Below are 144,179 nucleotides of genomic sequence, written 5' to 3' on the forward strand. Positions count from 1 at the left end.
TTTAAATGTACTTTTAACACTATCAGGTCAGATGTTATAAATGAAGTCACAAACGTAGTTTCGGGAGGAGCCTAATCATTCAGTCCTGTCAATAATCATTATGAGCGTAAGCAGCAGTCATTGTGCCATCCCAGCGACACTTCTTCCGGTATCCCTCCACCTTCCCATCGGTTATGGTAAGCCACGTTACATTTCTGACACGCTCTAAGTAGACTGGGACTGGCTGACCAATCAGGGCAGATGCCGATTTTTGGAAGGCGTGTTCAAAAAGAGAGGATGAAAACAGACATTAAATGATGTAAATGTATTCTAGTAGACCCCATAAACAAAATTATAAACCTCTAAATGATCATAATGGGACCTCTTTAAGTTCATACCTGTTTCTCTGTTCTCTGTGCTGCAGCTGATACAGTGTCGTGGTTTTTATGTTCATCCATCGTACACAGCACACATATACACTCCCGATCAGTGCGGCAGAAAACCTCAAGGATCTTGTCGTGTTTCGGGCAGATCATCTCCTGCAGTCGTCCAGTGGCTTCAGTCAGATTGTGTCTCTTTCCTTTAACCCAACTCTCATGTTGTTCAAGGTGATTCTGACAGTAAGAGTTCAGACACACCAGACAGGACTTGACGGCTTTGTGTTTTCTTCCAGTACAGACGTCACACTGCACATCTCCAGCCTTAGCGTAACAGTCAGCAGGAAGTGTAGTCTTCTTCAGTTTCTCCACCATTTCAGCCAGAATGGTGTTTTTAGCTAAAGCAGGTCTTGGACTGAAGGTCTGTCTGCACTGAGGGCAGCAGATCCTCCTGATCCCAGCAGTCTGTAATACAGCTCTTACAGTAACTGTGTCCACAGGGAATGGTCACTGGATCCTTTAGGAGATCCAGACACACTGAACACATGAACTCATCCTGAAAAAATTCTGGCTTCTGCCATTTTACTGCATGAACACAGAGACACAAACACACAACTGCTCAACTACACTTCAGTTTCTCTGAAGTAATGTGATTTCTGTTTCCTGGTTCTGTGTTTGAGTGACATGTGCAAATGTCTGCAAGTTTGTAAAGTCACAGATCACAAAACGTCCACAAGATGTCAGTCTCAGACAGACACTCAAAGAATATAAGTATTATCAATGGTACTGTGGTATGTTATTATCAACACCATTGATAACTGCAGTAAAACTGCATTCTAATGATCACATTTATGCAGTGCTGTAATTGGTTTAAACTATATAAGAAAAGCTATTTGCTTTGTGTTTTTTTAAAAAGTTCTTGACTACACTGCAAAAAATGCTGTTCTTACTTAGAGTTTTTGTCTTGTTTCTAGTCAAAATATCTTAAAGTTCTTAAATCAAGAAGCATTTTCTTGACAAGTAAAAATTATTTTCTTGTTTTCAGGAAAAATAAGTCAAAATTAAGCACGTTTTTCCTTAAAACAAGCAAAATAATCTGCCAATGGGGTAAGCAAAATAATCTTAGTCCAAACTGAAAACAAGATTATATAGCTTATTCTTGGTTTGAAATAAGATTATTTTGCTTACCCCATTGGCAGATTATTTTGCTTGTTTTAAGGAAAAACGTGCTTAATTTTGATTTATTTTTTCCTGAAAACAAGAAAATAATTTGTTCTTGTCAAGAAAATGCTTCTTGATTTAAGAACTGTAAGATATTTTGACTAAAAACAAGACAAAAATTCTAAGTAAGAACAGCATTTTGCAGTGTAGATTTATCTACTGTATGTCATTGTATGACTGTGTTTTCAGATGAACATTACCTCGTGAACTAAATAATATCACACAGAAGACAAAGTCATAGCTTCATCATTAATTCATGTGATCCAGGCAAAATAGACATTGTTTTTATTTAGACATTTTAGACTTTCCTTAGACTTTTTTAGACTACTATTGAGAGATAACAAAATTAATGGACTGAAATAGCCTACAGCTTCACTAATTATACCTGTATATATGCCAAGTTCTGTCATGAAACTCTAGATGGCGCAGGCTGATGGGTCCTTACATCAAACTGATGATAGTCAGTGTTAACTACTTGACACAATCTGGGGTGTGTTACCCGAAAGCATCGTTTGCCAACTATGGTCGTAAGTCCCATTGAACTCTATTGGTAACGACAGAACTTGTGACCATAGTTCTCTTTGGGAAACGCACCCCTGATTGGTTCACAATTTTGGCATATGCAGAAAAATCAACATACTTGTTGGCCATCCGATTTTCTAATTCCTTTATGGACAAATGGAGTATCCAAATCCCAGTTCCTCTCCCACTGCATAGAGAAATTTAAAGGACACTGAAAATGGAAATATATATCCCTTTTCAGTTAGTAAACATTGTGAGTTTTTTTGTCGGTGGAGCTTAGGTGGTGGCAGAACGATTCCCCTGATCACTTCACTAACGCTAGCTAGCAAGGTTTGAGTGGCCTGACATCTACGCCTACTTGATAGAGAAACAGGGTGTGTATAGTAAAGAGAAACTGAGGGCGTATAAATCTTTATTTGTATGACTAACAAAGTTAGCTAACTTATGCGCTAAAAAGTTAGTATTACGTGAGAAATTACTTAACCCAATTTCTGATTAGGTGGGCATGCATGAGAAATCTTCAGACACACAACTAAACCATAATCCATACCAACAAAAGACAATAGTTTATTCAATCTTAAATTATAAGTGTATGCTACAAACATGAGCATTTTTGATGATCGTTTCACAAGTTCACACTTGATTAGATAGAATAAAAATATGCGTATTTGGGGTGCTGTCCGGGGGAAGGCTCCGAGTTTGGGATGTTGCCCGAACCCAGAGTACTCACCCGTATCTTTGGTTAGGATAGTAACCAGGCAAGTGTGAGGAGACGGGGTGGTGGAGGGATGCAGAAAAACTGTCAAGGAACATTAGTGAGTCAGCTACGTATTTATAGACCTCCTCTTATGCTGATTGGGTAGATCATTTGAATATGCTCCTCACTAACTGTTAATAAAACAATTTCTTTCCAGTCCATTGTTTTATTGCATTTAGCCACAGCTGTCGTCGGTTTTTTTTTTTTTTTTTTTTTTTGTCTGGCAGTGGCAGCAGGTATGCAATAAAATTTCTAATTGGAGCCTGTACTCCATCGATTCTGGCACTCAACAACAAGATGACATTTTAAGATCCTTATGTAGCCGCGACTCTGTGCTGATTTGTATTTGCCACTTCCAATTTTCCCCGTTTCCCCTCCAGCTAATGCTGTGATGTTGGCACAAAAAGGGTCTATACAGCATGAGACTGAACTCCAGCAGCAGGTGGTGATGGTACTAAAAACTAAAAACTGATGGTACTAAAGGATAAATGGGAAGAGAGTGAGAAAGGACATATGGCAAATCAATACATTAAAAGCAAATTTTACAGTTATTTAGATATTTATACAGATGGATCCAAAGATAAAGAAAACAGGGTAGGCATAAGAATATACATACCAACATTTAATGTAAGTATTGGGAAAAGATTACCTGACCAGCTGTCAGTTTATACGGCAGAGATGATGGCAATTATTGTAGGGTTTCAGTGGGTGGAAGAAGTAAAACCAGATAGAGTGGTATGTTGTGTTGACTCTGTAGCAGCCCTTTACAGTATTCAAAATATGAAATCTAATAGAGAAGATTTAATGTTAGAAATCCATCAAAGTTTATTTAGATTGCGGAGGCTTCAGATAGATGTGAGATTCTGCTGGGTACCTGCTCATGTAAATATAAAAGGGAATGAGAAAGCAGACAAAATAGCAAAGAAATCAACCAGGAGAAATTATATTATAAATATTCCATTTGGCAAAGGAGAAGCTAAAGCAATAATTAAAAAAGAAATAATGAAGAAATGGCAGGAAATATGGGACATGGATAATAGTGGAAGAAAATATTATAGTATACAGAAATGTATTAATGCACAGGGTGTTAATGGAAGGAAAAGAAGGGAGGAGTCTGTTTTAACCAGACTAAGGTTTGACCATACAGGGTTAAATAAAACACTGTTTTTGTTAGGTAAATGTAAATCAGATGAATGTATAGAATGTAAAATCACAGAAAATGCAGAACATATACTGTTATATTGTAGGAAATATAGGGAAGAGAGGAATAGATTAAAGCAAAAGATAATTCAGATTGGAAGGAAATGGAACCTTGAAGGTGTTTTGGGAACAACAGGAGAAGGGGTAAAAAAAAACGCAGGATGCTGTTGTGGAATATTTGAAGGATACAGGGTTGTATTATAGGATATAGATAGAATTCCTTTTTTTTTTTTTTTTTTTTTATGTAAAGTAGATTCAAATCCATGCTACATACTCCGATACAGTAGGTGGCGGTATGCACCTGATTAGTCATGGTTGCAATCTTCCATAAAACTACGAAGAAGAAGAAGAAGAACACATTTGGTGAGGTCTTGTATTGCCACGGTGTACATTTCTTATTGTGATTGTCTGCCTGTTATTTACCCTGTCTGTTCCCCATCTACGATTCCCTGCTGCCTGCCTTTGGACGGTTGATTGTTTACTGGACTTGTGATTGATATCTGCCTGCCCTGATCTACTGCCTGTTCCACGACCATGATTCTGCCTTGTCCCTGCTGTACCTGTTTGCCACTGTTTGACCCCTGCCTGTTTGACCATGAGTTCTGTTAATAAAAGCCTGCAGATGGATCCTATGTCATGTCCCATCTCGTTACACAGTCTTTAACTGACATAAATCAGAGTATTAATAGCTGGAAACTCAGGGGATACTTACACTTGGCATGGTTGCTTTCTACCATCCCAGAGCATGACTGTCCCCCCTCCTCACTTCTCTACTCTGTTGAAAAAAACAGCACATGCTGGTTAGGTATGTTTTGAAGCATGGCAGCTGGTTTGAGCTGGTCCTTAGTTTGTCATGAGCTGGTTTAATCTGGTCCTGAGATCGAGCTAGTACTTTCAACTATCCAAATACTGTATCTTCCTTTGTGTATAGCAGAACAAAGAAATTTACACAGGCTTGGAACAACTTGAGGTCGAACAACTAACCCTAACCCTAAATGATGACAGAATTTTCATTTTGGGTGAACTATTGGTGTGGCAAATTCGATGTTCCTTAGTTCTGGTCTCAAAGAAAATCTCTCAGAGTTGAAGTTCAAGGTCCCAGGAGTTTAACTTTATTGACAAGCAACAAAGTGAGATGCTAGCTCCACATCTAAATCTCTCTAGCCAGGGCACAGTTTTTATACATTTTTCTTATCTGTTAAAACAGTGTGAGATCCACCCCTACAGTTCTTTTCCATGATCTCATTTACAGGTGCTCTCCTCCCTTTCTCTTCCTGGAGTGTCCAAAGTACTCTCCAACATTTTTACCACAGTCATTTCACCAATTAAACTGCAGGTGTTGCTTATGCAAGAGAGAATTCTTTTTGTAAGGGTGGTCGACTGCCAACTGGTCTACATCTTTTGACTTTATCTCTCGTGGTGGAATTCTGCCAATTGATGGTCAACCCTTTCTCATAGGCAAAAATAAAGATTGTATCAAAAACAATCAACACTCCCAGGAGGCAAGAAGCCTTCACGTGACACCCTTAATAATGATCTTCATTTCACAGCCACCTGTTGTCTGGTGGAAAACTACCAGCAAAATATGCTTAGTGGCCAAGCTAACTTTCTCAGGTATATCTGACCCTTACAGTCACGTAGGCCAAGAGGCCTCAAAACACTTCTAGCTTTTAAAGTAAGCAAACTAATTCTACAATTGTTTTCTATAGGATAGATAAAATACTCTGTCACTGTCTCTTTAAATAAGCTCAAACCAGCTGCCATGCTTCAAAACATACCTAACCAGCATATGCTGGTTTTTTCAACAGGGTACTCTGGCCTGCACTCACATTGCACTTTATGTTCCGGGCTGGAGCAGGCTTATGTCATTTTAATGTGATTGTTTTGAAGAAACCAAGAAGAAAAGCACTCTCGCTCAGCATAATTGAGTTGATTATTTTGTTAACTTTGTGGCTTAATATTTTGAGTTGTTTGGGCCGCGGTGACACATGGCCCTCTCACAAGCTTAACAGATATATCGCTTATGCCGCTCAGAAATTTTCACTTAATCATGCTGCGTTCAATCATGCGTATCAGAAGGTTTGTAGGTTTTGAAGTTCAGGAAGGAATTTGCAGCTTTACTAACCGATTACAATTCACATTCATAAATAAGGTGAGAATGAGACCCGTAATAAACCCAAATGTTCTTGGAATGGATTGAAAAGTATACTATCCAATTAGTAATGGAACATGTTTGTTATTGTAATGATGACAGAAGCGTAGTAGCCCTACATCATGCGGCCACACCTTCAAAGAGACACAACTACATTCAAGAAACCAGTGTCTGTGGACCAGCGTGTAGTAATATGTATCTGGAGACTGGCCACAAATGTGGAGTTCAGAACTATCTCCTATTTATTTGGGATTGGTCAGTCAACTGCTGTCACTATTTCCGGTCATGTTGCCTCTGCACTTGTGAAAAATTTGTTTTACTTCTACATCAGAATAGAATACAGTGAAGATCATAATTCAGGGTTTCCGAGACCGGTGTGTTTTCCCACAATGTGGAGGAGCTATTGATGGGACTCGCGCCTGTTTCACACTGGATGTGCAAGCAATGGGGAGGCAGCCACAAACCCGTGCTTATGCAGAGCAGGATCAGCATGCGTGTGCTTGCATAGCTAAACCGTGTGTACTGCAAATACAGATGAGTAAAATCCATTCTGTTATCTGTTATCCTACAAGGTGTGGCATCACCTTCAGTTCTGGGATATGAAATGTGTGTTGCAGGCAAGGTCCATGATGCCAGAGTGTTTGGCAATTCATCCTTGTTTGAGAGGTGTCAGAGTGATGCACTGTTCCCTAGTATCACAGAGAGGTTTGCAGGAGTGCCAATGGTGATTTTGGGGATGTAGCATATCCACTACTGCCATGGTTGATGAAACTATAGCCTGAAAACCTACAAACAACCCCTGGACAACCCCTTTAACAATGAGTATGGAGAGGGCATTTCACCTTAAGGGAAGATGGAGGAGCTTAATGAAGAGGTATGATTGCCACATCAATACTATTATCACAGCCTGTTGCATGCTTCACAAGTTTTTTTTTTTTTTTTTTTTTTAAAGTTAATAGTGAGGAATATGAGATTGATGTTCATTAAGAAAATAAGACCCGTGAATGGAATCCTCTCTTTTCAAACACCAAGTCAAGAGATGCCTTGTGTTCATATTTCTCAAATCTGTAGATTTTTTTTTTTTGGCTGGTGCTGGCATTTAATTCATATTGTTCATTGCATTGCACTTTGTTAACATGAACTATATTTTATGTGATGGTGCCAATAAATTCATATTGTTCATTCCAAGAACAGTGCGGACCTCATTTGTTTTTAAAACACAAAACATCAGCTAACACCCAAAATATGTTTTATTCAATGCAAACTCTTAAAGCACTTTCAGTGGTAATGGTATTGAAGACATTGGTAATTGCACTGATGGATATGGAATGTGATTGCAGCAGGACGGACACAGAACAGGTGAGTAGCCACACACACACACACACACACACACACACACTTAACAGTCACTGAAGAATATTATCTGAGCACTTTCCTTTGTTTGTAGGATGAAAACACTAGACTGGAGACAGGAGACGAGGAGCTGGAGAATGGAGACGTGGAACTGGAGACGAAAATAAGGTAAGGAGTCTTTAGGTGAGTTACATCCAAGGAGCACATACAGTGGGTCATAGATGAGACTAGACAAGGAGAGAGAGTGAGTGAGTGAGTGAGTGAGTGAGTGAGTGAGAGAGTGTGTGTGTGTGTGTGTGTGTGTGTGTGTGTGTTGGTTTTTGTGGTTTACGAGGACTTTTGACCTGAATACGCACCAGCATTACGGGGACATTTGGGTTTATGAGGACACAGGCCATGTCCTTGTAATTCCGGCAATGTAGATGCCTTTCTCTATGTCCCAGAAGCACCCTCTCCAATTTTCGCGGCATGTCCTTATATACCACAAAAACCTGATTTTATACCATACACTGTGTATCCTCTGTGTACGAGAGTGCGCCCCTGCAGCCGGGTCCTGGTACTGTACCGGCGTCATCGAAAATTTGCATTTTTCACACAAGTGTAAGTATTGAGGCCTGTGATTGGTCAGATCGCTACTGGTAGGCGGGAAATCACGAAAACAAGATGGCGCCGACGGGCGGAGCCTAATTCCGCAGCCCCTATTGGCTGCATACGCAATGAACAACAAGCGAGACAAGATGGCGCCGGTGGGCGGAGCCTCATTCAACTTAAGCGTAGGTCTGTATAACAAGCGAGTTAATGCAAAATACTAATTATTTAAGTGTTATTGCCTATAATTTTTCATTTGTGAATTAAATATATGAATAAATAGTGATCCTCGATTAAAAATATCCCTTAAATGTCATGTAATAAAGTATAAAAGTAACTTGAACGCTGTTTACTCAGTATTTATACAGTTTATTTAGCTCGTTAGCATATGCTATTCATGTAAACACAACCACACATTAACTCGTGCGCTCACATCACATATATTTATTATTATTATTTTAATCCCGTTTATAATGTAATAAGTATGGTTTAATCAGAGTCATGCCTCAAGTTCATTTCCTGTTTGGACCGGATAGAAACTCTGCACCTGAGAAGACATCTGAGCACCTGATGGCGAGGCTGCTGTTATTTTAAAGGTAAGTTATTCTGCTTTTTAAATGTTTGTGGGTCAGTTTGGCTTGTTTGTGCATGTCTTGTAAGCTCTTTGCAGCTCGTTTTACAGTTATAAAGCAGCTAGCTCGCGATGCTAACGGCGCTAGCGAGATTGTGATTGTGTTTAAAGACTGTCAGGAGGGAATCAGCGATGCTTGTCATTTTAAACTGGTTTTCGATTTAACTATAATTGTAACTGCATCATTTTCTGATCACATGCAATAACCTAGCCAAGCCATCATAATAAGGCGTTGTCATGACTACAGTCTATGAAGGGGACGGCATTTCACCCAGTACAGTATCCTCACATACTAGCCTACTGTAAATATTACTACAGTTCTGCTTGATTTAAAGACATTAAGAAACAAAGATGTACTGGCTATGATAAGATGTATCAGAACTGTCAGTCTTATTCAGTCAAATTAATACTGTCAGTATTATTGTCTATAATTTATCAATTGTGAAAATTTATGAAAGAATAGTGATCCTCAATTATACATAATTCTTAAATATCATACAATAAAGTATGAAAATAACTTGCTGTTTACTATAATTTATCTTTTGATGTTTATACTAAAAACAGAAGATGACAGAAGACACATCAGATCATGCTGAAGTGAAACAGTGATGGAGAAAGCCCAAGCTCTGGAGGAAGACATACAGTATTCACAAAGATTCATCAGTGATTTCACCTGTGTCAGGTATATTATATGTTATTTACAGTCATGATTTTACTTGTTTTATTATTAAAGGTTAAATGTTACTCAGGGTAATAGGGCTACACAATATTGCAGAAAAACTGACATTGCAATATTTAGTTTTTCTGCAATTTATATATTGCGATATGAAAACAATTCCACCAGATGAATTGAATAGCTCTATTTGAAAATAATTAATCATTCTAGGATGATTGGGATAATTTTGTAGGGTAGTGCATCTGCGTAGAGAATAATAAACGAATTACAAGCTTAGATAAACACAGTAAAACTAAGATACAAATTAAAATAAGCAGTGCTTTATGTTTTTCAGGTTAATCTATCTGTATTCAGGTACACACATTGAGGAAAGCACGTATGGGTCCAATATTATATGCATCCGTTTTCTTAATTGTTTACAATACAGAGCCGACTGTTTTCGCTGAGAGTGTTTGTTCAAGCTCAAAGATAAGGGAAAGAGAACTGAACTCTGTGTTCACGTGCTGTCTGTCTGTCAGAAAACAGTGCGAGTTCATATTGCGTTTGATGTTTAAATTGACAGGACTTAAAAACACAAGCAAATGATAAGCTTTCACTCTATGATGGTTAAACTTTGCAGTTAATACGTGAATCACATGCGCTCTTAACCGGGGGGCGGCTGGACCGTTCGGATCAACTACGATCCCTATACTTGACATTGCACATCCTGTGATGTGACTTTTGTGGATGCACACATCGGGATACAATGCTAAAACCATACATCATGCAGCCCTAGTCTGTACGGATCACAGATCAACTATAATCCCTATAGCCTACTTGACTTCATTTATACTGCAATGTCACACCCACGGATAGGTATCAGTGACAAAACTATATATTGTGCAGCCCTACATGGCTTTATATATGCATTAGGGCTGCACGATATATTGCATGAGATTGTCACGCGCATTTCGTCAGTAAAGCCGGTTCCCTGATTACCGCTAAATCGCCATCACCTGCTTTCAAATGGAGCGGCATTTAATAGACAGAGCCGTAGATCACTGAAAAGCCACGCAATATCGCACTCATTATCGAAGGCGATTCATCTGCGATATGAACGCGATATTGCGTGGCTTGTCAGTGATCTACGGCTCTGTCTATTAAATGCCGCTCCATTTGAAAGCAGGTGATGGAGATTTAGCGGTAATCAGGGAACCGGCTTTACTGACGAAATGCGCGTGACAATCTCATGCGATATATCGTGCAGCCCTAATATGCATCACATTACATGCGTGTTCATGGCAGTATGTGAGGTTGTGTGTAGCTTTACACCTGTTTTATGAGGACACGTGTTTTATGAGGACATCATGAGAACATGTTCTTTATGTTTGACTTGACTGAAGAATCTCAGTGTGTTGTTAGATTGACACAAGCCTGGTCTAAGAGGACACTAGTTTTACCAGGACTCTGGGGTGCACCCATATGGAAGATTGGGATCGATACTGATAACCCATAATTCACAGCTCACTGTAGCAAATGTCAATATTGAAAACTCATAATTGTGTTTGTTAGATTAGATATAATCATTTTAGAAGTAGGTAAAAAGTAGCACCCTCAGTTGAAATTGACTTTCAATGAGTAATACTGCAATGAATAATTGTTTTTCTTTATTTTGATTTGATTTGTATTTGCTTTTCTTTCTTATTTTCAGATGGTAACTGAGAAGAATCAGATTCAGAAGAATAAGATACAGCAACAATAAAGGTATCCAATAAAGTAAAGTAATAATTGAGTTAGTCCTTAAAGGTGCTAAAGAGGATGTTTTGTTTTATACATTTTTGCAATATTACTTGAAACTGTGTTTACTAACTGATAAAAGACTATTTATTAGGTGCACTGAAAGTAATAATATTAATATACAACATCTGTGCACGAGGTAGGGCCTTAAAAACATCAGCCAATCGTTTACGCGATTGGCCCTCTGGCTTGTCAATCACTGCCGTGACGTTCCTTGTGAGAGACGAGCGCGGCTGCGCGCTCCAGTAACTTTCCACACTCCACAGGCGCCGCATGCAATGTTTTTGTCAGGAGACAGGAGTAACAACTGCAGATTATGAGTTACCTGCGGTGAGTCCGACATAATGAATCCACTAACACGACACAGCGAATGCCGGTGGTAAACACTCGTGTTCCAATACTCGTGCACGAGTTTTGGGAGGCGTTCCCTTGAAATGAGCTGTGAAGGAGGGGGGTTGTTCTTACGCATGCGCTCATTTCAAAAACTCACTAACAGTCTTTGGTTTCTCAGTCGATGAAAAGATCCTCTTTAGCACCTTTTAAAGAATAGAACAGATTTCAGTGTTTCTAAGAAGAAGATTGTTTGCCACAGTTATCAGTCACTGAATTATGATTGTGTGTGTGAAAAGTGAGTCACGATCACTTACTGTACAACTAGCACACCTTGTTTCACCACTATCACTCTCATACATAACCCTAACCCTAACCCTAACCCTGAACTCAGGGCGCCATCCAAATGTATCTAGTTATCAGTGTCCCGGTAAAACTAGTGTCCTCATAGACCAGGCTTGTGTCAATCTAACAACACACTGAGATTCTTCAGTCAAGTCAAACATGAAGAACATGTTCTCATGATGTCCTCATAAAACACGTGTCCTCATAAAACAGTTGTAAAGCTACACACAACCTGACATACTGTGATGAACACACACATAATGTAATGCATATATAAAGCCATGAACATTACCATGGGTTTTTAAATATTGAAATATTGATTTGAAATGGATCTATTTTGTGATCTTGTATATGATCTCAAATCAATATTTCATGTGCACATATTTATTGATCAGTAGCTGTGAATGGGGGACACTGATCATCCTGTCCATGTTTAATTTGCATTAATTACTGTCTGACTGTACATTATCCCTTTGATATATTTCATATATACTGAAGGTTTGTAACTCTTAGGTGAAGTGATTGTATATAAAGCTTTATTTCTTATTTTCAGATAAGCCGTGAGACCCAGCTGTCATCAGTGATGATTGTGCTGCTCTTACTGTGGGACTACACCAGGTAAGTGAGAGTTGTGCTGTAAGAGAATGAGCAAATGTAGCAGAGACACTTGTGAGATCTAGGCTGTTAACATATTCAGACCAGTGTTTATGTCTAATTTGATGTTTGCAGACTCTCAGTGAGGTTGGACCCTCTGCTCTCAAAATGAACACTCTGTCCCAGTCAGAAGTCAGAGATGTACAGAAGGTATTGTTTTTCTTTTTGGAAATCAAATTAGGCATGTGCTGACAGGAAAATTTGGGCCAATTTTGATAACCGATAATTCTTTATATTTGAAAGGCGATAAATGATACATTGGCAGATAAATCTAAATCCAAATTCTAATATACTTTGAGAGCCTGATTACAAAAACAATAGACAGTGTCCCAAACACTTCAGCATAAATCAAACATATACAGTACAGCAGTCTAGTTTGAACCAGTATAAGATTCCTTTACTTTTAAAATGATCTTTACACTACCGTTCAAAAGTTTGGGGTCAGTAAGATTTTTTAATGTTTTAAAAGAAGTATCTTCTGCTCACCAAGCCTGCATTTATTTGATTAAAAATACAAACAAAAACAGTAATATTGTGAAATATTATTCCAATGTAAATCAGCTGTTTTCTTTGTCAATATACAGTAAAGTGTAATTTATTCCTGTGATCAAAGCTGAATTTTCAGCATCATTACTCCAGTCTTCAGTGTCACATGATCCTTCAGAAATCAATCTAATATGATGATGTGATGCTCAAGAAACATTTATTATTATTATCAATGTTGAAAACGGTTGTGTACAATTTTTTTTTCAAAATTCTTCGATGAATAGAAAGTTCAAAAGAACAGCATTTATTTAAAATAGAATATTTTCTAACATTATAATTGTCTTTACTGTAACTTTTGATCAGTTTAACTCATCCTTGATGAATAAAAGTATTGATTAATTTTATTTCTATCCCCCAAAAATAAAATTAAAATTCTTACTGACCCCAAACTTTTGAACGGTAGTGTTTAATGCTACAAAAGATTTAGATTTCAGACAAATGCTGTTCTTTTGAACTTTCTATTCATCATAGCATCATTAAATAAAAATGTAAATAACTGTTTTCAACATTGATAATAATCATAAATGTTTCTTGAGCATCAAATCATCATATTAGAATGATTTCTGAAGGATCATGTGACACTGAAGACTGAAGTAATGATGCTGAAAATTCAGCTTTGATCACAGGAATAAATTACACTTTACTGTATATTGACATAGAAAACAGCTGTTTTAAATTGGAATAATATTTCACAATATTACTGTTTTGTTTGTATTTTTAATCAAATAAATGCAGGCTAGGTGAGCAGAAGATACTTCTTTTAAAACATTAAAAAGATCTTACTGACCCCAAACTTTTGAACGGTAGTGTACATTCATATGGCCAATTTTCTTTATTTAAAAAAAGTGTCAACACTTTACAGTAAGGCTTATTGTTAGTATTAGTTAACATGAGCTAACAATGAATGAACAAATCCTGTAGAAGTTTTATTAATCTTAGTTAAGGTTAATCTCAACATTTCCCAAGACATTTTAGGATCCAGTGTTTTATCTGTTAACCTAAAATATGCGTGTTCATGTTAGTTCACAGTGCATTATTAACTCACATTTACAAGGGTTTTGCTCAGTTGATTCATGTTAGTTAATACAATAACAAATGAGACCTTATTGTAAAGTTGCAAAAAATATATATTGCTACTACTACTACTACTACTACTACTACTACTACTACTACTACTACTACTAATAATAAATAAAATTAAATAAAAATGCAAACAAGTTATTGGTCAACATTACTTAGGCTACATAAAAAGAAACACAATACATGTGCTATGGATGAATAAAATGAAAGCCTGTTGGGAAATGATTTTACTCAAACCATATTGTTGATGAAAATAATAAGAACAATACAAGTTGTAATGTTTTTGAAAAAAAAAGTGTATATAAACATCTTTATTAAACATCTTTAGCATTACTGTTTCAAATAACACTGTTTTAGCATGAATCTGAAGAGCTGAATGAACACCCATAAACCAAAGCGCTTTGTTAGATGGTTTTTAGCTCAACGGGATGCAACTTATATATGATAAAGTAGATATTTATACAAAAAAATTACAACTTATACCTGCACAAAATCATGCACAGATGTACATGAATTAAGTTACAAAGTGTGAACTCCTGTTCTGGATACGCTCCCCACAACAACACACTAAAAAACGGCAACTAATCCAAAATAATTCACAGCGTTTTATTACAGTCGTGTTCTCATTATAATGTTATGTATATATGACAGTCCCAGCCATAGTTATTAATGTTATCCATTGCTGTTTGAGTGCGCATGCTGAAGAGATGATCACCGGTAGGCCTACAATGAAGCGCTTTCCTGCCGCGTTCATTAACTCAACCAAATGCATCCTATATGAGTTTAATCAGATATATATACACAAAATAAAAAATGCAACTTATAATTCCACAAAAGGCTGCGAATGCACAAGCAAACTGACTGTGCTAGTCATAAAGGTGTAACTCCGCAGATGCGCTCTTCGTGTAACAACGCTCTGATTTCACAGATTTGTGATTCACCTAACTGTATCTTCCTTCAAGCAGTTCAATACTATCATGGAGAACAGCGCACATCATATAATCCATTATTTATCAGTGTTAAAATATCGGCCTAGTTCGGACTGAGAATGATAACATTAAAATGAGCATTTATCGGCCAGTAAGATATGGTGGCTGATATATCATGAATCCCTGATTGGTTATGGCAGTATATTTATAGAGTTTTAACTATATGCATGATTAACGTTAACTTATGTCACTGTTTTAAATGTGTAGGTCACTACTATAACACATTAGTTTGATCAGTATTAATACTGAGTGGTTTAAAATGTACCATCATACCTGAAGACATTTGTGTTGAGCACGTGAACACAATAGCCAATCGGATGCGTTTGTTAGTCTGTATGAGTTTTTGTTTAGCGCGAGTGCTGCATGTTGAATCCTTTCATTATAACCAACAAAGTATAGACACAATGCCAATAAGAGATAAAATGCACAACATAGACCGACACACACACACACACACACACAACTTCATTTATTATAACGGACGTTTCTGCAGAAGTGCAGCTTTGTTTCTCGTGTTGTAATCGATAGCTTCAGTGGCTAATATGGCAGCGATCTTTGCTTTCTGTAGGCCTATATAGCACATTTGTTTATGCTGCTAACTACACATTGCATAGTTTCTGGATTGACAAATGTATTTATATGTGCGATTAAATCCAATTGATGCTGATAACCATAGCAATGGGTGGAACAAAATAATCTTGATGCTGTGTGTCAAATGATCTTTTTATTAAGTATTGGAGTGTAAATGTAAAAAATAATAGACCTCCCACTTTTGCAATGTAATGTATTACTTTGTTCATTTGTTCAAACTGGCCACTCAGTGACTTTTTACTTTTAAATGTACAGATATTTAAATATAAAATTGTTCTAAGCTCTTTCTTTTGTCATCTGTCCTGACAGAATTAATTATTTCACTCATGAATGAATAGGATATGTTAATATTCCAAAATTTTTCTTTGCTTTTATTGTGGATTTACTGTCAGTCCTGTGCTCACAGTTCACATGGGTACAGTATTTTGTACTGTGGATACAGTGTTCATCCACCACCACCAAAGACCATTTCTGACCCAGGAAAAACCCTGTATTGTAAAATAGTTTTCATTGTATGTTTTCAGTTGACAGTGATCAGTCAGTGTTAAGTATCTGTACTGCTTCATTTGGATCATCTCTGAATCCTTTGTCTGTCATAGAATGTTTATTTTTCTTTCTTTACCTTGCTTTCAGGTGAGCCCTGAGAAGGACCAGTTATCAATGGACCATCAAGACGGTGTTAGACGGAGAAGGTAATAAAAAGAGCATTGCATCATTTTAGAAAATGCTAGTCTAGTGAGAACTTTTTCACATCATTTTTGGGCCTGTTAACACCTGGTCATTTCATGTGTTTTTTACTGATTTGTTCAAACAATTTCATTTACGATTGGCCACATAAATGTGTCTGTACAGAATCAGGGGCCATATTCACAAAACATCTTAAGGCTAAAAGTAGCTCCTGACATGCCGATTTAGGAGAAACTCTATAATGTCAGTCCTAATTTTTGCTCTTAAGAGTATTTCACAAAACATTTTAGTGCTAAAACTAGCTCCCAAATCTGTAAAAAGTTAGTAGTCAAGAGGACTCCTAAATCACTAAGACCAAATCACAAACAATCCTAATGACCGTTGATGCCAATCCGCCCAAAGACACTGAACACTATTGAGACAATAGCGATAGAGCCTGAACCTTTTCTTCATACATGTAATAAATATTTGGATTTATAGATTTGAATTTATGAAAAAATGCCAAAAATAAATCTATAATAAATAAATAAATAAATAAAGTCCAATTACCTGTAGCAGTTGTTTTCACGAATTCACACTTACAAATAATTGAATAGAGTAAAAAACCAAGTGTAATAAGTGTATTTGGCGTCCTGTTCAAGGCGGTCGAGGGATCCGAGTTTGAAAATTTAGCCCAAATCCATAGTTCTTCCCCGTATCTCCACCGAGAGTGAGGAACGGGGTGGCGACGGGATGCAGAAAACGGTCGAGGTAACTATAGGTGAGATCGGCTCTAGTCAGTGTATATATATCTCCTCTCGAGCCAGTTAGACCGCTTGAACACGCTCCTCCCAAACTTTGTTTATAAAACATCATTTGTCACTCGATTTCTGCAATCTCTCTTGACAAGCGATCTAACCAATTATAACGCTAAATCCGCCATTTTGTCCGACAAAGCAGTCAGGAGTTAGAAGATTAACCTCGGTGGACTTGAACTTGAAAAATGGTGTACTGACATCTTTCTGTGTTTTAAACAACATTCCTTCTGATGTTCATTCATGTTTATTTGATGCTATAAATGAACTAGTAGGAAGAGATGATCGATTCACGAGCCGCTTGAGCTGGGGCGCTACAGCGATCTGTCTTCAATTCCCGCGCTATACGCAGATTTAACAGTATTCACATCATTAAAAGCTACCACTATGAGCTCCATTTTATTGATCATGAGCAGCATCAGCACTGGTCAAATCATTTATTCTCACATCTTTTAATGAAGATGATTGTGTGTTGAGCGTTTTCGACTTTTTAAGTTTCATTTGAGGTATTTTGCACGTCAACTTACTGAAGAGATACTCATCTGTTCATCTGCGCCAACGCATGCTGCAGTAATGCTGTCATATCTTTCTATAACATGCCTATAACACATTCTCACATGTTTATTATTTAGTATTTTTGGGAGGAGTAAAATGTATTATTGTATTATTGTATATATTGTTTTAGACTACGTCCAGAAGTGATTTGAGCGATCAGATTTAAATCCGTCTCGAATGCGTTTCGGGGGGCATTTACACCTGGTCTTTTTATGATTGCATAGCAATCCATTCTGAGAAAATGCATGAAGTGACCAGGTGTAAACAGGTTTTAAAAAAACCGTTTGAACCAAATGAGCTGAAAATATTTTTATATGCCTCATAATAGTGCTGGGCGGTATGACCAAAAATTTATATCACGGTATTTTTCAAAATTATATCGGTTTCACGGTATATGACGGTGTGTATATATATAAATCCCTATACGTGACCGGGCGTTAACCACATTTTCTACTGGTTGAGAGAGGAAATACTGCAGTAGATTGACTAGAATGCCCTGTTTTACTGTCATGATGAGAGAATATTGTAGAAAAATTCCACACTAGAGTTAATACAGGTTTACAAAACCCCACAAAATGATGCTGTGGGGAGACAACAACCAATAAAACACAGACCTGCAACACACTCATTACAGACACATGAATATTAAAATATGACCATGGAGATAGAAAAAAAAAAAGGTTGAGGGCACCTTAAGCATTTTAATAATCTAACGCTATAACAACAAACTGCCAAAAATAGGGAGAAACGCGGAAGAACATTTAAACTGTCTAAGGATATTTTCAGTACATTTAAGAGCACTACAGTCTCTGAACAAATGACACACATAAGTTTAACACAGAAAGAATAAAGCAGTTACATTTTTGACCATTCTTCTTTGAATTGTCAGTCTATTTATTAACTTACATCGTCTTCTGTGTAGCAGAATAACAAACTGTTTCATCGCGGTCATGATCAGACGTACAGTTCAGTGTCCTTTGCATAACGTTACATTTCATTTGAAGAAGACGTGATGAAATATGTGCGCATACACGCTGCTGGTTCATGTTTAGAGCACTAGAGTATATGAAATAGGTCCATAAAAAACGTCAACATGCTCGCTCCGGTCTATATAATATGATCCATGTGGAGAAAGTTGTTAATTTCATCACGGCGCTCCGCGCAGAAACCGCTCTATCTCGCGTGCTGGTTGAATTCTCAGCTGTAATCAAGGACTGAATCCGAAATCGCCCCCTATAACCTCAAATAGGGCATTATTTGAGGCGACAGCCATTTGTAGTGGCGCCCGAAACCATAGTGGACGTTATTGAGTGCACTCATTCAATCCCACAATGCACCACAATGAGTGTACAGCCGATGCACACACAACGGCTTTCCGAATTCACTCACTCGTTTTCATTCATTCTTTCAAGTGAATAATATAAGTGGATAACGCAGGGAATAGTGAATGAGGCTTTAGGGGGTGATTTCAGACTTACTGTGATGCGATCTCAGCTGTGCTCTCACTACAGTGCAACAGTGAAACGGGACGCTCTCAAACAGTGACGGGCTGCGCCGCGTTCTGAACGTTGGTTAAGCGACACATACGGTATTGCGGTATCATCAAAATTCATATCATAACAAAAATAAATACCGGTATTCGGTATGAACCGGTATAGTGCCCAGCACTACCTCATAATAAGATAAATTTTGGTCTTTGTGTTTTGTTTCATTGCTTTGGCAAAGCATTTCAAACAAACTAAAATCAACAGCACGATGTGGCTTTGTGCCCTTATCAAATTGCAAAAGCTGATAATTTATTAAGACTGTAGTCCATTGCGCTCCCAGTTTCAAAGTGGAGAGCACACTTTGCTCACTCGATCATCTTGTGATTCTGTGTTTTCCACGTCTCAGTTCACAGGGAATGAATGCAGTGAACTCTATCTCAGCATGTGCCTTGAGTTTAACATGCATTTGGGAACGCAACGAGCACCAGTTACACATTTCACATTCGCATTATTTACAAAATTTGTGTGGCCAGTTGTTTCAAGTATTTCACCTGATTTGTAATGAGATGCATTTATAAACCTGTTTTCACTGAAACAGTTTAAGCAAAGAAATGAAGACAGAAATATTGTAATGTCATATTGTAAAATAATTTTTCATTTACAGTAGTAGTATATTTCTGTCTTGGCAATAATTCTAATAATAGTCATCTAAAAGTATTAGTTATTATTATTATTTTTATTTATTATTAAACAGCATAAAGTTTCATAAATTACTTTTGAAAACAGGTTAAACCGAAGATGTTCTTGTGTTTTAAAATTCTGTTTTTCTTCAAGATGAGATCAGTATGATGGATCCTGATGCCAGTGATCCTGATGAAAGCGTTTCTCAGGATGTTGTTCCTGCTGGAGCTGTGCAGGCGTCTCCAGTAATGCTGGTATGTGTTAACTAACAGGTTTATGTTTATTATTATTTTAGATTATTTCCATAAATACAATGCATAGATACAATTCTATATTTATAGTTCAACTTAACATTTGTATTTTCACGAAAGAAAAATGGTTTTAAGCCAGTTATTTATATCTATTGCTGTAGTGTGTCAGTAGGAAATATCAGTTTATATTTCCAAAAATTCCTTTTGCCATTAATTGAAATAATTAATGAGCAATAATCAGTTATTATATACAGAGATTTTTGCACTTATATAGTGCAACTTTTCTATAAGAATATTATTGGAATCAGGGTTGCACCAACATTGTAAATCTGGTTGATACAAATGAGTTTATCATTTTCGTTGGTAAAACACTTGGAGATGTTTAAAGGGATAGTTCACCCAAAAATGAAAATTTGATCTTTATCTGCTTACCCCCAGCGCAGCCAAGATGTAGGTGACTTTGTTTCTTCAGCAGAACACAAATGATGATTTTTAACTCCAACCATTGCCGTCTGACAGCTGTATAATGGGTGTCAATGGGAGCACAATTTATGAGTCAAACATGCACAGACAAATCCAAATTAAACCCTGCGGCTCGTGACGACACATTGATGTCCTAAGACACGAAACGATCGGTTTGTGTGAGAAACCGAACAGTATTTATATCATTTTTTACCTCTAATACACCATGTCCAACTGCGTTCAGCACTCGGTTAGTGAGGTCTGATCGCACTCTGATAACGGCAGTGATGTCTCCAGCATATACTTCAATGAGTGCCAGACATTACTTCCGCTGTCAGAGCGTGATCAGACCTCACTGGTGTATTAGAGGTAAAAAATGATATAAATACTGTTCGGTTTCTCGCACAAACCGATCTTTTCGTGTCTTAGGACATAAATGTGTCGTCACGAGCCGCAGGGTTTAATTTGGATTTGTCTATGTATATGTTTTGACTCTTATAAATTGTGTTTCCATTGACACCCATTATACAGCTGTCAGACTGCAACGGTTGGAGTTAAAAATCATCATTTGTGTTCGACTGAAGAAACAAAGTCACCTACATCTTGGCTGCGCTGGGGATAAGCAGATAAACATCACATTTTCATTTTTGGGTGAACTATCCCTTTAACAGGCTGATAACATTTAATCTCCAGAATAATATTTTGTGTCACTTGAAATTTTATTTTTAGATATCAGGTGTATAACCAGTTTTAAGTTCTAGGTATTTGAGAGTTAAATCTTAGTTTTCTGATCAGTATATAACTGATTTCTTGCAGATGTTCAGAAGATGCCCATTTGGAAAACTGCTGAGTTTGTCAAGGTACCTGAGGTTTAAATTCGAGTACAACCATCATTGTAAGTACATGAGCTCTCAAAGAGTGTGAGCTTAATAAAGTATGTATTCATCTGTACAGAGAATGAGAGTTCGGCAGAAATTAAAAAACGGAAAGGAAAAGGACAAAAGGTTTGCTGGTCAGATGCTGAAGTTACAGCTGTAATTGATCATTTTAAGGCACATATGACCAAAGGAAAATTGTGGACAAAACACAAGAGATTTTGTAAGAAATCAAGGAATTAGCTTGAAAAGAAAAGCACAAAATAAGTGATGTTACATTGTGTCTCATTTGATGCTGTTCTATAAGGATTATTATTTTAGTTGTTGGTTATGTTAGTTTCATTCTAGAGCATGAATATACTAAGACTTCACTCTGTAAATCTCTAAAGTTTAACTGTTCTTTAAAGCAGTAGTTTGTCACAAAAACATGAAAACTTAATATTCAACATTATTATTGATCTGACTGCATTGACACTATTGTATGAGAACTGAACTGAGCTGGACGATGACATCACTGTTGTCTCCAGATCTGCTGCTGCTGTATAGATGAAGTGAACTAAATTAATAACTGATGAGTTTTACAACGTAATTGAATCAACACTGAACTGACTCGGGCTGAACAATGACACGATACTCTTCTAGAGCTGCTGTACAGCCCAAACAATCTTTGTTGAACAATGTTCCTGTTATGAGGGCTGCTTTGAAACAATATGTAGTTTAAAAAGCGCTTTATAAATAAAGGTGACTTGACTTGACTCAACAATTCTGTTCACATTTTTTCAAAGTTTTGAATGGTTGCCATTTCAATATGTCAAAACAGTAATGATGCTGTATGCTTTCTGAAAGATTACACAGTTGTGCATGTGTTATTGACCTAGTTTTTTTTAGTTGTGGATTTCATTTTCCCCTTAAAATGGCATTCCATGCTGGTATTACATCGTTAAAACTGGAAAAACTCAATGTTTATGTTGTTATTTTAAGTCATAATTAAAGTACTTCTAATACACACTGGTCCCTGTAATGTTGGAGTGTGTCAGGTGTGTATTGTGTTTAAGATCAGGTACTCATTAATCACCTCAGTCTTAGTAATACACCATATCGTCAGGTTTGTGTGTTGTGTGTGTGGTCATGTACCTGTAAAACACACTAGTCCCTGTAATCCAGAGAAATGACATGTTTTGTGTATTGTACAATAGGTGTCCTCAAATCAGGTTGTACCCAAAAATCACAATTATGTCATAGGCGGGAACATTTTAGGATGGGCGGGAATGTCCTTGTATACCACTGATATATCAGGTTGTCATATTTTCCGTTCTGTTGTGTGTAAAGAAACTTTAAAGCCAGATTTGTGATCTGCAGATCAAAACAAAATTGTTGATAGTTTTATCATCACTGTAGGGCATCGGGAAAGGTGTGTCCCCCTAAACCACAATCCTACTGGTTTGAGCATCAAAGTCCTCGTAAACCACAAAAACGTGTGTGTGTGTGTGTGTGTGTGTGTGTGTGTGTGTGTGTGTATTTTGAACTCTACTGAATGTGCAGTACAGACATTTCTTAACTTCATCTTAACTTTAAACAGCACCAAATCTTCAACATTCACAAAAAAACCTGAATCTTCTGATAAAATCAAACATTTGCTTCAAAACCATGTAATGTGTGCTCAAAATTAAACAAGTCTTTCAGATCATAGACTCACTGACTAGATCATTCTGTACACACACTACATTAAAAACTGTTTTTTTTTTTAAATAAATAAATTTTGAATTAAAAAAGTATAGTAATCACAAACAGTAAAGTGTGAATATAATGTGTACGATACAGATTTCTGCAAAATAAAACTACAGTAATCTAACTGCAAAAGCCAAAGAGCAAAGAAAGCTGTAAATGAAAAGCACATTACACTTTTCTACTCAACACACGCTTAAAAAAAAAAAAAAAAAAAAAAGCCTCCTGAGAACAGAAAGACAAAATTGTCTTTGTTTTGGCCTGATTCTGCTCAAAATGACATTACACCAGTTTTTGATTTCTCTTGAAGTATATTGGGGAACACCTGGGTGGAGTTTGAGCTAAAATTGTAATTAGCTGTTTAGAATTATTATTACTTCATTTTCTGCTAAGATTTTCTATATTTCAAAATAATTACTGTAGAAATGCATGAAAAAAAAAAAAAAAAACATAATGGTTTTCATTAATTTTGAAAGCAGTGTGTTAGCATTTGAAAAATGTGCTGCACATATATAGTGTTTAATTATTCACGTAAACACCCCTGCTGGCCTCACTAACACTTATGGTGTGCCTGAGAAATTATTTGCAATTTGTGATAAATCAGCAGGATCAAGTACAAGAGATAAGCATGAGGTTTTGAAAGGGTGAGCAGTGTTACACGATTTATTTATTTATTTATTTTCGAAAAGTGTTCTCGCAACAATTTTAATTTGGCTCAACCTATGAGAGCCACCAATTTCTGATGTCGTGTCAGAAAGCAGACCACAAACCCTTATACCAGTTTGTTGCTCTTTTTTGCATTGAATCAGTCTGCTGTCCCCGCCGCAGAATTGTTGACTTCCTCTTTCAGGAGCCAATCACTTCCTCAGTTTAAGAAGTTTAAGACACCTCTTCTACAAGAACTTAAGCTCCCACACATCAAAAGTCACGCAGGCACTTATACACTTACACAAAAAGCCTTGGCTCCAGTAAAGTTATAAAAATATTGTATTAAATTGTGATATACTAATATACTGTACCTTATATTCACTGACAATTGCAGGTAGTTTAAATTTTGTTTAATAACTTCTTGAACCTGAAGCCATTCACACATTTAAAGCAGGAAACATACTGAGCGGCATGCGTGTAATGAACCCCACCTCCTAAAAAGATAATACACGTCCCATATGTGGGGATTTGCACAACTCAAGCAGTGAAATAACTGTGCAATCTTAAAAACCAACAAAGAAGTAAGACTTGAAGGACCTTTTGAGACTTTTTGCTTCAAATGAAGACAATGAAGATTGTGCCACTGGGGGTTATTATTTTCCTCTGTAAGGTAGGATTGAAAGGCACTTTCCAAAACTCTCGATTTCTTTATTAGTGTGCATGTTCATTAATATGTTTAATGAAGTCGAGATCTAGTATTAAAAGGTTACAACATCTTAATATCCCGAACTAAACAGCAATATCAAAGGTTTAAGAGAGCAAAAAAAAAAAAGAAAAGTTGTCTGTGTTTTTGCTGTCACTGTGTTATTTTATATTATAAGTTACTTTTATGTTGCAGGGGTTGATTTGATCAAAACTATCAGCCTAATGCCTTTTTTTCCTTTTGTTATATGAAGTCAAGTGTTTTAAGACTTTTAACTCAATAGGACACACTTAAACAGTTTGTGATTGTGGTGCTTCATTTACAAATGTTTTACAAAATTGTTTTACAAAATTTAAAGTGCAAATTGTCCTGTAGGTTCATAGAGTTTTGCTGGTGTTTGTGTCTGAATGAGAAAAGAATTTGTGTAATTTGAAAGATGTGGTCATTGAACACATTTAGTGCCAAAGCAATGATAAATGATCCACAGTTTAGCCCACATAGACTGCTGTTGAGCTGGAAGTGATTAAATACTCAAAATAACTTAAATTTCAAGTGTATATATGTTACAAAATTTTATATTTTTCAAATTAGGTCTTTTTGTGTGAATATGTGGAGGGGTCTTCATGTACTCCTGGCTTTGAGTCGGAGTTGCTGGTGTTTAAAGTGCACAGAGATCACCTTCACCAAGGAGCAATACTAGGAAGAGGTAAGCTGTGTTCACAAATCACTTTAAATAAAACACTGAAGCAACTTAACACTGAGAGTTTTTGTTTAAATATTTTTAGTATTTGGCTAAATAATCTCTCTACACAATGTAATCTTTTTAACTGTGGACTATAACAGTTATAAATTGTATAAACTCTACTAAATTAGTTTTTGTTGTAGCTCACAATGAGTGTTGATTAGTGATGTTAATATCAATGTGTCGTCAGTAGCTGATGCTATCAGATCATGGGTGTTCGTCAAGCTCAAACCACATTTCAACAAATCTTTGAATTGCTCACATTGCAATGACTTTAAAAGTATCTTGTTCAAGACTCACCATCTTTGAGTAAATGAGGAAAATCAGCCATCACTTGTCGCACTAGTTCTGCTGCTGTGAGGCGTTACATGAAGCAGGATCCTGAGGATCTGATGTTGAGCTTGAGGCTATAGAGAACAAGATGGATTTCTCCCTTTCTTTCTTGCTCTCGCCGGACTGTCTGCAGTGTGTTTCTTGGTGAACACATGAGGAACTATGGCAAAAAACGTCAGCTTGCTTTTTTGGTTGGAATTTCTGAAAACTCTGGGTTCAGGCCAAATTGTGAGTTCGGAGCCCTCCCCTCGGACAGCACACCAAATACGCATATTATATTCTATATACGATTATATGTAAGTGCAAGCTCGTGAAATTGAAGTACTGGTACTTTTGCAAACACTGTTTCAGACCATCGTCACACCTGGAGGGTGTTCCCATAGCATCAGCTGCTGACACAGCGTCTTGTTCCTCTCTCAGGGAACCAGGTTTACGTAAATGATTTATTGTACCAATTGAATCTCTTTTTCTCACAGTAATTTTTAATACATGCGATGGAAGAACAGGAACGCTCTTTCAGTCCTCTGACGAGTGGTTTGATGTGGACACTGATGGGACTGTAACCCTGAAGAGAGAAGTGGATCTTCATGAAGGTCACAAGGTGTTTTCTGTGCACGCTTGGGACTCCAGTGGCAAGAAGCACACGGTGTCTGTCAGAGTCGAGCGTGTCCACCATCATGAGGACCATCACATGGACACGGTCATGAACATCTCCTCTCCACAGGTACAAACAAGTTCCTTCAAGAAACTGCTGTCAGTACAGTACAAGACTGACCTCTGTTGGAGATTTCAGTTCTTATGTGTGCTACTTTACTATGAACATATTCAGTGATCAGTTTCTGTACATGTTTAGGACTAATTATTGGAGGCGTGTGATAAAATCATGAAATGTCCAATCCCTACTGATGAATGTAATTTGTCTCAGCCCTCTGATCATTCTCAAACACAAAATGAGTCTGATGATATGTTCAATTTATGCAAAGCTGAATCCTAATCCTAAGATTACCTTAACTTTTAGAAATGTTTTATATTCTACTCCATTTATTATATTTAATTGAATACAGCCAGTATCACCCTACACTCAAAAAAAAAAAAAAAAAAAAAAAAAAAAAAAAAGATTTGATGCTGTTCACTGTTACGGTCTGGTGTTGCAGAGACGAGGCGGTCACGGATTTCCACAGCAAATAGGTATTTATTAACAAAGCAGTAAGCAAGAGTAACAACATCCAAACACATCTAACTAACATAGGACAGACAAGGAGTGAAGGGAGTGAGTCCATATAAAAAGGGAGTGCAGATGATAAGGTCCAGGTGTAGCTGATAAGTGATGAGTGAAGATTAGGAGCTGACAAAGGAAGTGAGTGCAGGTGAGGAGACAAGAGGATCATGGGAATTGGAGTCCTGGAGACGAGGGAACTGTGACAGTACCGCCCCCTCCCGGTAGGCGCGACCTCGCGCCGTAGATGTAACACCAGGGAGGGGGGGTGGGCGCCCTGGAGACCTCATGCCGGTGCAGGGAGAGGCATGGGTAGGAGTGGAGGTCTCCAGGGCGGGTCCATGAGCCATGGCAGGTCAGGTACAGCGGGCGGCCATGGCGGGTCAGGTACAGCGGGCGGCCATGGCGGGTCAGGTGCAGCGGGCGGCCATGGCGGGTCAGGTGCAGCGGGCTGCCATGGCGGGTCAGGTGCAGTGGGCCGCCACGGTGCTCTTTGAGGCCCACCCACCTGTATCCCACCCCTGGGTACCTGGCCCCCCCAAAAAAAAATACTTGGGGAGGTTAAGGAGGGACTCCAGGAGTCTGCGGAATGGTGTGGGTTTGTGGACAGGAGTGAGCTCGTGGGCAGCAGGAGCGGCTGGCTCGGCGGCTGAGACTGGAGCGGCTGGCTCGGCGAGGGCTGGAAAAGGGGTCCAGTCCATCCCCTCAAATTCAATCAGAATCCCCACAGGCACTGGGGCTGGCTCTGTGGAGATTGGAGAAGTTTGCTCGGCGGCGGCGGTTGGAGCGGAGGGCTCGGCGGCGGCGGCTGGAGCTGTATGCTCAGATAGGGCTGGAACGGCTTTCTTCCTCCTCCTCTGCTTTCTGGACCCAGCGGAGGAGTGAGGGTCCAGTGTAATACAGGGAGAACGTTCACCGGAGGGGTAAGCGGAGGAATACGGAGGCTGACTAACTAGCCCTGCCGACCGTGTTTCCGGACGGACTGGAGCCCAACACTCATCCTGAACCTTTTCCACATAGAATTTGGAATCATTCAAAAACAAAATAAAAAATTGATAGTTTCGCTTAAGGAGAGACGATAATCAGGTTCATCCAAACGAAGAGTGTTGTCATCCAGCCCGTCCAAAAACAGGGCGATTAAATAAGCATCGGGCCAGTTAGTCAGATAAGCGAGCTCTACAAACTCCTCCACATACCTCTCCAGTGAACGTCCCATCTGGAAGAGTCCTATAAGCCGTTCCGCCGCAGAGAGAGGTGGTGAAGGAGTGGGAGCCGTTGTGGGTACAGGCACCAGAAAGATACCAATCTTAAAATTGTGGATGTCCAATCGGTTTTGGTCTGTCCTTCTGTTACGGTCTGGTGTTGCAGAGACGAGGCGTTCACGGATTTCCACAGCAAATAGGTATTTATTAACATAAAGCAGAGAGTAACAACATCCAAACACATCTAACTAACATATAGGACAGACAAGGAGTGAAGGGAGTGAGTCCATATAAAAAGGGAGTGCAGATGATAAGGTCCAGGTGTAGCTGATAAGTGATGAGTGAAGATGAGGAGCTGACAAGGGAAGTGAGTGCAGGTGAGGAGACAAGAGGATCATGGGAATTGGAGTCCTGGAGACGAGGGAACTCTGACATTCACTTTATTTAAACAATTTATTTTGATTCAACACTATTGTATCAGGTTTCTGGTTTAAATGTGATTGATTCATGTTAAATTGACTTGAAACGATTACTCTTTGACTTAACTTGATGTTTTCATATTGGAATAACATGTTTAAATCAAGTAAACCCAACCAGGACTCAATCAAACAGGATTTTCACTTCCCATCATGCTTTGCAAAGGGGCTGAACTAGGAGTGTAAATGTTGAAATAAAGTTTTGTTTTAAGCAGTTTTTAGGAAGATGAGAAAATGGAAAGACTTTTTAATGTTTACTGTTCTATTATGTTGGTATTTAAAAGTTTCTGTTAATTAATACCATTGTGGTGAATTGTTGCACTTGTGCTTGGGTTGAGGACCTGCTAACAACCTTTCAAATTACTTTAATAAGAAAGTAATCACTGTGGTAGTGCTCTGAGTTGCATTTCCCAAAAGCATTGTAATCCTATGTTGACTGTAAAACCATTGCCACCATTGAACTTATGATCAATTTAGGTTTTACAATGTTTTTGGTTAAGGCAATTTAGGATGAATCCAGTATCACATATAGATTTCTAACACAGAACATCACAAAAGTTATGTAAATCACAAAATTAAACAAGAAGAATTAATTGTAAAAATCAATGTATATGAAAACAATTTACTTTTTATTTATTTATTTATTGCTTTTTATTTATTTCCCAAAACATTGCAAATTAGTTGGGCTGACACTATTAAATTAAGCTGTGTCCAACCATAGTAAATAAGTTGAATCAACCTTAATAAATTAAGTTGACCCAACGTAAGTACATTAAATTGGAATAACAGAATTGCATAATGCTGAAATAAAGCAACTTAATCATGTGTAAATCCTTTCCATGATTTTTTTATGTTTGTTCAAAGAATTATTTTTATGAGTGTAAACTGGACCCATAGGGACCCAAACGTTTACCCCTCCCCATATATTAATACTGTTGCAGACTGATTTTAATACAGTCAGTAGCTGTCATAAACATTTTGAGATGCAAAAAATATCCAAATATTTGATGACTTGTGTGCTGTATTAAATTGTGAAAAAAAAAAAATAAATAAATAAAAAAAAATAAATAAAATGTTTTGTTGCTCATTGTCTTTTACAAACTTTTTCAGATGGATTCTCACTCTGATGATCTGGTTCTGATGTTTCCAAAGTCTTCGACGGGTCTAAAGAGAGCAAAGAGAGGTTGGATTATTCCTCCAATCAATGTAATAGAGAATAGCAGAGGTCCTTACCCACAGTGGCTGGTCCAGGTGAGTGAAAGTCATGAAGGGAATGTTCAAAATTAGATGGTTGTGAAAGAGGTTTGTCTGTTATTGACTTTGTTCTCTTATTGCTTTCTGTATTTAGATAAAGTCAGACTTGTCTTTAGAAGCTCAGATGGCATACAGTATCACAGGTGAAGGAGCAGATCTGGACCCTAAGGGGCTTTTCACTGTAGACAGATTATCAGGATATCTGTTTGTGACTCGACCACTCGACAGAGAAACAAAAGCTTCATACAGAGTAAGCTGATTTTTAGTTTAACTTTTAAATTCAATATTTAGTCCTTAGTTTATTTCAGTGTTGGATTGTTCAATCTTAATTCTTTGAAAGCTGTCATCAGTTAATCAGATAAAATGACTTGACATAGTTTTCTTTTCATGTGTTTTCAGAAACCATACATTTTTTTGTAGTTTTTGTATCTACTAAACATTAAGCTAACAGACATGGACTAAAAGACACAACTATGATTTTGATTTGATTGTATTTTCAAACAGATATTTGTCTCTTAACATGCCTGTATTTCTTCTCCTGTCTTTAGCTTATAGTTCATGCTACTGGAGTTGGTGTGACTATAATAGAAAAGCCAATGGAAATTATTGTAAGTGTGATGGACCAAAATGATAATAGGCCTGTTTTTACTCAAAATCCATTCAGTGGAAATGTTCCTGAAGCTGCTGGAATAGGTAGGTGTATGGTGCAGTTTCTCAGTGAAATTGTTTTTAGCAGTTTTCCCCCCAAATGCCTCTTCAGCTCGTACCACCTAATCAGTCTTTATTCTTCTCTCTCTGAAGGTCATGAGTTTATGACAGTCACAGCCACTGATGCAGATGATCCAGAGACTGACAATGCAGAAATCAGATACTCAATTGTCAAGCAAGAACCAGAATCACCAAATCCAAACATGTTTCAAATCAACTCTGTTACTGGAGGAATTCGTGTGAATTCTTTAGGTTTGGACAGAGAGGTGAGAAATCTGATGAATGAATCTCACTGTGATGAAGAATGATTTAATGTAAATAAACTCACCTGAAAACATCTTCCCTTTCAGAAATGGTCCAAATACACTTTGACAGTTGTCGTTACTGATATGGAAGGAAGAGGTCATTCAACCACTGGCACAGCTGTTATTACTGTGACTGACAGCAATGTTAACGCACCTCAGTTTGAGCAAACCTCGGTAATGTATATTTATATATTCAGAATGTTATAATATAAGCATTTTAACTTTATTAATACTTATATGCACCATTCATCTATTTGTTTTAGCACACTGTATCTGTCCCAGAGAATAAAGTAGGAGCTGAAGTGGCCAAACTTACAGTTACTGATGAAGATGAAGAGAGATCTCCTGCCTGGTCAACCAAATATCGCATTATTAGCGGAGACAAGGGTGGGTTTTTCAGTGTCAGTACTGGACCCAGCCAGCTAGAGGGCGTCATCACCACTGTAAAGGTACTGTGTGTTGCTCATGTGTTTGCACAGGCGATTGGTTGTGATGATTTAACTTTAGTAAAAGACACTTTCTTTTCCATTCAGCCTCTGGACTTTGAGAAGAACAAGCAATACATTCTGTCTGTGATTGTTGAGAACGATGAGCCGTTTGTCGGTTCTTTGGCCACTTCCACTGCCACAGTCACGGTGAATGTAGAAGATGTGAATGAGCCTCCAGAGTTTAATCCAAAGGAGAAGATTATTTCCAAACCTGAAGATTCACCGGTTGATAGTGATTTGGTTTCTTATACAGTCACTGATCCAGATATTGGAAAATCACAGAAGATAGCGTAAGAAATGTTGCAAATAATTTTCTCCTCCCAGACAATCAAACCACCAAAATGTCATTATTCTATTATAAAATTCTGACTGATTTCTCTAGAGATTTCCAGATCTTGTTAAACAATAAAAGACTTCCACTGATAGACATTTTTTAAATGATTTCAATGTTTGTTTGTTTTGTCAAACAGTCTCACTAGCACAAGTAACCACTGAGAACTATCTTAACAACTGTCTAGCAGCCACCTATCAATGTCAAATTCAAATATCAAATATTTTTCTACCCAGAATTCAAATTGCCTGTATGTCTCTTGAACTTCAAATGGTTTTAAACTCACGGGCAAGACTTTATCAAATCAACATTAAGTTGTTCTTGCTGAACATTTGTAGTTTTTAACCTGTATGTTTTGGTTTCTCACAGGTATAAAATTGGCAATGATCCTGCCGGCTGGCTGAGTGTAAATCAATACACTGGATTGATTAAAGTCAGGAAACCAATGGATAGAGAATCTTCCTATGTCAAAGATGGCAAATACAAAGCTATCATTCTGGCTGTGGATGATGGTAATTTGTTTTTTCTTTTTAAAGAGAAGAAATCATGCTAGCATAGCCTTTTTCTAATGTCTGTGCTTGTGTTCAGATAAGACTCCAGCAACTGGTACTGGAACGCTGATAATTGAATTGTCGGATGTAAATGACAACGCTCCTGTCATTAATGAAAGGACTATAGAAATGTGCAATCGTGGTTCAGCCCCAGTGCTTCTCTCTATAACGGACAAAGATGACCCTCCTTATGCTGGTCCCTTTACTGTTGAGACTCAAGGAGAAACCAGTAAAAATTGGTCCACCGTGATGAACGACACATGTGAGCAATTACTAATGTTTTAAGGAGTAATTAATCACATTCTTTCATATGTTACACATTGAAATATCTGGTTGGCTTTGTATTCATGTCTAACTATTATAATGTGCCCATTTTAGCAACCGGTGTCTTTCTGAAACTGAAGTCTTCATTGGAGCAGGGTGATTACGATGTTGTCCTGAGAGTTTTTGATCGGGAGAGGCTGTTTCAGGATAGCACCATTCAAGCAACTGTGTTTGACTGTGAAAAAGCTTCTTTCCTGGGAAGCCATTCATTCTGTCTGCGATGATTAATCTATCAACCCTTTCCCCACTTCTGCTGTGAAGAAGTGAACAAGGTTTAATCAAAAAGAGAAGTTTATTTTAGAATTGAATTAGAGGACATAAATGACAGGACTCCGTTTGTTTATGATAATTCATGACATTTATATAGTGCTTTTAAGTGCCCTCGAAGCACTTTACATTTATTATATGTTTTCGTCTTAATATTGCTGTAATCATTGTTATCTAAAGGATAATGTACAGCCAGATGGTTTATAAATAGTTTTTGTACTGCTTTCACAATTAAAAAAAAAAAAAAAATCTTAGTTTAATGTCACAACAGAACTTCAAAAGATGTACCTAATATTTTCAGAATATTTTCTATTGATTTATTACAAGCTTCAAAATCACAATGTAACTTCTTCACTCTTTTAATAACTTTAATTTGTATTTAGCTTTCTTATAATTGCCTTTCATAACATTAAACTTTCTAATTTGCATCTGTTGTTGTTCACTTGAATACATTTGACTATCAGTTTATCTGGCAGATCTTAATTTTTAATCTGTGAATCATTAATACATCTATACTAAAAATATGCATTTAATTCATTGAACTGATTTGCAATTTCCAAAACAGATAATAAATCTTTATTAGAGTATAGGTGATTTATCTCAGGTGATAACACCAATGTTTTTAATGTGTGTGTGTGTGTGTGTGTGTGTGTGTGTGTGTGTGTGTGTGTGTGTGTGTGTGAGATGTTATATAAATTTGATATAATTTTGAACTTTACTAAATGTGCAGCACAGTAAATCATTTTACAGTTTTTCACAATTGCTAAGAGACATTTCTTTATTACTTCATCTTAACTTTAAACAGCACCAAATCTTCAACTACATTCACAAAAAAACCCTGAATCTTCTGATAAAATCTAACATTTGCTTCAAAACCATGTAATGTGTGCTCAAAATTAAACAAGTCTTTCAGATCATAGACAAACTAACTAGAGCATTCAATACACACTACATCATTTTTTTAAAATAAATAAATTTTTAATAAAAAAAGTATAGTAATCAAACAGTAAAGTGTGAATATAATGCGTAAGGTATTACAATACAGATTTCTGCAAAATAAAAATACAGTAATCTAACTGCAAAAGTCCAAAGAACAAACAAAGCTGTAAATGAAAAGCACATTACAGTCCACTCAGATATGTTGCATGTTGAATCATCTACTTTTGTATCCAGACACCAGAGTGAAATCTGTCATTGAGCATGTTGAACACCAGTACCGACAAACGTACAGAAATGACCTGTTGTCCGGGTTTATGTGCAAAACAAGAACCCGACAATTCAAGCAAACAACGCAAAGATCATGATTGTTCTCAAGTGCACGCACTTTCTAAAGCTCTTGCTGCTTACATGATTTCTTCTACTCAAAAAGCCTCCTGAAGACAGAAAGGTTTGCTTTGGCAAGCTGCTTCAAACTCCCAAAGTGAACTTTGTTTTGGCCTGATTCTATTCAAAATGACGTTACACCAGTTTGTTTTTGATTTCTCTTGAAGTATATTGGGGAACACCTGGGTGGACTTTCAGCTGAAATTGCAATTAGCTGCTTATAATTGTTATTACTTCATTTTTTGCTAAGATTTTCTATATTTTTAAATAATTCCTGTAGAAATGCATGAATTTTGCCATCATTCTGTTTTCTTATTGTTGAAAAATGTGCTGCACATATATAGTGTTTTTCATGTGATGGAGTGTGAATGACAAAAGAAGATGTGCTCATTGAATGCATTTTGTGTGAAAGCAATGAAAAATTCTTTCACAGTTTGGTCTGTATAGACTTCTGTTTTGCTGTCTGTGAAGATTTTGGGCAATATGCCTTCATCTAAAAAAAACTGTACACTATTCTTTACAAACACAGTTTTTTAATGAGCACAAAGAGTCAGGACCTCAGTTTAATGTGTCATCCTGTTACATACAGAAGGGGACGGAGACACAGGTATAGTTAGGATTGAGTTTAACACAAAAACATTTGGTCGGGCCTCATGAGGAAAACAGCTTGTAAATCATACCAAATGATGTTTTTTGAAAATGTAAAAATGCAGAAACTTTTCAAACATTTAAGAATACTTCCTGTTGATGTATTACAAGATTCAAAATCACAACATAACTTCTTAGCTCTTTTTTATGTTTAAACTTTATTTACCTTTCTTATAAAGCAAATGCCTTTCATAATGTTATATACATTAAACTTTCTAATTTGCATCTGTTGTTGTTCATTTGAATATATTTGACCAACAATTAATCCAACTGATTTTAATGTTTAATCAGTAAATCATTTAGTACCCTTATATACAGGTAAAGATTTTATAGATCTCATTTGTAATTTCCAAATTTCGGAGTGTATAGCATGGTAATAGGAATGACTATGTAGATTAGTTTAAAGGTTTTTTATTTCAAATATCCTTATTTTCAGTAGGAGAAAGCATTCAGAATTTTTGTTTGGGGAAGCTTTGAGAAAGTCATCACACTTCAAGGGGCCCTTGGTTATGATTTCACTATTTTAACTTTAGTTAGTGTGTAATGTTGCTGTTTGATCATAAACAACACACTGCAAAGTTACGACGCTCAAAGTTCAATGCAAAGAGAGATATTTTCTTTTACAGAAATCGCTGTTTAAGGACTACAACAGGCGACTGGTAGGGACTACAACAAGCTTCTTCCCAGGTTGGTGACATCACAAACCCTAAGGTTCAGTAGCCCCACCCACTGATTCAAGCACTACAAGCAGTAGTAGGTAAATAAAGATGTGACGCTAACACTGGATCGAGCAACTAAGCAGTAAACATGCCTTCTATATTGGATCTGACAGGAATGGAAAAGTTTTTACTTTGTCACTATTGCTTTGTTACAGATCATTTGATATATACGGATTATGAATACATGTCTAAACAATATCACCAGTGTCCAGTGATTTCTGATGTAATGATTCATGTACTGCCCCAAACCCGGGCAGATTGCTCGAGCCAGTACAGGAGGATTGATAAAGTGTTCAAATCCCTCTGTCAGCTCGACTCTTAACTGTTAAAAGATAAGAGTGGTTTGTATTAAGTACAGTGTACATATTAGGACATCCTCAGATAATTTCACTAAATACCTGAAGGTGTTTGTCCAGTGCCTCCATGTCTGAAGGCGTTTCGGCCGATGCCATTGTGTCTGCTTCGATAATAGTAAAAACCTGAGACCTGACCTTGTTTTTCCTTTCTTAATGTTACACCATAAAATGATGTTCTGAGGAATTCTGTGCTTCCAACTTCCAAAACCATTTCCATTTCCCATTTCCATGATGAAATTACTGGAGGAACCACTGACAGTCTTTACAGCACTTGCGCTCCATTTTGTAAGTTCCTCAGAGGACTGACCTTTTTTAAAATGGAGTCTAAGGTTTGCTAGAGGGTTCTGCATGCCTATCTGAGGAACCCAGAATGATGCCTGAAAAATGTTTTAATTTTTACATTAAGCAGTGAACTTTGACTTCTCTCTCACATTTGATGTGCTTTTTATTTGGTTAAGACAGAAATCCTTCACCTCTCTCAGCATTAAAGGGATAGTTCACCCAAAAACTTTGTTTCTTCAGTAGAACACAAATGGTGATTTTTAACTCCAACCGCTGCGGTCTGTCAGTCGTATAATGCATGTCAATGGGAACTTCGTCTATAAGAGTAAAAAAAAAACATGCACAGACAAATCCAAATTAAACCCTGCAGCTCATGACGGCACATTGACGTCCTAAGACACGAAACGATCGGTTTGTGCGAGAAACCGAACAGTATTTTATATCATTTTTTACCTCTAAAACACCACTATGTCCAACTGCTTTGTGCATCCGGTTGGTGAGGTCCGATGCCGGAAGTGATCTCTCGCACTCATTGACATATACACGTGAGAGAAAAGTGTAAGAGCTGCTGCATAAGTTTTGTGGAAACATATTTTAAAAATTAAACTTAAAAAAATAGAATAGATCAAATTTATTTTAAATTGCAATAATATTTCACAATATTAATGATCTCTGTAATTTTGCGACCCACAAACTTGAACGGTAGTCATCTTATCTGAACATTGCGTTATTCCTTCTAAATCATAAAATACGTATTGCTGTGTGTGTCATTCTAATTTCTACCACCAGAGGACACAGAAACACTCCAAACAGCAGAACAATAACTTAATAACTAATAACTAACTGAGAATTTAGCGAGTCCATTGGCAATATGGACTAACTGTTTGGTTTGGTAACCTTACAAGTAAGATTGAAGCTTGCTAATCTTATTCAAATTTATTTTCAAAATCCAGTTTAGGAAATTCCCATTGTTTTAAAGTAACCCTTAATTTAAACTAAGTCTTGTAGGGTTTAAACCACAGGTGTCAAATATACGGCCCACAAAGGTGTCCAATCCGGCTCGGGGGATGATTCGAACAATAATAAAAAACAGTTATGCATGGTCCACTGGCCATAAATCCAAACGGTTATTCGTTTTATTTCGGCCAATCTCTATTCTGGACTTGCAAACAAACTGCTTTGCAATCATTTCCCAAACTGTCATTTGTGTGGAAATATTATGAAGTCTGCTGAATGCTGAATACGGACACAAAGAAAAGAACACAGACGCGCCAGCACAGCAAATACTGTACCAGGATAAGCCCACTGTTTGTGAAATATAGGAAGAATAATATAAATATTGAATTGGGTTTTATATGAATGTAACTTAAAAGGGAACTGCCTTTAGAAAAGTTTCGATCTCCGTATAAGTTGTGTATTTTATAAGCGCAGCGCTGCTTTGTGTACAGAGGTAATCAATGAAACACTATATTGCTGCTGTTCCACAAGTGCCACCTACTGACAGAGAGTGAATTTACATTTTCATTCAGTCCGTCTGCTATTTTTGTTTTGTGCAGGTGTCTTATGTAGCATAATTTAAATCAAACACTGCTGATGCTCAAAATGCAGTGGTGCCTGTATACCAAATGGCTACACTCATTTTTTGTTTAAGGCCAGTTTGGCCTGTTATAAATAATAAATAAATAGAAAAAAAAAAAAAAGAATTGGCAACCGATATCAAATTTGCTCCAAAAAAAAAAAATTGGAACTGGCCATAAAAAAATCAATAATAAAAAATATTAAATAAAACATTATTTTAAAAAGGACTTTTCACAGTGAAAACAAATGCAGTTTTCAAAGAGCGCTGTGTTTTTTTTTTTTTTTTGTTTGTTTTTTTTCTTGCAAATTAATGTGTAGTTTGTATGGTTAATATTAATGTAACTGTCAGCTCAAAAAATTCGGCCCGCACATGGTTACATTTTTTTCCCCATCCGGCCCTCAACCTAAAATGAGTTTGACACCCCTGGTTTAAACAGTTTGTTTCCTTTTTTTTTTTTTTTTTTTGCATAAAATCAGTCTTTCTCCATGCTGACACTGGAGAAGTGTTGACTTCCTCTTTCAGAAGAGAGCTGCAGGCCAATCAGCCACTTCCTATTCGCTCCCGTTTGTCGGGGCAGGTGTTCCAGAAGCCATCTGGTCTTATCTAGAATTGGAACACTCAGAAAACCACATAGATCAAATATTTAAAAATTCTGACCACAGTTTTATCTGAGCAATCTGTTTAGTGCTTAAATTCACCATTCTATTTGAATATATAGCAGTTTCTCATTCTGTTTTAATAAAGCAAGTCTTTACAGAAAAAGAGCAAGCAACTTCTTGGCAAATTGCAGGAAACCACAGTAATTAGTTTAATAAAAGTATAGTTAAATAATCCACACAAATAAAGTGTCTATTTAACTTGGTCACCGATCTTGTTCATCATAAAGCACAAGTGATCTTGCCTGTTTACACCCGGTCACTTCATCCGTTCTTATGCATGATCTGATTTGTTAAATGTGCCACATTAATGCGTCTCCACAAAACAAATATATAACCTCTTGTGTGTCTGACATTGTTCAGTGTGGACAATTTCATTGATTATAACACAGTTTAGTAATTTGTGATGAACTGAGATAAGTGACTTATAAACGGAGCGCCCTTTATGTGCTTTCTTGGCTATATAATTCTTTCAGAATTTGAATAAAAGTTTGTTTTTCATGCTGCTAAGAGGGCAGACAGACAATCACATGCTGTAAAGTTTCAGAAGGGACATGTACATAAATGTGGGATTCACTCTCACTTTGCATTGATTGACATAGTGATAACCATTGCACGGGGCTAAAAAATGGCATTTGAATAGGTACACATTAAGCAATGTAAATGCAGACTAATAGAAAAATATTTTAATTTTCATATGAATATTTTTGTAATTCTTTTCCAATTATTTGTAAAAGCAGACTTGTAAATAATGTCTCACTGTACATTACTATTCTTGTTATAGTGGCACCGTTGCTTACACATTACATCTGCCCTTTACTAAAGCACCCTCACTAGTTCAGTTCCATATGAAATGAATATGGATGGAGTATGAATGACAAAAGAGTTCATGGGTTTTGGAAGATTGAATGCATTTTGATTGAAAGCAATGGAAAATTATTAAAATATCCACTTAGTCCTCACAGTTTTCTGTTTTGCTGACTGCGAAGAGTTTTGAAAATATGACTTCAGTTTTGACCAATGCAATAAAAAAGTATAATCAAAAAGAATAACTGTTTGACCAAGATTTATGAAAAAGTACTTCAGTACTGAATAATGCTTGTTAGCTTTTTTTAAAAAAGTAAATATTTTTGTGTGGCCAAACAAAAGTATAGAGTATATTTTTCAGTTTTACTTTTATATTCTTTATTTGTTACTATACTGTAAACTTTATAAACACTGTGTGAATACTGTGTGAATATATATATATATATATATATATATATATATATATATATATATATATATATATATATATATATATATATATATATATATATTTGTTGTGTTTCCTATCACTCTTTTTCACCAGTGTCTGGACTCACATATTTGTCTGGATGAAAAGAAACTGCTCCTGGGGTTATTGAAATTGCTAACGGATACAGCTTTCTTAGGATAGTACAGACCTCTCCTTTCCAGTCGAGTCATTTTTTATTTATTTTTTGTTCTTGGCAGATTACATCACTCCATATGCCACACCTTTAGGCAAACTCTCCTGAAAAGATAATAAGTGTGTGTGCATTTTGGGGAACTCGATCAGTTGAGTAGCTGCACAATCTTAAAAACGAGTAAGAAAGTAATCCCTGAAGGACGTTTGAGATATTTTCCTTTGAATGGAGACAATGAAGATTGTGCAATTGGGAGTTGTTATTTTCCTTTGTAAGGTAGGATTTTATAATATTTTGAAGCTGATTTTATTTAAAATTAGAAATGAACATTCTGGGAATGTTAAGATGAAGTTGAAAGCTTAGAGTGAGAAATTAAACGCTTAATATTTTAACAAACTTCCAGTTTGCTCCTTATGTTCTATAGAAGTCATTAAAAAACAAAGGTCATATTAAAACTGAAACTTTTTTTTTTAAAATGCTTTATTAATGCCCAATTTCCCCTTGTCCCTGACCAAAACTTTCAATCTAAAAACATGAAAATCCAATTATAAAAATATTCATTATGTACACAGTATAGAGAAAGGCTGGACGATTAATCGAAAAGTAATCGAAACCGAAATTTAGAACCTCTTACCGATGTAATTTTCCCATGTCGGTTATTTCGTTTTTTTTTTTTAATCCTGTTAATACTTCTCACTTAAAAAAAACATAATACCGCGTGTGTAGCCACGTGTCTTCGCAGTCAAAACGCAGGTAAACACAGTCAATACACAGAGCTTTAGTCTTCACTAAACTTTGTCAGTTGAAAGTGACATGTGAAAGCAAGTCATGGTAACCCACACTTGGAATTTGTCCACTGCATTTAACCCATCCAGTTAGTGCACACACATTAGGAGTAGTGAGCACACACACACTGCAAACTGTGGACACACACACCTGGAGCAGTGGGCAGCCATTTTTGCTGTGGTGCCCGGGGAGCGATTGGGGGTTAGATGCCTTCCTTAAGGGCACCTCAGTCATTTATGATATATAAATATATAAATATATAATATATTCTTTCTGAATGAGAATTGTTGCCAGTGCTATATGGTGGAATGACCTTATTTTTGAGACCTCTTTGAGAGCAATCGATAATAGAAGTAGTCTAAATACTAAAACATACCTATATCTTCTGTGGAAAAAATGTAATGCATTCAGTCTGCCACAAACAAACAGCAGCCGCCTTTTACAGTTCCTCCTGAAACAAAACAACGAGCTTATGCTGTGTTCACGCCAGCAGGGGCCATGGCTTTGGAGATGCTCTGAAGGGAGGGTGGGATCTCATGCTTTCAAAGCTAGCTTGCTATTGTTGCTGGTCTCTCCATAATTTTCTTACCCTACCTTTAATATGTTTCAAATTAGACTTTTGTATGTGGATTTGCGGAGGAGTCTTCATGTACTCCTGGCTTTGAGTCACAGTTGCTGGTTTTTAAAGTGCACAGAGATGACCTTCACCAAGGAAAAAGAATAGGAAGAGGTAAGCTTGATTTTTTTTTTTCTTCTGTTTGAAAGACAGCAACAGATTTACTGTTTTAGGCTGCTGCCACTTTAAGACCTAATGTATGATACCTATTGACACACATATGATTTCTTTTTCCAACTGTTTATGTTCTCTTAAGACATAATCGACTGTGTTTACATGAATACTCACCAAGACAGGTATTTTGCATTTTGAACATTTAAGTGCAATAACCCTTTTTGGATTGCGCACTGTATGAGAGGTAACTTTCTGTGTGCATTCTTGTGTGTGAGTTATTTTCTGCAGCTTATTGTGCTGAACTCTTTTTAAGCTAGTTACACTTAAGTAACAACCGGGTGCCCAGTCTATTCTCTGTGTTGACTATATTGTGATATGTACATATTTCAATAATTTTGACATATTGCACAGCCCTAATGTATGCCATAAATAAAATTTCTGAGACGGACCCGTTCTTCCTCCTCCTCCTCCATTTACCGGTCATTTAAGGGCTGGGGCAGTTAGTGTGGTGGGAATCCATTTGGGGTGGGGGTTCAGACTCCCCACGATGGAATATGTGATAGACGAAGCCCCAGAAGATTCCCCAGTTTCTCCATCTCCCCCAGGCTGAGAGGCTGATCAAGGCATATATTCTTTGAAAATAACTTAACATACAGCCATTATTGTCAAAATAGCTGGCAACAAAAGTGAGTACACCGTAAGTGAAAACAGTTGTATGTTGTTTAACCATGCAAAGCCACATGTCCTATTCATCATGTTCATGTTTTTGTCAGCTTGACAGGACCATACAAATGTGTGGATCTTGTATTAGAGCAGTTAAAATTTGGTGCTTTGAGTACAATTCTCATACTGATCACTGGATGTTCAACATGGCACCTCATGGCAAAGAACTCTCTGAGGATTTGAGAATTAGAATTGTTGCTCTCCACAAAGATGGCCTAGGCTATAAGAAGATCGGTAACACCCTGAAACTGAGTTACAGTACACTGGCCAGGGTCATAGAGAGAGGTTTTCCAAGATGCGTTCCACTAGGAACAGGCCAAAGAAGTTGATTCAAAGAAGTTGAGACCTTGTCAGGTGCAGAAGCTGGCTTCAAAAAACAGACGCATGAGTGCTGCCAGCATTGCTTTAGAGGTTGCAGAAGCGGAAGGTCAGCTTGTCTGTGCTCAGACCATACACCACACACTGCACAGTTTGCATGGCCATCGTCCCAGAAGGAAGCCTCTTCTGAAGCTGGCTCACAAGAAAGACCATAAACAGTTTGCTGAAGACAACCTGTCCAAGAGCATGAATTACTGGAACCATGTCCTGTGGTCTGATGAGACTAAAGGCAGGAACACACCAAGCCGACGGTCGGCTGTCGGGCAGTTTTTCTCAGTGTGTTCCACACCGTCGGCTGAAGTTGGTCCTTGTCACCTTTTTTTCGGCCGATTTGAAATGTTGAACTGGCGTCGGAGCTCGTCGGTCTGTCGGGCCATCTGATCATTCTGATTGGCTGTTCAGCTACTGCCACCTGCTGGTTTGGAAAGGCATTTAATCTCACGCAGGCACAGAACGGACGTGCTACTTGGCCGTTGGCTGTTTAGCATTGGTTTGGTGTGTCAGGGCAACTTTGGACACAGACGCTGCAGACGTGAGCCGACCCCGCAGTCTGCTTTCGTCACCACTAGTTCGTCGGCGTCGGCTTGGTGTGTTCTGGCCTTAAGATAAACTTGTTGGGCTCAGATGGTGTCCAGCATGTGTTTCAATACCCTGGAGAGGAGTACCAAGAAAATTGTCTTGCCTACAGTCATGGTGGTGGTAGCATCATGGTCTGGTGCTGCATGATTGCTGCTGGTACTGGGGAGCTGTGCTTCATTGAGGGAAACATGGATTCCAACATGTACTGTGACATTCTGAAGCAGAACATGATGCCATCCCTTCAGAAACTGGGCAGAACGGCATGATAATGACCCCAAACACACCGCCAAGATGACTACTGCTTTGCTGAGGAAGCTGAAGGTGAAGGTGATGGAGTGGCCAAGTATGTCTCCAGACCTGAACCCTATTGAGCACCTGTGGGGCATCCTCAAGCGGAAGGTGGAGGAGCACCATATGTCTAACATCTAGCAGCCCCGTGATGTCATTATGGAGAAGTGGAAGAGGATCCCAACAACAAACTGTGCAGCTCTGGTGAATTCCATGCCCAGGAGGATTAAGGCAGTGCTAAATATCAATGGTGCTCACACAAAATATTGACACTTTGGACACGCTTTTGACATGTTCACTTAGGGTGTGCTCATTTTTTTTATCTGCCTTTAAAACAGTTTGGCCATTTCTAATTATTGGGGGGGGGCACTTGCGAGTAGTTTGGTAGAATGAAATGTCATCATTCCTTTATATCCCCTGGGAGTCGCATGTGGCGCTAATATCTGTCTCTCATTAGCAATCGCGCCCGGTATTCTCGGCCACGTCCTGCTTCGTACCACAGTCATGTTTAAAAACATGCATTTACTCATCCGTAAACATTATTTCCCCATAAACATTATTAGATCCATCGGCATGGTGACAAGTTCCATAATTCCATGCCAGCAGCCATATCACCCTGTAGCCCAAGACTGGTTGCCCACTGAAGCTAAGCAGGGCTGAGCCTGGTTAGTACCTGGATGGGAGACCTCCTGGGAAAACCAGGTAGCTGCTGGAAGAGGTGTTAGTGAGGCCAGCAGGGGGTGCTCACCCTGTGGTCTGTGTGGGTCCTAACACCCCAGTATAGTGATGGGGACACTGTACTGTAACAAGCACCGTCCTTCGGATGAGACGTTAAACCGAGGTCCTGACTCTCTGTGGTCATTAAAAATCCCATGGCACTTCTCGTAAAGAGTAGGGGTGTAACCCCGGTGTCCTGGGCAAATTCCCTCCATAGGCCCATACCAATCATGGCTTCCTAATAATCCCCATCCATTGAATTGGCTCTTTCACTCTCTCTCCTCTCCACCTACAGCTGGTGTGTGGTGAGCGCACTGGCTCCATTGTACTGTGGCTGCTGTCGCATCATCCAAGTGGATGCTGCACACTGGTGGTGGATGAGGAGAGACCCCTGATATGATTGTAAAGCGCTTTGGGTGTACAGTTGTACATAGGAAAGCGCTATATAACTGCCTCATTCATTCATTCATTCATTCATTCATTCATTCATTCATGCTCCTTCACTGCGTCATCAATCTACGCCTTTGTTGTTTTGAAGAGTTTAGCGACCCCTAGTGGTGAAAAAAATACATATTGTGCCTCTTGTTAACATGACTCCGGTATTTTTGACAACACTATTTCAGACCACCTGGAGGGTGTTCCCATAGCATCAGCTGCTGACATGGCATCTTGTTCCCCACTCAGGGAACCAGGTTTACATTTGTGACAGGATGCTTCATTGTGCCAATTGAATCTCTTTTTCTCACAGTAATTTTTAATACATGCGATGGAAGAACAGGAACGCTCTTTCAGTCCTCTGATGAGTGGTTTGATGTGGACACTGATGGGACTGTAACACTGAAGAGACGAGTCGTTCTTCATGAAGTTCACAAGGTGTTTTCTGTGCACGCTTGGGACTCCAGTGGCAAGAAGCACACGGTGTCTGTCAGAGTTGAGCGTGTCCACCATCATGAGGAGCATCACTTGGACACGGTCATGAACATCTCCTTTCCACAGGTACAAACATGTTCCTTCAAGAAACTGCTGTCAGTACAGTACAAGCCTGACCTCTATTGGACATTTTCAGTTTTTATGTGTGGTACTGTATTTACACTGCAAGTATTAATGCACAGATCCGATCTTTTGACCATATATCTGATTTTTTTTGGACGACGTGCTTACATTGACCTGTATCCGATGTCTTCTTTTTACGTTTCAATGGTACATTGAGTTTAATTTATTGACTTGTAATTCATATAGAAACCCTTTTATTGCAATAGTTACATCCCTACATCTAAATAATATAAAACCTTCTTCACGACAGTATACGTATGCAGCTCCGCTGGACGCGTCCGAGTTGAAAAATACTCGGCTTCTGGGTTCGAATCCGCCATCCAATACTAGTTTTTTTTATTCATTAAAACCAAATGCATTCATCAGTGATTGTATTTTAAGGGCAGGTACAAATTTGTGTGCTTTTTATTTTGTGGTTTCAATGGAACAAATAGGTAGAGTCTCCACAACAGGACTGAGGTGCTTTTCAAGAACAACACATTTCAACGTCAGATCGCCTTTTATTGAACACAAATGAAATGAATACTCTGCCAGTCAACTAGAGATGTTTAGTTTGTTATAGGTATGTCTGTACCGCGAAATGTAAAAAACCCCTCACGTTTCAATGACGCAGGAGTCGCATTTACTGGGGAATATCTGATCTGTCCGCTTACACGGCAGGCGCAACATATCCGATTCATATCTGATTTATTTCCACATATGAATGAGGCCTGAAACCGTTCTGTGAATATCGGAATCCATGCGCTTTTTTCCTGCTTACACAGTTGTAGCTCATATCCGATCTGTGCCACATGGGAGGAAAAATTGTAATTAGGTCACTTGAACCATGCAGTGTAAATGGGGCCAATGGACAAGAGATAGGCACGAGTACTCGAGTGCTCGGACCGTGACAGCGACGATCGATCATGAAAATGATATATTTGTCTTTTTTTTTGATAATTTTTTTCTGTTATTGCGGCATTTTGGGCGGTATCTGAGGTCTGATTTTCTTAATGGTAGACAGCATGCCTTCCAGACCGGTGAAATAAAGGGAAACTGGATTTGAAAGCGTGCAGTGATGCCTGGAATCACTTTGATCATGAAAAGTACAATTCAGTGCAAGCAGAGCCGATCTGCCATTGTCACGGAGACGAACTCCGTGGTTCCCTCTTCTGACCATCGGAGGGAGCCTTCTCCAGAATACTGACTCTACACTCTAAAAAATAAAACATTGGTTCAACAACAAAAAAATATGTTAACGTTTTCCAATAGAATTTTTAACTTAAGCCAATTGGGAGAATTACATTAATTCAAAGCAATATTTTGAGTTGATCCAACATAATGTTTTAAGTAAGGCGAAGACGTTTTTTTTTTTTTTTTTTTTGCCATAATAAAAACACATTTCTAAGTAACATGAACTTAATAATTGTCAACATGAATGTAACTAGTTAAGTTGATCCAACATAATGTTTTAAGTAAGGTGAACACAATAAAACTGCATTTCTAAGTAACATGATCTTACCAAGCACCGCTTGTCACCATGATGGTAACTCTCCAAAAACCCACATTAACACATTAACTCTTCTAAATTAGCATAACAAAACCCTAATTACTGCTAAATCTCCCTTACCATTAATCTTGTGCAAAAAACGTCTCGGGTTACGAGTGTAACCCCTGTTCCCTTAGTAAGGGAACGAGACGCTACGTCGAATGACGTGATGGGAACCCTCTGTATTTTGTGTTCGTGAAGCACCTCTGTATCCAACCAATGAGAAAGACGTGACGTCAGAGGCGGGTGACGTCACGGACCAGGGAAGCTATAAAGCATACCCAGAACAAAGCATGCTAGCTTCTGTAATATGTCTGAAGCAAGCGCTCCAGGTATGTAGGAGGTACGGCAACGTGACGTAGCGTCTCGTTCCCTTACTCAGGGAACAGGGGTTACACTCGTAACCCGAGACGTTCCCTTTCGTGGGAACTATCGACGCTACGTCGAATGACGTGATGGGAACGCTGTCCCAACTACGCGGTGTCTCCAAGTGCCTGGCTGTTATCTTGTAGAACTCTGGCACCCGGAGTAACACTTAAATTAAGATTATAAAATCTGATGAAGGTGTGCTGGGATGACCATCCACCCGCACCACATATGTCATCCAGGGAAACTCCTGACAAAAGAGCTTTAGATGCCGCCATACCTCTCGTGGAATGAGCGCGCACAGTTAAGGGACATGGGCGCCTCACTGCTTTATATGCGAGTGAGATGGCCTCGACCACCCACTTACTCATCCTCTGCTTAGATGCTGGGTTCCCTCTCTTAGGGGACCCATAACACACAAACAACTGGTCTGTTTTCCTCCACAGGGCAGCTCTGTGGACATACGCATCCAGTGCCCTCACAGGGCAAAGCAGATTCTTTCTTTCCTGATCCGAATTTGTGAATGGAGGCAGGCAGAACGCCTCAAGTATAATGGGACCTGGGACCCTCGTTGGTACTTTTGGGACATAGCCCGGTCTGGTGTGTAGAAAGGCCTTAATCATACCAGGCGCAAATTCTAAACATGATGGAGCGACTGACAGCGCTTGTAAATCACCAATCCTCTTTAAGGATGAAACAGCTAACAGAAGGATGGTTTTTAGTGTAAGGAACTTATCCGACACTTCTTCTATTGGTTCAAAGGGAGCCTCGGCTAACCCTAGGAGCACAATAGTCAGATCCCAGGTAGGGGTTTTTGTGCGCACCGCAGGACTCAACCTGAGCGCGCCACGGAGGAAGCGTATAACTAGGGGGTCTCGGCCCACCGAGGAACCCCTACAGGGTTATGATAAGCCGAAATGGCTGCAATATAAACCTTCAGTGTTGAAGGAGTTAAACCTTCCGAAAACTTTTCTTGAAGGAACTGTAGCACGTAGCTGATAGGAGACTGGACAGGGTCCAAATTATGTTGTCCGCACCATGTAGTGAACAACTTCCATTTGTAAGAATACAGCTTCCTCGTGGAGGGAGCTCTGGAGTGAAGGATGGTCTCCACAACCTCGGTTGGGAGACCAGATTCTATGAGCCTAGCCCCCTCAGAGGCCAGGCCCACAGTTTCCACATTTCCGGACGGGGATGGAGAATCGTGCCGCCCACTTGAGACAATAGATCCTGTCTGAGAGGAAGCTCCAAAGGGGAGCCGTGAAGTAGTGACATTATGTCTGAAAACCATATCCTGGTCGGCCAGTAAGGGGCCACCAATATTAGGTCGACCTTCTCCTGGCGAACCTTCTCCAGAACTCCCGGGAGCAGTGCGACTGGGGGAAATGTGTACAGGCGCAGCCTTGGCCACGTCTGTAGCATAGCATCCAGCCCTAGAGGTGCTGGGTGCTGCAGGGAATACCACAGAGGGCACTGAGATGACTCTTCTGTGGCAAATAGATCGACTTGAGCTCGAACGAAAGTTTTCCATATTAACTCCACCACCTCGGTGTGGAGTTTCCATTCCCCCGGTCTCGCGCTCTGCCTCGGCAGAGCGTCTGCCCCCACATTCAACCGCCCGGGGATATAAGCTGCTTTCAGCGAAAGAAGCTTTCCCTGGGACCAGAGGAGGATGCGACTGGCCAACTTGGATAATAGGCGAGACCGCAAGCCCCCCTGATGGTTGATGTACGAGACCACCGCAGTGTTGTCCGTACGGACCAACACATGGTGATCTCTCAGGTCTGGGAGGAAATGTTTCAGAGCAAGAAACACTGCCATCATCTCCAGCCGATTTATGTGCCAGGAGAGCTGATGGTCCTCCCAAAGACCCTGAGCCGAGCGACCACTCATGATCGCCCCCCAGCCCGTGAGAGAAGCATCTGTCGTAAGCATTACACGACGACGAGAAGTCCCCAGCACGGGTCCCTGGGACAGGAACCAAGGCTTCTTCCACATGACCAGAGCACGAAGGCATTGCCGCGTGACTTTGATCATGCGAAAAGGATTTCCCCTCGGGGAAAACCCCTTGGTCCTGAGCCACCACTGTAAGGGTCTCATGTGCAGGAGGCCAAAAATAATAACGTTGGACGCGGCTGCCATCAGACCCAACAGTCTCTGAAACTGTTTTACAGTGAGTGACTGGCCTAACTTCACCCTATTCACGGCCCTGAGAATGGACTTCACACGAGCAGGGGACAACTGCGCCTGCATCGTGGTGGAATCCCAGATTACTCCTAAATAGTTTGCAACCTGACTCGGGACCAGCACACTCTTTTTGGCATTGAGCCTCAGCCCAAGCCTTTCCATGTGCGACAGAACAACATCTCGATGTTGAACTGCCAACTGTTCTGTTTGAGCTAGTATCAACCAATCATCGATATAGTTCAGTACGCGGATGCCCTGGAGTCTCAGCTGAGCCAGAGCTGCATCCACGCACTTCGTGAACGTGCGGGGTGAGAGAGATAGGCCGAAGGGAAGAACCTTGTATTGGTAAGCTTCGCCCCCGAAAGCAAACCTGAGGAACTTCCTGTGAGAAGGATGGATGTATACATGGAAGTATGCGTCTTTCAGATCTATCGCTACAAACCAGTCCTCGGACCTGATCTGAGGGATGATCTGTCTGAGTGTAAGCATTTTGAACTTCAACTTTCTTACAGATCGATTTAGTACACGTAAATCTATGATCGGACACAACCCTCCATCCTTCTTTGGAACAATGAAGTAGCGGCTGTAAAAGCCCGACATTTTGCTGGGAGGGGGAACCCTCTCTATAGCCTCTTTTTGCAAAAGCGTCGTAACCTCCTGTTCTGTCACCAGAGACTGCTCTGGGGGTACCACTGTGGGAAGCACCCCTTTGAACTTGGGCGGACGAGAACCGAACTGAATTCTGTAACCCTGTTCTATCATGAGCAGCACCCACTTCGAAATGTTCGGGAGACTTTTCCATTCTTCCAAATATTCTACAAAGGGAACCAGCCTCTCGAGACTGGTCTCTGGTGTTTTTTGAGCACTTGGCTCGTCTATCTGACGCGGCGCACCGGCAGACAAACGAATCACGTGCTGACCGACCCTCCTCGGAGGATCGGCGGAGACCGCTGTGTCCTGACGCACACTGGGTGGCAGGGCTGACAGGACGGTCCCCTGAGGGCACCGGGAAGGACCCGATATCCGAATCCTCCCGGACGGGGCTGCCCTCGAGAGATCCTGCACTACAAATATCAGGACCTCTTCTTTGAAGCCTTCCGGGAGATAATGACGGTCCTCAGATCCGTCCTACCTCCGGAAGGCTTCGCCTGTGCCGCCCGACCCGGTCCCCAGGATCTTCGTGGGGGAGTGCGGGAGGCGACACTGGCCTTCTGTTGCGCCCTGTGGGCTGAGGAGCTGGCTGTCGGCCGAGGCTGCTCCCGCCCAGCAGCCTCGGGGGGATGAGAGCGGCGGGGAATGATTTTGGAGAATGCCGCTGTTTGTTTCCGTGTCTCCTGAAACCTGTCGACGACAGTTGACATTGCATCACCGAACAGGCCATCAGGAGACAGCGGCGCGTCCATGAGCATATTTTTATCTCTCTCCTTGATGTCAGAGAGATTAAGCCATAGGTGCCTCTCCGTGGCCACCAGGGCTGCCATAGAGCGGCCGATGGATTTGGCCGTCTCCTTGGTGGCCCGGAGAGCTAGATCTGTCACCTTTCTTATCTCATGTAACGCTTCAAAGGACGCTTCCCCGCTCTCATCAATTTCCCCTAGCAGGTCGGCTTGATATGCCTGCAGAATTGACATTGTGTGCAGGCATGCAGCCGCCTGACCTGCCGCCAAATAAGCCTTTCCCACCAAGCTAGAAGTTGTCTTTAGGGGCTTGGTGGGCAGCGTCGGAGTCTTATGGGACGATGCAGACTCGGGCGAGAGATGGCTCGCAAGCGTCTCCTCAACCCGAGGCATCGCCCCGTAGCCATGACGTTTCAGCCCAACTATATTGCTGTATAGTGATGTTTGTGGGCTATACAGTCTGTACTGAACCGGCCTCTTCCACGACCTCCACACCTCGGTGTGGAGGTCGGGAAAAAATGGCAGACCCCGACGCTGAGGTAGTGACCGCACTGGAAGAAACCTCTCATCTAACTTGCTTTTGGTTTTACTTTCAGCTTTCTCCGCGGGCCAGTCAATATTCAGCTTTTCTACTGCCCTGGTCACTACCTCTAATAGCTCCTCATATGCAGGGGATGAGGATGGCGGTTCCTCATCGACGCTCTCCACATCAACCTCCTCGGAGGAAGATATGTTGAGCATCGGTGTCTCCCTTCGGGGGGAAGAAACCGCTACGCGTGCTTCCGCCACCAAAGGAGAGACACTGGGTCTAGCAGGTAAGGGAAGCGATAGGGCAGCGTCCGTCTCTTCCCCCTCTGCTAGATCCATCTGTGAACCCCACGAGTGCAGCCTTCGCTGTGCCTCGGCAGCAGCGGGACCAGACCCGCGGGGAACACTCGCCTCGGCGCCCTCCTCAAAGAGCGCCCGGCGAGATCGCAGCACTCTGAGGGTAAGCCGCTCGCAGTGTACACAGACAGCTCCCTCGAGAGCCTCCTTGCACGCTCAACCCCCAGGCATTTCACGCACATCTCGTGTGTATCTCCCGTCACAATGAAACGTGGGCAGGGAGGAGTACACTTTCTGAACTGCTGCTTTTCCGCCATTTTTATAAATGTGTGTGTCTTATTGTGCTTGGAAACTCTTGTCCTCAGACGAAGAGACCACAGTGTGTATAGACAATACAACAATAAATAAGACAGACAAGATACAGATAGCGCTTGCTGAAGACAACAAAAGCTAGCGTGCTTTGTTCTGGGTATGCTTTATAGCTTCCTGGTCCGTGACGTCACCCGCCTCTGACGTCACGTCTTTCTCATTGGTTGGATATAGAGGTGCTTCACGAACACAAAATACAGAGGGTTCCCATCACGTCATTCGACGTAGCGTCGATAGTTCCCACGAAAGGGAACATTATATAACACTTAATTTTAGCATTTACTCTCCCTTTCAAGTGCCATGGGCAAAGCATGATGGGAAATATAAATCCCAACCCAGTTAAAAGAAGTGTTCATACAACTCAAAACAATGAAACACGTTTACACGTATTTTACATTAACAGAACTTAAAATTAAATACATTTTTGATTAACTGAAAATGTTAAACTATGACAAGTCATGATAGTATATCGAATCAATAGGCATAATTTGTGTCTCATCCAAGCTCAATAAAATAACAATTACAAGTAAAAAGTCTAACAGCATTTCAGAACTTGATTTTTTATTTCACAACAATATATATATATAAGTAATGACTAAAGGTCCCCTGAATTAGTTTATTAGTTAGTTAATTAGTTTAGACTATCTATCACACTACATTTCCCATAAGCCCATGCCTTGGACTAATCACCGCACAGCTGTTTCCAATCACCTGGACTATTTAAGACCCACTGACACTCCTTAGCCTCGTGAAGTCTTGTTTTGCCACGGTGAACATTTCTGAGCGTTATTTATCTGTCTGATTACCTGTTGCTGATTCTGCTGTTACCCGATATTGACCCGTTGCTGCCTACCTCTGACTTTTGCCTGTTTGCCTGATTCTGTGAGTCTTTTCTGCCAGCCCTGACTTTCTGCCTGTTATTTGACCACGACTCTGCCTGTTCCTCATATACCAGTTTGCTCATGTCTGACCCTGCCTGTACGACCATGATTGTTATTAATAAAGCATGCAAATGGATCCCTGCCAGAGTGATGAGTCGTTACAGCCATATACTGCAGCAGTACGAGAACAGGATTGTATTAGAATGTTGGGAATTCTTTGTGCTTTAGTTGCCCGTGTATCAGCATTGTTGTTAAGGGAAGATCACATCCACAAACTAGCATGGTCAAGTTCACATGCGCATCTGCATCCGTTTGTCCAGAATTTGTAATCAATAACATTGAAACATCATCTAGCAGTGTTGTTTCTTTTTTCTAGTCATATGTTCATGTTTTCATGTCATATTTTTATTTGCCAACATTCATTTTCATAAGTCATGCATGAAATGGACATATTCAGTTATAAATTTATGTACATGTGTAGGACTAATTATTGAAGATAAAGACTAATTATTATTCTTCTCCATTTATTATATGTAATGGAATGATGTACAAGCAGCCACGAAGAGCAGAGGTCTCAAATCACCCTAAATAGATTTATAGAATAGGGACTGAAACATTACCCCTCCCTGTATATTAAAGGTACAATTTGTAAGATATTCACAGTAAAATATCCGAAAACCACTAGGCTAGTGTTATATATTTTGTCCAGCTGATTACTAACAATATCTCTAATGTTTTCCACTTCTTGTAAATCATGAGAAAATTCCCATTCTAAACAGTGACACGGGGCAGTGCAGTCGCCTGTCAATGACGTCAGTTACCCTTTGTTACCGCCTTTACTGACGTAGAAACCAGTGTCGTGGACAAATGCGGAAGTAGTGTCTAGCGTCCAGCAAACCACTAGCTTGCTTCAAGCAGTTCCTTATTTACTTCTTGCATGTTTTATGGTGGATTGTGTTACTTATTTATGGAACATAATTACTGTTTACCATTTGCCGCTGGTTCTGTCGACAAGGACAGCTCCCGTAAATGTAAGCGGGCCAACCAAACGACCCAAGAAGAGTTTGGGACAAAAGGAGAGAAAGAGCAAGGATCAATATCGGTGTTGCATTTTCTAGATGGAGAGAGCTTCGCGACAAACTTCACCTAGAAAGAGATGCTAGATCGCTTGTGTTTTACTGGACAGGTGAGCTGTTTTGATTCGTATCTTTACAGAAAACATATGCCATTATAACGATCAACAGGATTAGTATTATGGGGCATACACGCCAAACACGGGGCATCGCGTCTCTAGGCCCGCGCGAGGACGCGTCTGATCCATAGTCTGATCGCGTCTTTGCATTGACTTTGTATGTAATCTACTCACGCAAAACGTTGAACTCGCATTTGCTATGTATGCCCAATTATTGTGTTTGAATGTACACGAGTGTATATATTTGTTGAACAAGTGGTAATTGTTTTCATATCATCTGACTAAACAGTAATCGATTAATTTGATAATTTACTGTCAAACTATATTTGCTGTATTGTATTGCAATATAGCATGACGCAACATGTAATGGTGGCATGTGAAAATTGTCTTTTTCAGACACTTACGAAATCCAGTATTGGATAGATTTTGTTAGTTACTGTAGCAGCTACAGTGTAGTTATCATAATTTTACATCATAACCTCACAATAAAAATTGTGCTGTCAATACATATGATACATATGGTAAAGCGGAAGCAGCGCCGGCGACTGTGGCATAATAAAAGTCTCGCTGCTCGTGAGGCGTGTGTTGCGCAATCGCTCCAGCTCCTCGTTCAGCTCCCACAACACTCGGTCCTGCTCTGCTTCATACTACAGTAACGTTAATAATCGCATCCATTGACATGTTTTCTGTTGAGGTGGAGACCACATGTCCCAAGATTCCACACTCAAACTTGCCGTCATCAACCTACGCCTTTGTTTTGAATAGGCCTCTAGCGACCTCTAGCGGATAAAATTATCACATACTGCACCTTTAATACTGTTACAGACCGATTTTTATAAAGTCAGTAGCTGTAATAAACATTTTGAGACACAAAAATTTATCCAAATATTCGATGGCTTGTGTGCTGTATTTAATTGTGAACAAAATGTTTTGTTGCTCATTGCCTTTTACTAACCTTTTCAGATGGATTCTCACTCTGATGATCTGGTTCTGATGTTTCCAAAGTCTTTGACGGGTCTAAAGAGAGCAAAGAGAGATTGGGTTATTCCTCCGTTCAATGTAATAGAGAATAGCAGAGGTCCTTTCCCAATAAAACTGGTCCAGGTGAGTGAAAGTCATGAAGGTAATGTTCAAAATTAGATGAATGAGAAAGAGGTTTCTGTTATTTGCATCTTTTGTTATTGTATGTTATTAACATATTCTGTCATTGTATCTTATTGGTTTCTGTATTTAGATAAAGTCAGACATTTCTAATGAAGCTCAGATGCAATACAGGATCACAGGTGAAGGAGCAGATCAGGACCCTAATGGGACTTTCACTATAGAAAGATTATCAGGGAATCTGTTTGTGACTCGACCACTCGACAGAGAAACAAAAGCTTCTTACAGAGTAAGTTGTCTGCTCATTCTTATTTTTTTGAAAGCTGTCATCTTGTAATCAGATAAAAAAGGCCCTGTAAAATGGCTTGAAGGTTTTCTTTTCATATGTTTTTTGTATATATATATATATATATTTTTTTTATATATACTAAAAAATAAGTCCATTTTCTTTTGTACTACACTTGCATATTCATGTCTCAAAGCTAACAGACATGGACTAAAATATACAACTGTCATTTTGAATTTATTGTGTTTTCAAACCACCTCAGATATTTGCCTCTTAACATGCCTGTATTTCTTCTCCTGTCTTTAGCTTGAAGCTCATGCTACTGGAGTTGATGAGAAGTTGAATATAAAAGAAAAGCCAATGGAAATTATTGTAAATGTGATGGACCAAAATGATAATTATCCTAATTTTACTCAAAATCCATTCAATGGACGTGTTCCTGAAGCTGCTGATAAAGGTAGGTGTATGGTGCAGTTTCTCAGTGAAATTGTTTTTAGCAGTTTTTCCCCCAAATGCCTCTTCAGCTCGTACCACCTAATCAGTCTTTATTCTTCTCTCACTGAAGGTCATGAGTTTATGACAGTCACAGCCACCGATGCAGATGATCCAGATACTGACAATGCTGTGATCAGATACTCAATTGTCAGCCAAGATCCCCCATTTCCAAAACCAAACATGTTTGGTATCAACACTGTAACTGGAGGAATTCATGTGATAGAAAGAGGCTTGGACAGAAAGGTGAGAAATGAATTTGATTTGATAAATGAATCTTAAAGTTTTTGTTAATGATGTTATGCAAGCATAAAGGGATTTTTATCTTCCTTTTCAGAAATGGTCCAAATATACTTTGGTAATTATGGCTGCTGATATGGAAGGAACAGGTTTTTCAACCATTGGCACAGCTGTTATTACTGTGACTGATAGCAATGATAACGCACCTCAGTTTGATCAAACCTTGGTAATGTATATTGATATATTCAGAATGTTATAATAGTGTTTTAACTTTATTAATACTTATTTGCACCATACATCTCTTTGTTTTAGCATACTGTATCTGTCCCAGAGAATAAAATAGGAGCTGAAGTGGCCAAACTTACAGTTACTGATGGAGATGAAGAGGGATCTCCTGCCTGGTCAACCAAATATCGCATTATTAGCGGAGACAAGGGTGGGTTTTTCAATGTCAGTACTGGACCCAGCCAGCTAGAGGGCGTCATCACCACTGTAAAGGTACTGTGTGTTGCTCATGTGTTTGCACAGGTGATTGCTTGTGATGATTTAACTTTAGTAAAAGACACTTTCTTTTCCATTCAGCCTCTGGACTTTGAGAAGAACAAGCAATACATTCTGTCTGTGATTGTTGAGAACGATGAGCCGTTTGTCGGTTCTTTGGCCACTTCCACTGCCACAGTCACGGTGAATGTAGAAGATGTGAATGATCCTCCAGAGTTTAATCCAGAGGAGAAGATTATTTACAAACCTGAAGATTCACCGGTTGACATTGAATTGGTTTCTTATCCAGCCACTGATCCAGATATTGGAAAATCACAGAAGATAGCGTAAGAAATTTTACAAATAATTTTTTCCTCCCAGAAAATCAAACCACCAAAATTTCATTATTCCATTTGAAAATTCAGACTAATATAAATTTCTCTAGAGATTTCTAGATCTTGTAGAACAATAAAAATGGACGTTTTTTAATGAATGTTTTGCAAAACAGCCTCACTAGGCACAAGTAACCACTGAGAACCAACTTAGCATCTGTCTACAGTGTTTCCCACAGGATTTTGTGAGATTGAATGCGTTTACACGCACGTTCTTAAGCCGATTATGCCTAATAAGCTGACGACAAACATGGTCATGTAAACACAGTAACCTGTTTTCTTTTATCAGAGTAAGGTCATAAACGGCCGGAACAGGTAGTTCCCTTTCGATACTTCACTCGTACTGCGTATGGGGAAAGGTCTCCTTTTTCCCCGTTACTGAAGCCTTTTTCAATAACGCAGTGTAACTGCATCGTCATTGGTTCACTCATAGACAAGTTGTTGAACCAATGACGGCGCGGCATAGCTGCGCGGCCTATGGCGACAGAGCGCACGAATATTCCCGCCGAAATGGGCGGGGTTTAGGGCTATATAAGCGGGCGTTTCGCCATAGGATTTCAGTTCTCTCTCCTTCAGCGACGACTTCACATCGCTTCTCGCTGATCTCCGGCTGAAGCCTTCGCCGCCTGGAAAGAAGCTCGCCTGGAAAGAAGCTCTCGCCGCCGTCGAAGAGGCTCCCGCAGCGGACTGCTGAGCTCGCCGACGAAGAAGCGCCGGCGCCCTCGTCGACTGCCGCCTCGAGCGCTGTCTCGAGCCGCCCGCTTCCCGCTTCCGGCCGCCTGCCACCCCATCTCCTGCCACCATCCGGCGCGCCTAAAAGAGCGATTTTTCCCGCGGTTTATTACCACTCTAAAAGAGCTTTCCAACAGCGGTTTTCACCGCTCTAGCGGCCCTCGCCGGTCTAAAAGAGCCCCTCAAACGGCGTTTTCACGGCGGCGCCGTTGTTACAAATGCCGCGCCACTCATGTGGCACATGCAGAGCCCCTCTGCATGACGATGACAGGCACGGTGAGTGCGTCGGCTGCCTGGGCAGACCCCATGCAGAGGCCGCGCTCACCGGGACCTTGTGTTCTCACTGTGAGAACATGAGTCTCGCCTCTCTGCGCTCGCGGATTGCCTTCTTCGGTGAAGGCGTTCCCGCTGCTCACGCCCTCCCGTCTTCTTCCTCCCGCGAGCCGGCTAGGAAGAGACAGCGGGGCAGAGCGGCCCAGCTCACGGAGTTGGATGACGTCACGCCGGCTTCCCCGCGTGCCTCACCCTCTCCCCCGAGAGGGCAGTCCCCCGTCCTGTTCTCCCGCCCTGAGCTGCGTCCCTCGGCAGATGCGAGCGACCTCGTCTCTTTTGGCGGTTCTGAGGACGAGCCGCTTGATGACTCCATGCCTCTCGCAGCCTCTGAAACCGAAGGTTGGGCCGGTGATTCTGACCCCACCTGCCTTCCCTCGCTGGAGCCCATTGACTGCAAGCCGGGTATGGATGCCGAGCTCTTCCGCATCCTCTCGAAAGCAGTAGAGGTTTTGGACCTCGAATGGGCTCCGCCAGAGGAGCCATCACGGAGCAGGCTCGACGAGTGGTTCCTGCCGGGCTCCCGCCAGGCCCCTCGCCAACGTGCTGCACCGTTTTTCCCGATGGTTCACGATGAGCTGACAAAGTCGTGGCACGCCCCGTATTCTGCCCGCCTATGTACTACACATTATTCAGCTCTCACCTCTGTGGATGGCTCTGAAGAGAAGGGTTACGAGCATCTACTGTCCCTGGACGAAGCAGTGGCGGCTCACCTATGTCCCCCCACGGCTGTGGGTTGGAAAACTAAGAGGGCCCTTCCATCCAAGCCCTGCAGGACCACTTCTGCCCTGGCTGGCAGAGCATACACGTCCGCGGGCCAGGCTGCCTCAGCGTTACACACCATGGCTATTCTCCAGGTGTTTCAAGCAAAACTCCTCCGTTCTCTGGACGAGTCTGGCGTCGATGCACCTGCCTTCCGTGACCTCCGCAGCGCCACTGACTTAGCCCTGCGTGCCACAAAGGCCACAGCTCAGGCCATTGGACGATCCATGGCCAGCCTGGTCGTGGTTGAGTGCCATTTGTGGCTCAACCTGACTGAGATTAAGGAGATGGACAAGACGGCCTTTTTGGATGCCCCGGTCTCTCCCTCTGGTCTCTTCGGGTCAGCAGTAGAGGGCTTTACGGAGCGTTTCACTGCAGCACAAAAGTCGTCCCAGGCTATGCGACACTTCCTGCCTAAGCGCTCTAGTGCCACGTCTGCTTCCAGCCGCCCCAAGTCTGCACCGGCTCAGCAGAACAAACCTGCCCCCTCTACCTCTCAGGCAGCACCACCCAAGGAACAGCGCCATCGTAAGCGCTCCTCCTTCCCGAGGCAACGTCAGGGACCCCGGCCTAAAATTACGCTGGACCCGACGCCTCCTAAGCATTCCTGATATTTCAGGAAAGAAGAGGATGGGGCAAAGTCTCGCCACGGCCGGACCACCCCAAAAGCTCTTTCGTTCCACCCCCCCTCCGCCTCGTTCTGCTCCGGGCATGGGAGATATGTTCAGTGTTGTGCTAACTGGGCCCAGTGCTGCGTCCATGCAAAACGCCATTCTTATGGCATACACTATGAATATTTTACCTTCTCTAAGAAAGAGCGAAGTTCCTCTTCCACTCTCTCCGGTGTACGGGCCCCCGATTGGCGGCCCGTCATCCGATACCATTCAGCCCCTTGTCACGCGGGCCAAGGCCTGGCGGGCCATCCCCGGAGTGTCAAGCTGGGTTCTGGGAACCATAAGTCGAGGCTACTCGCTTCAGTTCACCCGAAGGCCCCCACGCTTCAGCGGGGTGCTTCAAACTTCAGTCAACACGGACGACGCTTATGTCCTCTGAGCCGAAGTCATGTCTCTTCTGAGGAAAGGACCTATAGAAATAGTCTCCCCCTCAGAGAGCAATTCGGGGTTCTACAGCCGTTATTTTCTAGTTCCCAAAAAAGATGGCGGTCTCAGACCCATCTTAGATCTCAGAGTCTTGAACCTCTCCCTCATGAGACGGAAGTTCAAGATGCTAACGCTGAAGCAGATCCTCGCGCAGGTTTGCCCGGGGACTGGTTCTGCTCGCTGGACCTGAAAGATGCATACTTTCACATACTTTCATACTTTCACATCCAGATATCCATCACAGGCGATTCTTGAGATTTGCATTCGAGGGTGTGGCTTACCAATATATGGTCCTTCCATTCGGGCTGTCCCTAGCTCCTCGCACTTTTACCAAGTGTATGAACACGGCGCGTTCCTGGGTGCGGTTTTCGACTCAGTCCGTATGACGGCTGTAGTCTCTCCAGAGACTACTCTCTGGCCATTCAGCAGATCGCGGCATCAGTCAGGAACAGAGCCTATTTCCCTCTGAAGTTTTTCCAGAGGATGCTATGGCTGATGGCTTCTGCCTCCCCGGTTCTGCAGCTCGGCCTTCTTCGCATACGGCCTCTGCAGTACTGGTTGAAGTTCCGGGTCCCTCCTCACGCTTGGCGGCACGGCCGCCTGCGTCTCAGGGTCAATCAGGCCTGTTTGGCAGCTCTGAAACCCTGGATGAACCCTGTATGGTTCAGCCAAGGGGTACCCCTACAGGCGGTGTCCAGAAGAACGGTGCTCTCAACAGATGCGTCCAACACAGGTTGGGGCGCTCTTTGCGAGGGCAGACCGGCCTTCGGCTCATGGTCTCACGAGGAATGCCATCTGCACATCAACTGCCTCGAGATGTTGGCAGTGATTCGAGCCCTTCATGTGTTCCAGAAACCTGAACCTGACATGATGCCACATCTTAGTCCAGTCGGACAGCATGACGGTGGTGTCATACATAAATCACCAGGGCGGCCTTTCGTCCAGCCGCTTATGCGCTCTGGCGTAGCGTCTTCTGGAATGGGCATCACCGAGGTTTCAGTCGCTCAGGGCGACTCACGTACCCGGGAGAACAAACTTGGGAGCAGACATGCTATCTCGGAGCAATGTCCCCTCAGACGAGTGGATGCTCCACCCCCAGACGGTTCTCATGATCTGGGAGTTCTTCGGGAAGGCAGAGGTAGACCTCTTCGCTTCAGAAGGCAACTCTCACTGCCCAATTTATTTCTCGAAGGAGGAAGATGCGCTGGCCCATGTCTGTCCCAGCACCCTCCTTTACGCTTTTCCCACAGGTCATCAGACGAATCAGGGAAGACAAGCACAGAGTCCTCCTGGTGGCCCCGCTCTGGAGGAGCCAAGTTTGGTCCTCAGAGCTGTTCAGGCTTTCCACAAAAGCTCCGTGGCCGATCCCCCTGAGACGGGACCTCCTCTCTCAGGCGAACAGGACGATTTGGCATCCCCAGCCAGAACTCTGGGCTCTGCACCTCTGGTCCCTCGACGGGAGCCTGCTAACCTCCCCGGGGACGTGCTGAATACCATTTCTCAGGCGAGAGCTCCGTCCACGAGATGCCTCTACGCCCAGAAATGGTCGGTCTTTGTTGGCTGGTGTTCTACACGCAACATAGACCCAGTGGAGTGTGACGTATCTCCGATACTGTGTTTCCTCCAGGAGCATTTGGATCTGGGTCGCACCCCTTCAACGCTCAAAGTTTACGTAGCAGCCATTGCAGCGTTTCACGCTTCTATCGCTGGCCAGTCAGTGGGACGAAACAACCTCGTGGTGCATTTCTTGAGAGGTTCTAGGCGATTAAATCCTCCTCGTCCTCTCACTGTTCCCACCTGGGACCTCTCTTTGGTCCTCAGAGCTCTTAAAGGGCCTCCCTTTGAGCCACTTCGTTCAGCTGACCTCAGGCCCCTGACACTCAAAACCGCTCTGCTACTTGCACTAGCATCGGTTAAGCGAGTTGGCGACTTGCAGGCCCTCTCTGTGAGCCCTGCATGCCTTGAGTTCGGGCCCAACGACTCCAAAGTCGTTTTGAAACCTAGGCATGGCTACGTCCCTAAGGTGCTCTCGACTCCATTCAGAGCACAGGTCATTTCCCTCTCAGCGCTTCCTCCCTCGTCGGACGAACGAGAGCTGGAATTACTCTGCCCTGTCAGGGCATTAAGGACCTACGTTGATCGATCACAGCCTTTTCGGCAATCTGATCAGCTCTTTATCTGCTTTGGCGGCTGCACCAAAGGGTCTTTGGTCTCAAAGCAACGTCTTTCGCGTTGGATAGTTGACGCTATTGCTCTTTGTTACTCCTCTATGGGCCTCAACTGCCCCATAGGAGTTAGAGCCCACTCTACTAGAGGAATGGCTTCCTCTTGGGCCTGGTCTAGTGGAGTTTCGATTAAAGACATCTGTGAGGTGGCCGGCTGGTCCTCGCCGTCCACTTTTGTCAGATTTTATCATTTGGACGTCCCGACCTTACAAGCTCGGGTCCTCTCGGTATGATCCAGCGGCCTCTATCGAGCTCCGCTTCATGCCACTCTGGGAGTTAACTCCCTTTTTGTAGTGTAACGAGGGTTCGACGGCTCTGGCCTTCTCATTTGTCCTCTGGTTCCCTCACGGTGCCCAAGACAAGTCCAGTCGTTCCCTGCCGTGGCACGGCGCGGTTGAATTCGTTCCCCACACACAGTATGAGTGAAGTATCAAAAGGGAACGTACTCGGTTACTAACGTAACCTCGGTTCCCTGAGATACGGAACGAGTACTGCGTTACATGCCATGCCACGAGGCTGCGGCTTCAGTGTTGTCGCTTCAGTTGAATGACCTGAAATCCTATGGCGAAATGCCCGCTTATATAGCCCGCATCCTTAGTAACTGAATGAATAATATATGAGCCGTACAGTTTCTCGCTGACATGTTGCAAGCTTTATTTAACATCACAACTGACATAACATTTGGAATACTCAGAGTCAGATAGGCAAATGATTATTTTTGAGGTCACTACAGGGAAATAACCCGATTTATTAATAAAATCATGTTAACACGGTTTACTTGCGTTGTCAGTTTACTGGTATGCATAACGGGCAAAATAAGCTGATATTTGTGAGTTATCAGCTTACTGATGTGCATGTAAACATGCTCACTGTGGTTAGTGGACATTAATCTTTCTAGGGGTAAGAACATTTTGTACATTTTAAATTTAAATGCATAAATCTGGTGCATTTTTGGGAGAAAAATTACTAGATCAATGAAAAAAAAATGTTCTCATAAACAATTTTGTGCTCTAGTAGTAATTTATCTATTGGTTGGATAGATGTGAATGGTGATGTATTATAGGGCACATTAGTCACACAACATATAGTAAATGATAGTTCATAAATGGTCAGTAGAGTGTACATTTGAACTATCAAAAATTGGTTGCAAAAGAGGTTACCTATGTTGAATTAAGTTATGTCTAGAATAATTACTGGTGGCCTGTAATACACATTTATTATATACAGTTATTATGTACATAGTTATTCATTAACTCTCTCCATTGCATTATCATCAACATACTCAGCGAATTACACAGAAACACTCGTTACAACTAACAGTAAACAAATAGATAAAGACCTTATGCCTTTCGGGTGGTGCTTAATAAACTGGTAAACTTTATATCTGTAAATCAACTCCGATGAACTGTAATAAAGTGCTCTCACCTTCATTACTGCCATATCCAGTATCACTCTGGAGACTGTAAGCAGAATCACAAACTGATCTATCCTTGAGTAACACACTTTTAGCACAACCTCTGTTTTGTATTGTCTCTTTGTATTGACATTCGTTTACAAAGCAGTCCTGTGTGAAATGATTTGTGCCGACATAAACGAATTTCGGTAGAGTTGAGGGTGCATTTTCTTCAAAAAACAAAATGAATCCACCTCATCTTCAGTGGCTCAGATTTAGGGAGTAAATGGAGAGAGATATGTGGATTAATCCATCCAGCTACAGAACTCCTAAAACGCTTGGGAGATGTTCTCGTCAGTGCAGCAATGGTGGACTGTGTACAACTCGCTGTGAACTCGCTCAGGGCGGTTCTATGTTCAAACGGCAGTGTCTGTCAACATTCGTGGGTGGGGCCTGTGGCTAATGTGACGTCACACTGCCGGGAACCTGGGGATTTATGAAAAGGACTGGTTGGATTTGTATCATTATAGGGTGGTTGTGTACTGCCAACACATATTATAGCCAAACACCATACAAAAGTGAATTTTGCATAATGGGTCCCCTTTAAGAGACATTATATTTCCAGTTCATATATATTCATATATATAATATATTCCGGACATTTCCGGTTCAGTTGGAGACTGTGGCTGGACAAATTAGAATGTGGTGGGCCGCCACAGTCTAGTTAATGTATGGGAAACACTGTGTCTAGCAGCTGCCTATTAATGTCAAATCCCTTCTAACTGGAATTCAAATTACAGCATGTCTGTGTATCTTTTGAACTTCCAATATTTTTAAACTGCCAGACTTTGTCAAACCAATATTAAGTTGTTCTTGCTGAACATTTCTAGTTTTAACCTGTATGTTTTGGTTTCTCACAGGTATAAAATTAGCAATGATCCTGCCGGCTGGCTGAGTGTAAATCAAGACACTGGAATTATTAAAGTCAAGAGGCTTATGGATAGAGAGTCTTCCTATGTCAAAGATGGCAAATACACAGCTATCATTTTGGCCGTGGATGATGGTAATTTGTATTTCTTTTTTTAAGAGAAGAAATCATGCTAGCATAGCCTTTTTCTAATGTCTGTGCTTGTGTTCAGATAATCCTCCAGCAACTGGTACTGGAACCCTGATAATTGAAGTGTCGGATGTAAATGACAACGCTCCTGTCATTAATGAAAGGAATATAAAGATTTGCAATCGTGGTTCAGCCCCAGTGCTTCTCTCTATAACGGACAAAGATGGACCTCCTTATGCTGGTCCCTTTACTGTTGAGACTCAAGGAGAAACCAGTAAAAATTGGTCCACCGTGATGAACAACACATGTGAGCAATTATTAACGTATTAAACAGAAATTAATCTCATTCTTTCATACGTTACACATTAAAATATCTGGGTGGCTTGGTATTCATGTCTAACTATTATAATGTGCCCATTTTAGCAACCGGTGTCTTTCTGAAACCGAACTCTACATTGAAGGAGGGTGAATACAATTTTGTCCTGAGAGTTTTTGATCAGCAGAGGCTGTTTCAGGATAGCACCATTCAAGCAACTGTGTGTGACTGTGAAGGAGATGTACTCCAGTGTACTGACTGTGTCAACGCACCTTGCCTAGTAAGATATACATTCTGTCTGCGATGATTCATCTATCAACCCTTTGACCACTTCTGCTGTGAAGAAATAAACAAGGTTAAATCCAAAAGAGTTTATTTTATAATTGAATTAGAGGACATAAATGACAAACTCCATGATTATGTTTAATAATAATAATAATTCATTACATTTGTTACATTTATATAGCTCTTTTCTTTGCACTCAAAACACTTCTAACAATTCTCTTGCTATCACTGCTCACATTGGGTATCATTCATGAAACTTTCGTAAATATGTGAGTAATTTGCACGTAAAATGGACCTTCCTGAAAACTCTCCTCCAGATTCACAGATGCATTAGATTTGATAGTTAAACCTGTGTATGTTAATGAATTCCAATCATTCGTAAATAGGGTGCGCTTGCAAGCTCATTCACAATTAGCATAATCCCCGCTTATGAATTACAACCACAAAATACGTGTCCAGGAATCTTCTGGACTACCTTCTCATGACTGGCTCCAGTATATTTGCATAAAGGCAAAAGAAACTAATAGGCCATATGCCTAACAATAAATATTCAATTAATGTGTGTCCACCAAAGCCTTTTTAGCCAGCTGAAAAAGTGCCTGGTGCTCTTCTGAGAGCGCTTTGAAGGCGGAGGGTTTTTCATCTGAGATGCTTTGGTTGCTATAATTTGGAATGTATACACGGCAGTAAGGTGTTAGTAGTATCTCATTTTGTAGAATATTACTGAATATAAAAATGCAGCAACCAACAATATTAACTTCCCCATTGTTGTTCAGTCATTGTACAATTGGGATGATTGGCCGGTATAGTATATGTCCCGCCCCTCTTTCACTGTGATTGGACGGCTGGGCAAAAAAACTGATAGTGACCAGCACTATGTTTTATCCATAGGTTTTCAACTCTCAGCTACAAAAAAAAACAAAAAAAAAAAAAACAGGGAAACGAACTCGTGAAATATTATTATGCCACGTAGAAGTGTATCAGAATGCAGTGTCATCAGTTTGCCTCAAAGTACACAGAATGTTCGAATGTTTTATACAACATTTGCATGTGGTCAGGAGCTGGTACAATTTTTTTTCATACCAACTAACATTTTAAAAATATGAACATGAATCTGAAAATTTATGTCAGAGTGGCTTTACGAGCGATTTACACAAAAATTAGTTCTGCTCGTGTTTCATGAATGAGGCCCAATTGTGTTTGTTTTTTATGTAATTCTTTATAATTCATTAATCATTTATTCATAATTAATCATACTTTTTACTGAACATTATTTTATATTTATTATATCTGTCATCTTAATATTGCTGTAATCTACGGTGGCCCAGTAGTGCACAACACAACGAAATTAAAAAAGCAAACATAAGTTCACAACACAACGAAATCGAGCCACAACACAACGGAAATGCTCCCGACCACTAGGGGGCTCTCAGAGCTCGGTAAAGTTAGTTTTCCTGGCCACTGTTCTATAGAGTCGGCAGTAATATCAATGTATAATTTGTATTCATTAAAATTACTTTTAACATTTAAAAACAGACATATTCAAATTCCAAAGCTTGTCAGTCTTACCAACAGGAACTTACAACCTTTGGAATTTGAACATGTCTGTTTTTAAATGTTAAATGTAATTTTAATGAATACAAATTATACGTTTTAACCATTTGGTGGAATTGGTGGATGTTCCCTTTATCATGCGCCGTGGTATCGCGTCAAATCATTCACAAGTATAAATATGAAGCTATTGTGAACGTAGTTGATTTTTAATTAATATATCATGTCGATATACAATGCTTACATACTTAAAACTGATCATGGTATTGATATCTTTGTAAAACTGTCGACTTTATAGAACAGTGGCAAGGAATAGTAATATTACCGAGCTCTGAGAGCCCCCAAGTGGTCGGGTGCATTTCCGTTGTGTTGTGGCTTTATTTCGTTGTGTTGTGGCTTGATTCCGTTGTGTTGTGGCTTTATTTCGTTGTGTTGTGGCTTTATTTCGTTGTGTTGTGGCTTTATTTCGTTGTGTTGTGGCTTTATTTCGTTGTGTTGTGGCTTGATTCCGTTGTGTTGTGGCTTTATTTCGTTGTGTTGTGGCTTTATTTCGTTGTGTTGTGGCTTGATTCCGTTGTGTTGTGGCTTGATTTCGTTGTGTTGTGGCTTGTTTCCGTTGTGTTGTGGCTTGTTTCCGTTGTGTTGTGAACTTATGTTTGCTTTTTTAATTTCGTTGTGTTGTGCACTACTGGGCCACCGTAGTAATCACTGTTAAAGGATAATGTACAGCGAGATGGTTTATCATTTTTAAATTGTTTTCGTACCGTTTTCAAAAGTAAATCTTATAACAGGTCATGATAAATGTACTGTTTTTTTTTAAACATTTCAGAATCATGTCTGGTGACTTATTACAAGATTTAAAATCACAATGTAACTGTCTCTCTCTTTTAATAAGTTTTATCTTCATTTCTTATCTTATAAAGTAATTGCCTTTCATAATGTTATGAATATTAAACTTTCTAATTTGCATCTGTTGTTCATTTAATGAATTTGACTCCGTCCAACAGATCAGTGTTTAATCAGTCTATACTAAAAATATAGATTTTATAGAACTGATTTGCAATTTCAAAAACCGATAACCAAATATAAGAAATCATGTTTAGAATCTAAGCAATTATCTCAGGTGAAAAGCCCAAAGAACAAAGAAAGCTCTAAATTAAAAGCACATTACAGTACAGTCAAATGTGTTGTGCAACTGCAAAATCAAAGATGTCGAACCACTCGCGTATCCAGACTCCTCAGAGAAACTCCTCAGAGGCTGCGCTCTCCTTTTGACCCTGTCTCCAGTTGTCTGTTGATGGGTCAGGATGATTGGAGGTTGAGGAAGGTGAATTGGATCGGTGCAGGATAACTGCACCTTCACCTCTCCAAACCTTCCCAGATGCCACAACTTGCCCCTCCGCCCTCAAAAAAAGAGGCAAGCATGAACTGAGCTTTGTCACAGTGAACACACCCAATGGCTAAATGTGCATACTCCGCTCACAACGCAAAGATCGTGAGTGTCCTCAAACGTCAAAAACTGAGGACATAGACGCACGCACCTGCTTGACATGATTTCATCTACTCAGCACACGGTACAAAATTTTGCTTTGGCAAGCTGCTTTGAACTCCCAAAACAAACTTCATTTTGGCCTGATTCTGTTCGAAATGACGTCACACCAGTTTGTTCTTCGATTTCGCTTGAAGAATATTGAGGCTTTTTAACAAAACACCTGGGTGGACTTTTAGATGAAATTGCAATGAGCTGATTAGAATTATTATTACTTCATTTTCTGCTAAGATTTTCTACATTTCAAAATAATTCCTGTTGAAATGCATGAAATTTGCCATCATGTTTTGAATGTGTTTTTTAATCATTTTAAAAGTAGTGTGTTTGCATTTGAAAAATGTGCTGCACATATATAGTGTTTTTCATGTGATGGAGTGTGAATGACAAAAGAAGATGTGGTCATTGAATGCATTTTGTGTGAAAGCAATGAAAAATTGTTTCACAGTTTGGTCTGTATAGACTTCTGTTTTGCTGACTGTGAAGAACTTTGATAATGCATCTTCAGTTTTGATCTAAAAAAAAACTGTAACCACAATGTTCAAAGTGTTCGTGTCTGCATGTGTGTGTACTTGTTTAATTTACATTGTGAGGACCAAATGTCTCCACAGAGATAGTAAAACATGACATTTTGACAGAATGTTTTGGAAGAATTTGTTTAAATTAAAATGTAAATGTTTTCTGTGAGGGTTATGTTTAGGGATGGGGTAAGAAAATATCATTAGCTCAGTGTAAAAACATTATGCGAGAGAGTCTAAATAATGATGTGTGTGTGTGTGTTTATGTATGAATGAATTAAGCATTTAAATATTGCTTTTATAATGTACTCTTATACACCTAAAGCGCTTTATAATCATATCAGGGGTCTCTCCTCACCCACCACCAGTGTGCAGCATCCGCATTTACACAGTTTATTACCACACACCGGCTGTAGGTGGAGATAAGATAGAGTGATAGAGCCAAGTCAAAGGATGGGGATTATTAGGAGGCCATTATTAATAAGGGTCAATAGAGACAATTTAGCCAGGACATTGGAGTTACACCACTGTTCTTTACAAGAAGTGCCATGGGATTTTTAATGACTGAGTCAGAACCCCAGTTTGACGTCTCATCCAAAGGATGGTGGTTTTTACAGCACAGCGTCTCTATCACTACAGTGGGGCATTAGGACCCACACAGACCACAGTGTTAAAACACCCCTGCTGGCCTCACTAACACTTATGGTGTGCGTGAGACATCATTTGCAATTTGTGAACACTCAGCAGGATCAAGAACAAGAGATAAGCATGAGGTTTTGAAAGAGTGGCTAGCAGTGTTACACATGTGATCAGTTTGGTGTTTTTTGTACTAAGAGAAAATGTACACTTTACGTGCAGAAGTGCACAAAATGTGATATCATTCTGTTTTGAATGTGTTTTATCAGTTTGGAAAGTAGTGTGTTAACATTTGACAAAAATGCTGCAAATATATTTCAGGTGGTGGAGTATGAATGACAAAAGTGTTCATGGGTTTTAGGAGACGCGGTTCTCACAGACTTCTGTTTCGCTGACTGAGTTTTGACAGTGGATTCAGTTTTGACCAGTGCGTGTAACCAATTGAAAAAAAGGTGAGAATAACAGTTTGGCTGAGATTCATATCATGATGTTAAAGCAGACTGTATATAGATAGTAAACTGCTGTTCTGACCAGAATGTAGTGTGTAGGCAAATAACAGTAAATAATGTGCAAATAGTGTAAATGTTTTAATTTTTCCAATCTTTGTCACCATTAGTTCAACACTGTTCAAAAGTACTTGCAGGTAGTGTAAATTTTTAATTTATTTTCTACCAAATATGTATTTGCAAGCACATTACATCACTGCATATGCCACACCCTTAAACAAAACCCGCCCCTAAAATGAAAATGTGCAACTCAAGCAAATAAATAGCTGTACAATCTTAAAAACCATTAGGGCAGTAATACCTGAATGACCTTTCGTACCATTTTGCTTCTAATGGAGACAATGAAGATTGTGCGATTGGGAGTAATTATTCTCCTCTGTAAGGTAGGATTTTATCTGGGGCACTTTCCAAAAATCATCATGTTCGGAGAATACTTATGTTTATTATCTTGGTTGATTGGGTTGATTTTATAAAAAACCGGCTTTTGTTTTTTTTCTTTGTTAAATAAAGGTCATATTAAAGCTTTTTTTTTTGTAACTACCTCATCTTTTCAAATTCCTTTCAGAGATTTTACTGATTTGTCACTGATTAAAAAACATGCAAAAATCTAAAATATTCATTATATAAGCTATATTCTAATAAGTGCGTACACGTGATTTCTGAAACTATTGCTCCTTTTCTCTAAACTCTACAAACAAAACCCCCAAAACACATTTTAACTCAAAATGATGTTTTTGCTTCAGTCTAAACCAAATGATTATCCATGTACACACCAGCTAACTAATGTAAAACAGCACACAAGTCTTTTGGATGTTTGGTGTGCGCAGCTGTTTGACATCACTCACTGTGCACAAATACTGCAGATACTGTATGCATTTTTTCATTGTTTATCTGAACTTAAGTTTAACAGTTTTGAAAAAAAAAAAAAAAATGTAAATGTGCAAATTGGCCAGTAGGTTCATAGAGGTTTTGCTGGTGTTTGTGTCTGAGTGAGAAAATAATTGATGAAATTTGAAAGATGTCGTCATTAAACACATTTAGTGCCAAAGCAATGATAAATGATCCACAGTTTATCCCACATAGACTGCTGTTGTGCTGGAAGTGATTAAATAATCAAAATACCTTAAATTTAAAGTATATGTACATTACATAAAGAAGTTTAATGTTTCAATTTAGGTCTTTTTGTGTGAATATGTGGAGGGGTCTTCATGTACTCCTGACTTTGAGTCGGAGTTGCTGGTGTTTAAAGTGCACAGAGATCACCTTCACCAAGGAGCAATACTAGGAAGAGGTAAGCTGTGTTCACAAATCACTTTAAATAAAACACTGAAGCAACTTAACATTGAGAGTTTTTGTTTAAATATTTTTAGTATTTGGCTAAATAATCTCTCTACACAGTCTTTTTAACTGTGGACTATAACAGTTATAAATTGTATTCACTCTACTAAATTTGTTTTTCGTTGTAGCTCACAATGAGTGTTGATTAGTGATGTTAATATCAATGTTTTGTCAGTAGCTGATGCTATCAGATCATGGGTATTCATCATGCTCAAGCCACATTTAAAATTTTTTTGAATTGCTCACATTGCAATGACTTTAAATGTATCTTGTTCAAGACTCGCATCTTTATGAGTAAATGAGGAAAATCAGCCATCCGTCACAGTATGTGACCATAGGAGGAGGAAGGCAGGAGAAGCAGGTTTCAAATAGAACTCAAAGGTTTAATAATACTTCAAAAAGGCAGGTAGACACGTACAACACACAACAGTGACAGGACAAAGAGTGAACAAAACCCAGGAATACTTAATAGGGATGAGGGAATAAACAAGACACACCTGAAACAAGGACACTGATCAAATCAGAAACCATGACAACTAACTAAAGGCGGGAAAACTAAACAAAGGAAGACATGTGACAAACAGAACAAAGTGTAAAACAGACAAACATGTGACACCATCACTTGTCGCACTAGTTCTGCTACTGTGAGGCGTTACATGAAGCAGGATCCTGAGGATCTGATGTTGAGCTTGAGGCTATAGAGAACAAGATGGATTTCTCCCTTTCTTTCTTGCTCTCGCCGGACTGTCTGCAGTGTGTTTCTTAGTGGAGTTCACACATGAGGAACTATGGCAAAAAACGGTAGCTTGATTTTTTTGGTTGGAAATTCGGAAAACAGATTCTCTCACTTATTTCTATCCCAGCCAAGGAATGGGCACGTGTACTCTGGGTTCAGGCCAAATTGTGAGTTCGGAGCCCTCCCCTCGGACAGCACACCAAATACGCATATTATATTCTATATACGATTAAATGTAAGTGCAAGCTTGTGAAGTTGAAGTACTGGTACTTTTGCAAATACTGTTTCAGACCATCATCACACCTGGAGGGTGTTCCCATAGCATCAGCTACTGACACAGCGTCTTGTTCCTCTCTCAGGGAACCAGGTTTACATATGTGACAGGATGATTTATTGTGCCAATTGAATCTCTTTTTCTTACAGTAATTTTTAATACATGCGATGGAAGAACAGGAACGCTCTTTCAGTCCTCTGACAAGCGGTTTGCTGTGGACACTGATGGGACTGTAACACTGAAGAGACAAGTCACTCTTCATGAAGGTCACAAGGTGTTTTCTGTGCACACTTGGGACTCCAGTGGCAAGAAGCACACGGTGTCTGTCAGAGTCGAGCGTGTCCACCATCTTGAGGACCATCACATGGACACGGTCATGAACATCTCCTCTCCACAGGTACAAACAAGATCCTTCAAGAAACTGCTGTCAGTACAGTACAAGACTGACCTCTAGTGGACATTTCAGTTTTTATGTGTGCTATTTTACTATGAACATATTCAATGATCAGTTTCTGTACATGTTTAGGACTAATTATTGGAGATGTGTGAATAAACTCATGAAATGTCCAATCCCTGCTGGTGAATGTAATTTGTCTCAGCCCTCTCTGATCGTTCTCAAACACAAAATGAGTCTGATGATGTTTTAGTTATGCAGATCTGAAGCCTAAAATCTAAGATTACCTTAACTTTTACAATGTTTTATATTCTACTCCATTTATTATATGTAATAGAATAATGTACAGCCAGTATGTACCAGTAATGTACCCTAAACTGGTTTATTACATAAGGACCCAAACGTTTACCCCTCCCCGTATATTAATACTGTTACAGTCAGTAGCTGTAATAAACATTTTGAGATGCAAAAATGATCCAAATATTTGACGGCTTGTGTGCTGTATTAAATTGTAAACAAAAAATGTTTTGTGCTCATTGTATTTTACTAACATTCTCAGATGGAATCTCACTCTAATGATCTGGTTCTGACGTTTCCAAAGTCTTCGACGGGTCTAAAGAGAGCAAAGAGAGGTTGGGTTATTCCTCCATTCAATTTACCTGAAAATAGCAGAGGTCCTTTACCAATAAAGCTGGTCCAGGTGAGTGAAAGTCATGAAGGGAATGTACAAAATTAAGAGAAAGAGATTTATCTGTTTTCAAGATTTTTTATTATTGTAACTTATTGCTTTCTGTATTTAGATAAAGTCAGACTTGTCTTTAGAAGCTCAGATGGCATACAGGATCACAGGTGAAGGAGCAGATCTGGACCCTAAGGGGATTTTCACTATAGAACAGATTATCAGGAGATCTGTTTGTGACTCGGACACTCGACAGAGAAACAAAAGCTTCATACAGAGTAAGATGATTTTTAGTTTAACTTTTAAAATCAATATTTAGTTCTTAGTGTATTTCAGTGTTGGATTGTTCATTCTTAATTCTTTGAAAGCTAAGAAAAAGGCCTGGTTCCACAGACAGGGCTTAGACTAAACCAGGATTAGGCCTTAGTTCAATTAGGGTATTTTAGTAGTTTTTATAAACATTCTGTAGAGAAAAAAAAAAAAAAAAACTTTACTGGTGTTCATCTTGAGACAAAACAATGGCTCTGACATATTTCAGTATATGCAAGTTAGTTTCAGTTAAAAAGGCTCAAACATGCATTTTAGTCTGCGACTAGCTTAAGCCTTATCTATGAGACCAGGGGTGAAAGTATAAAGTTTCAGATAAAAATTTCTTGTGAAATGGCTTGACACAATTTTCTTTTCATATGTTTGCAGAGACTGTACATTTTTGTACTTTGTACATCTACTAAGATTTAAGTCAGTTTTAAGTCTGTCATTCTGTCTGCTGTCATGCTGTATTTCTTCTCCTGTCTTTAGCTTGAAGCTCATGCTACTGCAGTTGGTGTGAATGTAGCAGAAAAGCCAATGGAAATTATTGTAAATGTGATGGACCAAAATGATAATAGGCCTGTTTTTACTCAAAATCCATTCAATGGAAATGTTCCTGAAGCTGCTGGAATAGGTAGGTGTATGGTGCAGTTTCTCAGTGAAATTGTTTTTAGCAGTTTTTCCCCAAATGCCTCTTCAGCTCGTACCACCTAATCAGTCTTTATTCTTCTCTCACTGAAGGTCATGAGTTTATGACAGTCACAGCCACTGATGCAGATGATCCAGATACTGACAATGCTGTGATCAGATACTCAATTGTCAAACAAGATCCAGAATCACCAAATCCAGAATCACCAATGTTTCAAATCAACTCTGTTACTGGAGGAATTTGTGTGAATTCTTTAGGTTTGGACAAAGATGTGAGAAGTTGAACATGAACTAATAATGAACAATGCTTTTACAGCATTTATTAATCTTTGTTAATGTTAATTAAAACATTTACTAATACATTATTAAAATCTTGTTAACATTAGTTAATGCACTGTGAACTAACATGAACAAACTGTAATTTCATTAACTAAAGAAGATTAGTACATTCAGTAACAAATGTATTGCTCATGGTTAGTTCATGTTAGTTTATACATTAACTGATGTTTAACTAATGAACCTTATTGTAAAGTGTTACCAATGGTTTTAAATGATTTTATATAAGCAAAGTCATCAGTCATCTTCTCTTTCAGAAATGGCCCAAATACACTTTGACAGTTGTTGCTGCTGATATGGAAGGAAGAGGTTTGTCAACCACTGGCACAGCTGTTATTACTGTGACTGACAGCAATGATAACGCACCTCAGTTTGATCAAACCTTGGTAATGTATATTTATATATTCAGAATATTATAATAGTGTTTTAACTTTATTAATACTTATATGCACCATACATCTCTTTGTTTTAGCACACTGTATCTGTCCCAGAGAATAAAGTAGGGGCTTTAGTGGCCAAACTTACAGTTACTGATGAAGATGAAGAGGGATCTCCTGCCTGGTCAACCAAATATCGCATTATTAGCGGAGACAAGGGTGGGTTTTTCAGTGTCAGTACTGGACCCAGCCAGCTAGAGGGCGTCATCACCACTGTAAAGGTACTGTGTGTTGCTCATGTGTTTGTACAGGCGATTGGTTGTGATGATTTAACTTTAGTAAAAGACACTTTCTTTTCCATTCAGCCTCTGGACTTTGAGAAGAACAAGCAATACATTCTGTCTGTGATTGTTGAGAACGATGAGCCGTTTGTCGGTTCTTTGGCCACTTCCACTGCCACAGTCACGGTGAATGTAGAAGATGTGAATGAGCCTCCAGAGTTTAATCCAAAGGAGAAGATTATTTACAAACCTGAAGATTCACCGGTTGATACTGAATTGGTTTCTTATACAGCCACTGATCCAGACACTGGAAAACCACAGAAGATAACGTAAGAAATTAAGTTTTCCCCCTCAACACAAACCACCAAAATTTCATTATTCCATTTGAGAATTCTGACTGATTTCTCTAGAGATTTCCAGATCTTGTAGAACAATAAAAATCCCATAGACTTGCACTGATGCACTTTTTTATGGAACTTGAATTCAAAGTTTGTTTCTTTGTTTGTTTGTCAAACATTTGTCAATCTTCTCTTGCACTAGTAAACACTGAGAACCATCTTATCAACTGTCTAACAGCTACCTATCAAGACCTATATCCCTTCCAATGTCAAATCATTCTAACCAGAGTTCAAATTATGGCATGCCTGTATATCCTTTTAACTTCAAATGATTTTAAACTTCCAGGCAAGACTTGGTCAAATAAGCATTAATCAGAATGAGCTTTATTCACCAAGTGTGTACAAACAAACAAGGAATTTATTTATTTTTTTATTTATTTTTTTTCAGGAGATTTGGTGCATACATACACATACATACACCGATCAGGCATAACATTATGAAGTGAATAACACTGATCATCTCTTCATCACGGCACCTGTTAGTGGGTGGATATATTAGGCAGCAAGTGAACATTTTGTCCTCAAGAAGCAGGAAAAATGGGCAAGCGTAAGGATTTGAGCGGGTTTGACAAGGACCAAATTGTGATGGCTAGACGACTGGATCAGAGCATCTCCAAAACTGCAGCTCTTGTGGGGTGTTCCCGGTCTGCAGTGGTCAGTATCTATCAAAAGTGCTCCAAGGAAGGATCAGTGGTGAACTGGAGACAGGGTCACGGGCGGCCGAGGCTCAGTGAAGGCTGGCCCGTGTGGTCCGATCCTACAGACGAGCTCCTGTAGCTCAAATTGCTCCAGAAGTTAATGCTGGTTCTGATAGAAAGGTGTCAGAATACACAGTGCATCACAGTTTGTTGCGTATGGAGCTGCATAGCTGCAGACCAGTCAGTGTGCCCATGCTGACCCCTGTCCACCACTGAAAGAGCCAACATTGGACATGAGAGCATCAGAACTGGACCACGGAGCAATGGCAGAAGGTGGCCTGGTCTGAGGAATCATGTTTTCTTTTACATCACGTGGATGGCCGGGTGCATGTGCGTCTCTTACCTGGGGAACACATGGCACCAGGATGCACTATGGGAAGAAGGCGAGCCGGCGGAGGCAGTGTGATGTTTTGGGCAATGTTCTGCTGGGAAACCTTGGGTCCTGCCATCCATGTGGATGTTACTTTGACACGTACCACCTACCTAAGCATTGTTGCAGACCATGTAAATCCTTTCATGGAAACGGTATTCCCTGGTGGCTGTGGCCTCTTTCAGCAGGATAATGCACCCTGTTGGAACTGATTTTTTAGTGCACAGAGATCTGTTACGTCTGAAGAGCAAACAGGTTGTGTCCAGGATGAGAGGGGTCTGTGATGATTTTACCTGCCCGTTTCATCACTCTGGAGTTGTACGAGTCCTGAAGGTTGGGCAGGTGCACAGCAATTATCCTTTCAGCTGTCCCAAAAGTCTGCTGCAGTCTTCTTTTATAGAAGTGCACAGAACCGACTCAATAACAGCGTAGTAAAACTGTGTCATCAGAGCCTGTGGCAGATTGAACTTCCTCAGCTGGCGAAGGAAGAACAGTCTCTGCTGGGCCTTTTTCACAATGGAGTTAATATGATTGTCCCACTTCAGGTCCTGAGAGATGGTGGTGCCCAGGAACCTGAATGACTCCACTGCCTCCACAGTGCTGTCCATGATGCTGAGTGGGGGGAGTGCAGGAGGGTTTCTCCTGAAGTCCACAATCATCTCTACTGTTTTGAGGGTGTTGAGCTCCAGGTTGTTGTGACTGCACCAGACAGCCAGCTCATTAACCTCCTGTCTGTAAGCAGACTTGTCTCCGTCCCAGATGAGGCCTATGACTGTGGTGTCATCTGTGAACTTCAGGAGCTTGAGCTTGGGTTCTTAGGGATGCAGTCATTTGTGTAGAGGGAGAAGAGCAGTGAGGAGAGCACACAACCCTGAGGAGCTCCAGTGCTGATGGTGAGGGTCCTGGATGTGAGTTTTCCCAGCTATACTAGCTGCTGCCTGTCTGTCTATCAGGAAGCTGGTGATCCACTGACAGATGTGAGCACAGAGAGCTGGTCAGTTTATTCAAGAAAATATCTGGGATGAGCTGAAGTCCACAAATGGGATCCTTGCATATGTCTCTGGTTTGTCCAGATGTTGCAGGATGTAGTGCAGTCCCACGTTGACTGCATCGTCCACAGACCTGTTTGCTTGATAGGCAAACTGCAGGGGGTTCAGCAGGGGTCCTGTGATGTCCTTCAGATGGGCCAACACCAGTCTCTAAAATGAAGTTAAAACAACAGGTCTGTAGTAATTTAGTCCTGTGATTTTTGGTTTCCTGGGTACAGAGCGTTTGAAGCAGGAAGGGACTTCACACTTTACCAGTGACCTGTTCATCTGATAATCATTCTGCTTATCATCTGCTATCATTAAGTTGTTCTTGCTGAACATTTCTAGTTTTAATCTGTATGTTTTGGTTCCTCACAGGTTTAAAATTGGCAGTGATCCTGCCGGCTGGCTGAATCTAAATCAAGACACTGGACTGATTAAAGTCAGGAACCATATGTATAAAGAATCTCCCCATGTGAAAGATGGCAAATACACAGCTATCATTTGGGCCGTTGATGATGGTAATTTGTATTTCTTTTTAAGAGAAGACTTCTTGCTAGCACAGCCTTTTTCTAACATTTGTGATTGTGTGCAGGTGATGCTCCAGCGACAGGCACTGGAACCCTGGTAATTCAACTGGAGGATCCAAGCAATTCATTCTGTCTGCGATGATTTGTCTATCAACCCTGTGCCCACTTCTGCTGTGAAGAAGGTTAAACAAGGTTAAATCCAAAAGAGAAGTTTATTTTATAATTGAATTAGAGCATCTATCTATCTATCTATCTATCTATCTATCTATCTATCTATCTATCTATCTATCTATCTATCTATCTATCATCAAGTCAAGTCACCTTTATTTATATAATGCTTTTTACAATGCAGATTGTGTCAAAGCAGCTTTACAGTGATAACTGGTATATAATTTTGGCTGCACAGCAGCTCTTAAAGAATAGTGTCAATGCAGGCAGATCAAAGCACTGTTGAATATCAAATGTCAAGTCAAATGTCAAGTGTCCCCAACTAAGCAAGCCAAAGGCGACAGCGGCAAGGAACCCAAAGTCCAACAGGTGACATCAGGTGACAAACAGGTGGCAAATAGATGTTAAAATGGAGGAAAAAAACCTTGGGAGAAACCAGGCTTAGTCGGGGGGCCAGTTCTCCTCTGGCGAACAGTGCTTTGTTATGATTCAGGTTGCTATCATAAGTCTGATAGGATCGCAACATTCAAAGTATTTATTCCAGTTCAATCCAGTTGAGGATCGTATTCATCACGCCGGTATGGACGGTTGTTGAGGAGCTGCGCTACTGGTTGATGATGTCTTCACAGTGGATGATCTAGTCGACTCAATCTCTGCTGATACTTCAGGGCTGCGTTGTGGTCGTGTCAAGGCGCAGGTCCTTGGTCTCACCTGGATACGGCCTGGATCCGGTTGACTACAGTAAACCTCGGGATAAACAGAAAGACTAACATTAGCGTAGCTGCCATTCTTTTTCTGATGTAACGAGTACATCTGGTGTTATAGGAAGTGTTCCCGGTTCCGGCTGACCTAATTTATGCAGCTTAATAATCCTTTAACGGATTTGAAAATATAAATTGATAATGTGTTATGTGTATCCCAGGTTAAAGAGATGCGTTTTTAGTCTAGATTTAAACTGACAGAGTGTGTCTGCTTCACGAACAATGCTAGGAAGATTGTTCCAGAGTTTAGGTGCCAAATAGGAGAAGGATCTACCGCCTGTGGTTGATTTTGATATTCTAGGTATTATCAGCTGGCCTGAATTCTGAGATCGCAATAAACGTGAAGGACTATAATGCTTTAAGAGCTCACTTAGGTACTGGGGAGCTAAACCATTTAGTGCTTTGTAAGTAATTTAGCAAGATTTTAAAATCTATACGATGTTTAACAGGAAGCCAATGCAGTGACGACAGAACTGGGCTAATATGGTCATACTTCCTAGTTCTAGTAAGAACTCTAGCTGCTGCATTTTGTACGAGCTGCAGTTTATTTATCAAGCGAGCAGAACAACCACCCAGTAGAGCGTTACAGTAATCTAGCCTTGAGGTCATGAACGCATGAACTAACTGTTCTGCATTCTTCATTGAGATCATATGTCGTAGTTTAGACATATTTTTTAGATGGAAGAATGCGGTTTTACAGATGATCTTTTCAAATGAAAGATTGGTATCAAAGAGCACACCCAGGTTCCTAGCTGACGATGAAGATTTAACAGAGCAGCCATCAAGTGTTAGACAGTATTCTAGGACCTCCTGTGTATTGTAACAGTTATTATGTGAAGAAGTTTTTGGTCCATTAGAATCTCTGTTTCTGAATTTAGTAGTAGGAAATTACTGGTCATCCAATTTTTTTATATCAGCTATGCATTCTGTTAATTTTGTGAATTGGTAAGTTTCGTCAAGGCGTGAAGAAATATAGAGCTGAGTATCATCAGCGTAACAGTGAAAACTAACGCCATGATTCCTAATGATATCTCCCAAGGGTAGCATGTACAGAGTGAAAAGCAACGGTCCTAGTACTGAGCCTTGCGGTACTCCATATTGAACTTGTGATCGATATGACCTCTCTTCTACTACAAACTGATAACGGTCAGATAAGTAAGATTTGAACCATGACAATGCAATTCCACTAATGCCAAGACTAATTAATACTGAATTTACTTAAGATGGATACTGACACCATTTTCTTTAAGAGCTGCTGTGCAGCCAAAATTATATATCAGTTATCACTCTAAAGCTGCTTTGACACAATCTGCATTGTAAAAAGCACTATATAAATAAAGGTGACTTGACTTGACAACACTGACGAGAGCGGACAAAGAAATGAAGCTCTAGCGCAAGTTCTGCCGGGAAGACTCAAATGTTAGGTCACTATTAATTCAGATCTACCCAATCATTATCTAACACTTGGAGTATAAAAGATTGGTACTTACACTTGTCTGAGTTCGCAGATGCTGACGCGAACTTCATTAATGTAGCGTCAGTTGCAAACCTTACAAATGTCTTCTAACAGTCATATTGTGTGCGCATATTCAGATTCCGAAGAGGATTTTGTTCCACCATCTCCTCTTCCCCTGCGTCGTAGTTCACGCATTCAGTGCCGCGACACCTCATGGGCTCAGTGGTCTTCGGATAAAATAATCAACACTCTCGAAGCAGTCGGAATACCTCTCAGTCAAGGATTATCCAGAGAAGACCTGCTTCTCATGGCCCAAAATACCCTGGGTAGTCCACCTATTACGGCCGACACCGCTGCTTCAACTTCAGCGCCGTCAGGCCAGACTAAGCAAACCGGCAAGAAGAGGGCAGCCAAGTCATCTTCTCCACATCCAGCCAAAAGATCCTCTCAGTCAGTACGGATAACTTCTCCCACGGCCGTCTCCGGATCCGTGGATGTTAATTTGCAGCTCATTCAGGTCGTTCATAGCCTTTCAGACACTGTCAAAGGCTTAGAATCGAAGGTTTCGAAATTCGAAAATTCCTTCACGACTTCTAACCTTTCAGCAAATCCTCCTTCAAGATCTCTAGTAATTCCAACGGATCTTCCTCCACCTGCCGGATTAAGCTTTTCATCGTGTCTGCCTTCGACCTCCTCTGCACTGCCAGCTTCTCATCATACGATCCAGACGCCATTCCAACAGGTTTCTGCCCCGCCCGTTACATCAAACTTCAGTCTCTCCACGGCTCTTCCAGCCCAAGAGTTTGGTAGGCGTTTTGTTTCACCTGCTGCAGTCACGGTGTCTCCCCAAATAAGAGCTAACATCATCCAAGGTAAGGATATAAACCTGGCAACTTTATTGCTTCCTTCACCCGCAGCTGACAGACAAATGGTGGATTGTGGTGACGTGGCAGTATTTCTCAAAACGTCTGATCCCAGATTACAACGTAATCTCTCATTTGGCGAATTCGTTATCGCTTTCAGCATTTACCGAGACATTTTGTGCCAAGCTTTCCCAGATCGAAGGGAAGAACTCGATCTTTACTTATCAATGATGGCGGATTTTAATCAAAGATATGGAGGGACATTATTTTATGAATATCATAAATCTTTCTCTGCTAAATCTGCTTCTTTCATTTGTCTGTACAACACAAAACTGAACTGGTCCGTCACAGACACTGAACTGCTCGTCCGTCATTTTGGCGGTCAAAAGATCTTATCATGTGCTATATGCAGCGCTCACGGACACTCGGCTTCATTCTGCCCTAAAGCATTCGCTACCAAAGATCAGGCCGCTGTCCATAGTGCTGAAAACGTAAGAGCTCCTCTTGACCGTAGAGGTCGCCCTATTGTGGAATTTAACGGCATTAACCTATGTAATAATTTCAATGAATCTGTTTGTACTTTTTCTCAATGTAAATTTGCTCATGTTTGTAGCTTTTGCAAGGATCCACACCCAAAATCAGTCTGCCCTCACCAGTACAGGCCAGCAACCCGAGGGAAGGCCCAAATTCGGAAAAAATTCTGAACAGACACCCATCAACACCTATTAATATTCCAGTTCTCTCTAGCTATCTCTCTTTTCACCCCGACCCAACTTTTGTTGATTACTTAATCACCGGTTTGTCCCAAGGGTTTCGGGTGGGCATCCTTTCCCAACTTACATCTTCCTTTGTGACTAAAAACCTTCAATCTGCTCTATCAGAGCCCGACGTAGTTTCAGCTCTGTTAGAGAAGGAAGTAAATAAAGGTTATGTTATTGGCCCTTTTGCTTCTCCTCCTTTTTCTCCTTTCCGGATCAATTCTATCGGCGTTGCTACCCATAAATATTCTGGTAAAAAACGTCTCATCTTTGAAATGTCTTCTCCTCATTCCATTCATACTGCAAGCGTTAACGAACTAATTCCCTTAGCTCCGTTTTCTCTGCATTATGCTTCTGTTGATAATGCCATTCATTTAATCAAGATAGCTGGTCAAGGCGTTTGGTTAGCTAAAGCTGACATTACCGATGCCTTCAAGACCATGCCCATTCACCCCTCCGACTGGCCATTGTTCGGCGTTAGATGGGAATCAAAGTTTTACTTTGCAGTGAGGCTCACATTCGGGTGTAGAAGTAGTCCCCACATTTTTAATTCCCTTTCAGAAGCACTGTGTTGGATCCTGCTATTAAACGCCTGTAAGCTTCCTTTTGTTTTACATTTGCTTGATGATTTTTTGCTTATTGATTTTCCTTCTTCCCAATCTTCAATTCTTGACACGCCTAAACAAGTTTTTAGTGATGTTGGCGTTCCCCTTTCGGAAGAGAAAACCCTGGGCCCCTCAACTACGCTAGAATTTCTCGGCATCTTACTCGATACGGTTAACATGCAAGCCTCTCTTCCAAATGAGAAGCTTCTACGAATCAGGGAGTTTCTTGAATCTTTTTCTTCGTTACGATCCGTATCTAAGCGCGACATGCTTTCTCTGCTCGGTCACCTAAATTTCGCGATGAGTATTATTCCTCAAGGCAGGACATTTATTTCTCGTTTGTTAACTCTTGCTCACTCCGTGCCAAAATTAAGCGATCCAATTCGGTTAGAAGAAGGGTGTTTGTCCGATCTCAGTTTTTGGTCGCACTTACTAAATCATTGGAACGGTATTTCCTTTTTCTATAATGAAGCTCCTGAATCATCCTGAAGATTTGCAATTGTTCACTGTCGCTGCCCCTTCTATTGGTTTTGGGGGTTTCTTTCAAGGGCAATGGTTTGCCTGAGAAATGGCCAAAAGCATTTCCTAAGCCTGAATCAGGTTCCGTCTCTTCCGCGCTCCATGAAATCTATCCTTTGGCGGTAGCTAGTGTTCTCTGGGGCTCCGAGTGGTCTCGCAAACGTATTATGATGTTTTGTGATAACAAAGCTACGGTAGCTATTATCAACAAAGGTAGATCTTCCAGTCTGACCATTATGCCATTTCTGAGACGTTTAATCTGGCAATCCGTCGTTCATAATTTCATCATTATGGCTTCGCACATTCCTGGTCACTGTAATATCATTGCTGACTCTCTGTCTCGTTTTCGTTTTCAGGCTTTCAGACGGCTCTGCCCTTCAGCCAATCAGGATCCAACTCCCTGCCCTCCGCTAGCAAAGATAATATTAAACTAGACCAATTGCTCAAATCGGCTAGTCACTATATCTCCAAAGGCGTGGCTTCTTCCACACTCAAGGCTTATACTTCAGCATGGTCTTCATTTCTTATGTTTTGTTTTTCCTTTCAGATTCCGCTATTTCCCATTTTAATATCGACCGTCTGTGCTTTTCTAGTTCACAATTTTGAAAATCGCAATCAAAAAAATTCTTCCATTCGTAGGTTGCTCGCAGGCATTCAATTTTATGCAAGGTATTTTAATCCTAATTATCCTAGTCTTTTCACTGTACCATCTATTCGTTTGTTACTCAAAGGCATGGCTAACTCGTCCAGCAGACGTCCAGATCGCCGCCTTCCAATTACTTTATTTTACAAAGATTAATTCTTTCCATCCGTCTCTTTTCCCCTTATATTAACACTCTGCTAGAAGCTGTGTTTCTATCAGCTTTCTACGGTTTTATGCGCCCAGGGGAATTTACTTCAGATTCTAAACATTTCAATCCGACCCGCTGTCTTTATTTTTCTGATTTATGTTTTTGACCCAAATTCCTTACTCTTTTTCTGAAGCATTCTAAGAATGATTCTCAAGGATCTGGTGTCACTCTAACTTTTTTCAAACTTAATAACAGCTTCTGCCCTTTCTACTCTATGATTAAATATCTCAAAGTCCGGCCTAAAACTCCTGATCACTTTCCCCTTTTTCTTTTACCCAATGGAGCACCCCTCACTAAAGCTTGGTTTAGGACTCATTTAGCTACTGCCATAGGAAGCTGCAACTTTTCCCCCTTGCTATATACTGGTCATTCCTTTAGGATCGGGGCTGCCACCACAGCAGCCAAACGAGGTGTTTTATCTTCAGCCATCAAGCTTCTGGGCAGATGGTCCTCCTCTGCATTTGAATCTTATATCAGACCAGATTCTAAAACCATCCTCGAAGCTCAGCAAGCTCTCTCAAGTCAAGATTAAGGTATTTTCATGCAAATACTGGTGGTGGTGTATGTTTACGTATTTCATTTTACTATTTTCAGCTTCTATAGCTTTGAATTTTTTGGTGCTCGGGGCGGCTTTGTCTCCGTTAGGCCATTGAGGCCTCGTATACATGTGGTCAGTGTGGCCTTGTTTCTGTGTGGCCGATCGCGGCCTTGTCTCTGTATGGCCTATCGTGGTCATGTGGCCGATCGCGGCATTGTCTCTGTGTGACCTATCATGATCGTATGGACGATCGCGGCCTTGTCTCTGTGTGACCTATCGTGTGACCTCTGTGTGACCTATCGAGGCCTCTGTGTGGCCTATCGTGGTGTGACCTATCGTGGTCGTGTGGCCAATCGCGGCCTTGTCTCTGTGTGACCTATCGTGGTCGTGTGGCCGATCGCGGCCTTGTCTCTGTGTGGCCTATCGTGGTCGTGTGGCCGATCGTGGCCTTGTCTCTGTGTGACCTATCGTGGTCGTGTGGCCAATCGCGGCCTTGTCTCTATGTTGCTTTTTTTCCCTGTTCTTTCTCCTTCTCTTATTATGTTTTAATTTGTTTTTTCTCTGTTTCAGGAACTGCAAGATTCTCCTCTGGTGGGTATACATTCCCTCTCACAGTTTTTGAGGGGAGTGTGGGCTCCGTACTGACGGTCACGTCTCGCCACCATTTTTGGGGGTTGGCTACGCCCCTGCCTTCAGCTTCAGGCAGGAAATGCAAAGTCTGCAACCCTCAGGACGTGAGCTACGGACGGGGCCTACGCCAAAGATCATTAACTTTATATATATATTCTGCTTGCTGTTTGGTAATAAATATCAGTGTTTCATTATCTTGCCTCCCGAGTCTTTCTGGTAGAACAACAGAAAAGCAGGAACTTGCATATTGTGGATTAATGAGGTTTAATGAGTAAGGTGATTAATGAGACAGCTGATAAACATGAACTAATAATAATGGTGACCATGGAGATTGATGAGAGGCGGGAACTTATAACAAAGGAACACAGGAACCAATGAAAATCAAGCAAAGAGTCCAAAACAAACAAACAAACATGTGACAATATCAAATAACTTGGGGTACTGTCTGTTCACCTTACAAAATAAGCCGGTGGAGGTGGAATATGAATTGTCAAACTAAACAAACTTGAAATTCATTTAAGAACACGATTTCTCAGTCCCTTTTTAAGTAAATTTTAAGTATCTTGCCATTGTAATTTCATTGAGCTGAGGTTTGTTAGTAGACAAATTTAATTTAAATTTAAATAATTTAAGTACATTGTAATTCAATTGTTTAAAATCTTGGCACACAGTGAACGTTTAACATCCCACCTATTTAGTTGCATTTAGCAATTTTATGCACTTATCTATGTATGATATTCTTATTTTAATAAATTCCCTTTCATTACATGTCTTCCTTGTGTTAATAATACTGTAACAGGCTCTACAAATTAACATCTCACGAATCTTTAACATTGGTCATATGACAAACTCAATATTAATTAATATTAACAATATTGATTTGACTCAACCTATGAGAGCCACCAATTTCTGGTGTTCTGAGAAAGCAGACCACAAACACTTATAACAGTTTGTTCCCCTTTTTTACAATAAGTCAGTCTGCTGACCCCGCCGCAGAATTGTTGACTTCCTCTTTCAGGAGCCAGACACTTCCTCTCCTGTATGTCAAGGCAGCTGTTCCAGAAGCTGGTCTCATCTTAGAAAAGAACATGAATCAAATTGATCATTTTTAAATTTTGATCATAATTATTTCAGAAAATTCAGGGTTGTATTGTTGTTCCTTCACAACCAGTCACTCTCAAAAACGTTCACATGCTCTGTTCCTGAGGAATAACCTCTACCTAAACGTCTACCCAAACTGTTGAGACCATCACATCTTTCATGAAGCAGTTTAAGACACCTCTTCTGCAAGAACTTAAGCACCCACACCATAAAACAAGTCACGCATACACTTCCACAAAAAGCCTTTTCTTCTCAGCATTTCTTCTCTTCTCTAATTTGATTTCTAATCTAGTTGTCAAATAAACCTGACATTGTATATTATGAATATTGTAAAAGTAAAATTTAAGCAAAAATATCTGAAAAACAGACGTCAAAGATGAATTAAGAACTCTTTATTTTTTATTACCAAAATTGAAGACACCTGAAGATAACAAGCAGAATCACTGAAGGAAAGAGAAACACAAGAATTAACAGAGGTTTACATGTTAATGTTGATTTTATTGAAAATGTTTGGTCACCATTACGGCAATCAGTCTTTCATTTAGTTGGGTAGTTTGATTCTTTGCTTTTTATGTCAGTTTGTGGTTTTTGTAATGGTGTTTGCTAATTTTACACATTTTAAATGGTTGACTTTTAAGCAATTCATTTGATTAATTCTAACTCAATTCTTATATGTTGAGTTTAATTAATAATATTGCTCGTAATCTGTTGCCACAATTTTATAGAGTAGATAGAGCATATTACTTTTTACAGTGCTGAATGTATTTGGATTGTGTAGGAAACCAAAACACAAAACCTGACTCAGTTGGGACTCAAACCAGAATAGAATAGAAGAGTGAGGAAACAATCAATGACTTTGTCCATCAGATTGATCAGAGATGCATGAGAAGGAAGACAGATGAATCAAATGCAGCATTTTACATTGAATAGTTTTTTTTTTTAGGATTTTTATACTACGAGTTATAAAAATTTACACTTTACTAGTTCTTATAACTGAGTTCCTATAACTACCCAGTGTGAAAGCCCCTAATGACCACACAGAGTCAGGACCTCGGTTTAATGTCTCATCCAAGAGATGGTGCTTTTTACGGTATGGTGTCCCTATCACTATACTGGGGCATTAGGACCCAGACAGACCACAGGATAAACACCCTCTGCTGGCCTCACTAACACCTCTTGTGTGTGAAACATCATTTGCAATTTCTGTTCTTAACTGTTTTAGTGTCTGGCGGAAAAGTTTGAGAGAATTGGAGCGTGATCTTTGTGGTTGTGCACTCGGGGCAGTTTGGGTAGGCTTTCAACTGAAATTGCAAAGTGTTTGGAATGATTTTATAGTAATTGTTCTGCTGCTAAGATTTACTACATATTTCAGAATACTGCACAAATGCACAAATTGTGATATTATTTTGTTTTAAATGTGTTTTATCAGTTTGGAAAGTAGTGTGTTAACATTTGACAAATGTGCTGCACATATATAGGGATTTTTTAGGTTTATGGATTTTGAAAGATGCAGATTAAATGAAATGAAAAGTTATTCACTGTTTAGTCCTCACAGGCTTCTGTTTCACTGTGAGAAAAGTTTTGACAAGTGGCTTCAGTTTTGACCAATGTGTGTTAGCCGTCATTTTTTTTTTTTTTTTTTTTTTTTTTTATAAATATGCAAGAATAACTGTTTGGCTAAGATTCATATCATGATGTTCATGCAGAATTTATAAATATATAACAATAAAACACTATAAATAAATAAATAATTTTCACCAGGTTTCTGGCTGAAAAATATCTGTGACCAGAAACTGCCCTTGAGATTATTGAAAACAGATCCAGCTTTCTTAATATAGTACAGACCTCCTTGGCTCCAGTTAAGTCATAAAAATACTGTACTAAATTGTGAAATACTAATATACTGTACCTTATAATCACTGTCTAATGAAGGTAGTTTAAATTTTGTTTAATAACTTTTTGAACCTGACACCATTCACACTCAAAACAGTGTGTGTAATGAACCCCGCCTCCTAAAAAGATAACACATGTCCCATATGTGGGGATTTGCACAACTCAAGCAGTGAAATAACTGTGCAATCTTAAAAACCAACAAAGAAGTAAGACTTGAAGGACCTTTTGAGACATTATGCTTCAAATGGAGACAATGAAGATTGTGCGATTGGGGGTTATTATTTTCCTCTGTAAGGTAGGATTTTATCAAAGGCACTTTCCAAAAACTTTAGACATCTTTATTAGTGTCTGATAGTTGCAAGTTTTATCATTTCATGAGAAGCTGATTTTATTTCACATTATAAATCCATAAGTCCAGTAATATGTTTAATGAAGTTAAGATGTTTAGTTTATATTAGTTCTCAACATCCAAAACCAAAAAGCAATATCAATAAAATAGTTTAAGAGAAAAAAAAAAAAGTCATGTGTTGTGGTGCTTCATTTGCAAAAAAAAAAAAAAAAAAAAAAAAATACAAAATATAATCTCTGCAGTCTCTGAATAAATGATGCACATCTTTATATTTTACATATGAAACATCTAATTAAATGTCAAAGTGAACATTATTTTATGCCAGTCGCTTCCATTTACTCATGGCAAGCTATTTTATTGTAATCCTGTATTCTTGTAATCTAAAAGCTCAATTTTGATTTAAGAGCAAAATCTTAAGCATGGACATCACACCAAACCCGTTTAACATATTTTCCCTATGATTTTATGATCATTTGAACTCATGAAATACATCTATTTGTGTAAAGTGATTTCAAGGTTCTGATATTACAGTTGTTTATTATTTATTTTTTTATTACAATCACTAGGACACATTTCTCATTACTTATGTCACTTTAATTCTTCACACTGTTCTTCTTACAAATTTTCAGATTAGTACAGCTGTAAATTTCACATCCAAATGGTTCATAGAGGTTTGCTGGTGTTTGTGTCTGAATGAGAAAAGAATTTGTGTAATTTGAAAGATGTCATCATTGAACACATTTAGTGCCAAAGCAATGATAAATGATCCAGAGTTTAGCTCACATAGACTGCTGTTGTGCTGGAAGTGATTAAATAATCAAAATAACTTAAATTTTAAGTGTATGTTACATATATGTTACAAAATTTTATATTTTTCAAATTAGATCTTTTTGTGTGAATTTGCGGAGGGGTCTTCATGTACTCCTGGCTTTGAGTCGGAGTTGCTGGTGTTTAAAGTGCACAGAGATCACCTTCACCAAGGAGCAATACTAGGAAGAGGTAAGCTGTGTTCACAAATCACTTTAAATAAAACACTGAAGCAACTTAATATTGAGAGTTTGTTTAAATATTTTTAGTATTTGTCTAAATCTCTCTACACAATGCGATCTTTTTAACTGTGGACTATAACAGTTATAAATTGTATTCACTCTACTAAATTTGTTTTCGTTGTAGCTCACAATGAGTGTTGATTAGTGATGTTAATATCAATGTTTTGTCAGTAGCTGATGCTATCAGATCATGGGTGTTCGTCATGCTCAAGCCACATTTAACAAATCTTTGAATTGCTCACATTGCAATGACTTTAAAGGTCCCGTTCTTCGTGATCCCATGTTTCAAACTTTAGTTAGTGTGTAATGTTGTTGTTAGAGTATAAATAAAATCTGTAAAATTTTGAAAGCTCAAAGTTCAATGCCAAGCGAGATATTTTATTTAACAGAAGTCGCCTACATCGAACGGCCAGTTTGGACTACATCCCTCTACTTCCTTCTTTAATGACGTCACTAAAACAGTTTTTTGACTAACCTCCGCCCACAGGAATACACAAGAGTTGCGTTTGTAGAGTGTGTTTGTCGCCATGTCGTCGAAACGCTGTTATTTTCATCCCGCAGTCCAATCACCGGGTCTGATTCCGGCTCAAATTGATAGGGTAAAATTAAAGACATGTTTACAATAACACTGAGCGCGTGCATCTCCACGTTATGGTAAGAGGCGTGACCTTTCCGGGCACGGTGCGCTAAGCTGCTGTCGAATCACAACACAGGAACCGCTGGCACAATCAGAACTCGTTACGTATTTCTGAAGGAGGGACTTCATAGAACAAGGAAGTCATCAGCCCGTTTTTATGACAGTGGAAACAGCGGTATACAGATAAGTAAATTATGTGAAAAATACTGTGTTTTTTTACACGCGAAACATGAACACATGTTATATTGGACGCTATAAACACAATCAAAGCTTCAAAAAACCACGAAAAACGGGACCTTTAAAAGTGTTTTGTTCAAGACTCGCATCTTTATGAGTAAATGAGGAACATCAGCCATCACTTATCGCACTACACTAGTTCTGCTGCTGTGAGGCGTTACATGAAGCAGGATCCTGAGGATCTGATGTTGAGCTTGAGGCTATAGAGAACAAGATGGATTTCTCCCTTTCTTTCTTGCTCTCGCCGGACTGTCTGCAGTGTGTTTCTTAGTGGAGTTCACACATGAGGAACTATGGCAAAAAACGGTAGCTTGATTTTTTGGTTGGAAATTCGGAAAACAGATTCTCTCACTTATTTCTATCCCAGCCAAGGAATGGGCACGTGTACTCTGGGTTCAGGCCAAATTGTGAGTTCGGAGCCCTCCCCTCGGACAGCACACCAAATACGCATATTATATTCTATATACGATTAAATGTAAGTGCAAGCTTGTGAAGTTGAAGTACTGGTACTTTTGCAAACACTGTTTCAGACCATCATCACACCTGGAGGGTGTTCCCATAGCATCAGCTACTGACACAGCGTCTTGTTCCTCTCTCAGGGAACCAGGTTTACATATGTGACAGGATGCTTCATTGTGCCAATTGAATCTCTTTTTCTCACAGTAATTTTTAATGCATGCGATGGAAGAACAGGAACGCTCTTTCAGTCCTCTGACGAGTGGTTTGATGTGGACACTGATGGGACTGTAACCCTGAAGAGACAAGTCACTCTTCATGAAGGACACAAGGTGTTTTCTGTGCACGCTTGGGACTCCAGTGGCAAGAAGCACACGGTGTCTGTCAGAGTCGAGCGTGTCCACCATCATGAGGACCATCACATGGACACGGTCATGAACATCTCCTCTCCACAGGTACAAACAAGTTCCTTCAAGAAACTGCTGTCAGTACAGTACAAGACTGACCTCTGTTGGACATTTCAGTTTTTATGTGTGCTATTTTACTATGAACATATTCAATGATCAGTTTCTGTACATGTTTAGGACTAATTATTGGAGGCGTGTGATAAAATCATGAAATGTCCAATCCCTACTGGTGAATGTAATTTGTCTCAGCCCTCTGATCATTCTCAAACACAAAATGAGTCTGATGATGTTTTAGTTATGCAGATCTGAAGCCTAAAATCTAAGATTACCTTAACTTTTACAATGTTTTATATTCTACTCCATTAATTAATAGTTTTAGGGTTACCATTGTGGTGAAGTGTTGCACTTGTGCTTGGGTTGAACAAACTTTCAAATTACTTTAATAAGAAAGTAATCACTGTGGTAGTGCTCTGAGTTGCATTTCCCAAAAGCATTGTAATCCTATGTTGACTGTAAAACCATTGCCACCATTGAACTTATGATCAATTTAGGTTTTACAATGTTTTTGGTTAAGGCAATTTAGGATGAATCCAGTATCACATATAGATTTCTAACACAGAACATCACAAAAGTTATATAAATCACAAAATTAAACAAGAAGAATTAATTGTAAAAATCAATGTATATGAAAACAATTTACTTTTTATTTATTTATTTATTGCTTTTTATTTATTTTCCAAAAACATTGCAAATTAGTTGGGCTGACACTATTAAATTAAGCTGTTCCCAACCATAGTAAATAAGTTGAATCAACCTTAATAAATTAAGTTGACCCAACGTAAGTACATTAAATTGGAATAACAGAATTGCATAATGCTGAAATAAAGCAACTTAATCATGTGGAAATCCTTTCCATGATTTTTTTATGTTTGTTCAAAGAGTTATTTTTATGAGTGTAAACTGGACCCATAGGGACCCAAACGTTTACCCCTCCCCATATATTAATACTGTTGCAGACTGATTTTAATACAGTCAGTAGCTGTCATAAACATTTTGAGATGCAAAAAATATCCAAATATTTGATGACTTGTGTGCTGTATTAAATTGTGAAAATAAAAAAAATAAATAAATAAATAAATAAATAAAATGTTTTGTTGCTCATTGTCTTTTACAAACTTTTTCAGATGGATTCTCACTCTGATGATCTGGTTCTGATGTTTCCAAAGTCTTCGACGGGTCTAAAGAGAGCAAAGAGAGGTTGGATTATTCCTCCAATCAATGTAATAGAGAATAGCAGAGGTCCTTTACCAATAAAGCTGGTCCAGGTGAGTGAAAGTCATGAAGGGAATGTTCAAAATTAGATGGTTGTGAAAGAGGTTTGTCTGTTATTGACTTTGTTCTCTTATTGCTTTCTGTATTTAGATAAAGTCAGACTTGTCTTTAGAAGCTCGTATGGCATACAGTATCACAGGTGAAGGAGCAGATCTGGACCCTAAGGGGCTTTTCCCTAAAGACTTTTTTTTTTAGGAGTTATGAGCCATTTCGCGCATTTGATTGCTGTAGCGCCACCTATTGGCCGATTTGGGTCATACTTTGTCAACCTCTCCTCGATTTTTGTACTATCATTTGACAAAGTTTCAAGTCTCTAGGCCTTACGGTTTGGGCTGCACGATGCGTTTTACGGCAGAAGAAAAAGAATAATAATAATAATAATAATAATAATTAAAGCTGCAAGCAGCATTTACCGGGGTTCAAGCATTTAAGGCCTTTAAGCACATACAAAGGTATTATATTTTATTTAGCAAGCATGTAAACATTTAGATTATAAACAGAAAAGACAATTTAGAGCAAATTCAGGCAATTTAGCAAGGAAAAACATGGTTTATAAAGGTTTCTTGACAGTTACAGCGCCATCTATTGCCTGATTCCCACCATTTTTGCGGGGTGTCCTCAGAATGTGTCCATACATATGTGTGCCAAATTTGGTGAAAATATCTCATTTCATTTTGAAGTTATAGACACTTATATATCAGAGAGCATAAAAAATGACCCATGAAAGACTTTGATTGGATTTTTTTCCCACTTCCTATCAAAATTTTGACATTTGGGCGATAATATATAGTAAACCAACTTAGGTTCCGTGTTTTCTACGCTTGTTTCGTCTCGATAGGACTAACGGTTTCGAAGATATTCGCAAAAATTTTTTAAGCGCTAAATCACAACGTAGCACAAACCATAAGGCGAAACCTAACATGTTTGATATCGTTGGACTCGGCAAGGATTCAGGAGTAAAAAGACGTGACTCCCATGAAAATAAGTCAGACACATCCAAAGTTATATATATTTTCATCTAAAACCATTAGAAACATATGTTTTTTAAAGTTTTTTCACAATTACAGCGCCACCTATTGTCCGATTTACACGAAAATTGGCATGCTTCTTTAGAGTCATATACTTCATGTGCTCACCTATTTTCGTGAAGTTCTGAGCTTTTGTTTAGGTTTTATAGGCTTTTGGGTATATTTAGCCAAGCCCATTTTCTAAATGACCCAGTTATAGCGATCCAAAGGGCAAAGTTCAACTTTTTTTTGATAATTATTGATCTAGAGAGTCCATAGAATTGTCCTACACTGGTTTCGTTCCGATCGGCCAAAAAACCTAGGACTAGTTCGCAAAAGTAGGTTTTTCACATATTTGCGAATAATTAATGAACAATTTGATTGACAGCATTGGTTTTAGAGGCAAAGTTGTTCAGCATGAGGAGATCTATCAACTGATATGCATATTATGTGGTTTTATGAAACACCACGTGATTACCGAGGCGTAAAACTCGTTAGCGCCAACTTGTGGCCGATTTCTTTCAAAATTCTTACAGACCTCTAGGACCATGAGTCAAACATGTCCATCAAGTTTCGTTCCGATCGGCCTCCGTTAACCTGGTCTAATAGGTGCTCAAACTTCATTGGCCAAAGGCGGCCATGTTTTTTGAGATACGCCAATGTCCTCATAGAATGTCATGCCCCCTTGGACCAAGACACTGCATGCCAAATTTCAAGTCAATCGGACTAACAGTTGCATAGTTACAACCGTTTTTATGTTTTTTTCAAGTTATAGCGCCACCTAGTGTCCAATCGACGCGATTTTTTTATCGTGACCAAAGATTGAGCCCCTACACATGTCTTCCGAGTTTGGTGCAAATATCTCATTTGGTTCTCGAGTTATAGCCATTTTAGTAAAAGTGGCTCCGCCCACATTGCATGTTTTGGCGCCCCTTAGCGACTGTGAATCAAAATTTCAAAATTCTCTCGATAATTATTGATCTTTAGACTCCATAGAACATTTCTGCACTGGTTTGGTTCCGATCGGACGAAAAACCTAGGACTAGTTCGCAAAAGTAGGTTTTTGACAAAATTCAAAATGGCGGAAACATTTTCATACCGGAAATGAAATCGGAGATATACGTTTTGTTCGTCAAGGTCTCAGCTTTCCAATGATATAAGACACTTGACTCTGTGACACAGGGTTTAGGAGTTATGAGCCATTTCGCGCATTTGATCGCTGTAGCGCCACCTATTGGCCGATTTGGGTCATACTTTGTCAACCTTTGTCTTTAGTCTTTTTGTCTTTATTCTTCTCTCACTGAAGGTCATGAGTTTATGACAGTCACAGCCACTGATGCAGATGATCCAGAGACTGACAATGCTGCGATCAGATACTCAATTGTCAAGCAAGAACCAGAATCACCAAATCTAAACATGTTTCAAATCAACTCTGTTACTGGAGGAATTTATGTGAATTCTTTAGGTTTGGACAAAGAGGTGAGAAATCTGATGAATGAATCTCACTGTGATGAAGAATGATTTAATGTAAATAAACTCACCTGAAAACATCTTCCCTTTCAGAAATGGTCCAAATACACTTTGACAGTTGCCGTTGCTGATATGGAAGGAATGGGTTATTCAACCACTGGCACAGCTGTTATTACTGTGACTGACAGCAATGATAACGCACCTCAGTTTGAGCAAACCTCGGTAATGTATATTTATATATTCAGAATGTTATAATAGTGTTTTAACTTTATTAATACTTATATGCATCATTCATCTCTTTGTTTTAGCACACTGTATCTGTCCCAGAGAATAAAGTAGCAGCTGAAGTGGCCAAACTTACAGTTACTGATGAAGATGAAGAGAGATCTCCTGCCTGGTCAACCAAATATCGCATTATTAGCGGAGACAAGGGTGGGTTTTTCAGTGTCAGTACTGGACCCAACAAGCTAGAGGGCGTCATCACCACTGTAAAGGTACTGTGTGTTGCTCATGTGTTTGCACAGGCGATTGGTTGTGATGATTTAACTTTAGTAAAAGACACTTTCTTTTCCATTCAGCCTCTGGACTTTGAGAAGAACAAGCAATACATTCTGTCTGTGATTGTTGAGAACGATGAGCCGTTTGTCGGATCTTTGGCCACTTCCACTGCCACAGTCACGGTGAATGTAGAAGATGTGAATGAGCCTCCAGAGTTTAATCCAAAGGAGAAGATTATTTACAAACCTGAAGATTCACCGGTTGATAGTGATTTGGTTTCTTATACAGTCACTGATCCAGATATTGGAAAGTCACAGAAGATAACGTAAGAAATGTTGCAAATAATTTTCTCCTCCCAGACAATCAAACCACCAAAATGTCATTATTCTATTATAAAATTCTGACTGATTTCTCTAGAGATTTCCAGATCTTGTTAAACAATAAAAGACTTCCACTGATAGACATTTTTTTAAATGATTTCAATGTTTGTTTGTTTTGTCAAACAGTCTCACTAGCACAAGTAATCACTGAGAACTATCTTAACAACTGTCTAGCAGCCACCTATCAATGTCAAATTCAAATATCAAATATTTTTCTACCCAGAATTCAAATTGCCTGTATGTCTCTTGAACTTCAAATGGTTTTAAACTCACGGGCAAGACTTTATCAAATCAACATTAAGTTGTTCTTGCTGAACATTTCTAGTTTTAATCTGTATGTTTTGGTTTCTCACAGGTGTAAAATTGGCAATGATCCTGCCGGCTGGCTGAGTGTAAATCAATACACTGGATTGATTAAAGTCAGGAAACCAATGGATAGAGAATCTTCCTATGTCAAAGATGGCAAATACAAAGCTATCATTCTGGCTGTGGATGATGGTAATTTGTTTTTTCTTTTTAAAGAGAAGAAATCATGCTAGCATAGCCTTTTTCTAATGTCTGTGCTTGTGTTCAGATAAGACTCCAGCAACTGGTACTGGAACGCTGATAATTGAATTGTCGGATGTAAATGACAACGCTCCTGTCATTAATGAAAGGAATATAAAGATTTGCAATCGTGGTTCAGCCCCAGTGCTTCTCTCTATAACGGACAAAGATGACCCTCCTTATGCTGGTCCCTTTACTGTTGAGACTCAAGGAGAAACCAGTAAAAATTGGTCCACCGTGATGAACGACACATGTGAGCAATTACTAATGTTTTAAGGAGTAATTAATCACATTCTTTCATATGTTACACATTGAAATATCTGGTTGGCTTTGTATTCATGTCTAACTATTATAATGTGCCCATTTTAGCAACCGGTGTCTTTCTGAAACTGAAGTCTTCATTGGAGCAGGGTGATTACGATGTTGTCCTGAGAGTCTTTGATCGGGAGAGGCTGTTTCAGGATAGCACCATTCAAGCAACCGTGTTTGACTGTGAAAAAGCTTCTTTCCTGGGAAGCCATTCATTCTGTCTGCGATGATTAATCTATCAACCCTTTCCCCACTTCTGCTGTGAAGAAGTGAACAAGGTTTAATCAAAAAGAGAAGTTTATTTTAGAATTGAATTAGAGGACATAAATGACAGGACTCCGTTTGTTTATGATAATTCATGACATTTATATAGTGCTTTTAAGTGCCCTCGAAGCACTTTACATTTATTATATGTTTTCGTCTTAATATTGCTGTAATCATTGTTATCTAAAGGATAATGTACAGCCAGATGGTTTATAAATAGTTTTTGTACTGCTTTCACAATTAAAAAAAAAAAATTAAAAAAAAAAAATCTTAGTTTAATGTCACAACAGAACTTCAAAAGATGTACCTAATATTTTCAGAATATTTTCTATTGATTTATTACAAGCTTCAAAATCACAATGTAACTTCTTCACTCTTTTAATAACTTTAATTTGTATTTAGCTTTCTTATAATTGCCTTTCATAACATTAAACTTTCTAATTTGCATCTGTTGTTGTTCACTTGAATACATTTGACTATCAGTTTATCTGGCAGATCTTAATTTTTAATCTGTGAATCATTAATACATCTATACTAAAAATATGCATTTAATTCATTGAACTGATTTGCAATTTCCAAAACAGATAATAAATCTTTATTAGAGTATAGGTGATTTATCTCAGGTGATAACACCAATGTTTTTAATGTGTGTGTGTGTGTGTGTGTGTGTGTGTGTGTGTGTGAGATGTTATATAAATTTGATATAATTTTGAACTTTACTAAATGTGCAGCACAGTAAATCATTTTACAGTTTTTCACAATTGCTAAGAGACATTTCTTTATTACTTCATCTTAACTTTAAACAGCACCAAATCTTCAACTACATTCACAAAAAAACCCTGAATCTTCTGATAAAATCTAACATTTGCTTCAAAACCATGTAATGTGTGCTCAAAATTAAACAAGTCTTTCAGATCATAGACAAACTAACTAGAGCATTCAATACACACTACATCATTTTTTTAAAATAAATAAATTTTTAATAAAAAAAGTATAGTAATCAAACAGTAAAGTGTGAATATAATGCGTAAGGTATTACAATACAGATTTCTGCAAAATAAAAATACAGTAATCTAACTGCAAAAGTCCAAAGAACAAACAAAGCTGTAAATGAAAAGCACATTACAGTCCACTCAAATATGTTGCATGTTGAATCATCTACTTTTGTATCCAGACACCAGAGTGAAATCTGTCATTGAGCATGTTGAACACCAGTACGCCGACAAACGTACAGAAATGACCTGTTGTCCGGGTTTATGTGCAAAACAAGAACCCAACAATGCTAACAAACAACGCAAAGATCATGTTTGTTCTCAAGTGCACGCACTTTCTAAAGCTCTTGCTGCTTACATGATTTCTTCTACTCAAAAAGCCTCCTGAAGACAGAAAGGTTTGCTTTGGCAAGCTGCTTCAAACTCCCAAAGTGAACTTTGTTTTGGCCTGATTCTGTTCAAAATGACGTTACACCAGTTTGTTTTTGATTTCTCTTGAAGTATATTGGGGAACACCTGGGTGGACTTTCAGCTGAAATTGCAATTAGCTGCTTATAATTGTTATTACTTCATTTTTTGCTAAGATTTTCTATATTTTTAAATAATTCCTGTAGAAATGCATGAATTTTGCCATCATTCTGTTTTCTTATTGTTGAAAAATGTGCTGCACATATATAGTGTTTTTCATGTGATGGAGTGTGAATGACAAAAGAAGATGTGCTCATTGAATGCATTTTGTGTGAAAGCAATGAAAAATTCTTTCACAGTTTGGTCTGTATAGACTTCTGTTTTGCTGTCTGTGAAGATTTTGGGCAATATGCCTTCATCTAAAAAAACTGTACACTATTCTTTACAAACACAGTTTTTTAATGAGCACAAAGAGTCAGGACCTCAGTTTAATGTGTCATCCTGTTACATACAGAAGGGGACGGAGACACAGGTATAGTTAGGATTGAGTTTAACACAAAAACATTTGGTCGGGCCTCATGAGGAAAACAGCTTATAAATCATACCAAATGATGTTTTTTGAAAATGTAAAAATGCAGAAACTTTTCAAACATTTACGAATACTTCCTGTTGATGTATTACAAGATTCAAAATCACAACATAACTTCTTAGCTCTTTTTTATGTTTAAACTTTATTTACCTTTCTTATAAAGCAATTGCCTTTCATAATGTTATATACATTAAACTTTCTAATTTGCATCTGTTGTTGTTCATTTGAATATATTTGACCAACAATTAATCCAACTGATTTTAATGTTTAATCAGTAAATCATTTAGTACCCTTATATACAGGTAAAGATTTTATAGATCTCATTTGTAATTTCCAAATTTCGTAGTGTATAGCATGGTAATAGGAATGACTATGTAGATTAGTTTAAAGGTTTTTTATTTCAAATATCCTTATTTTCAGTAGGAGAAAGCATTCAGAATTTTTGTTTGGGGAAGCTTTGAGAAAGTCATCACACTTAAAGGGGTCCTTGGTTATGATTTCACTTTTTTAACTTTAGTTAGTGTGTAATGTTGCTGTTTGATCATAAACAACATCTGCAAAGTTACGACGCTCAAAGTTCAATGCAAAGAGAGATATTTTCTTTTACAGAAATCGCTGTTTAAGGACTACAACAGGCGACCGGTAGGGACTACAACGAGCTTCTTCCCAGGTTGTTGACATCACAAACCTTAAGGTTCAGTAGCCCCACCCACTGATTCAAGCACTACAAGCAGTAGTAGGTAAATAAAGATGTGACGCTAACACTGGATCGAGCAACTAAGCAGTAAACATGCCTTCTATATTGGATCTGACAGGAATGGAAAAGTTTTTACTTTGTCACTATTGCTTTGTTACAGATCATTTGATATATATACGGATTATGAATACATGTCTAAACAATAACACCAGTGTCCAGTGATTTCTGATGTAATGATTCATGTACTGCCCCAAACCCGGGCAGATTGCTCGAGCCAGTACAGGAGGATTGATAAAGTGTTCAAATCCCTCTGTCAGCTCGACTCTTAACTGTTATAAGATAAGAGTGTTTTGTATTGAGTACAGTGTACATATTAGGACATCCTCAGATAATTTCACTAAATACCTGAAGGTGTTTGTCCAGTGCCTCCATGTCTGAAGGCGTTTCGGCCGATGCCATTGTGTCTGCTTCGATAATAGTAAAAACCTGAGACCTGACCTTGTTTTTCCTTTCTTAATGTTACACCATAAAATGATGTTCTGAGGAATTCTGTGCTTCCAACTTCCAAAACCATTTCCATTTCCCATTTCCATGATGAAATTACTGGAGGAACCACTGACAGTCTTTACAGCACTTGCGCTCCATTTTGTAAGTTCCTCAGAGGACTGACCTTTTTTAAAATGGAGTCTAAGGTTTGCTAGAGGGTTCTGCATGCCTATCTGAGGAACCCAGAATGATGCCTGAAAAATGTTTTAATTTTTACATTAAGCAGTGAACTTTGACTTCTCTCTCACATTTGATGTGCTTTTTATTTGGTTAAGACAGAAATCCTTCACCTCTCTCAACATTAAAGGGATAGTTCACCCAAAAACTTTGTTTCTTCAGTAGAACACAAATGGTGATTTTTAACTCCAACCGCTGCGGTCTGTCAGTCGTATAATGCATGTCAATGGGAACTTCGTCTATAAGAGTAAAAAAAAAACATGCACAGACAAATCCAAATTAAACCCTGCAGCTCGTGACGACACATTGATGTCCTAAGACACGAAACGATCGGTTTGTGCGAGAAACCGAACAGTATTTTATATCATTTTTTACCTCTAAAACACCACTATGTCCAACTGCTTTGTGCATCCGGTTGGTGAGGTCCGATGCCGGAAGTGATCTCTCGCACTCATTGACATATACACGTGAGAGAAAAGTGTAAGAGCTGCTGCATAAGTTTTGTGGAAACATATTTTAAAAATTAAACTTAAAAAAATAGAATAGATCAAATTTATTTTAAATTGCAATAATATTTCACAATATTAATGATCTCTGTAATTTTGCGACCCACAAACTTGAACGGTAGTCATCTTATCTGAACATTGCGTTATTCCTTCTAAATCATAAAATACGTATTGCTGTGTGTGTCATTCTAATTTCTACCACCAGAGGACACAGAAACACTCCAAACAGCAGAACAATAACTTAATAACTAATAACTAACTGAGAATTTAGCGAGGCCACTGGCAATATGGACTAACTGTTTGGTTTGCTAACCTTACAAGTAAGATTGAAGCTTGCTAATCTTATTCAAATTTATTTTCAAAATCCAGTTTAGGAAATTCCCATTGTTTTAAAGTAACCCTTAATTTAAACTAAGTCTTGTAGGGTTTAAACCACAGGTGTCAAATATACGGCCCACAAAGGTGTCCAATCTGGCCGGGGGATGATTTGAACAATAATAAAAAACAGTTATGCATGGTCCACTGGCCATAAATCCAAACGGTTATTCGTTTTATTTCGGCCAATCTCTATTCTGGACTTGCAAACAAACTGCTTTGCAATCATTTCCCAAACTGTCATTTGTGTGGAAATATTATGAAGTCTGCTGAATGCTGAATACGGACACAAAGAAAAGAACACAGACGCGCCAGCACAGCAAATACTGTACCAGGATAAGCCCACTGTTTGTGAAATATAGGAAGAATAATATAAATATTGAATTGGGTTTTATATGAATGTAACTTAAAAGGGAACTGCCTTTAGAAAATTTTCGATCTCCGTATAAGTTGTGTATTTTATAAGCGCAGCGCTGCTTTGTGTACAGAGGTAATCAATGAAACACTATATTGCTGCTGTTCCACAAGTGCCACCTACTGACAGAGAGTGAATTTGCATTTTCATTCAGTCCGTCTGCTATTTTTGTTTTGTGCAGGTGTCTTATGTAGCATAATTTCACCAAGCTATGAAGTGCTGTTTTTTTCTGTAAATCTTGAAATTATACAATCTAATTTAAATCAAAAACAACTGCTGATGCTCAAAATGCAGTGGTGCCTGCATACCAAATGGCTACATACATTTTTTGTTTAAGGCCAGTTTGGCCTGTTATAAAACAAATAAACAACAAATAAATAATAAATAAATAGAAAAAAAAAAATAGCAACCGATATCAAATTTGCTCCAAAAAATATTGGAACTGGCCATAAAAAAAAAAAAATCAATAATAAAAAAAGGACATTTCACAGTGAAAAACAAATGCAGTTTTCAAAGAGCACTGTGTTTTTTTTTTTTTCTTGCAAATTAATGTGTAGTTTGTATGGTTAATATTAATGTAACTGTCAGCTCAAAAAATTCACCCCGCACATGGTTACATTTTTTTCCCCACCCGGCCCTCAACCTAAAATGAGTTTGACACCCCTTTGTTTCCTTTTTTTTTTTTTTTTTTTTTGCATAAAATCAGTCTTTCTCCATGCTGACACTGGAGAAGTGTTGACTTCCTCTTTCAGAAGAGAGCTGCAGGCCAATCAGCCACTTCCTATTCGCTCCCGTTTGTCGAGGCAGGTGTTCCAGAAGCCATCTGGTCTCATCTAGAATTGGAACACTCAGAAAACCACATAGATCAAATATTTAAAAATTCTGACCGCAGTTTTATCTGAGCAATCTGTTTAGTGCTTAAATTCACCATTCTATTTGAATATATAGCAGTTTCTCATTCTGTTTTAATAAAGCAAGTCTTTACAGAAAAAGAGCAAGCAACTTCTTGGCAAATTGCAGGAAACCACAGTAATTAGTTTAATAAAAGTGTAGTTAAATAATCCACACAAATAAAGTGTCTATTTAACTTGGTCACCGATCTTGTTCATCATAAAGCACAAGTGATCTTGCCTGTTTACACCCGGTCACTTCATCCGTTCTTATGCATGATCTGATTTGTTAAATGTGCCACATTAATGCGTCTCCACAAAACAAATATATAACCTCTTGTGTGTCTGACATTGTTCAGTGTGGACAATTTCATTGATTATAACACAGTTTAGTAATTTGTGATGAACTGAGATAAGTGACTTATAAACGGAGCGCCCTTTATGTGCTTTCTTGGCTATATAATTCTTTCAGTATTTTAATAAAAGTTTGTTTTTCATGCTGCTAAGAGGGCCGACAGACAATCACACGCTGCAAAGTTTCAGAATGGACATGTACATAAATGTGGGATTCACTCTCACTTTGCATTGATTGACATAGTGATAACCATTGCACGGGGCTAAAAAATGGCATTTGAATATAGATACACATTAAGCAATGTAAATGCAGACTAATAGAAAAATATTCAAATTTTCATATGAATATTTTTGTAATTCTTTTCCAATTATTTGTAAAAGCAGACTTGTAAATAATGTCTCACTGTACATTACTATTCTTGTTATAGTGGCACCGTTGCTTACACATTACATCTGCCCTTTACTAAAGCACCCTCACTAGTTCAGTTCCATATGAAATGAATATGGATGGAGTATGAATGACAAAAGAGTTCATGGCTTTTGGAAGATTGAATGCATTTTGTATGAAAGCAATGAAAAATTATTAAAATATTCACTTAGTCCTCACAGATTTGTTATGTTTCCTATCACTCTTTTTCACCAGGTGTCTGGATGAAAAATATGTGAGTCCAGAAACTGCTCCTGGGGTTACTGATACAGCTTTCTTAGGATAGTACAGAAATCTCATTGGTTCCAGTCGAGTCATTTTTTATTTAGTTTTTGTTCTTGGCAGATTACATCACTCCATATGCCACACCCTTAGGCAAACTCTCCTAAAAAGATAATAAATGTGTGTGCATTTTGGGGAACTCAATCAGTTGAGTAGCTGCACAATCTTAAAAACGAGTAAGAAAGTAATCCCTGAAGGACGTTTGAGATATTTTCCTTTGAATGGAGACAATGAAGATTGTGCAATTGGGAGTTGTTATTTTCCTTTGTAAGGTAGGATTTTATAATATTTTGAAGCTGATTTTATTTAAAATTAGAAATGAACATTCTGGGAATGTTAAGATGAAGTTGAGAGATTAGAGTGAGAAATTAAACACTTAATATTTAAACAAACTTCCCAAATCTAACAAACTTCCAGTTTGCTCCTTATGTTCTATAGAAGTCATTAAAAAACAAAGGTCATATTTAAAACATTTTTTTTTTTTCAAATGCTTTATTAATGCCTAATTTCCCCTTGTCCCTGACCCAAACTTTCAATCAAAAAACATGAAAATCCAATTATAAAAATATTCATTATGTACACAGTATAGAAAAGGTCTGGAGAATTAATCGAACAGTAATCGAAACCGAAATTCAGAACCTCTTACCGATGTAATTTTCCCATGTCGGTTATTTCGTTTTTTTTTTTTTTTAATCCTGTTAATACTTCTCACTTAAAAAACATAATACCGCGTGTGTAACCACGTGACTTCGCCCCATCCAGTCAACACGCAGGTAAACACAGAGTCAACACACAGAGACAGCACGCAGGCGGAGAGCTTTGCGTCTTCACTAAACTTTGTCAGTTGTATGTGTTTTAAAGTTTGCCAGTTTAGACATTCAAGGGATTTAGACGATTGGATGTGTATTATTTCGAGCTACTGTGCTCACGCAGCTGAACATTCATACAATAGCTGCGCAAAACGTGAAGATCGCGCGCACTGAGAGTAGCAGAAACTAGACAGCGCTGTCCTGTGATTTATCACTAAAGTAGCTTAGAAACTCATGTTATAGCATATATTTTTCTACTTTTGAAGTAACTACTTACAACCCACAGCTTCACAATTAATTAGAGAGACGGTGTGACTAATTCACACACGCAATCGCTCTCATTACGTATATGTACTGCGCTAATTTATCTTTATCTGAATTACAAAGAGCAGAAATCTGTTACGAACCATCGATAAAATACTGTAACTGTGAGCTGTTATGTCAGATCACTCTTTCAATAAGAAAAAATATCTCACCTTTAATAGTCAAGCAAATTTACAGTAGGCTACAAACTTTGTAAGTGAACTATGAGGGCCAAAAAAAATAAATAAAAATAATCGTTTATTAATCGTAATCAAGGTAAAATGTTAAATTAATCGAGGTTTTGATTTTAGGTCAAAATCGTCCAGCCCAAGTATAGAGTGTGGCATTGTAAATGGCAGTTTTCCCACTGAAACACAAGAGCTGTTAGTTTTGAATGCTATGTCTAATGTAGAGAACTGTGTTTATATAGTTTTTTGCAAAAAGTTTGTTTTACAATCATTAATAAGTGAAAAGATTGTAATATGCGTGTTTTTCACACTGGGTCTGTAAAATAAATTAATTTAAATCCACAGAGACAAAAGTACCCATATGTGAAAAGAAACATCTTTTATCTCATTTTATTGATTTATTCTTAGGTCTCTTATTTAAATGCATGTCCAGCATATTATATAATATAGTTTTATAGAGTGTATATATATATATATATATATATATATATATATATATATGTTTTTTTTTTGTTGTTTTTTTTTTTTTTTTACATTGCTAACCATGCATTGGTAAAAAAGTGAAGTCACGCTGTTAAAATTTTCCACACAGTCAGTGAAACCACAAGTATGTACGGACCAGTTTTTTATATATACAGTTGCTAGTATACAATAATTCACTTTTTCAACTAACTTTTAGCTAGCCACAGCAGTTAGTTTTACATTCAAAATACACTAAAATGTCTTTATGCATATAACCCAGCTAGCTGAGAAGACAATGAGACGCTGTGTCTTGGTGTTGATGCTATGGGAACACCTTCAATGTGCGCCATTGTCTGAAGCATGGATTAAATCATATGACTTCAGTAGTTCACCGGCATGACTATAAAAAGGGCACCCACATAAAATATCTTTAACTTTGATTTGGCTGAAGAAAGATGCACAGGCTTGTGCAATTGCAGCATCTCGTTCCCTTCTCAGGAAACCGGGTTACATACATAACACTAAGACATTCCCTTTTCGAGGGAACTCAATGCTGCATCATGGTGTTGACACTGTGGCAACGTTAATTCCCGCTCTGCCATACTGAATAAATGCCTGCGAAAATAAACTGCAGCGAACCAAGTATAGCTCCACCTGAAGGATCTGAACAAAGGGTTGCCATACCAGACAGATACCAGGTAACCAAGAGCTTTAGTGCCCAGAGGTTCAGGGAAGTTCCACATTTTTTTATTCCCCTTTTTAATTCGTAGCTGGTAGGCACACTAGTGACCAGACTGGTCCAGGACCAAAGAATCTGTAGGCAATCCTCCAAAGAAAGAAATCTCTTGCTAGAGTTCCTAGGGGCAAAGCTAACCAGGGAGGCCGCAGCTAGAGTCCACCAGCAAGCTTCTACTGAGGGCATAATTTCTGTTCCATCACATTAGTTGTCCCCAGGCCTCAGCAAATTGTAAAGCTCTTTAAAAGCAACCTCACCGAGGGGAGCATGTGCGTCAGCATCCAGTCTAAAAGAACTGGAGGTTACAGAAGAGAGTGAGAGGTGCAATTCTTTAGCGCTCAATCCATCTGTTCTAACAACAGCCCATTCTATCCCTCAATCCTTCTGGGAAGAGGATAGCAGAAGTACTTTCACAAGATCTAGCTGAGAATAACTTCTAGCCTATAAGTTTGAAGGGCAAGAGATAAGAGAGTGGGGCCAAGTAGTGTAGTGTAGTGACCAAACTCATCTCATGCTCTGGCAATCAATCAATCCCCACGATCGAAGTTGCTGTGATGTTCCCATAGCGTCAACACCATGGTGCAGCGTTAAGTTCTCTTGAAAGGGAACTGCCAAAATACTACATAAATGCCTCAAATCAACTCATTCTTTCAAAACACTAGCAAAGGTAGTAGATTAAAAAAAAAGTGAAAAGGTGGTTATTCATATTCTGTAATGACATATTGATTTATTTGAAAAGTCATTCAAATTTCAAAAATAAAAGTTCATAATGAAAAGGAAAGTGACATATGAAAGCAAGGTATGGTAACCCATACTTGGAATTTCTCCTCTGCATTTAACCCATACAGTTAGTGCACACACATTAGGAGTAGTGAGCACACACACACCTGGAGCAGTGGGCAGCCATTTTTGCTGTGGCGCCCGGGGAGCGATTGGGGGTTAGGTGCCTTGCTTAAGGGCACCTCAGTTATTTATGACTGAGAAGATATTCTTTCTGAATGAGAATTGTTGCCAGTGCTATATGGTGGAATGACCTTATTTTTGAGACATCTTTGAGAGCAATCGATAATAGAAGTAGTCTAAATACTAAAACGTACCTATAGTCTGCTACAAACAAACAGCAGTCGCCTTTTACAGTTCCTCCTGAATCAAATCAAAGAGCTTATGCTGCATTCACGCCAGCAGGGGGCGTGGCTTTGGAGATGCTCTGAAGGGAGGGTGGGATCTCATGCTTTCAAAGTTAGCTTGCTATTGTTGCAGGTCTCTCTATAATTTTCTTACCCTACCTTTAATATGTTTCAAATCAGGTTTTTGTATGTGGATTTGCGGAGGAGTCTTCATGTACTCCTGGCTTTGAGTCACAGTTGCTGGTTTTTAAAGTGCACAGAGATGACCTTCACCAAGGAAAAAGAATAGGAAGAGGTAAGCTTGATTTTTTTTGTTTTTCTTTTGTTTGAAAAACAGCAACAGATTTACTGTTTTAGGCTGCTGCCACTTAAGACCTAATGTATGATACCTATTGACACACATCTGATTTCTTTTTCCAACTGTTTATGATCAATTAAGACATAATCGACTGTGTTTACATGAATACTCACCAAGACAGGTATTTTGCATTTTGAACATTTGAGTGCAATAACCCTTTTTGGATTGCACACTGTATGAGAGGTAGCTGTCTGTGTGCATTCTTGTGTGTGAGTTGTTTTCTGCAGCTTTTTGTGCTTAACTCTTTTTAAGCTAGTTACACTTAAGTAACAACCAGGTGCCCAGTCTATTCTCTGTGTTGACTGTATTGTGATATGTACATATTTCAATAATTTTGATATATTGCGCAGCCCTAATGCATAAATAAAATTTCTGAGGCGGACCCGTTCTTCCTCCTCCTCCTCCATTTACCGGTCATCTAAGGGCTGGGGCAGTTAGTGTGGTGGGAATCCATTTGGGGTGGGGGTTCAGGCTCCCCACGATGGAATATGTGATAGACGAAGCCCCAGAAGATTCCTCAGTTTCTCCATCTCCCCCAGGCTGAGAGGCTGATCAAGGCATATATTCTCTGAAAATAACTTAACATACAGCCTTTATTGTCAAAATAGCTGGCAACAACAGTGAGTACACCATTAGTGAAAACAGTTGTATGTTGTTTAACCATGGAAAGCCACATGTCCTATTCATCATGTTCATGTTTTCGTCAGCTTGACAGGACCATACAAATGTGTGGATCTTGTATTAGAGCAGTTAAAATTTGGTGCTTTGAGTACAATTCTCATACTGATCATTGGATGTTCAACATGGCACCTCATGGCAAAGAACTCTCTGAGGATTTGAGGATTTGAGGATTAGAATTGTTGCTCTCCACAAAGATGGCCTAGGCTATAAGAAGATTGGTAACACCCTGAAACTGAGTTACAGTCATAGAGAGAGGTTTTCCAAGACGGGTTCCACTAGGAACAGGCCAAAGAAGTTGAATCAAAGAAGTTGAGACCTTGTGCTGTGTGTCAGGTGCAGAAGCTGGCTTCAAAAAACAGACGCATGAGTGCTGCCAGCATTGCTTTAGAGGTTGCAGAAGCGGAAAGTCAGCTTGTCTGTGCTCAGACCATATGCCACACATTGCAACAAGTCATGGGTTATTGCACTTGCATGGCCATCAAGCAACAGGGTTATTGCACTTGCATGGCCATCGTCCCAGAAGGAAGCCTCTTCTGAAGCTGGCGCACATATTGTGCCTCTTATTAACATGACCCCAGTATTTTTGACAACACTGTTTCAGACCACCTGGAGGGTGTTCCCATAGCATCAGCTGCTGACACGGCGTCTTGTTCCCCACTCAGGGAACCAGGTTTACATATGTGACAGGATGCTTCATTGTGCCAATTGAATCTCTTTTTCTCACAGTAATTTTTAATACATGCGATGGAAGAACAGGAACGCTCTTTCAGTCCTCTGACGAGTGGTTTGATGTGGACACTGATGGGACTGTAACCCTGAAGAGAGAAGTGGATCTTCATGAAGGACACAAGGTGTTTTCTGTGCACGCTTGGGACTCCAGTGGCAAGAAGCACACGGTGTCTGTCAGATTTGAGCGTGTCCACCATCATGAGGACCATCACATGGACACGGTCATGAACATCTCCTCTCCACAGGTACAAACAAGTTTCTTCAAGAAACTGCTGTACAAGCCTGACCTCTGTTGGACATTTTCAGTTTTTATGCGTGGTACTGCATTTACACTGCAAGTATTAATGCACAGATCCGATCTTTTGACGTGCTTACATTGACCTGTATCCGATGTCTTCTTTTTACATTTCAATGGTACATTGAGTTTAATTTATTGACTTGTAATTCATATAGAAACCATTTTAATGCAATAGTTACATCCCTACATCTAAATAATATAAAACCTTCTTCACGACAGTATACGTACGCAGCTCCGCTGGACGCGTCCGAGTTGAATAATACTCGGCTTCTGGGTTCGAATCCGCCATCCAATACTAGGTTTTTTTACTCATTAAGACCAAATGCGTTCATCAGTGATTGTATTTTAAGGGCAGATACAAGTTTGTATGCTTTTTATTTTGTGGTTTCAATGGAACAAATAGGTAGAGTCTCCACAACAGGACTGAAGCACGTGCCGTTGTCACTGACAACAGCGACTATGAACACTCATTTCAATGTCAGATCGCCTTTTATTTAACACAAATGAAATGAATACTCTGCCAGTCAACTAGAGATGTTTAGTTTGTTATAGGTATGTCTGTACCGCGAAATATAAAAAAACCCTCACTTTTCAATGATACAGGAGTCGCATTTACAGGGGAATATCCGCTTACACGGCAGGCGCAAATGCACGTATCCGATTCATATCTGATTTATTTCCACATATGAATGAGGCCTGAAACCGATCTGTGAATATCGGAATCCATGCGCTTTTTTCCTGCTTACACGGTCGTAGCTCATATCCGATCTGTGCCACATGGGAGGAAAAAATCGGAATTAGGTCACTTGAACCATGCAGTGTAAATGGGGCCATTGGACTAGAGATAGGCACGAGTACTCGAGTGCTCGGAACGTGACAGTGATGATCAATCATGAAAATGATATATTTGTCTTTTTTCTGATAATTTTTTTCTGTTATTGCAGTATCTGAGGTCTGATTTTCTTAGTGGTAGACAGCATGCCTTCAGACCAGTGAAATAAAGTGAAACTGGATTTGAAAGCGTGCAATAACACTGAAGCATCATCTAGCAGTGTTGTTTTTTTTCTAGTCACATGTTCATGCTTTCATGTCATATTTTTATTTGGCAACATTCATTTTCATAAGTCATGCATAAAATGGACATATTCAATTATAAATTTCTGTACATGTTTAGGACTAATTATTGAAGATGAAGACTAATTATTATTCTACTCCATTTATTATATGTAATGGAATGATGTACAACCAGCCACGAAGCGCAGAGGTCTCAAATCACCCTAAATAGATTTATAGAATAGGGACTGAAACGTTTTACCCCTCCCCATATATTAATACTGTTACAGACCGGTTTTTATACAGTCAGTAGGTGTAATAAACATTTTGAGACACAAAAATTATAATATTATAAATATTTGATGGCTTGTGTGCTGTATTTAATTGTGAACAAAATGTTTTGTTGCTCATTGTATTTTACTAACATTTTCAGATGGATTCTCACTCTGATGATCTGGTTCTGATGTTTCCAAAGTCTTCGACGGGTCTAAAGAGAGCAAAGAGAGGTTGGATTATTCCTCCAGTCAATGTACTTGAGAACAGCAGAGGTCCTTTCCCAATGAAGCTGGTCCAGGTGAGTGAAAGTCATGAAGGGAATGTTTAAAATTAGATGAATGAGAAAGAGGTTTCTGTTATTTGCATCTTTTTTTATTGTATGTTATTAACATATTCTGTTATTGTATCTTATTACTTTCTGTTTTTAGATAAAGTCGGACTATTCTCTTGAAGCTCAGATGGCATACAGGATCACAGGTGAAGGAGCAGATCTGGACCCTAATGGGACTTTCACTATAGAAAGATTATCAGGGAATCTGTATGTGACTCGACCACTCGACAGAGAAACAAAAGCTTCATACAGAGTAAGTTGTCTGCTCATTCTTATTTTTTTTAAAGCTGTCGTCTTGTAATCAAATAAAAAGGCCCTGTAAAATGGCTTGAAGGTCTTCTCTTCATGTGTTTTTTTTTTTTTTTTTTTTTTGTATTTTTTAAATTTGTATATCTACTAAAAAATAACTCCGTTTTCTTTTGTACTACACTTGCATATTCATGTGTCAAAACTAACAGACATGGACTAAAATATACAACAGTAATTTGATTTGATTGTGTTTTCAAACCACCTCAGATATTTGTCTCTTAACATGCCTGTATTTCTTCTCCTGTCTTTAGCTTATGACTCATGCTACTGGAGTTGATGTGAATATAATAGAAAAGCCAATGGAAATTACTGTAAATGTGATGGACCAAAATGATAACTATCCTAATTTTACTCAAAATCCATTCAATGGACGTGTTCCTGAAGCTGCTGAAATAGGTAGGTGTATGGTGCAGTTTCTCAGTGAAATTGTTTTTAGCAGTTTTTCCCCAAATGCCTCTTCAGCTCGTACCACCTAATCAGTCTTTATTCTTCTCTCTCTGAAGGTCACGAGTTTATGACAGTCACAGCCACTGATGCAGATGATCCAGATACTGACAATGGTGTGATCAGATACTCAATTGTCAAACAAGATCCAGAATCACCAAATCCAAACATGTTTGAAATCAACTCTGTTACTGGAGGAATTCGTGTGAATTCTTTAGGTTTGGACAAAGAGGTGAGAAATGAATTTGATTTGATGAATGAATCTTAAAGTTGTTGTTAATGATGTTATGCAAGCATAAAGGGATTTTTATCTTCCTTTTCAGAAATGGTCCAAATATACTTTGGTAATTATGGCTGCTGACATGGAAGGAAGAGGTTTTTCAACCACTGGCACAGCTGTTATTACTGTGACTGACAGCAATGTTAACGCACCTCAGTTTGACCAAACCTCGGTAATGTATATTGATATATTCAGAATGTCATAATATAAGCGTTTTAACTTTATTAATACTTATATGCACCATACATCTCTTTGTTTTAGCACACTGTATCTGTCCCAGAGAATAAAGTAGGGGCTTTAGTGGCCAAACTTACAGTTACTGATGGAGATGAAGAGGGATCTCCTGCCTGGTCAACCAAATATCGCATTATTAGTGGAGACAAGGGTGGGTTTTTCAGTGTCAGTACTGGACCCAGCCAGCTAGAGGGCGTCATCACCACTGTAAAGGTACTGTGTGTTGCTCATGTGTTTGCACAGGCGATTGGTTGTGATGATTTAACTTTAGTAAAAGACACTTTCTTTTCCATTCAGCCTCTGGACTTTGAGAAGAACAAGCAATACATTCTGTCTGTGATTGTTGAGAACGATGAGCCGTTTGTCAGATCTTTGGCCACTTCCACTGCCACAGTCACGGTGAATGTAGAAGATGTGAATGAGCCTCCAGAGTTTAATCCAGAGGAGAAGATTATTTCCAAATCTGAAGATTCACCGGTTGACATTGAATTGGTTTCTTATCCAGCCACTGATCCAGACATTGGAAAATCACAGAAGATAGCGTAAGAAATTTTACAAATAATTTCCCCCTCCCTGACAATCAAACCAACAAAATGTCATTATTCCATTTGAAAATTCAGACTAATTTCTCTAGAGATTTCTAGATCTTGTAGAACAATAAAAATCACATAGACTGATGGATGTTTTTTAATGAATGTTTTGTAAAACAGCCTCACTAAGCACAAGTAACCACTGAGAACCAACTTACAGTAGCAGCTGTCTACAGTGTTTCCCACAGGATTTTGTGAGATTGAGTGCGTTTACACGCACGTTCTTAAGCCGATTATGCTTAATAAGCTGACAACGAACGTGGTCATGTAAACACAGTAACCTGTTTTCTTTTATCGGAGTAAGGTCATAAACGGCCGGAACAGGTAGTATTTTTGCCTCTTACACCAATATTGTGCAGCATGTTAATGCATTAACCTGCTTTTTGTCAGCTTATTGAAGTGTGCATGTGTAATGCATGACAGAAACGTATCCTTAGTGCAGATTTAAATGCATCCAGACAGAGTGAACGTTTTGCAGGAAAGGAAGAAGGAAATATCACAAACAGACTCTGTCAAGACCCAGAAAATTGTAAAAATGTATTCTCATCTCTCTGCAGCAGAAGTAGAAGTGGTTCAGTCAAAACGCTGCATCTGTAACTGCATGAGAGAATAATATATGAGCCGTACAGTTTCTCGCTGACATATTGCAAGCTTTATTTAACATCACAACTGACATAACATATGGAGTACTCGGAGTCAGATAGGCAAATGATTATTTTTGAGGTCACTACAGGGAAATAACCCGATTTATTAATAAAATCATGTTAACGCGGTTTACTTGCATTGTCAGTTTACTGGTATGCATAACGGGGAAAATAAGCTGATATTTGTGAGTTATCAGCTTACTGATGTGCATGTAAACATGCTCACTGTGGTTAGTGGACATTAGTCTTTCTAGGGGTAAGAACATTTTGTACATTTTAAATGCATAAATCTGGTGCATTTTTAGGAGAAAAATGACTAGATCAATGAAAAAAATTGTTCTCGTAAACAATTTTGTGCTCTAGTAGTAATTTATCTATTGGTTGTATAGATGTGAATGGTGATGGTATTATAGGGCACATTAGTCACACAACATATAGTAAATGATAGTTCATAAATGGTCAGTAGAGTGTACATTTGAACCATCAAAAGGGAATGCTGGGAAGTGTAGAGCAGGAACCGGTGACTGTAACAGTTACTAGGGGTAACTATGGATATTATGTACATAGTTATTCATAAACTCTCTCTCTTTCCCTCGCATTATCATCAACATACACAGCGAATTACACAGAAACACTTGTTACAACTAACAGTAAACAAATATATAAAGACCTTATGCCTTTCGGGTGGTGTTTAATAAACTGGTAAACTTTATATCTGTAAATCAACTCCGATGAACTGTAATAAAGTGCTCTCACCTTCATTACTGCCGTATCCAGTATCACTCTGGAGACTGTAAGCAGAATCACGAACTGATCTATCCTTGAGTAACACATTTTTAGCACAACCTCTGTTTTGTGTCGTCTCTTTGTATTGACATTCATTCACAAAGCAGTCCTGTGTGAAATGATTTGTGCAGACATAAACGAATTTCGGTAGAGTTAAGGGAGCATTATCTTCGAAGACAAAATGAATCCACCTTGTTTTCAGCGGCTCAGATTTAGGAAGTAAATGGAGAGAGATATGTGGATTCATTCATCCAGCTACAGAACACCTAAAACACTTGGGAGATGTTCTCATCATTGCAGCAATGGCGGACTGTGTACAACTCACTGTGAACTCGCTCAGGGCGGTTCTATGTTCAAACGGCACTTGTGGGCGGGGCCTGTGGCTAACGTGACGTCACACTGCCGGGAACCTGGGGATTTATAAAAAGGACTGGTTGGATTTTTATCATTATAGGGTGGTTGTGTACACACTCTGCCAATACATATTTATAGCCAAACACCATACAAAAGTGAATTTTGCATAATAGGTCCCCTTTAAGAGATTATATTTCCGGTTCAGTTCATATATATTCATATATATAATATATTCCGGACATTTCCGGTTCAATTGGAGACTGTAGCGGAACAAATTAGAATGTGGTGTGCCGCCACAGTCTAGTTAATGTAGTTAATGTATGGGAAACACTGTGTCTAGCAGCTGCATATTAATGTCAAATCCCTTCTAACCAGAATTCAAATGACAGCATGTCTGTGTATCTTTTGAACTTCCAATATTTTTAAACTGCCAGACTTTGTCAAACCAACATTAAGTTGTTCTTGCTGAACATTTCTAGTTTTAGCCTGTATGTTTTGGTTTCTCACAGGTATAAAATTGGCAATGATCCTGCCGGCTGGCTGAGTGTAAATCAAGACACTGGAATTATTAAAGTCAAGAGGCTTATGGATAGAGAATCTTCCTATGTCAAAGATGGCAAATACACAGCTATCATTCTGGCTGTGGATGATGGTAATTTGTTTTTTCTTTTTAAAGAGAAGAAATCATGCTAGCATAGCCTTTTTCTAATGTTTGTGCTTGTGTTCAGATAATCCTCCAGCAACTGGTACTGGAACCCTGATAATCGAATTGGAGGATGTAAATGACAACGCTCCTGTCATTAATGAAAGGAATATAAAGATTTGCAATCGTGGTTCAGCCCCAGTGCTTCTCTCTATAACAGACAAAGATGACCCTCCTTTTGCTGGTCCCTTTACTGTTGAGACTCAAGGAGAAACCAGTAAAAATTGGTCCACCGTGATGAATGACACATGTGAGCAATTAGTAATATTTAAAGGAGAAATTAATCTTATTCTTTCATGCGTTACACATTGAAATATCTGGCTAGCTTACATGTCTAATTATTATAATGTGCCCATTTTAGCAACCGGTGTCTTTCTGAAACCGAACTCTACATTGAAGGAGGGTGAATACAATGTTGTCCTGAGAGTTTTTGATCGGGAGAGGCTGTTTCAGGATAACACCATTCAAGCAACTGTGTGTGACTGTGAAGGAGATGTACTCCAGTGTACTGACTGTGTCAACGCACCTTGCCTAGCAAGATATACATTCTGTCTGCGATGATTCATCTATCAACCCTTTGACCACTTTTGCTGTGAAGAAATAAACAAGGTTAAATCCAAAAGAGTTTATTTTATAATTGAATTAGAGGACATAAATGACAAACTCCATGATTATGTTTAATAATAATAATAATTCATTACATTTGTTACATTTATATAGCTCTTTTCTTTGCACTCAAAACACTTCTAACAATTCTCTTGCTATCACTGCTCACATTGGGTATCATTCATGAAACTTTCGTAAATATGTGAGTAAATTGAGTAATTTGCACGTAAAACGGACCTTCCCGAAAACTCTCCTCCAGATTCACAGATGCATTAGATTTGATAGTTAAACCTGTAGGGGTGTGACGAGACCAGTATCTCACGAGACGAGACGAGACTCGAGATTGAGTTCACGAGACGAGACAAGATGGCGAAATACATGACTAGAAAAAATATTCTGCAGGTGTATTTGAAATGTTTTAACTAATCATTTTGTAATGAATGTCATTTCAGTTCTACTTTCTGAGACTGAATTATCATATGCAGTAAAAGACAACAATACTGAAGTACTGTAAAAGGTTTTGCCACTAACTCAACTGACTGGCTTCTCTTCAGATCTTACTGTACATGAATTATAAGCTTCTACAGCTTTTGACCTCCTAACTGAACTCCTCTCCACAAACTGATCACATAAATAAAAACAGTATAAATAAAAATGGTAACACTTTACAATAAGGTCTCATTTATTAACATTAATGTATTAACCAACATCAACTAACAACAAGCAATATATTTGCTACAGTATTTATTAATCTTTGTTTGTTAGTTGATAAAAATAGTCATTCATTGTTAGTTCATGATAGTTCACAGTGCATTAACTAATGTTAACAAATGAAACCTTATTGTTTGTACTAGTAAATAATAAGAAGAGAAAACTGTTATTCATTTTTATGGTAACACTTTACAATAAGTGCAACCATAATCGCACTCTCTCAATATTCAAAGATCAAATAAGACCAAATTTTTCTTGATACAGAGCTGAGAGATGGTTACAACTAAACTGCCCAGCCTAAAATAGCTTTCATATTGAGAGATATTTGCATTCATCAGGGAGCCGCTTTCAAATGCGGGGTATTGAAATCGCGTTTGAATGCGCGCGGGCGTTTACTTTCACTTTCAGCGATCGCGCGTACTCTTTAAATATGGAGCGGCGGTGACCGTTATCCAACTGAATTAAATGTTTTTTTTTATTTAAATACAAAGCAAAACGACAGTGGAGGCATAATGTAAACGTAGAGGTGGCATATTCTTTCCTAATCATCCTAACACTCTGTCATGGCAACATCACGAGACTACTTTTCGTCTCGACGAGAAATCTCGTCACAGTTTAGTCTCGCGAGATCTCGTGCCACGAGATCTCGTCACACCCCTATAAACCTGTGTATGTTAATGAATTCCAATCATTCGTAAATAGGGTGCGCTTGCAAGCTCATTCACAATTAGCATAATCCCCGCTTATGAATTACAACCACAAAATACGTGTCCAGGAATCTTCTGGACTACCTTCTCATGACTGGCTCCAGTATATTTGCATAAAGGCAAAAGAAACTAATAGGCCATATGCCTAACAATAAATATTCAATTAATGTGTGTCCACCAAAGCCTTTTTAGCCAGCTGAAAAAGTGCCTGGTGCTCTTCTGAGAGCGCTTTGGAGGCGCAGGGTTTTTTCATCTGAGATGCTTTGGTTGCTATAATTTGGAATGTATACACGGCAGTAAGGTGTTAGTAGTATCTCATTTTGAAGAATATTACTGAATATAAAAATGCAGCAACCAACAATATTAACTTCTCCATTGTTGTTCAGTCATTGTACAATTGAGATGAGGCAAACTGATGACACTGCATTTTGATGCACTTCTACGTGGCATAATAATATTTCACGAGTTCGTTTGCCTGGTCTTTTTGTTTTTTTTTTTGTAGCTGAGAGTTGAAAACCGTTCAACTATGGGTAAAACATAGTGCTGGTCAGTGTCACTTTTTTGCCCATCCATCCAATCGCAGTGGAAGAACACAGAATGTTTGAATGTTTTATACACCAGTTGCATGTGGTCAGGAGCAGGTGTAAATGTCTTTCATACCAACTAACATTTTGAAAATACAAACATTTTCACAAATCTGAAAATATACGTCAGAACGGCTTTACGAGCGATTTACACAAATTTATTCTGCTCGTGTTTCATGAATGAGGCCCAATTGAGTTTGTCTTTTACATCTTTATAATTCATTAATCATTTATTCATAATTAATCATACTTTTTACTGAAGATTATTTAATATTTATTATATCTGTCATCTTAATATTGCTGTAATCATTGTTAAAGGAAAATGTAGGGCGAGATATTTTTTTTTATAATATAGTAAATCTCACAACAGGTCATGATACATGTACTGTTTTTCAAACATTTCAGAATAATTTCTAGTGAATTATTACAAGATTCAAAATCACAATGTATCTGTTCCACTCTTAATAAGTTTAACCTTTTTTACCTTTCTTAAAAAGTAATTGCCTTTCATAATGTTATGAATATTAAACTTTCTAATTTGCATCTGTTGTTCATTTGAATAAGTTTGACTCAATCCAACAGATCTTAATGTTTAATCAGTGATTTATTTACTACATCTATAGAAAAAATGTAGATGTGTGTTGGCAGTGTGTGAACACAATCACTCTACAATGATAAAAATCCACCCACTCCTTTTTTTTTTTTTTTAAATCCATTTAAACCAAAGCAGTCTCATTAGACAAGCCGTTTTGATTCTTTGAGCAATGTGATGCCACATTGCTCAGGCCCCGCCCACGACTGCTGATTGACAGTCCTTCATTACCATAGTTTCCGCCCTCAGTGAGCTTTACGCTGTCCGCCATTTTCTCCGCACTTGAGCAGCTGTAGTGAAAACATTAGCTGTGTCCCAATTCAGGGGCTGCACACTTCGAAGTGCATGAAAGGGGTGGACCTTTGAAGTGGAGGAAGGTCTAACTGAGGTGCAGGATTGCCAGGACTTCGCAACAAAACCATCCCAAAATAGTGTAATCACGGCACAAGTGTAAAAATAGCCCAATTCCAGATGTGGCAACAATGAGCCAAGCGTCGTTACATGGCCTAGTGTGTGACAGCTGACATTTGTGAGGGGATTTTAGGGAAATGGATGCAAGTTTTATGACTAGTGTGTTTATGAAGACCAAAGCAGTTAGAAACAAGTCATTCATTCATTAAAACGGATTTGCAAAGTGTATGTGTGATGATTATCAGGGCCAGTATAAATGCAGAAAAGCTGATAGACACACAAGCTGCGTTTATGTTTAATTCAGTGTCTTTACAGTTACTTTCCTTGTGTAGGCTACATGTAAGCAGCTTTCTCTCCAGTGAACGAGATTATAACGTTATTCCCCAATGCTGATGTACACGCTAGAGCCACCTGCTGGTGAAGCAGACTAGCAGCAGATGGAGATCATGCATCGGCACTCGGCTTTTCCTGCAGTTCCTGGATGTGAAATGTTTGCCTGGCAAGTCCAGAATGATATATCTTCTACAAGATATATCAGTCTGGTCAGTCCGCCCTCCGTCGCGATTCGAGTCAACTCCAAACCGTACCGTGCAATCAGATTCGTTTATTTCAGTGACTCAAACAGCGTCACTCTAGTGCAGCGAAAGTCCCTTCAATATCAACAAAGACTGCGCACGCGGGATCCGAGAGTTTGTTCTATTCAGCCATGAATTCAGTTTTAAATGACCAAAAACACATTAATTGTTTACTTTTCGCTGTTGACTCTCTTGTCGCTTTGCTAACATCATATCCGCCCTTCTCTGATTGGTTTATTTCGCTTCCTGTTTGCTCGGATTTGCTCCACCCTAGAAATCGAATTGATTCAATAGCCAACCAGACTCATCCGCTGGTACAGTGGTGAGGGTGGATTTTCCAGGCAAGTGAAATGTTGAATTTTCTGCTGAATTTGAACCACTGAATTTGTGTAAGTGAATTTGTAAAGCGAAATAAAATAGACCGAAAATTGCTAGTCGAATTTTATAGGTTGTATTTTTAAACAGAATGAATATTTTGAAAGTGAAATCTGAAAGGTGAATATAAATTATTGAATTTTTAATAATGGAAATGTGTGTGAAATATTTTGAATTGAAATATTCACAGCTTAAATATTCGACCATGTTGAATTTCAGCCCATAAACAATGCAAGCCTTAAAAATACAATGCATCAAAATGCAAGCACAGCTAATGTAATGCTTTTTTTTTTTTTTTTTTTTTTTAATTAGTGCAATTCAACAAGCTTTTTATTTCAAAAACATCTGGAATTAATTTACTTCCGTATTAACAATCATATCAGGGGTCTCTCTTCACCCACCACCAGTGTGCAGAATGCACTTTGATGTTGTGAAGACAGTCACAGTTTATCACCACACGCCGGCTGTAGGTGGAGAGGAGAGAGAGAGTGATAGAGCCAGTTCAGAGTATGGGGATTATTAGGAGGCCATTATTAATAAGAGCCAGAAGAGAGAATTTAGCCAGGACATTGGAGTTATTCCACTATTCGTTACAAGAAATCCCATGGGATTTTCAATGACTGAGTCAGGACCCCAGTTTAACGTCTCATCCATAGGACGGGGGTTTTTACAGCACAGCGTCTCTATCACTACAGTGGGGCATTAGGACCCACACAGACCACAGTGTAAAAACACCCCTGCTGGCCTCACTAACACTTATGGTGTGCGTGAGACATGATTTGCATTTTGTGATAAATCAGCAGGATCAAGAACAAGAGATAAGCATGAGGTTTTGAAAGGGTGACTAGCAGTGTTACACGTGTGATCAGTTTGGTGTTTTTTGTACTAAGAGCAAATGTACACTTTACGTGCAGAAGTGCACAAAATGTTTTGAATGTGTTTTATCAGTTTGGAAAGTAGTGTGTTAACATTTGACAAAAATGCTGGAAATATATTTCAGGTAGTGGAGTACGAATGACAAAAGTGATTTTGGGATTCAGTTTTGACCAATGCGTGTAAGCAATTGAAAAAAAGGTGAGAATAACAGTTTGGCTGAGATTCATATCATGATGGTAAAGCAGATGGTAAACTGATGTTTTGACCAGAATGTAGTGTGTGTGTAAATAAAATGTAAGTAGTGTAAATGTTTTAATTTGTCACCATTAGTTCAACACTGTTCAAAAGTACTTTTTTAAAAACTTTTTTTACACTTCAATTTTTACACATTAAAACAGTCTGTGGAAATATATCACTTATTTCAAAAGGTGTCTGGCTGAAAAATATACGAGCCCAGAAACTGCTCTTGAGGTTATTGAAAATGTTAATAGCTTTCTTAAGATATCATTGACTTCTTTGGTTCCAGTCAAGTCATAAAAATATACTTTATTAAATTGTGAATACTGATATACTGTACCCCTTGTTCACTGACAAATGCAGGTAGTGTAAATTTTGAGTTATTTTATACCAAATATGTATTTGCAAGCACATTACATCACTGCATATGCCACACCCTTAGACAGACCCCGCCCCTAAAATGCTATCAAATTAAACAATTAAATAGCTGTACAATCTTAAAAACCAAGAAGACAGTAATACCTGAGGGACCTTTCTAACCATTTTGCTTCAAATGGAAACAATGAAGATTATGCGATTGGGAGTTATTATTCTCCTCTGTAAGGTTGTCACAGTTCCCGTGTGTCCCGGACTCCATTTCCCATCATCCTCCTGTTCTCTACACCTGCACTCACTTCCCTCCTCTTCTCCCCATCATCACGGATCACCTGCAGCTGGACTCCTTCTTCATCACTCCCTTTATAATGGACTCACTCCCTTCACCCCTCGTCTGTTCTATAGTTAAACTACGTGTGTTTGTTTGTGTGTGTCTTCTCCTTTGTTATTAATAAATACCCATTAATTGTGGATCTCTGTGAACGCCTCATCTCTACAACACCACACCGTAACAAAGGTAGGATTTTATCCAGGGCTGACTTTATTAGTGTCTGATAGTGCTCATCATGTTCAGAGAATACTTATATTTATTTCATGAGAAGAGGATTTTATCTTTTAACATTATAAATGTCAATTTTTACTTAATAAAGTTGAGAGCTAATAAGTATTAAAAAGATAATATAACATCTACAACCAAAACCCAATATCAAATAATGTTGTGTGTTGTTGCTGCTGCTTGTTATTTTTTATTTTAAGTCACTTTTGTTGCAGGGGTTGATTTGATCAAAACTAACTTTGTTTTGTTTTTTCTTTTGTTATATGAAGGTCATATTAAAGCTTTTTTTTTAACTACCTCATCATTTCAAATGCCTTTCAGAGATTTTATTGCTTTATTATTGTCCCAGACAAAACCTGCAAATCAAAAAACATGCAAAAAATCTAAAATATTCATTATATAACCTACATATACTTTAATAAGTGCTTACACATGATTTCTGAAACTATGACTAATTTTCTCTAAACTCTACAAACAAAACCCCAAAACACATTTTAACTTCTCAAAATTATGTTTTTGCATCAGTTTACATACAAACCAAATCATGTACACACCAACTAACTAATGTAAAACCGCACTCTTGTGTCATTTGGATCTTTGGTGTGCGCAGCTGTTTCACTCACACATACATGACACGTGTGCACAAGTACTGCAGATACTGTATGAATGCATTTTTGTGTTATTTTAGATTTGAACTTAAGTTTAAAATATTTACCAATACATTTATTAAAATCTTGTTAACATTGGTTAATGCACTGTGAACTAACATGAACAAACTGTGAACAACAGTATTTTCATTAACATTAATGAAGATTAGTACATTCAGTAACAAATGTATTGCTCATGGTTAGTTCATGTTACTTGATACATTAACTGATGTTTAACTAATGAACCTTATTGTAAAGTGTTACCAGTGGTTGTAAGTGATTTTATACAAGCAAATTCATGAGTCATCTTCCCTTTCAGAAATGGTCCAAATACACTTTGACAGTTGCCGTTGCTGATATGGAAGGAAGAGGTTATTCAACCACTGGCACAGCTGTTATTACTGTGACTGACAGCAATGATAACGCACCTCAGTTTGATCAAACCTCGGTAATGTATATTTATATATACAGAATATTATAATAGTGTTTTATCTTTATTAATACTTATATGCACCATTCATCTCTTTGTTTTAGCACACTGTATCTGTCCCAGAGAATAAAGTAGGAGCTGAAGTGGCCAAACTTACAGTTACTGATGGAGATGAAGAGGGATCTCCTGCCTGGTCAACCAAATATCACATTATTAGCGGAGACAAGGGTGGGTTTTTCAGTGTCAGTACTGGACCCAGCCAGCTAGAGGGCGTCATCACCACTGTAAAGGTACTGTGTGTTGCTCATGTGTTTGCACAGGCGATTGGTTGTGATGATTTAACTTTAGTAAAAGACACTTTCTATTCCATTCATGAGCCGTTTGTCGGTTCTTTGGCCACTTCCACTGCCACAGTCACGGTGAATGTAGAAGATGTGAATGAGCCTCCAGTGCTTCTCTCTATAACGGACAAAGATGACCATCTGTTTGCTGGTCCCTTTACTGTTGAGACTCAAGGAGAAACCAGTAAAAATTGGTCCACTGTGATGAATGAATCATGTGAGCAATTGGTAATGTTTTAAAGAGAAATTAATCTCATTCTTTCATGCGTTATTGAAATATCTGGCTGGCTTGGTATACATTTCTAACTATTATAATGTGCCCATTTTAGCAACCGGTGTCTTTCTGAAACCGAAGTCTTCATTGGAGCAGGGTGAATACAATGTTGTCCTGAGAGTTTTTGATCAGCAGAGGCTGTTTCAGGAAAACACCATTCAAGCAACTGTGTTTGACTGTGAAAAAGGCCCTTGCCTGAGAAGACATTCATTCTGTCTGCGACAATTAATCTATCAACCCTTTCCCCACTTCTGCTGTGAAGAAGTGAACAAGGTTTAATCAAAAAGAGGTTTATTTTATAATTGAATTAGGGGACATAAATGACATGACTCCATGATTATGTTTATTAATATACAGCAAATTCCCCAGAGTTAAATCAGCTCTGCTCAGAGAACATTTGGTCCCTCTCTAAATAGTGTTAAAATAACACTGAAGCACAGTTAAAGTTAATGAGATAATATGCTTTTTGTGGAGTTGTTTAATCCGATCTTGAGAGATTTAATGTCTTTTATCTTCAGTTGAGTGGCTGGAAGTCAGTTGTAGTTAGTGTTTCTCTTCAGTTATTATGCTTGTTAACAGCAGGTGTTCATCACTAATGCTCAATCATCACTTAATCACTTATCTCATTAACTTTAACTCTGCTTCAGTGTTACTTTAACACTATATACTGTAGAAAGGGACCATATGTACTCTGAGCAGAGTTGATTTAACTCTGGGGATTTTGCTGTGATAATTCATTTATATAGCACTTTTAAGTGTCCTCGAAGCACTTTACATTTATTATATTTGTCAAGTCACCTTTATTTATATAGTGCTTTTTACAATGCAGATTGTGTCAAAGCAGCTTTACATTGATAACTACATAATTTTGGCTGCACAGCAGCTCTTAAAAAATAATGTCAATGCAGGCAGATCAAAGCACTGTTGAATAAATGTCAAGAATACTGTTGAATATCAAATGTGAAGTCAAATGTCAAGTGTCCCCAACTAAGCAAGCAAAAGGCGACAGCGGCAAGGAGCCCAAACTCCAACAGGTGACATCAGCTAACTCTAACCCACCCTATATTTGTCATCATAATATTGCTGTAATCATTGTCTAAAGGATAATATACAGCCAAATGATTTATAAATTGTTTTTGGACTGCTTTCACAAGTAATTGGTTTTCACAATAAAAAAAAAAAAAAATAAATAAAAAAAAAAATCTTAGTTGTAATGTCATAACAGATCATCAAAAGATGTACTGAATATTTTCAGAATTTTTCTATTGATTTATTACAAGATTCAAAATCACAATGTAACTTCTTCACTCTTTTAATAACTTTAATCTTTATTTAGCTTTCTTATAATTAGCCTTTCATAACGTTATGAACATTAAACTTTCTCATTTGCATCTGTTGTTGTTCACTTGAATACATTTGACTATCAATTTATCCAGCTTAATTAATTTTTAATCTGTGAATCATTTAGTACATCTACACTAACAATATGTATTTCATTGAACTGATTTGCAATTTCCAAAACAGTCAATAAATCTTTATTAGAGTATAGGTGATTTATCTCAGGTGATAACACCAATGTTTGTGTTTGTGTGTGTGTGTGTGTTGGTTTTTGTGGTTTACGAGGACTTTTGACCTGAATACGCACCGGCATTACGGGGACATTTGGGTTTATGAGGACACAGGCCATGTCCTTGTAATTCCGGCAATGTAGATGCCTTTCTCTATGTCCCAGAAGCACCCTCTCCAATTTTCGCGGCATGTCCATATGCTGCGTTCACGTCACCTCGTATTTACCGGAATCTTGAAATGACAACACGTGACGTTATATTCGGAGCTGTTCACGTCCTTTTGGTCCTTGGACTGGGAATTATGCGTTTCCATGGCACCACTATCAACGCCTAAATGAATCTACAGTGGTCAGGTGGTACAAGCGCCCACGTGGTACATCTGGGAGCTTTCAGAAAACTCCCAGCTTACAAGCTGTAACTACGATCTCTACGAGGACGTGAATGCTTTTTACAAGCTAGAATCTCGTAACTACAGGAATTACAAGGCCGCGTGAACGCACCTTTATATACCACAAAAACCTGATTTTATACTATACCATACACTGTGTATCCTCTGTGTACGAGAGTGCGCCCCTGCAGCCGGGTCCTGGTACTGTACCGGCGTCATCGAAAATTTGCATTTTTCACACAAGTGTAAGTATTGAGGCCTGTGATTGGTCAGATCGGTACTGGTAGGCGGGAAATCACGAAAACAAGATGGCGCCGACGGGTGGAGCCTAATTCCGCAGCTCCTATTGGTTGCATACGCAATGAAAAACAAGCGAGACAAGATGGCGCCGGTGGGCGGAGCCTCATTCAGCTTCAGCTTCAGCTTCAGCATAGGTCTGTATAACAAGCGAGTTAATGCAAAATACTAATTATTTAAGTGTTATTGGCTATAATTTTTCATTTGTGAATTAAATATATGAATAAATAGTGATCCTCGATTTAAAATATCCCTTAAATGTCATGTAATAAAGTATAAAAGTAACTTGAACGCTGTTTACTCAGTATTTATACAGTTTATTTAGCTCGTTAGCATATGCTATTCATGTAAACACAACAACACATTAACTCGTGCGCTCACATCACATATATTTATTATTATTATTTTAATCCCGCTTATATTATAATAAGTATGGTTTAATCAGAGTCTTCGCGTTCATTTCCTGTTTGGCCCGGATAGAAGCTGCACCTGAGAAGACATCTGAGCACCTGATGGAGGCTACTGTTATTTTAAAGGTAAGTTCTTCTGCTTTTTAAATGCTTGTGGGTCAGTTTGGCTTGTTTGTTCATGTCTTGTAAGCTCTTTGCAGCTCGTTTTACAGTTATAAAACAGCTAGCTCGCGATGCTAACGGCGCTAGCGAGATTGTGATTGTGTTTAAAGACTGTCAGGAGGGAATCAGCGATGCTTGTCATATTAAACTGGTTTTCGATTTAACTATAATTGTAACTGCATCATTTTCTGATCGCATGCAATAACCTAGCCAAGCCATCATAATAAGGCGTTGTCATGACTACAGTCTATGAAGGGGACGGCATTTCACCCAGTACAGTATCCTCACATACTAGCCTACTGTAAATATTACTACAGTTCTGCTTGATTTAAAGACATTAAGAAACAAAGATGTACTGACTATAATATGTATCAGAACTGTCAATCTTATTCAGTCAAATTAATACTGTCAGTATTATTGTCTATAATTTATCAATTGTGAAAATTTATGAAGGAATATTGATCCTCAATTATACATAATTCTTAAATAACATACAATAAAGTATGAAAATAACTTGCTGTTTACTATAATTTATCTTTTGATGTTTATACTAAAAACAGAAGATGACAGAAGACACATCAGATCATGCTGAAGTGAAACAGTGATGGAGAAAGCCCAATCTCTGGAGGAAGACATACAGTATTCACAAAGATTCATCAGTGATTTCACCTGTGTCAGGTATATTATATGTTATTTACAGTCATGATTTTACTTCTTGTTTTATTATTAAAGGTTAAATGTTACTCAGGGTAATAGGGCTGCAAATTATTGCAGAAAAACTGACATTGCAATATTTAGTTTTTTCTGCAATTTATATATTGCGATATGAAAACAATTCCACCAGATGAATTGAATAGCTCTATTTGAAAATAATTAATCATTCTAGGATGATTGGGATAATTTTCAGGGTAGTGCATCTGCTTAGAGAATAATAAACGAATTACAAGCTTAGATAAACACATTAAAAATAAGATACAAAATAAAATAAGCAGTGCTTTATGTTTTTCAGGTTAATCTAACTGTATTGAGGTACACACATTGAGGAAAGCACGTATGGGTCCAATATTATATGCATCCGTTTTCTTAAATGTTTACAATACAGAACCGACTGTTTTCGCTGAGAGTGTTTGTTCAAGCTCAAAGATAAGAGAAAGAGAACTGAACTCTGTGTTCACGTGCTGTCTGTCTGTCAGAAAACAGTGCGAGTTCATATTGCGTTTGATGTTGAAATTGACAGGACTTAAAAACACAAGCAAATGATAAGCTTTCACTCACTGAAAAGCTACGCAATATCGCGTTCATTATCGAAGGCGATTCATCTGCGATATGAGCACGATATTGCGTAGCTTTTCAGTGATCTACGGTTCTGTCTATTAAATGCCGCTCCATTTGAAAGCAGGTGATGGTGATTTAGCGGTAATCAGGGAACCGGCTTTACTGACGAAATGCGCATGACAATCACATGCGATATATCGTGCAGCCCTAATATGCATCACATTACATGCGTGTTCATGGCAGTATGTGAGGTTGTGTGTAGCTTTACACCTGTTTTATGAGGACATCATGAGAACATGTTCTTCATGTTTGACTTGACTGAAGAATCTCAGTGTGTTGTTAGATTGACAGAAGCCTGGTCTATGAGGACACTAGTTTTACCGGGACTCTGGGGTGCACCCATATGGAAGATTGGGATCGATACTGATAACCCATAATTCACAGCTCACTGTAGCAAATGTCAATATTGAAATCTCATAATTGTGTTTGTTAGATTAGATATAATCATTTTAGAAGTAGGTAAAAAGAAGCACCCTCAGTTGAAATTGATTTTCAATGAGTAATACTGCAATGAATAATTTTTTTTCTTTATTTTGATTTGATTTTTATTTGCTTTTCTTTCTTATTTCCAGATGGTAACTGAGAAGAATCAGATTCAGAAGAATAAGATACAGCAACAATAAAGGTATCCAATAAAGTAAAGTAATAGAGTTAGTCCTTAAAGGTGCTAAAGAGGATGTTTTGTTTTATACATTTTTGCAATATTACTTAAAACTGTGTTTACTAACTGATAAAACACTATTTATTAGGTGCACTGAAAGTAATAATATTAATATACAACATCTGTGCACGAGGTAGGGCCTTAAAAACATCAGCCAATCGCGTAAACGATTGGCCCTCTGGCTTGTCAATCACTGCCGTGACGTTCCTTGTGAGAGACTCTCCAGTAACTTTCCACACTCCACAGGCGCCGCATGCGATGTTTTTGTCAGGAGACAGGAGTAACAACTGCAGATTATGAGTTACCTGCGGTGAGTCCGACATAATGAATCCACGAACACGACACAGCGAATGCCGGCGGTAAACACTCGTGTTCCAATACTCGTGCATGAGTTTTGGGAGGCGTTCCCTCGAAATGAGCTGTGAAGGAGGGGGGCTGTTCTTACGCATGCGCTCATTTCAAAAACTCACTAACAGTCTTTCGTTTCTCAGTCGACGAAAAGATCCTCTGTATCACCTTTTAAAGAATAGAACAGATTTCAGTGTTTCTAAGAAGCAGATTGTTTGCCACAGTTATCAGTCACTGAACTATGATTGTGTGTGTGAAAAGTGAGTCACGATCACTTACTGTACAACTAGCACACCTCGTTTCACCACTATCACTCTCATACATACCCCTAACCCTAACCCTAACCCTGAACTCAGGGCGCCATCCAAATGTATCTAGTTATCAGAGTCCCGGTAAAACTAGTGTCCTCATAGACCAGGCTTGTGTCAATCTAACAACACACTGAGATTCTTCAGTCAAGTCAAACATGAAGAACATGTTCTCATGATGTCCTCATAAAACAGGTGTAAAGCTACACACAACCTCACATACTGTGATGAACACACACATAATGTAATGCATATATAAAGTCATGAACATTACCATGGGTTTTTAAATATTGAAATATTGATTTGAAATGGATCTATTTTGTGATCTTGTATATGATCTCAAACCAATATTTCATGTGCACATATTTTATTGATCGGAAGCTGTGAATGGGGGACACTGATCATCCTGTCCATGTTTAATTTGCATTAATTACTGTCTGACTGTACATTATCCCTTTGATATATTTCATATATACTGAAGGTTTGTAACTCTTAGGTGAAGTGATTGTATATAAAGCTTTATTTCTTATTTTCAGATAAGCCGTGAGACCCAGCTGTCATCAGTGATGATTGTGCTGCTCTTACTGTGGGACTACACCAGGTAAGTGAGAGTTGTGCTGTAAGAGAATGAGCAAATGTAGCAGAGACACTTGTGAGATCTAGGCTGTTAACATATTCAGACCAGTGTTTATGTCTAATTTGATGTTTGCAGACTCTCAGTGAGGTTGGACCCTCCACTCTCAAAATTAACACTCTGTCCCAGTCAGAAGTCAGAGATGTACAGAAGGTATTGTTTTTCTTTTTGGAAATCAAATTAGGCATGTGCTGACAGGAAAATTTGGGCCAATTTTGATAACCAATAATTCTTTATATTTGAAAGGCGATAAATGATACATTGGCAGATAAATCTAAATCCAAATTCTAATATACTTTGAGAGCCTGATTACAAAAACAATAGACAGTGTCCCAAACACTTCAGCATAAATCAAACATATACAGTACAGCAGTCTAGTTTGAACCAGTATAAGATTCCTTTACTTTTACAATTATTTTGACACTACCGTTCAAAAGTTTGGGGTCAGTAAGAATTTTTAATGTTTTAAAAGAAGTATCTTCTGCTCACCTAGCCTGCATTTATTTGATTAAAAATACAAACAAAACAGTAAAATTGTGAAATATTATTCCAATTTAAAACAGCTGTTTTCTATGTCAGTATACAGTAAAGTGTAATTTATTCCTGTGATCAAAGCTGAATTTTCAGCATCATTACTCCAGTCTTCAGTGTCACATGATCCTTCAGAAATCAATCTAATATGATGATGTGATGCTCAAGAAACATTTATTATTATTATCAATGTTGAAAACGGTTGTGTACAATTTTTTTTTCAAAATTCTTCGATGAATAGAAAGTTCAAAAGAACAGCATTTATTTAAAATAGAATATTTTCTAACATTATAATTGTCTTTACTGCCACTTTTGATCAGTTTAACTCATCCTTGATGAATAAAAGTATTGATTAATTTTATTTCTATCCCCCAAAAATAAAATTAAAATTCTTACTGCCCCCAAACTTTTGAACGGTAGTGTTTAATGTTACAAAAGATTTAGATTTCAGACAAATGCTGTTCTTTTGAACTTTCTATTCATCATAGCATCATTAAATAAAAATGTAAATAACTGTTTTCAACATCGATAATAATCATAAATGTTTCCTGAGCATCAGATCAGCATATTAGAATGATTTCTGAAGGATCATGTGACACTGAAGACTGGAGTAATGATGCTGAAAATTCAGCTTTGATCACAGGAATAAATTACACTTTACTGTATACTGACATAGAAAACAGCTGTTTTAAATTGGAATAATATTTCACAATTTTACTGTTTTGTTTGTATTTTTAATCAAATAAATGCAGGCTTGGTGAGCAGAAGATACTTCTTTTAAAACATTAAAAAGATCTTACTGACCCCAAACTTTTGAACGGTAGTGTACATTCATATGGCCAATTTTCTTTATTTGAAAAAAGTGTCAACACTTTACAGTAAGGCTTATTGTTAGTATTAGTTAACATGAGCTAACAATGAATGAACAAATCCTGTAGAAGTTTTATTAATCTTAGCTAAGGTTAATCTCAACATTTCCCAAGACATTTTAGGATCCAGTGTTGTATCTGTTAACCTAAAATATGCATGTTCATGTTAGTTCACAGTGCATTATTAACTCACATTTACAAGGGTTTTGCTCAGTTGATTCATGTTAGTTAATACAATAACAAATGAGACCTTATTGTAAAGTTGCAAAAAATATATATATTGCCTCACTACTACTACTACTACTACTACTACTACTACTACTACTACTACTACTACTACTACTAATAATAAATAAAATTAAATAAAAATGCAAACAAGTTATTGGTCAACATTACTTAGGCTACATAAAAAGAAACACAATACATGTGCTATGGATGAATAAAATGAAAGCCTGTTGAGAAATGATTTTACTCAAACCATATTGTTGATGGAAAATAATAAGAACAATACAAGTTGTAATGTTTTAGAAAAAAAAAGTATATATAAACATCTTTATTAAACATCTTTAGCATTACTGTTTCAAATAACACTGTTTCAGCATGAACCTGAAGAGCTGAATGAACACCCATAAACCAAAGCGCTTTGTTAGATGGTTTTAGCTCAACGGGATGCAACTTATATATGATAAAGTAGATATTTATACAAAAAAATTACAACTTATACCTGCACAAAATCATGCACAGATGTACATGAATTAAGTTACAAAGTGTGAACTCCTGTTCTGGATACGCTCCCCACAACAACACACTAAAAAACGGCAACTAATCCAAAATAATTCACAGCGTTTTATTACAGTCGTGTTCTCATTATAATGTTATGTATATATGACAGTCCCAGCCATAGTTATTAATGTTATCCATTGCTGTTTGAGTGCGCATGCTGAAGAGATGATCACCGGTAGGCCTACAATGAAGCGCTTTCCTGCCGCGTTCATTAACTCAACCAAACGCATCCTATTTGAGTTTAATCAGATATATATACACAAAATAAAAAAATACAACTTATAATTCCACCAAAGGCTGCGAATGCACAAGCAAACTGACTGTGCTAGTCATAAAGGTGTAACTCCGCAGATGCGCTCTTCGTGTAACAACGCTCTGATTTCACAGATTTGTGATTCACCTAAACTGTATCTTCCTTCAAGCAGTTCAATACTATCATGGAGAACAGCGCACATCATATAATCCATTATTTATCAGTGTTAAAATATCGGCCTAGTTCGGACTGAGAATGATAACATTAAAATGAGCATTTATCGGCCAGTAAGATATGGTGGCTGATATATCATGAATCCCTGATTGGTTATGGCAGTATATTCATAGAGTTTTAACTATATGCATGATTTTAACGTTAACTTATGTCACTGTTTTAAATGTGTAGGTCACTACTATAACACATTAGTTTGATCACTATTAATACTGAGTGGTTTAAAATGTACCATCATACCTGAAGACATTTGTGTTGAGCACGTGAACACAATAGCCAATCGGATGCGTTTGTTAGTCTGTATGAGTTTTTGCTTAGCGCGAGTGCTGCATGTTGAATCGTTTCATTATAACCAACAAAGTATAGACACAATGCCAATAAGAGATAAAATGCACAACATAGACCGACACACACACACACACACACACACAACTTCATTTATTATAACGGACGTTTCTGCAGAAGTGCAGCTTTGTTTCTCGTGTTGTAATCGATAGCTTCAGTGGCTAATATGGCAGCGATCTTTGCTTTCTGTAGGCCTATATAACACATTTGTTTATGCTGCTAACTACACATTGCATAGTTTCTGGATTGACAAATGTATTTATATGTGCGATTAAATCCAATTGATGCTGATAACCATAGCAATGGGTGGAACAAAATAATCTTGATGCTGTGTGTCAAATGATCTTTTTATTAAGTATTGGAGTGTAAATAATAGACCTCCCACTTTTGCAATGTAATGTATTACTTTGTTCATTTGTTCAAACTGGCCACTCAGTGACTTTTTACTTTTAAATGTACAGATATTTAAATATAAAATTGTTCTAAGCTCTTTCTTTTGTCATCTGTCCTGACAATTAATTATTTCATTTGAATGAATAGGATATGTTAATATTCCAAAATTTTTCTTTGCTTTATTGTGGATTTACTGTCAGTCCTGTGCTCACAGTTCACATGGGTACAGTATTTTGTACTGTGGATACAGTGTTCCTCCACCACCACCAAAGACCATTTCTGACCCAGGAAAAACCCTGTAATGTAAATAGTTTTAATTGTATGTTTTCAGTTGACAGTGATCAGTCAGTGTTAAGTATCTGTACTGCTTCATTTGGATCATCTCTGAATCCTTTGTCTGTCATAGAATGTTTATTTTTCTTTCTTTACCTTGCTTTCAGGTGAGCCCTGAGAAGGACCAGTTATCAATGGACCATCAAGACGGTGTTAGACGGAGAAGGTAATAAAAAGAGCATTGCATCATTTTAGAAAATGCTAGTCTAGTGAGAACTTTTTCACATAATCTTTGGGCCTGTTAACACCTGGTCATTTCATGTGTTTTTTACTGATTTGTTCAAACAATTTAATTTACACTTGGCCACATAAATGTGTCTGTACAGAATCAGGGGCCATATTCACAAAACATCTTAAGGCTAAAAGTAGCTCCTGACATGCCGATTTATGAGAAACTCTATAATCGGCGTGTCAGTCCTAATTTTTGCTCTTAAGAGTATTTCACAAAACATTTTAGTGCTAAAACTAGCTCCCAAATCTGTAAAAAGTTAGGAGTAGTCAAGAGGACTCCTAAATCACTAAGACCAAATCACAAACAATCCTAATGGCCGTTGATGCCAATCCGCCCAAAGACACTGAACACTATTGAGACAATAGCGATAGAGCCTGAACCTTTTCTTCATACATGTAATAAATATTTGGATTTATAGATTTGAATTTATGAAAAAATGCCAAAAATAAATCTATAATAAATAAATAAATAAATAAATAAAGTCCAATTACCTGTAGCAGTTGTTTTCACAAATTCACACTTACAAATAATTGAATAGAGTAAAAAACCAAGTGTAAAAAGTGTATTTGGCGTCCTGTTCAAGGCGGTCGAGGGCTCCGAGTTTGAAATTTAGCCCAAATCCATAGTTCTTCCTCATATCTCCACTGAGAGTGAGGAACGGGGTGGCGACGGGATGCAGAAAACGGTCGAGGAAACTATAGGTGAGATCGGCTCTAGTCAGTGTATATATACCTCCTCTCGAGCCAATTAGACCACTTGAACGCGCTCCTCCCAAACTTTGTTTATAAAACATCATTTGACGCTTGAATTCTGCAATCTCTCGAGATGCAGACATGTAAGAGGCTGACAATTAGCTGAATGTATACTAGTTTAATTGACCCTTCGCCAGGAGTTTGATTGACAAACAATCTAACCAATTATAACGCTAAATCCACCATTTTGTCCGACAAAGCAGTCAGGAGTTAGAAGATTAACCTCGGTGGACTTGAACTTGAAAAATGGTGTACTGATGTCTTTCTGTGTTTTAAACAACATTCCTTCTGATGTTCATTCATGTTTATTTGATGCTATAAATGAACTAGTAGAAGAGATGATCGATTCACGAGCCGCTTGAGCGGAGGCGCTACAGCGATCTGTCTTCAATTCCCGCGCTTTACGCAGATTTAACAGTATTCACATCATTAAAAGCTACCACTATGAGCTCCATTTTATTGATCATGAGCAACATCAGCACTGGTCAAATAATTTATTCTCACATCTTTTAATGAAGATGATTGTGTGTTGAGCGTTTTCGACTTTTTAAGTTTCATTTGAGGTATTTTGCACGTCAGCTTACTGAAGAGATACTCATCTGTTCATCTGCGCCAATGCATGCTGCAGTAATGCTGTCATATCTTTCTATAACATGCCTAAAACACATTCTCACATGTTTATTATTTAGTATTTTTGGGAGGAGTAAAATGTATTATTGTATAAATGTATATATTGTTTTAGACTACGTCCAGAAGTGATTTGAGCGATCGGATTTAAATCCATCTCGAATGCGTTTCGGAGGGCATTTACACCTGGTCTTTTCATGATTGCATAGCAATCCATTCAGAGAAAATGCATGAAGTGACCAGGTGTAAACAGGTTTAAAAAAACCGTTTGAACCAAATGAGCTGAAAATATTTTTATATGCCTCATAATAGTGCTGGGCGGTATGACCAAAAATTTATATCACGGTATTTTTCAAAATTATATCGGTTTCACGGTATATGACGGTGTGTATATATATAAATCCCTATACATGACTGGGCGTTAACCACATTTTCTACTGATTGAGAGAGGAAATACTGCAGTAGATTGACTAGAATGCCCTGTTTTACTGTCATGATGAGTGAATATTGTAGAAAAATTCTACACTAGAGTTAATACAGGTTTACAAAACCCCACAAAATGATGCTGTGGGGAGACAACAACCAATAAAACACAGACCTGCAACACACTCATTACAGACACATGAATATTAAAATATGACCATGGAGATAGAAAAAAAAAATGTTGAGGGCACCTTAAGCATTTTAATAATCTAACGCTATATAACAACAAACTGCCAAAAATAGGGAGAAACGCGGAAGAACATTTAAACTGTCTAAGGATATTTTCAGTACATTTAAGAGCACTACAGTCTCTGAACAAATTACACACGTAAGTTTAACACAGAAAGAATAAAGCAGTTAAATTTTTGCCCATTCTTCTTTGAACTGTCAGTCTATTTATTAACTCACATCATCTTCTGTGTAGCAGAATAACCCATCGTGTCATCGCGGTCGTGATCAGACGTACAGTTCAGTGTCCTTTGCATATCGTTACATTTCATTTGAAGAAGACGTGATGAAATATGTGCGCATACACGCTGCTGGTTCATGTTTACAGCACTAGAGTATATGAAATAGGTCCATAAAAAACGTAAACATGCTCGCTCCGGTCTATATAATATGATCCATGTGGAGAAAGTTGTTAATTTCATCACGGCGCTCCGCGCAGAATCTCGCGTGCTGGTTGAATTCTCAGCTGTAATCAAGGACTGAATCCGAAATCGCCCCCTATAACCTCAAATAGGGCATTATTTGAGGCGACAGCCATTTGTAGTGGCGTCCGAAACCATAGTGGACGTTATTGAGTGCACTCAATCAATCCCACAATGCACCACAATGAGTGTACAGCCGATGCACACACAACGGCTGTCCGAATTCACTCACTCATTTTCATTCATTCTTTCAAGTGAATAATATAAGTGGATAACGTAGGGAATAGTGAATGAGGCTTTAGGGGGTGATTTCGGACTTACTGTGATGCGATCTTAGCTGTGCTCTCTCACTACAGTGCAACAGTGAAACGGGACGCTCTCAAACAGTGACGGGCTGCGCCGCGTTCTGAACGTTGGTTAAGCGACACATACCGGTATTGCAGTATCATCAAAATTCATATCATAACAAAAATAAATACCGGTATTGGGTATGAACCGGTATACCGCCCAGCACTATCTCATAATAAGATAAATTTTGGTCTTTGTGTTTTGTTTCATTGCTTTGGCAAAGCATTTCAAACAAACTAAAATCAACAGCACGATGTGGCTTTGTGCCCTTATCAAATTGCAAAAGCTGATAATTTATTAAGACTGTAGTCCGTTGCGCTCCCCGTTTCAAAGTGGAGAGCACACTTTGTTCACTCGATCATCCCGTGATCCGGTGTTTTCCACGTCTCAGTTCACAGGGAATGAATGTAGTGAACTCTATCTCAGCATGTGCCTTGAGTTTAACATGCATTTGGGAACGCAACGAGCACCAGTTACACATTTCACATTCGCATTATTTACAAAATTTGTGTGGCCAGTTGTTTCAAGTATTTCACCTGATTTGTAATAAGATGCATTTATAAACCTGTTTTCACTGAAACCGTTTAAGCAAAGAAATGAAGACAGAAGTATTGTAATGTTGTATTGTAAAATAATTTTTCATTTACTGTAGTAGTATATTTCTGTTTTGGCAATAATTCTAATAATAGTCATCTAAAAGTATGTTATTATTATTATTTTTATTTATTATTAAACAGCATAAAGTTTCATAAATTACTTTTGAAAACAGGTTAAACCGAAGATGTTCTTGTGTTTTAAAATTCTGTTTTTCTTCAAGATGAGATCAGAATGATGGATCCTGATGCCACTGATCCTGATGAAAGCGTTTCTCAGGATGTTGTTCCTGCTGGAGCTGCGCAGGCGTCTCCAGTAATGCTGGTATGTGTTAACTAACAGGTTTATGTTTATTATTATTTTAACCCATTATTATTTTAGATTATTGCCATAAATACAATGCATAGATACAATTATATATTTATAGTTCAACTTTACATTTGTATTGTCACGAAAGAAAAATGGTTTTAAGCCAGTTATTTATATCTATTGCTGTAGTGTGTCAATAGGAAATATCAGTTTATATTTCCAAACATTCCTTTTGCCATTAATTGTAATAATTAATGAGCAATAATCAGTTATTATATACAGAGATTTTTGCACTTATATAGTGCAACTTTTCTATAAGAATATTATTGGAATCAAGGTTGCACCAACATTGTAAATCTGGTTGATACAAATGAGTTTATCATTTTTGTTGGTAAAACACTTGGAGATGTTTAAAGGGATAGTTCACCCAAAAATGAAAATTTGATCTTTATCTGCTTACCCCCAGCGCAGCCAAGATGTAGGTGACATTGTTTCTTCAGTCGAACACAAATGATGATTTTTAACTCCAACCATTGCCGTCTGACAGCTGTATAATGGGTGTCAATGGGAGCACAATTTATGAGTCAAAAAACATGCACAGACAAATCCATATTAAACCCTGCGGCTCATGACGACACATTGATGTCCTAAGACACGAAACTATCGGTTTGTGTGAGAAACCGAACAGTATTTATATCATTTTTTACCTCTAATACACCATGTCCAACTGCGTTCAGCACTCGGTTAGTGAGGTCTGATCGCGCTCTGACAACGGCAGTGATGTCTCGAGCATATACTTCAATGAGTGCCAGACATTACTTCCGCTGTTAGACCGCGATCAGATCTCACTGGTGTATTAGAGGTAAAAAAAATTATATAAATACTGTTCGGTTTCTCGCACAAACCGATCTTTTCGTGTCTTAGGACATAATTGTGCCTTCACGAGCCACAGGGTTTCATTTGAATTTGTCTATGTATATGTTTTGACTCTTATAAATTGTGTTTCCATTGAGCACCCATTGTAGCTGTCAGACGGCAGCGATTGGAGTTAAAAATCATCATTTGTGTTCGACTGAAGAAACAAAGTCACCTACATCTTGGATGCCCTGGGGGAAAGCAGATAAACATCACATTTTCATTTTTGGGTGAACTATCCCTTTAACAGGCTGATAACATTTAATCTCCAGAATAATATTTTGTGTCACTTGAAATTTTATTTTTAGATATCAGGTGTATAACCAGTTTTAAGTTCTAGGTATTTGAGAGTTAAATCTTTCCTGATCAGTATATAACTGATTTCTTGCAGATGTTCAGAAGATGCCCATTTGGAAAACTGCTGAGTTTGTCAAGGTACCTGAGGTTTAAATTAGAGTACAACCATCATTGTAAGTACATGAGCTTTCAAAGAGTGGGACCTTAATAAAGTATGTATCTGTACAGAGAATGAGAGTTCGGCAGAAATTAAAAAACGGAAAGGAAAAGGACAAGACAGAAAGGACAAAAGGCTTGCTGGTCAGATGCTGAAGTTACAGCTGTAATTGATCATTTTAAGGCACATATAACCAAAGGAAAATTGTGGACAAAACACAAGAGATTTTGTAAGAAATCAAGGAATTAGCTTGAAAAGAAAAGCACAAAATAAGTGATGTTACATTGTGTCTCATTTGATGCTGTTCTATAAGGATTATTATTTTAGTTGTTGGTTATGTTAGTTTCATTCTAGAGCATGAATATACTAAGACTTCACTCTGTAAATCTCTAAAGTTTAACTGTTCTTTAAAGCAGTAGTTTGTCACAAAAACATGACAACTTAATATTCAACATTATTATTGATCTGACTGCATTGACACTATTGTATGAGAACTGAACTGAGCTGGACGATGACATGACTGTTGTCTCCAGAGCTGCTGCTGCTGTATAGATGAAGTGAACTAAATTAATAACTGATGAGTTTTACAACATAATTGAATCAACACTGAACTGACTCGGGGTGAACAATGACACGATACTCTTCTAGAGCTGCTGTACAGCCCAAACAATCTTTGTTGAACAATGTTCCTGTTATGAGGGCTGCTTTGAAACAATATGTAGTTTAAAAAGCGCTTTATAAATAAAGGTGACTTGACTTGACTCAACAATTCTGTTCACATTTTTTCAAAGTTTTGAATGGTTGCCATTTCAATATGTCAAAACAGTAATGATGCTGTATGCTTTCTGATTACACAGATTACACAGTTGTCCATGTGTTATTGACCTAGTTTTTTAGTTGTGGATTTCATTTTCCCCTTAAAATGGCATGCCATGATGGTATTACATGGTTAAAACCGGAAAAACTCAATGTTTATGTTGTTATTTTAAGTCATAATTAAAGTACTTCTAATACACACTGGTCCCTGTAATGTTGGAGTATGTCAGTTGTGTATTGTATTGAGGATCAGGTACTCATTAATCACCTCAGTCTTAGTAATACACCATATCGTCAGGTTTGTGTGTTGTGTGTGGTCATGTACCTGTAAAACACACTAGTCCCTGTAATCCAGAGAAATGACATGTTTTGTGTATTATACAATAGGTGTCCTCATAAATCAGGTTGTACCCAAAAATCACAATTATGTCATAGGCGGGAACATTTTAGGATGGGCGGGAATGTCCTTGTATACCACTGACATATCAGGTTGTCATATTTTCCGTTCTGTTGTGTGTAAAGAAACTTTAAAGCCAGATTTGTGATCTGCAGATCAAAACAAAATTTTTGATAGTTTTATCATCACTGTAGGGCATCGGGAAAGGTGTGTCCCCCTAAACCACAATCCTACTGGTTTGAGCATCAAAGTCCTCGTAAACCACAAAAACCAGTATGTGTGTGTGTGTGTGTGTGTGTGTGTGTGTGTGTGTGTGTGTGTGTGTGTGTGAGTGAGTGAGTGAGTGAGAGAGTGAGAGTGAGAGTGAGAGAGAGAGAGAAGCAGCTCTGCTCAAACTCTTTCCTTCCTTCATTACTTTGTTAGGAGTTAGATTTGACAGGCAGTGCGCAGAACTTTCTCTCCCTTTGTTCCTTTTTCAACTCTGTCTGACAAGTGAAAAGTGAACACACATATATTATATTTGAGAGAAAGTCATCGCTGAACAAAGCAAACGGTGTGTGTCTCCGTGTTCGCGGTCCATCTCCGAATCGGACACACACCAATATTGTTTTGTTTGTTTGGGGAAGAGAACGTTGCCCTTGCGTTGTAACCGGGCGAGTGCGAGCATTGTGAATGTTTACAGTTAAAGTGCTTCGCGTTCGCTTTGCTTATTTCAAAGGGGCAGCACCCACAATGTGATCGTGGGGCTCGCGTGGCGATCTGGCTGAGGAGCGAGAGACGGGTTTATACTTTATTGCCCTCACTCTCTCTCTGGATCGCAATGTCCTTTACCGAGACCGAAGCGTGCTCCGGCGCTTCTTCGGCTCGGGCAGAGGACAATTAAGTGTTTTCCATTGGAATGGAATATGAGTTTGTCCGTCTCTGAGCGTTCCTCCTGTGATGATAAAGCGAAAGTGAACTGCTCTGGGCGGTCATTCAAGCAGTGACACAAGCAGACCCCAAACATTTCTAATATAAATGTGTTTTGTACCCGTGACGTCGACTCGATCGACTATCGCGGGTGCAAAGGCACGCGTTTATATGATGCTGCCTCAGATCGGAGAGACGCTTGCATGCTATCTCTCCCCTGGGGGCGCATCATCAGAGGCGTTTCACAGCGAGTCGGGCTGGTACTGCGCTGTACACAATGGCTGTGTTACAGGCATATCAGACTGATCTTTTTTTTTTTATTATTATTAATGAAAATATCAAGATTTGCAAACAAACATGGCTGCATAAAATTTGTTTTTTCAGAATAGGATACAGAAAAGATATAGCCTGAGGGAGCAGCACTTAATACAAACAGGAAAATATATACAGTCTTAGTAACAAAAATAAAAATAAAAATGATTTATATTTAAAAAAAAAAAAAAGTAATTATAACATAAGGGGAGAATTCAGTCATTGTTCATCTATTAACCTCAGTTGGGAAGTGTTTTAAGGTATCAAATATTTTTTTGTGCTTTAGGACCTTTCAAGATTTTTAAAGATTTCACATACAGTTTAAATTCATTTAAAAAAACAACAAATTTGGGAGATGATTTCACAATTCTACATTTGTGAATGAAGAATTTGGCTAGACATACGATTGTATTAATACAGAGCTCATCACCCTTGTTTTGCAATATCAATCCAAATGTTATGTTGTCTCTACAGAAAGAGGTTGGGAATGAAGACATCTGTTGCTTAACCCATTTATATATATCACACCAAAATGTCTGAATCACATTACATGAGAAAAACACATGGTCCGTAGTTTCAACATCATTTTCACAGAATGTACATGTATTATCATCTATACCAAAGTGAAGATTCAGTAAATCTTTATTTTGAAGTGTGTTTCTTTCATTTTAGGAGGTATAGGGAGTGTTAGATACATTGTTCTTAGTTTAGTGATTGAATCTTTATCAAATTTTTGTAGGATGTTATTTTTATTTTAGCTTTTAGGGTATAGATAATCAATAAAACATTTTCTAATAAAGTGGTTAGTGCATTTTTTATCCAGAATATAGATCCCTTGAATTGATAGTGGGGCCAATTGTGGTTGTATCGTATAATATGCCAAAATGCTTCTTGTTAGAAGGACAAAACCTTGGGGTAGTGCTTTATGTAATTTTAAAAAGTCTGATTTTGAGGGTTTGAAATGATGTTTATTATATCAGACTGATCTATGAAAGTTTTAAGCACAGCCTTTCATTCAGACCGTGTTTACTTGTCTGGTAATTGGCTGCATTTAATTCTGAGGAATTTATTAAGTGAAATGGCCTTATAATATATGTTTATATTTATATATTTAATTATATGATATATAATATGCATATATAAGCAAAATGAATAGGTTCTCCATGACGTTAACTCGTTCATGGGGAAAACCTTATTTTTTTTCTTGTGCCTTTGTGCCTTCAATGTCAACTTATTTGACTATCGTGGGTGCAAGGGCATGTGATTTAAACAATGATGCTCCAGTTTGAAGAGACGCTTGCGAGCTATCTCTTCTCTGGAGCTCATAGTCACTTAAAGAGACAGCACTCCCCACCAAGCTATGCATAATAACATCCATACTGGTGGGAAGGTGTTTTGATCAGTGTATCAGACTGGTACTGCTGCACACTATGGCAGTGTTGCAGGTGGACCAGGCTGACCTGCTAAGAAGGCTGTGGCGAGTTGTGCTTCCCCTTATAAATCTAGGGACCAGCTCGTCACGTTCAGCAGCCTCATAATATCTAACACCCGCCCCTTCTCAATATTTTCACATAAACCCTCCTTCCACGCCACCTCTGGAGCAGCGGGGGGCAGCGGTTTTCAGTGACATGTTAGGTGTTCCATTGATTTCTGTAACATATCAGGACGTGGAACATCTAACATCCCCTCAAGGGAAATATCACAATTAGTTCCCATTACAGAGAACCTGGCAGCGTGGAAACTACTGCCAGGAGTGTCTGGTACCCCCTTTCCACCAGCACGAACCAGGTGCTAGTTCAGAGCTAGTGCTAGTGCCAGTTGGTTCAACTGACGAGCCTTCTAAGAACCGGTTTGCCTTTCCACGGGCTAGAGAGCCAGCACAGAGCCAGGTCTTGCGTCATTGTATACGTCTCATATTTCACAGCAAAGCTAGCGCTGCAGCGCCAAACACAAACACACCAAGCTTGTTTGAGATGCATTGGCTTCTCGCATAGCGATCGGCGCATGACATCAAAGCTTCACGAGAACGATCCAAAAGCACAAGGAGTCATATGCTCTACAAACGCTCCCGCGGATCCAGTCCGCGCTGCTCCAATGCATCTCGAACAAGCCTTCTTTCAACAATTGCGGAAGTTTCACTACTGTTGATGCTCATGGCATTGCGAACCTACATCAGCATCCAAATACGGCTCGACGTAATTTGTATATAGACGGAGATTACAATTGATCTGCTATTAGCTCGATTAGCTGCTATTTCAAAAATGGCGGTCACAAGTTTCTTGTTGGTCACGGTAACCCCGCCCCCAGCCCCTGATGCAAGCGGTTCTTACTTCTAGCCCAGCAATGTTTTGGTGCTACTTACAAACCACTTTTCCTGGTTCGGAGCTGGTGCTTTGTGTGTCGAAAGACAAAGAACTGATTTGAAACTAGGCTCTGGCTCCGAACCAGCACTCAAACTGCCTTGGTGGAAAAGGGGTATGTGTGGGTTCTAAAGACAGTAGAATTAGGATACAGAATCCAATTTATTTGTCGTCCTCCGCATTTCAATGGTGTGATCTCCACTACCGTGAAGCCGGGGCAAGCGACTTTACTGTCATAAGAACTGCAATCTCTACTGGAGAAAGGGGCCATAG

The 144,179-nt window shown here is 38.8% G+C and overlaps 3 protein-coding genes, 1 long non-coding RNA gene and 2 pseudogenes across 6 annotated transcripts; 5 read left to right on the forward strand and 1 right to left on the reverse strand.

Annotated features, from left to right (window-relative positions):
* LOC125244461 overlaps positions 1–4,653 on the reverse strand; it is a 6,732-nt pseudogene extending 2,079 nt beyond the window's left edge.
* Positions 4,654–7,847: 3,194 nt separating this feature from the next.
* Positions 7,848–116,587, forward strand: LOC125244462 (protocadherin Fat 3-like). The gene is given in 48 exon segments (XM_048154541.1): positions 7,848–8,745; positions 9,345–9,462; positions 11,147–11,199; positions 12,461–12,525; positions 12,637–12,711; positions 16,401–16,459; positions 20,125–20,225; positions 21,501–21,544; positions 21,639–24,602; positions 25,227–25,341; positions 26,187–26,434; positions 29,715–29,855; positions 29,953–30,108; positions 30,407–30,551; positions 30,660–30,832; positions 30,917–31,029; positions 54,847–54,925; positions 55,056–55,211; positions 55,515–55,665; positions 55,774–55,946; positions 56,038–56,166; positions 56,253–56,438; positions 70,946–71,060; positions 72,267–72,514; positions 73,071–73,211; positions 73,312–73,404; positions 73,406–73,468; positions 73,989–74,133; positions 74,241–74,419; positions 74,741–74,869; positions 95,561–95,746; positions 95,831–96,075; positions 96,486–96,628; positions 96,705–96,929; positions 97,046–97,168; positions 104,670–104,746; positions 107,713–107,827; positions 109,298–109,545; positions 111,085–111,225; positions 111,356–111,511; positions 111,819–111,963; positions 112,071–112,243; positions 112,335–112,463; positions 112,553–112,738; positions 112,823–113,067; positions 115,409–115,551; positions 115,628–115,852; positions 115,964–116,587. Coding segments are annotated over 40 exon segments (6,234 nt in total). The 5' UTR covers positions 7,848–8,745; positions 9,345–9,462; positions 11,147–11,199; positions 12,461–12,525; positions 12,637–12,711; positions 16,401–16,459; positions 20,125–20,225; positions 21,501–21,544; positions 21,639–24,551; the 3' UTR covers positions 116,164–116,587.
* Positions 43,905–44,021, forward strand: LOC125246490 (annotated as a pseudogene).
* On the forward strand, positions 88,238–95,051 carry LOC125244934 (cadherin-1-like). Of its 2 annotated transcripts, none has more exons than XM_048155333.1 (5): positions 88,238–88,603; positions 89,542–89,656; positions 91,244–91,491; positions 92,670–92,768; positions 92,866–95,051. In XM_048155333.1, the coding sequence occupies exons 1-5, from the start codon at positions 88,544–88,546 to the stop codon at positions 92,968–92,970; spliced, it is 627 nt and encodes a 208-aa protein (XP_048011290.1). In that variant the 5' UTR covers positions 88,238–88,543; the 3' UTR covers positions 92,971–95,051. The 2 variants fall into 2 exon arrangements, with proteins under 2 accessions (XP_048011290.1, XP_048011289.1); XM_048155332.1 differs by having other exon boundaries at positions 88,276–88,603; positions 92,628–92,768.
* Positions 116,588–122,035: 5,448 nt separating the features above from the next.
* On the forward strand, positions 122,036–123,722 carry LOC125244944 (cadherin-4-like). Its single transcript, XM_048155344.1, has 4 exons — positions 122,036–122,168; positions 123,174–123,302; positions 123,389–123,574; positions 123,699–123,722. Exons 2-4 carry the CDS (start codon positions 123,213–123,215, stop codon positions 123,705–123,707), a joined length of 285 nt encoding a protein of 94 aa, XP_048011301.1. The 5' UTR covers positions 122,036–122,168; positions 123,174–123,212; the 3' UTR covers positions 123,708–123,722.
* Positions 123,723–126,004: 2,282 nt separating this feature from the next.
* On the forward strand, positions 126,005–139,873 carry LOC125244946. Of its 2 annotated transcripts, XR_007179402.1 has the most exons (10): positions 126,005–126,289; positions 126,633–126,688; positions 127,285–127,402; positions 128,632–128,684; positions 129,913–129,977; positions 130,089–130,163; positions 133,856–133,914; positions 137,658–137,758; positions 139,050–139,093; positions 139,184–139,873. It is a non-coding gene; the product is annotated as an uncharacterized LOC125244946 (long non-coding RNA). The 2 variants fall into 2 exon arrangements; XR_007179403.1 differs by lacking the exon at positions 126,005–126,289 and having other exon boundaries at positions 126,389–126,688; positions 130,101–130,163.
* The last annotated feature ends 4,306 nt before the right edge of the window (positions 139,874–144,179 follow it).

The sequence above is a fragment of the Megalobrama amblycephala genome, linkage group LG14 (genome assembly GCF_018812025.1).
Source record: "Megalobrama amblycephala isolate DHTTF-2021 linkage group LG14, ASM1881202v1, whole genome shotgun sequence".
Taxonomy (NCBI): domain Eukaryota; kingdom Metazoa; phylum Chordata; class Actinopteri; order Cypriniformes; family Xenocyprididae; genus Megalobrama; species Megalobrama amblycephala.

Coding starts and splice junctions, on each gene's coding strand:
- LOC125244934 (XM_048155332.1), top strand. CDS start 88,544: ATGCTTCAAATGGAGACAATGAAGATTGTGCGATTGGGGGTTATTATT. Junction 88,604..89,541: donor TTATTATTTTCCTCTGTAAG/GTAGGATTTTAT, acceptor TTTTCAAATTAG/ATCTTTTTGTGTGAATTTGC. Junction 91,492..92,627: donor TGAACATCTCCTCTCCACAG/GTACAAACAAGT, acceptor AAACTTTTTCAG/ATGGATTCTCACTCTGATGA.
- LOC125244944 (XM_048155344.1), top strand. CDS start 123,213: ATGGAAGGAAGAGGTTATTCAACCACTGGCACAGCTGTTATTACTGTG. Junction 123,303..123,388: donor CTCAGTTTGATCAAACCTCG/GTAATGTATATT, acceptor TCTTTGTTTTAG/CACACTGTATCTGTCCCAGA.